General features: G+C 42.9%; 4 protein-coding genes and 1 non-coding gene across 8 annotated transcripts; 2 read left to right on the forward strand and 3 right to left on the reverse strand.

Annotated features, from left to right (window-relative positions):
* Positions 1 to 1,951: 1,951 nt before the first annotated feature.
* NET1 (neuroepithelial cell transforming 1) lies at positions 1,952 to 36,683 on the reverse strand. 3 transcript variants are annotated; one of them, XM_025000421.2, is made up of 12 exons: positions 36,418 to 36,683; positions 25,047 to 25,113; positions 22,423 to 22,482; positions 8,565 to 8,672; positions 7,986 to 8,153; positions 7,548 to 7,610; positions 7,132 to 7,228; positions 6,713 to 6,789; positions 5,879 to 6,136; positions 5,296 to 5,466; positions 4,134 to 4,320; positions 1,952 to 3,789 (listed from the first exon to the last, which is right to left on the reverse strand). In XM_025000421.2, exons 1-12 carry the CDS (start codon positions 36,543 to 36,545, stop codon positions 3,401 to 3,403), a joined length of 1,773 nt encoding a protein of 590 aa, XP_024856189.1. In that variant the 5' UTR covers positions 36,546 to 36,683; the 3' UTR covers positions 1,952 to 3,400.
* A 7,478-nt stretch (positions 36,684 to 44,161) lies between these two features.
* Positions 44,162 to 54,392, forward strand: TUBAL3 (tubulin alpha like 3). 2 transcript variants are annotated; one of them, NM_001435140.1, is made up of 4 exons: positions 44,162 to 44,201; positions 50,176 to 50,419; positions 51,126 to 51,274; positions 53,177 to 54,392. In NM_001435140.1, the coding sequence occupies exons 1-4, from the start codon at positions 44,199 to 44,201 to the stop codon at positions 54,119 to 54,121; spliced, it is 1,341 nt and encodes a 446-aa protein (NP_001422069.1). In that variant the 5' UTR covers positions 44,162 to 44,198; the 3' UTR covers positions 54,122 to 54,392. The 2 variants fall into 2 exon arrangements, 1 of the variants encoding a protein (NP_001422069.1); NR_198901.1 differs by having other exon boundaries at positions 50,176 to 51,274.
* A 5,883-nt stretch (positions 54,393 to 60,275) lies between these two features.
* UCN3 (urocortin 3) lies at positions 60,276 to 64,958 on the reverse strand. Its single transcript, NM_001076527.1, is given in 2 exon segments — positions 60,276 to 61,234; positions 64,676 to 64,958. A coding segment is annotated over 1 exon segment (501 nt). The 5' UTR covers positions 61,229 to 61,234; positions 64,676 to 64,958; the 3' UTR covers positions 60,276 to 60,727.
* A 15,427-nt stretch (positions 64,959 to 80,385) lies between these two features.
* TRNAC-ACA (transfer RNA cysteine (anticodon ACA)) lies at positions 80,386 to 80,457 on the reverse strand. The gene has a single exon. It is a non-coding gene; the product is annotated as a tRNA-Cys (tRNA).
* Positions 80,458 to 127,252: 46,795 nt separating this feature from the next.
* LOC132342088 (prostaglandin F synthase 1-like) lies at positions 127,253 to 136,332 on the forward strand. Its single transcript, XM_025000871.2, has 8 exons — positions 127,253 to 127,428; positions 128,497 to 128,625; positions 131,066 to 131,233; positions 131,536 to 131,652; positions 133,399 to 133,476; positions 133,892 to 134,014; positions 134,855 to 134,964; positions 136,007 to 136,332. The coding sequence occupies exons 2-8, from the start codon at positions 128,542 to 128,544 to the stop codon at positions 136,260 to 136,262; spliced, it is 936 nt and encodes a 311-aa protein (XP_024856639.1). The 5' UTR covers positions 127,253 to 127,428; positions 128,497 to 128,541; the 3' UTR covers positions 136,263 to 136,332.
* Positions 136,333 to 144,179: the final 7,847 nt, after the last annotated feature.

The raw sequence follows: 144,179 nt of genomic DNA on the forward strand, positions 1-144,179 counted from the left end.
CTGATTAGCTGGGCCACTGCTCTAAAGAAAACATTCCCTTCGTCAGCTAGTTACCCTGAGATATGGTTTGTGGAGGAAAGGGCAGAATAAATGATTATCAGTTTTCAAAGGAGTTGGGTTTTCTGAGATACTCCAAAGGGCGTTTAAAAAGTGGTGTTTTCTTCTTACGGAATCACTTTGCAGCTCTGGGTTTAAACACTCATTATCTTAGTGAACGTGTCCATTGTCTCAAAGCCTTATGATACATAGGACTATGGACACTGGATCTGAGGAAACAACTGTACCTGGTAAGTCCGAAGACTTGCAGTTTGTTCTGGAATTCCTCACTTATGCAGGCAAAACTCCAAGCCCTTCTGATCTGGGAAGGTCTCTGATCTAGGATTGAGGGAGATTTTCTTTTCTAGGATACTCCTCTCATGGGAACTGGCTTCACTGGACAAAGGGATGCGATTCTTTCTAGAGTGTTCTTTAACGCTGATTAAGAAAAGCCCAAGTTTGCAGGATATTATCAGCTACTTTTACCTCTAGGTCGTGTAACCCTAATAGACAATACCACCCATCCACCAGTGAGTGTCTCCTCGAGGGACTGGCAGTTCTGATGAGGAAGAGAACCAGAGATGCCCACGCGGGTCTGCATCAGTCACCAAGACTGAATCATGGCGGCCCAGGCCAGGCATCTGCTGATGGTTGTAAAATGAACTCAGTCACAGTAGCGTTAGGCGTATGTACAGAAAACCAAGCACTGGGCTAGGTGTGCACGTTCGCTCAAGCACTAAGCGTACAGGAGAGCTAAGTCAGCACAAGACTGACCTGGATCAGCCAAGGAGATGCCTGTCTTAATCGATTCAAAGGCGACTTGGTGACAATGGTGCCCCACTGGCTGACAATTCACCCAGGCGCCCGTACCTCCCCTCCCACCTGTGTGCACACAACCAGATCGAGCCCTGGGTTCAGAAAGACCACTCTTTGCTCAAAACAGACAAACACAGTGTTTTGAGTATTCTGCTTGTATATATTTAACTCAGACTCTGTGAAGAGTTTAAAGGCAAACTGAGAAGCAGGTTAAGTAGATATATGTCACTACTACCTACGTACCTGCTGGATCAGTGATGACTAAGAGCTGACTTGTGGAATTCTCTGTATCAGAATTACCAGGGGGAGTGTTGACAAGTATAAATTAGGACCCCTGTACCCCACCCCCCTCCCACTGATTCAGTGAAACAGGTGTGGAAATTGGGGGAGGGGAGCTGGGGGTGAGGCCCGGTTATCTTCATTTTTTTTCAAAGTACCCCTCATGACTCATGCCCAAACAGGCTTGAGAACTACTGGAATAATCAGAGATTTTCAAATACAGATGCAATTTCTGAAGGGTGTTCATTCTATACAATTACTCAGTTTCTGGGTCTTATTTCTGCCCTAGAGTGATCCCAGGAGAGCTATATAGTTTCCAATAAAACATCTTTTGATTAAGAACATCTGAACCATCATTGTTTCTACAACTTAGGAAGCTTATCAAGGTAACTCTGGAAGAAACTGTATCTTACAACATCTCTAGGAACGATTAGAAATCTTGCCGATTTCCGATCACAACCACTGGTGTAATCTACACTATTAGGTTTGAGTTTGCAGAGGTAGAAACCTGAGTTACCTAAATTAAAATCTGAAATTAGATTAATGAAGGTCCTTTGTTAATAGCTCGACTACTGTATCCAGAAAGTGGCCAGGTGTTCAGCTGTCTTCAATTCAACTGCTGTTTCTGATTAGAGTGTGTTCTAATTGGTTTAATAAGATTCAAAAAACTTGACCTAATCTTTCTCTTTTTGATGCATTTCAAAGGCGTATTTGTGACCTTCTAAAACCTCTGTGAGGCTTGTCATCACCTCCTTGGCTGTAGCAGCATGTTCTGGCAGAGGTCCAGCAAACATCCACCAGTCAGGAAACCTTTAGGTGATTATGGGTGTGACTTTTTTTTTTTAATTGTATAATTCATTTATACAGAGAAATCATTTGGAATTAATTATTTACAGTCTTTTTCAGTTTTCATTTCCACTGGCCAGATACAGCTCACATAACAGTCCACGTTTACTGGAACAGTCACCATGACAAATCTTCCACGACATGGGTTTTCAGTCCTCCCCCGTCCAAGACAATGATTACATTTGAACAGAAACTTTTCAGAGTAAAACACTCACCAGTCTCTTTTCCCCTCTTACGAATAAATCTGCCAGAATGGATCTAATATGGTCAAATTTTCAACACATTTCCTTTTCTTTTCAAACCCCTTATTTGCAAGTACTGTAAATCAAGGCAAACACCATTCACATCCCCCAAGCCTTCTACGACTTACTACATACTCTCGACTTCAGCTTTTACTATCTCTTCTCAGAAATGTCTGACACAATCAGACATTTTTACTTTAAGACAAAACTACACTCTTTTTCCCTCTGTTTTTTTTTTAAAAATACTTATTACCAGTCAATTGCCTTCCCTCTTGCTTTTCAGAGAATATTAACTTTCCATGAAATCCTTAAGATGGTTTTCTTTCAGTAGTTCAGAACACACTGAGTCATTTCATGTGTGTCCACCACCCTGAAACACTACACTTTAAAAATCGCAATTTTCTTAATTGGCTCAAAAACAGTATGGCTTGATTTCACTTGGTAAAGTTAATATGATTTAAAAACATACATACATACACACATTTTTAATCAAGGGAGAAAAATACTTTAAAGACATGCCAATTTGAAAAGGGATCAAAGTAAAAAAAGGAAAGACTAAAAACTACTTTACAATAAAAAAAAATTAAATAATCGGCAGGTTAAATCAATGAAAAATGAGGAATGTAGAGTGAAAAACAAACTAATAAAAAGCATTCCAGTTGGCAAAATGGAAAACCGATTAAGTTTGGTTTGTTTTCCAAGAACTTATGTTTCAATGTAAATTTTGAAATATTACAAATATTCCAAGTAGATCTTAGATGCCAATGTTACAATTTCAAATTTTGCATGCAAAGTTCATCAAAGAAACACTGGTAAAATCCTGGTATTTGTAAAATTTTAAGTTTTGGCAAATACTGTAAATATCACAATTGGTATTAAAAAGTCATGATGAGTGCAGAATGAAAATACCTGTTAAGTATTTCATTTGATTAAAAATACCAGGTTTGCATGTTCTAAATGATCTGAGAAGAAAAAAAAAAAACAAACTGCAGTTTAACAGTAATCTGTATATGTATCTTTAGCTGCCATTAAAAAAAATAAAAGAACAACAACCAAAACCAACCAAACACACAGAAGACATGAGACGGGTACTGAGTAATGCTGCCGTGCTCACAGGACAGAAAGAAAAACTGTACAACGTCATAAATAAAGTCTCTCGCAGCTGCTGCCCAGAGCTTCCTTTATACCAGGGTCTCCTTCCGCTTGCCACCGACCTGGGCTCTGTCCCTGGCTTTGCGGAGGCTGGTCTGGGCTCGGGGTGCTTTCATGCCCGTCGTGTGGTCTGCTGTGTGCACCGGGGCGCCACACTCAGCAGCGTCTCCATCAGCTTTGCCCTGAGTCATGCTAGAGACCATGGATGCCTGTCTCTGGGCCCTGGCGTTGCTGGTGGTGGTGGGGTTCTCCCTGCACTCCTGGTGGAGCTCCGAGGGGCCAGTGGCCTGCTGGAAAGGGGCGATGGCATTGCGGATGCAGCTGAACCACTGCTGCTTGTGGAACACGTCGTTGGCTTGGAGTGTGTGGGACTGGCCCAGACAGGGGTCTTGGAAGCGAACTCGGAAAATGTTTTTAGCTAGAAAAATAAACATTGACAAAAGGAAATAGACTTAGAAAGCTATTCCTAGATGTGGTCCGACTACATGAGTATGGGTGCTGGTCTCCCCACAGCAGGCACATCTAGGAGGCAGTGCCCTATGTATCATGTATGTATGAGGCAGTGCCCATGTGTATCAGGTACACATGCGGGAGTCAGAGCACCACAGCACCTGACGACTCAGCGAGTGGACCAGCTCGGGATGACAGAACCCATTTCATGTTTAGTGTGTTGTCTGGGGACAGATTCTTAATTATTAAAGCTGAAATCATTTAGGTTCTGAGTTTATGATCATTGAAACCATTTTAAAGTGTGACTGGTACCTTTATCTGAGTTGCCAAAAGCCCCTCGGAAGGACCCTCCCATCCTCACGTCTCCATCCTGCAGGTCTTCCAAGACCAGCTCCTGGACGGGGATGGGCTGCCGGTAAACCTGGTAGGAGTGACGCTCGTTTCGAGTAACAGGTCGAGTCAACACCAAGATGTCTTGAAACAGGAAAATGTGCAGTTTCTGGAGAAGCGAGAAACAAATACTTCTTAAATGTAGAACTTTGTGACTTTAAGTGAGTGAAATCCATTGTTAAAAAAAATGTGACTGGATCTTAATTTTATCAAATTGATTTACTAAGATCTCCTTACAAATGACTTCATATAGATGGCGCTTTAAAAGCAATGCACATTCTCCTTGGAGAGCTTTTCTCACTGTAGACTATATACAACTTTTCTGTCCATGTGTAACATTAGATCAGCAGCAGCTGAGCAAACGCCACGCACCACCAAGACCTGTCGGTGGCGACGTGACTGGAAATGCCAGGACTGTACACTACAGTCTTCTAACAGGGCAAGAACTTAAAAATGTAAGCTGGTAAAAATGTTAATGGTTCTGTTTTGTCTAAACAGAGACAAACCTAAGCTTTTATAGAACAATGAAGCCTTATAAGAGTAATCAGAGATGGAAGATTAACTCTTTCCAAACAGAACCTCAACTTATGAATTGGGCTTCTGAAAAGCACATGATGAAATAAAAAAACCATTCCACGTGTATACTTAGTTTCAGCAGGTACCTTTGTAACTAAGATTGAAAAAAGAAGTGTGCTCTCATTCTATGTGCTGTCAAAGTTTGTTTCATAGTGCTAAAAACTTCTACTATAAACTCTTCAAAAAATTATTCTGAAGGATATGCTTTTTTATTAAACATCATAAAACTAGTAATTTATTTAGAAAGGAACCCCTAGCCAAACAAGTTGACTTATGCTTCAAAACTAAAAAATAAATTATTACTGATTCTCCATCAAGACATTTAAGTCACTCTGTAATGACAGAAACCAACTATTTGCTTTATCAAAGCTGATAACATAAAATCCAGTTACTTTCAGTATGTGATGAGTTTATTTTATAAACCTGCTTCATAATTCATGTGGAAAAAACTAAACAATGGGAAGAGGGCAGGAACTGCTCACTTCACATTAGTGTTAAATGCACTTACGTGTCCATTTTTATTTTTCAGTTCCCCATGGCAGAGCAACACTTTGCTTGATTCAATTCTAGGGTCCTTCTGCTTTTCCTCCAGATACTCCAGCTTGTCAATGTAATATTGGCATTCTGATTCACCTTTCTTCACGTTGATATCAGAGAGAACTCCTTGTATTATTAGTATCTAAAAAATTATATATATACAAAAAAATCAATGGTGCATTTTCAGCATATTAATTTATCCCTGTTTTCCTACAGGATTAAAATGATAAAATTTTACAACTTGAAGGGACCCCAGCAATCAGATAATTCAGTCAGTCCCTTCATTTTACAGTGTCAGCCACACTGGTGATTTGCCTTAAGTCACATAGCTAGCTAATGAAAGAGGTCAGATTAGAACCCAGTCTTCCGACTAAAACATAGATAAAACATCTATTACACCTCTTTACTAGTGCATAGTGCGCTAACATACAAGAACTGAAAGTTCATGTACTCATTCAGCATGCAGAAGCTGTGAGGGGATCACTGTATATCTTTCTCAGGCAAGCTAACATGCAAACTGGCAAAGCACAGGAACCACTTCTTGGGTTACTTACAGCCTTCTCCAGGAGCTGAACATCCGGGTGGTCTTTGGGAGTATGTCTAAGAATCTCTTTCAACAGTAAAGGGTATTTGACAAGGCGGCTTCGAGGAATATCGAGGAAGCTCCAGAGATCCAGTTTTCGGCTGAAGGGAGACTCCAGACACCGCTGGAGGAAGTCCTGGACTCTTGGGTCCTGTTTCTTCTGATCCAGAAGAGCCTTGGCTGCCAGCTGGTTACTGCAGTAGCCTTTGTAGGCATTCAAGCCCGGCAACTAAAGAGCAGTAAGAGAAATCAAAGAATAGTCCATTAGTGAGACTGCAACATGTCTGTTTCTAAGACATGAAAGTGAAAGTGAAGTCGCTTAGTCATGTCCAACTCTTTGCGACCCCGTGGACTGTAGCATACCAGGCTCCTCCGTCCATGAAACTTAGAGCTATTCGTGAAAGTTTTTAACAAGCTGTGAAGAATCTCCTGCAGGTGATAATGGGTGACTGTTCTCTCACTTGACTGTACATGCAAAGGCTGTCTTTCATCACAGAACCCCAGCCATTCCTCCTAGAACAGGGCCTGGCATCGGCAGGCACTCAGATGTTAACTGAGAGAGTAAGACAGGTAATTAACAGATGTAATGTGGGAATTCTGTCCAAGGAGGAACATATTCTTAAAACAAATGAAACAGTGTCATTCATGATATGTTTTTCTTAAACAGTGACTGTAACTTCTATGTACATTTGTTCAGTTTAAGTGCCCCATTTATCTGATTTCAGAATCCACTAACTGGATCAAATCAGTGTGATTCTGATCACAAGTGACAAGCCTGCCCTGTCTGCATAAACCTGCTACATACCCAGTTCACGAGAATCTGGCCAACATGCTCCACTGTCCCGCCAGGCTTGGTGGCTTCTCCTATTCTCTCCAACAAATCTGAAGTGTAAGAAAGCAGAAATTCCAAGAACAAGTTTATTTAAAAATAATTCAGGGAGGAGCAAGACAGTGGTAGGGGGTTAAGAGGTACAAACTACTATGTATGATACAAATAAGCTACAAAGACATACTGCACAGCACAGGGAATGTAGCCGTAGCTTTAAACGGAGTATAATATTTACAAATAGTAATCACTATGCTGTACACCTGAAACTAATGTTGTAAATCAACTCTATGTCAATAAAAATTTCAAAAATATCCTGAACTAAATTAGAAGTTTAGATTTAAAATTACTTGTTGTTGCTGTTCAGAATCTTACGAAAATTAGGGAGCACAACTTACCTTCATGCAGAGGTATGTAAGCATCCAAATCACCAAATATATGTGTGAGCTCCTCTTCTGACATAATAGACAGCTTTAACATGGGGTCGTGGTAGGCCTGTTGGAGGAGAGAAGTACATCACACACAGATCAAGCAAATAAAACACAAAGAGAGGTCCGCATGTGAATCAAGCCTGACTATGTAAAAACCAGCATGACTACTATTTTATACATAACAGAAATTAAAGTACATGTTCATCTTGAAAAACTCTTCCTGATATTCATATTTGAAGAAATGAGTCTAATAAACCTCATCTAAAATTAATATACACCAGTAGATATTCTCTACTTTTCAACTTCTAAAGGTAACATCCTTTAGAATTTGTGGAATATAATTCTTAAAACCTATGGCACAGGAGAGAAAGTTCTTTACTGACCTTTCTTGCAAGTTTTAGGTCCTCAATTAAGTCCTGTTCCCCTCGGGACATTTCATAGATTGCCTAAAAAAATCCAGCAAACATCACAGGTCACTCCTTCCTTTCAGAAAGGAAAATTACATGCAATGGATAGTTACCATTATTTAACTTATGTTTGAACAGCGCTTTTCAAAGTGACTCAGTCTGAACACTATAATTCAGAATGGAACCTCTAATAAGAGGATGCCATACGTTTCATATTCTACCCCATCAGGGTGTTAAACCAAATGACCACCACCTTCTGCAAGTGCTGAAAACGGCTACTCAAATGCAAAAATGCAAGTTTATCTTGCCGGAGGTGTTAGTTTGCTATTCTTCCGACAAAACACATGTTTAAGAATCAGAGTCTATGTTTCATTTTATGCTAGTGCACATAAAGTCTTGCTGTGGGGTGCACACCTCTTGACGTCTGATCTCCCTGGAGGTTAGAGACTGCTTCATGCTACCGTCTAACGTCTCTGACCACAGGGCGCTGCTTCTCCTCTTGGCAGGCACTGGGACTGTCGACCTGCTGGAAAACTTTTGGGCTGAAGCTGGGGATCTGCTGTCACCACGAAGGGTAAATGACTTAAAAGAAAAGAAAGAAAAGTGAATAAGAAAAAGCTTTGGAGGATACAGAAACTATTTATTTTTTCCTCAAAAAAAAAAAAAAAGGGACAAATTAAAAGGTTCTGGCAGTTTCTTTATGCATAAAAGTCATTTATGCCAGCTTCAATCTGACAGTATTATAAAATATTTGTCAGTCAAAATTACTTTCTGGGAATAAAAACTATCCAAGTTCTTGCTTTGCTCTAAGATGTAAACTAATATAATGAGGTTATATAAATATTGTTTTGACAATAATATTCCTTAACAGCATATTCCAAAAGAGGAAAATTATATTTAAGTATAACAGTACAAACTTGTCTGTACAGCTCAAAGAAAATGCAAATTTTAGGCTTCTATAAAACATTGCCTCACTGCATTACTTGCTCCTACCTGTATTGTTTGACCAAAGCGCCTGACGGCTCCATTTCTTACAGGAGAGATTAGATTTGCCAAGGATGTGACCCGAGCTAGAGGTCGTACTCTTTTATTGCTTGGCTCCTGTGAAAACAAGAACAAGTTATACTAAACATGTGTTTAGGTATAACTATTTCACCAAGTTTGTACAAAATGTTAATATCTCTCAAAAGTCAGATATTTGTACAGTATATACAAGAAACATGGAACGCTGAAAGTAAATGTTGTTTCTCATTGTTAAAACATGAAGGACACTAATGAGTAATGGAAAATTAAAAAATAAATGGTACAAGAAAGGTCAAATATCTGAACATCACTGAGAACATAACATACTATCATTAAACAAACAAAAAAAATCCAAAATTAAAACAAAAGAATTAGATACTAAAATCCTACAGAAACTTTTAGTTTAATATAGAGAGTAACTTTTGAAAAACACCTTCATGTTATGAAAAATTAAGCATACACAAAAGGGGAGAATTGCATAATGGATCTTGGTCTAACAACAGGTTTCATCTGTGCCCATACTGAAATATTTTACAGCAAATGCCAGACCTTCTATCATTTCACTCTTAAATACTTCACTTAACGAACAGCCTTTAAATGAAGGCATCTGACATTGGGATGAGTCAGCTCCAAGGCAGCCAGGTCCCTGTGGTGGGAGGTGTTCAAGCGTAGGTAGAACAGTGGTTAAGAGGAGGCTGAGCCTCTGGACTCAGACCGACTGGGCCCAAATCCTGGTTCTGACACTTGACAGGAAACATCCTGGGTCCCAATGTTCTGTAAAATGGAGTTAACATGAGAACGTCTCTTATAAAGGTGATATGAAGATTAAATAAGATGTTTAAAGGGTTTAGAATAGTTCTCGGAACATACTGAGTTTTATCTATTACTGACATCCTTTCTCAGGAATATTTCCACTTACTATGTAAATACTGATATTTATAAATAATTAGATCCTCTCATACATTTAATTATCAAGGAAAAATATATACAGATTGAGAAGATGTAATTATTTTACATATATTGTTTTTAAAACAATAATAGTATAGTAAACACATCATTTACCAAAGATTCCAAAACCTTACAAACTGCATTTCTTTAACTTTACAGCTAGGAGAGTGGAGGCACTCCACCAGGTGACTCACACAGCTGCCTAGGTAATGAAGGTTAGATCAAAAAACAGTCCTACCCTTTATAATGTCCATGGCGCATAATTATTTGTTTGTAATTTTTGGTGCCTTTGGCAATTTGTGGCATGCTTGACAAAATTTTAATGAGGCTACAGAAGGGTACATGATGAAAAATTATACAAAACTCACTACTTAAAAATGACAGATGAAATTTTTTTCTAAAAAAATCTTTGATATGACCCAAGTCATGAAAAAGAGGAAAGTGAATAAAAATAATCCCCTGAGAATAATTTGAGAGTAAAGTGGCAGAAAGGGTTAAAATCCTTCGGAAAGAACTTAAAAGATGGAATATCCAAACAAGCAATGAGACTTTTCTAGGCTCTGAAGGTGTGGACACAGCCGTGGCCAGGAGGCTCTGCAGACAGACCACACAGTCCAGGCCCCTGGGTCAGTCCTGAAGAGGTACTGCGGCAGGCCAGCCCCCACCCCCACCCCAAGTAACTGACTCCGAAGTAAAACCGTGACTATAAAGCCACAAGTGTGTGAATGTTAAATGAACTGAAAAAGAAACCTCCCGAGATATCTACTAAAACGACGCACTGTGTGGCTGAGGACATGTGTGAATGCCTTTACCAGACCCATCTGTGCAAGACTGAAGGGACACATGCGCGGGCAGAAGGCAGGCAGAAGGCATTCCTTTCTATTTAGTAAAGGCAGGACAAAGACGCTTCTGTGTGAACGGAGATAGAATTACCTCACAAAGTAAGATATGCCAGTGCCAAGGAGAAACCGAACAGTTGTCAGAAAGATCTGCCCACCGATTGGAAGGAGAGGTTAATTCCTCATCCTTGTTTAGAGCATAACCAATTTACTTCCTGGTAAATCATAAAATATTTAATTTCAATTGAAAAGTCTTTGGAAAGGTGCTCTTCCCAGTGAATTTGAAAGGAAAAGTTAAGTTTAACTGGAAGGAAAGGAATTTCTGATATCTATTTTAATACATAAAATAAAAAATTCTTATCTTTGGATCAGTCAGTACAACTACTAATTTCCTGGTAATGTAAAACTGTGATATTTAAAATGAAATCTACTGAATTTAATTTAGATAATTAAATGTAAAGATATCTAAAGCATCTTTCTGAAACTAAAACCGAAATGTGGATTCTCTCTCTGAGGGTGGTGGGGTATTATGCCAGGCAGTATATGTGTGGTATTAATATGTTCCCAGCCCTTGAGAAGCCCACCCATAATCTCACTGCTTCACAAAGGAGATGCCAGTCTCAGGAGTGTATCTAATCTAAAACGTCTGGGAGGAGCGTCCGGCTAGCTCTGTCACAGAGCAAGATACTCTTGAGTCTGTACCAAAGTAGTGCTGAATCAGTACACAGAGGAGGGCCTGGGGTGAGAGGACATTTTCATACTTTCCACACTGGCTTTTGGGATCTGAAAGTAATTTTCATGCCTCACTAAACGTTCACATGTGAAGAATGCTTGTAAGATACAACACAAACTTTTAGCATATATATTTATTATAAAATTACAGAGAATTTTAATGAATAACTAATTCAAAAAATATGATTGAAAGGCAAAGATTTAATACAGAATATGGCTCACTAATCTCAGGATAAACACATTTGAAAAAAATGAGAGACAACTGTTGGGGAAAAGTGTTATAGACCAGGTCACCTATAAGGTAGGGACAACAAATTGTCTGTTATGGGTTAGAATTTGGTCTGTGTGAGCTACAACCAAGAGCAGTGTTTCTTTAGAGGTTGAGATGTGCCATCTAACCTACTCTGGTTTCTTGTGGGGAGTGCTGTGGAATCCACCCATGTCTGTCCCTCTGCAGGTGAAGGAACAGAGGGTAGGAGTCTACCTGTCTTACCAGTACCCAAATAAGGCTTTCTTCCTGGTTTTACTGTCATGTTATTTTTGTTTTGAAGTGTTGTTAGCAACATTATGGTAAATATAAGAAGCTTAAAGAATGCATACAGATAGTGAGATTGTACACCCTCCTTCAAAGAGGATCTGAAAACCCAGGGGAACAATAAAGAACACAAGCAAGTTGCACATGTTCAAGGAACTTTCTACTGTCGGCAACCTTTCACTAGGGCTAAAGTTCACTTAGAGGGAAAAAACCCAACACCCTCTAATATAAACTTATGTTGTTTATTTAGGTTAGCTTTTAACCAGACTATCTAGGTTCTCCAGGCAATCACATGTATTGTTATAGGGAATCTGACTTGAGACCTAGTATTTAATCAATTTATTTCACTAACCCAGGTGTACTCAGATTTTATGCCTTAAAATATTTTCTGGATAGCTACAAACAAAATTCTTAAAAACAATTTAAAGTCTTTTACTGGGATGTACCTTGTGCATAAAAGCAACAACATGGAAAAGTTCTAAGGTGAACCCTGTTTTTTGTAAAAAGGTTTTTTTTCTCCTCAGGATGTCACATAGAGGATATTTTTTTGGGGGGGTCGTCTTTTCTAGAGTCAACCAAATCAAGACACAAAAAACCAAGTATGTGTCTGGGTTTACTCATTCGGGTTACTGGATAAATAATTTTCTCTTCTATCTGGCAAAAGCTTTAACAAGAATGAAAAGAAAAAGTTATTTATAAAAAGATAAAAATGAGTTATGATCACACAGGATTTCTTCCCTTTCCTCTTAGTACTAAATAGTCAAATACAGTTATTTATTTAAGGCTGTGCTGTTAAAAGCCTGATGACATCCTTGGTGTTTTTAATCTCTGGAATAAAGGTATGCTGTAAACACGGTCAGTGTCTGATACCAAACAAGACTAGTTCCGCTTTAGTATTTACATGATGACCACTTTCGCAAAAACTGAAACACATAAGCCAAAACCAAACAGAAAAACGAAAACCAAAGGCAAATCATGTCTTTTAAAGATGGCAGCTATTTTAACTACCAAAGGTGTGTGTGAGAGACACAGCTTTGCTGAGACACACAATACATTGCGCATATTTAAAATGTATAATTACATAAGTTCTGATACACGTACATGGCCACAAAACCATCACCTCAAAGCAGCGGCATACAGTTAACTGAATACAGGAATGATATTTCTATTCTCTCAGCAATGATGAAGTATATACCATAAAGTATATCTAATTGCCGTGTGCTATATATATAGAATGAGCACAGAACATTAACTATTAAAATTAAATAAGAGGCATAAAAGTCACTTATTTTGATAAATGTTCACAAAGACCTTAAAAAAGTACGATAACTTGAGGTAATTAAGGCAAGGACGGCAGAAGTACCTAAATAATGGTTCACTGGCTTAAATAATTTAACATATTTTTCTTTCTGAAGGACAAAGCCACACACAACGAACTTATCAGATGTGGAAAGAAAATTAAAAATGAACGCTGGCATTTTGTTCACTAGCATTAACTTCTAAGTAAGGGATTCCTACTTTCTGCTTACTCCACAACCCAATTCCCAAGACTGACTAGATAACAGAAATAAATGCAAGACAAAAAAACCCCCCAAAACAAAACCTAACCAAACAAAAAACTGTATTAAACATCAGAAATGTGACCAATTCAACCAAACTTAAGTATATACATTTAAAATCTTTTTCTTTTGTATGAAAGTTTGTGTACACTTAAGTAACGCTATGCATAAACACATTTCAAACTTGCATGTGAATCAAGGCCAATTTATTTTTTTTTCAAGGCCACTTTAATGCTCCGTAAGAGCAAAAGTTCAGTTTAACGTCATTCTGTTAATACGCTGTTCAAGAGGGTAAGTTTCGTGGCGTTAGAAACCTTCCCTGGGCTGTTCTCGTCCACTCTTACCTCCTGCTCTCGGAAGGACTGGTTGTTCACGTCGAGGACTCGTATGGTCCTTTTAATGGGCAAGAGACCTCCGACCTCATCGTGTGCCACCATGCTTCCCAAATGACCCCGCGTCCCCCGCCCGAATTCCCGGGCTCCTCCCGGCTGGGTGCTCAGCCGGCCAGCGCAGCCATCAGCTAGTCTCGGTGCGGCCGCAGCTTCTGCGGGCGCCCGCCTGGCTCGCAGCCTCCAGGCTCTGGGGGCGGGGCCCCGGGGACACGTGACCGCCTTAACTGACAGCCGGGCGCACCTAGGCCTCTCCGCTTTCCCTGCCAGAGAAAACTATCAGGGGTTTTGGAAATTTCTACAGTGAGGCCAGAGGGCAAAAGGAAACTGGGTTAACGTAAGGCTCTTCCTGATTTAAAAAGCATTCCCAGAGACAAAGGAACTGCTTATCCAGGTTACCTTTTTCGTACTTAGCTGCAGACACGGATACTTTTTCTATAAAACCCTGTTGCCTAAAAAATAAATTATGGACTACTTGACAACGTTCAGTTCACTTCAGTTCAGTCCCTCAGACTCTTTGCGACCCCATAAACTGCAGGATGCCAGGTCTCCCTGTCCATCACCAACTCCCGGACAACTTTAAGAAAATCGTAATTCAGAGTTAAATAATGTAGATACTGAAGACAAGAGTAATTGTCCAGGGACCTTGCTTTTATTTTACATAAGTTCAATTTCTAGTCCAAACCTTACCTCTGTGAAGCAACCCTACTTCTGTTGGTTTGGCAGGCCTACAACCGAGCAGGTTTTCTTCTTAGACAATAAGTACTGTATTCCATTTTGAAAAGTAGAATTTTCTCTTAATTATATGGTAATTAAGCCTGCCAGGAGAAGGCAATGGCACCCTACTCCAGTACTCTTGCCTGGAAAATCCCATGGACCGAGGAGCCTGGTGGGCTGCAGTCCATGGGGTCGCTAAGAGTTGGACACGACTAAGCGACTTCACTTTCACGCACTGGAGAAGGAAATGGCAACCCACTCCAGTGTTCTTGCCTGGAGAATCCCAGGGATGGGGGAGCCTGGTGGGCTGCCGTCTATGGGGTCGCACAGAGTCGGACATGACTGAGCGACTTAGCAGCAGCAGCAGCATGAGCCTGCCAATGCAGGAGACTCAAAAGACATGGGTTTGATCCCTGGGTCGGGAAGATCCCCTGAAGAAGGGCACTGCAACCCACGCCAGTATTCTTGCCTGGAGAATCCCATGGACAGAAGAGCCTAGAGGGCTATGGTCCATGGGGTCACAGGAGTTGGACATGACTGAGCAACTAAGCACACATGCACTGTGAATGACAGGATGCTGGTAATTTATGAAAACAATTCTTAGGACTTATTTAGTTCAGTTCAGTAGCTCAATCATGTCCAACTCTTTGTGATGCCAGGGACTGCAGCACACCAGGCTTCCCTGTCCATGACCAACTCCTCCTGGAGCTTGCTCAAACTCATGTCCATTGAGTTGGTGATGCCATCCAACCATCTAATCCTCTGTCATCCCCTGCTCCTCCTGCCTTCAGTTGATTAGGATCAGAGAAATCTGAGGCACCTCTGTAAAGGCACTATTCTAGATGATGCAAGTGATAGAAAACAATAGGTTCCACATCCACTTCTGAAGTGCTAACAGATCATTGTGTAAAGCAAGGCCACACAAAGAGATAAGTGATGCAAGACAGCTTCTTACAAGTCCCCAAATAAGTTGTACGGCTAGTGAGGCATTCAGGAGAAGAGACCACTTCCAGAGTCTTCCCAGCTGAGAGGAGGATGGGAAAGACATTGGGGGCGGGGCTGTAAGACATTGTTTCAGGGCCTGGAAGGTCATGTTGTGTTTTTCATAGGTCTGAGCAAGGGAACAGTACAAGGCCTTCCCAAAGGAGCACAGGGAACAAACTCACAGCATGAGGTCATAGGCACAGATGAGCACATGGTTTTATTGAGCAGGTGAGAGAGATAAGAGGTGTGTTATAAGGTGGGGTTTATGATGGTTTAAAACATGGCTGGAAACCTAACACAAAAATCATAGCCAGGTATCAAGAACTTTGCCTAAGGTAGGCCAGTGGGAAAAGCAAAGGACAGATGCGAGACAACATGTGCAAGAAGTTAGAGATTCCGACGACTGTAAAGTTAGGAGGTTAACTATTAATGCAAATAAAGAAGAATCAGCTTTGAAAGGACATTCTGAGTTTCATTTTAGATATACTGAGTCTGAGGTGGTGGAAAAACATGCAAATAAAACTACTGAGTTAGTAGTTGGAAATGTTGGACAAAGACTCATGAAGAGGTCAGAGAGTGGATTTAGACTGGGCAGTCAGAGACACAGGGATCAGAGTTGAAGCTCTGGGAGTGAATGAGATGCCGGGGGGAGAAAAGCTGGACAAAAAGAAAAGAGGCCCAAGGATATAACTTTGGAGAAATGCCAAGGGAAAAAGAATTTTGCAAAAGGAACGGTCAAAAGGAAGGAAACAGGATGCCAAGGGAAGAAAAGGTGTTAATTATGGCAAAAAGGTTATGAAGAGTAAGAAAAGATTCATGGATTTGCTGATTATAGGTCTAATGAAGACCTCAAGTGTGCTAGCTCAGCAGAATAAAGACAGAAGAGAAACCACAAAAGTTGAAGACTGAATCAAGCAGAACAACAGTGGGCATAGACTATAATGACAAATAATCTATAAAAAACAATTTACTAAGATTTGCAGAACAGTGTTACTTCTTGCAGGGAGGAAGAATGCTGTCCTTCCATAAACACCAATGTGTTTTGCATTTAGGATGGTGTTAATAATCTGTCGGCTTTGAGACGTGGAAAGAGTAATGGCAACTGGCTATATTTCATCAACTAATCTTTATTACCAAGTCACACCTGGGCAACATGTGTGACGCACGGGGCCTTGAGAGAGGCTGCTTGTAGTAGACAGTTCTCTGCTACACAGCATAAAAGTGGAAGCACCTTAGAGATCCTGGAATCTTGTCCCCTTATTTTACAGGTGAGAACACTGATCTGCTTAAGCCCTCGGAGCTCATAGGGTCCAGTAATCTGGTTCAATTAGTTTCATCCATTAAAAAATAGTTGCAAGGAAGGCTAATACCTTGTGGCTACTTAGTTTCATAGGGAATAAAGGACTTATGCAGAGAGGGATTGAGGAAAAAAGCTGCTAGCGTATTTTCACGGCCTCTTACCTGACGTCTTTCTCAAGGCTCTGTTTTTCTGTTTAGTTCTGATAGAGGTAAGGCCAAGGTAATTGGGGGGAAACGACTATCTCTCATTTCTCTCCTTCAGTAAGGATGTAACGGATAAAGGCAGAAATAGCCACAAAAGCCAAGGAGGTATAGTGATAGTCCCAGTGGAAAAAAATCTCAGCTCATCAAACCTAAAATCTTAGATTCAGTTTGGATGTTCAGGTTTGTAGTCTATATCTAATTTAGACAACTGTAGAGATTATCTATAAAAGCAACAGTGACCCTGGGATTCAGTTCAGTGAGCACTCTGAGTGATGAGTCTGAGGGACTCTTGACTCTAACAATGCTCTATTAAAATCCAATGGCTGAAAAAGGTCCCTTTTGACTGCTAACTCACCCTCCTAAGAAAACTTAAGAGGAAAATGGACAGTGGGGAAAAGAAAAGGGAAATGTGAGTCCTTATTCTGTGCTGGGAGCTTTATGTATATTATCTTGTTCACCAGACTTTATGAAGTATGTATTATTACCTTCATCTTACAGATGGAGGAAATCAGGCTTCAGAAGGTTTGAGAAACCTGTCCCAAGTTTCAGGGGTCATCAGTGGTAGACAGGTTCGAATCTGGTCTGCTCAACTGCTGCTGCAGTGTCCCTTCCCCATGAGACAGTCTGTGTAGCACCTTCAGCTCAGTGCTCAGGCATGGCTGGTTGTCATTCTGTGAGTTAGGAGCAGAGCTGAGTTGAAAACCCAATCTCTTAGTCCCAGGCTAGTTTTGCTAAATAACTGCCAACAGTTTACAGGGAAGCAAACCATAGTAGAAAGATTATTTGTATTATAGGCAGGTAAATAAAAAGATAATAATGAAATTATTATTAAGCAGTTCCAGCTGCTTAAGTTTTAGGAAAAAATCCTATTTCAATCAAGTTTACTTTAATGATGTTATTAACAGCAATTTGACTTTCAACAACTGGCATAATTGGAACACAAATTGGTTAAGTGTCTTGTCTGTGTATAAAATCTAGAATTTATAAACATAAAAACAAAATTGCATTATCTAAAAATAGTAATGCAGCTTTATTAAAAAAAAAAAAAAAAGTTTTTGGTAAAATTACTGTTTTCCAAAAACCAAGTGTAATGATAGCCTATGTTCATCTGTTCGCATGGTGCCTTCAATGCTTACTTTCCTAAAATTTGAATACTGTGAAGAGAAAGATGTTTTCCTTCTCTATAGACAAAGGACTATTAGCCAATTTACCTTTTTTCTCCTTTTAATGTGAAGTAAGAATTCTGGAATTTAGAAATAAATTAGAGCTGAAGAATAATCATTACTTTTTTTTGGGTCTAGATACTATTTGTTCTTACTTTTGTCTAGAACAATAACAAGCAATTGGAAATTAGGCTAGGAAACCCTTCTTAAAGGTAAAGAAGAAAACAAAATCTAAGCTCTCTGCTGCCCTCTACAAGGGATAATGTGAAATGCAACCGCCAACCTGCTTTTCTTCAACTTTGTAAGGATCTTATACTGAGGACAATAAAATTTTTATCTTTAGCCCTTGTATAGCGCTCATGTTTTATATTGCTAAATTAAACATTTTAAAATTGTACAAGTATATAAAGAGATTGCAAAGTTCACAAGATATATTTTAAGAACTTTTTATAAATATAAAAATCTATGTTCCACTTTAAAACGAGTTCAAGATTACAAAAACTACTGTACTTCACTAAAAATACTTGAGTTAAAAATAGAATTTCAAATCTTACTAAAAAAGGAAACACTGATTGAAATATTAACAAAGTGGTACTTCTGAGGAACGAGTGCTCCACAATATCTAGTAATGAGTTAAAAACAACACCAAAAAAGGCATTCACATTTGGGCGAGATGCGTATGAAAGAAGTCAGCAATGAAACTATATGTGGATCTGAAATTGTAAAACATTTGGAGTAAAATTTGAGTAGTATGTCCAAGTTTTACTAAGAATTTATTTTGGGAAAAGATCAACTCAGATCAGTTAATACTATGAGAAAGACTATAACCAGAATAGCTGACAGGCTAAGAAGCTTGGTATTATCAAAACCACAGTTCTCTTTGCAATGATAACCCAAGCATCAAACAGAATCAGATACTGCTGCTGTTAGTGATGACTTTTTATCTCAAGTGTACAGGATAACATTTCTTGCATCATTTAAGATGGCCTGTGCTTATGTATTAATATCATGATGTTGAGTGGGATTTCCCAAATTTCCCCCCTGAGAATCAGCTAAGGCCCAAACCCAAAGACCAACTGCACTGCTCTGAGCCAGTCCTGTGTTTTCAACCCATATCTCACTCCAGCTGCTGCTGCAGCAATGGCTCGGCCTCAGATAGCCCCTGGCCCCAGCTGCCCTGGCCCCAGCTGCGTCGAGTTCTCACCCTGGGCTTCTCAGAGGCGGAGACAGGCATTTACAAGTGGTTGCCTGGAAGTGTGAGGGATTAACATCCCTTGGGACACCCACTGACTAATGGAGCACAGAAGCTGGTGGGTAAAAGCTCCCCGGTGAGTACCCTGAGAAGACAACTGTGTGGTGTATTTTATGTGGCTCTTCAGAAGGTCCCATAATTAGACACTTGCAGTAGCTGCCTCCATGTTCCTTGGCACCACACCTGGAACCCGACTACCTTGTCCACTACTTCATGCCTCAGGCTTGGATTTCTGGAGGGACCATGGGCTGAGACACCGACACGGAGACTGGCCCTAGAGACCAGACACTCGGGATGGGAGTCTGAAACTGGTCACTCATGGATGAAGTGGTGACAAGGACCACAGGTATGGACTGGTACAGATGGAGCGGTGAAGCAATGGTATTGTAGCAGGGGTGACATGGGGGCAACAAACTGTAAGGACTACAGAGTTGGCTGGCTTCTGTTAATTACTTTAAGAGACTGAAAAAGAAGATGGTAACCTTCATGTTCTCAGAAGTCATTACAGAGGGAAGGGCAAAGTGGGAGCCCCTGAAATGTAACCCCCTACCCCTGGGCCAAGGTAAGAGACTGAAGCAATATTGCATACCGAGAGAAAACGCAGAGACAGCTATCAAATTTGGAGTAAGCAAGAGCGGTGATCTCTACTGTACCTCTGTTAAGCCTCCTGCAAGGAGGTGGTGGTTCTTTCTCTGGAGGTTCAGATTTGGGGATCTCATTTTCTTAAAAGTTAATAGTGCATTGAAGGGTTACATTTTGACTACTGGTATACTCAAACTGTATACCAATCTGCAGAGTATAATGATATACTCTACAATTTTAGATTATACCTAATACTAAATTATATATTTTATTCTTTAATGACTATGACAGGCAATTGGTACTTTAATACTATGAAATACTACACAAAAGCATGAGGTAGCCCTATATATTGGAGAAGGCAATGGAACCCCACTCCAGTACTCTTGCCTGGAAAATCCCATGGACCAAGGAGCCTAGTGGGCTGCAGTCCATGGGGTCGCTAAGAGTCGGACACGACTGAGCGACTTCACTTTCGCTTTTCACTTTCATGCATTGGAGAGGGAAATGGCAACCCACTCCAGTGTTCTTGCCTGGAGAATCCCAGGGATGGGGGAGCCTGGTGGGCTGCCGTCTATGGGGTCGCACAGAGTCGGACACGACTGAAGTGACTTAGCAGCAGCAGCAGCAATACCAACTGGTACTTCTGCAGTCTACTGTAATCTATGCAGGTATGATTCTGTCAGAGGTTCTTGTTTCCTGTCTTCTCTCTAAAGTTCAGTATAGTATTTGAAATATTGTGGGTACTCTAAATGTCTGTGGTATTTTTTTTTTAAATAAAAGAATAAAAGAATTTAGATCAGACCTCAGTGAATTTTGGGTATACAAAGATGATGTTCAATAAATAATTATTTCAAATTCATTCTTTCATTACTATAGTTGTACACAAATCCTTGGCTTTGGAACAAATGGAGACTGCATATCGCTGCATTATTCTCTTTGTAGCTGGGCATGTATTTAATGCAACCAAAATTTTATAAGGATTTCCTTCTTGAATATAATTCCTCAGTTTAAAGGAAGTTAACAACAGTATGTACAAATATACAACTACTGCCCTAAAATGTACTATTAATAAATTCTGAAGGGCAACAGAAGCCTGTCTTTGGCTAGTTGGTGAATATTAGTTCATAATATAATATCTACCCTCAAAATTATAGTAATTCAAATAATTCCCATAAATTCAATGTCAATAAAAACTGCTAAAATGACATCAGGTTTAGAAGAAAGCTGAATTTCCCTCTCACCAGACTGGGGACAAAATAACACGAGGCAAAGACCATATGACCCGCAAAGGCTTGGAATACCTTGTCGTCTGGGAAGAAAAGGAGGCCATTTAGTCTCTGGCTGTGAGGTGAGGCTATCAAAAGGAATGGGGAATCAACCTGCTGTATACATTAAATTTACCCAATGTTGTACGTCAATTATATCTTACTAGAGCTGGAGGAAAAGGACATAGGAGCCATCCAGAAGCCAAAGATGGGACAATGTGAGCCCAGTAAGAGTAACAGCTAAAATGGATCAAAACACAACAAACATGTTCACATCCATGAGTTCATAGTACTATTAAAAACAAAAATCACTAGTTACTTTTAGAGGATTTTAATGACTAAAACTCATTATTTTTGAAAACTGATAAAGGAAAGGAATCAAGCACTTGTCCAGCCTTTATTATAAAAGAGTACTCTGAGTAGCCGAGGTTGATGAGAGGAATTTTCTCTTTACAGAAGTGTTCCAGTTAATAAAGAGCTGATAAAGGCACAATAGAACTATTCTGCAATGTCAATGAAAAATGAATCTAGGCAATGACAATTAATCTTTGATAATCAAGCAAATTAACCAGGTTTGCTAAAATGTTGAGGGGCAGATCTATAAAAATCTGATTTTTAGAAAATATCTGTCTTTAAAAAGTAGCAGCTCCCATCATTAAACATGATGGCAAACATATTTTAAAAAACCTCACTTAAAAATGTATAATTTTTCATAACAATCTTTTAAAACAAAGTTCGTTAAAACCAAGGTGGTTCTGTAAAACTTCCAAGTGACAAGAGTGAAATAAGTAATTCCAAAACAATAGTTTTGGACTTCAAAGTACAATTTTACAGAATAGGAGACATAATTGTTTCTAAGTGTGCACTGAGCTCTGGTTGATCATACATCACACACTGGAAACCCCTGGGCCACATCTGGCTTGCAGATAAGTTATTTGGCTTGCACAGTTGTTAGAAAAAATCTGATCCAACACTTAAAATTTGGATTTCATACAAAATTTGGATTTCATACAAAACCCCAGATCTGGGGATAAGGCACAGGAGAAGCTGCCTCTCAGAGGAGGGACACGCGCTCTTCCATCCATCAGCTACCTGCATTCCTCTGCACAGATGACAGGCCCGGTCTCCTCAGGTACAGAAGCTTGTGGTCACTACTGTTTTGAGTGACATTTTCTGCTCATTCTTCACAGAGAAGTAGAACAGAAAAAGGAGGGTATCTGTAAGAGCCAATACCACTCAGTTCTGCACTCAGAAAATGCAAAATGGAAAAAAACTCAGCATTTGCTATTTTTATAGCACAGAAATAAAGTGCTATCTGCATATTCTTAAAAGCTTTTCTTTGCTAGAGCATAAGGCTTACCTTCAGATCAAGGCTGCTAAGGCTTACAACATCATCATCTTTCTCTCTTCGTTTTCTTTTCTATAAAAAAAGGAAAAGATTTCATTCTTATATAGAAGGAAAATCACTTTTAAAAAGTGAAGCCTTAGGCTATATTCATCAGAAAGTTATTTTTATGAGGGATACTCATAATTTATCACTGCTGCTGCTGCTAAGTCGCTTCAGTCGTGTCTGACTCTGTGTGACCACATAGACGGCAGCCCACCAGGCTGCCCCATCCCTGGGATTCCCCAGGCAAGCACACTGGAGTGGGTTGCCATTTCCTTCTCCAATGCGTGAAAGTGAAGTTGCTCAGTCGTATCTGACTCTTCGCGACCCCATGGACTGCAGCCTACCAGGTTCTTCCGCCCATGGGATTTTCCAGACAAGAGTACTGGAGTGGGTTGCTATTGCCTTCTCTGATAATTTATCACTAGCACATACTATATACTTTCTAAAAAGTTCCCTCAGATTGAATTATCTGGTGTGAAGTGATTCCACTCTACTAAAAAACTAATCTAAAGTTTTCCAGAATAGAACTCTTATGCAAGTCAAGCCTATACTTGTTAGAGAAAAAGTAAAATATATTTTATATATACAGGCAGAAGTATTTTTAAAAAGGAACACATTTTATTTATTCTATGAGGGGGTGATTTCACTAGGAAAGAAATATCCTTTTTTCCTGGTCCAAGTAATTAAGGTGTGTTGCCCAAAGCAGGACTTTTCAGCTGGAGGAACATGCACGTACCTAGAGAACCTTCCAGTAATCATTACCACCTTCCTTCAGCCCTACAAGTGCCAGCAGTGACCCAACTGTGTATATAGCTTTAACTTCTAGTTCTTAGTCAATATTGCTGGGAAAGATTGAAAGCAAAAGAAGAGGGAGGCAGAGGATGAGAGGGTTGGATGGTATCACCGACTCAATGGACATGAACTTGGGCTAACTTTGGGAAATTATAAGGAATAGGGAGTCCATAGGGTTACAGAGTCAGACATGACTTAGCGACTGAACAGCAACAAAGTCAATACTGAAAAAGAATCCTTAAGTAACATTTCTTCTGTATCTCAAAATAATTTTCTGATTAAATATGACACAGCCCAGCTCCTGTGAACTCTCAACACTGAGCAGCCAGGACCTGGCCACCCCACAGAAGAGGAACTGGGAGAATAGAATCTACACTGCGCAGGATGGGGACAACTGAGAAAAGGAAAGATAAAGTCCAGGTAGAAGTCAGGGAAATACATGGAAGGGAACATGGCTAGCACTTTATCATCATGTATGTTGCTTGTGGTAGGTCTCAGGCTAAGTACGATGTTATAGTCTATATTCTCACCTTGGTTTGCCAAGACTTTTACTATGATTGGGTGTTGACTTTACTTTTCCACTCTTACTTCTCCTCCTCTTTTCTTCAGTTCACTTTATTGTTCTTCTCACCCCTTGAGTTAGATGCTTAATTTTTGATCTTTTCCTTTCAACTATGTATTTAAAAAGTAATAAATCTCCCTCTTAAGTTTTCTTAATCATATGCCAAAAGTGTTAATACATGAACCATGAGATATTTCTTTTGTCATGGAGACCTCTATAGAAGTGTTTTCACAAGTGAGATGCACCTATCTCAGAGAAAATGCAAGATATCTTTCCTGGAGTACAGGAGTAAAATATTAGAACTTCATTTCTATGTATTTCTTACTCCTTAAAGTGAGCTACTAAAATTTAATATACAGATGACAAGCTCATCATCACTCACATTTTCCAATGTGAGTTAAAGACAATGATAATCTAATCAGATCCAATTTAGAAGTCAGTCCCCAACTGTGAAATTATTCTGGCTATCTGAAATACACATTTATGTCCACTCTCATTAACCTCACCCTGAGTATTGTGTTTTGATACACTAAAATATCAAATTAAATACAAGAGAATAGAATACAAATGAAGCATGTATTATTGGACCATCATAATACATGCACACAGGTAAAGTTTGGCATACTAGAAGCAGAACCATTTTTGCTATTTCCCCCAAATAAGAAAAGCATAAGAATCATGCTCTCTTTGTACATATTTTATTTATATGGGTATTATGAAGCAATGAGGTTTTAATTATTTAAATTAGTTTTTAATTATTAAAAAACTCCAATTTTCTGGTGTTAGTTTCCATAAGGTTGGATGCCTTTGGAAGTCTCCTAAAAATAATGAAGCAGTCCCTCTATACTAAGATTGTTTATAACAGAAATAATTCATTTGTTATATGTATTACCTACAATCATTTTTATATTTTTCAACAAAGGAGAAACCTGTCAGAGTATGTACATAAAAATATTAATATATTCATGTTTCATAATATATTAATTTTAACACTGGTAGAAATAAGAGAATGAATTGAATAAAGATGAATAGATCCAATACTTTTCAAAATATATTTTACATTTAACTGAAATAAAAATGTCAGTCTGTTAGCAGAGAAGAGTTAAATTATGCTGGCAAAGACAGTGATAGAAACTCTGTGCCTTAAGACTTTCAGAGATGCACAGACAACTAGATTGAAGGACAGTCAGGAATTATTTCTATCTAATGTCTTGAAATAAAAACCCAGGTGTCTACTCACCAAAGTGAAATCCCAATGGGGGCCAGGTGTTAAAAATGTGAAGGAGCTACCTCTCCGAAGGGAGTATCTGTTAACAGAAAATTCAAATACATTGAGAGTAACTTCAGTAAAATTAAGCACTAACAGGTAAAAAGCCATCTTTTTCATAGTTTCAAAACTCTTCAAAGTAGCCTAATTAATCATTCAATTGTAGCAAGAAGAGGGAGGGTATTTAAAAACAAAACAAAACAACCCACAAAAACCAAAATCCAAAAAATCAGGGTATAGGTTCTAGTCACTTCTGGAAATTTTCAGAGACATTACAAAAGTGAAAAAGCCTTTATAAAACTAGTAGACAGATTAAACTAATTCACCAAAACAAGCAGAGTTTATTTTAGAAGCGTATACATGGCTCAATGATATGAAATATATTTTATATATTTCACTAATAGGTTAAGAAAACAGTAAATGATGCAACAAATTCTTGATAAAATTCAGCATTCATGTTTAATATTTTAAAAATAATAGTAAAAAACTCAACATAATAAACAAAAGTTAAATGAATTTATTTTGTATTTTATGTGTAAATCTCTTCCATGTACTGATTGTTTTTTTTTTAGTGTTTTAACTTAAATAAACCAAATAAAAAGCTTTGAATAACTATATCTGAGACAAAGTTCTCAAGTAAGGTTAAAATGTGACGAGGATTTTGTTCTTTACTACTAAGTGACACGGGCTTCCCTGGACAGAGGAGCCTGGTAGGCTCAGTCCATGAGTTGGGCACAACTTAGTGACTGACCAATCCTGCCTTCAATCTTTCCCAGCATCAGGGTCTTTTCTTATTTATGAGTCACCTCTTCACATCAGGTGGCCAAAGTATTGGAGCTTCAGCTTCAGTCCTTCCATGAATATTCAGGATTGATTTCCTTTAGGATTACTGGTTTGTTCTCCTTGCAGTCCAAGGGACTCTCAAGAGTCTTCTCCAACACCACAGTTTAAAAGCATCAATTCTTTGGCATTCAGCCTTCTTTATGGTCCAACTCTCACATCTATACATGACTATAGGAAAAACTATAGCTTTGACTATACGGACCTTTGTCGGCAAAGTAATGTCTCTGCTTTTTAATGTGCTGTCTAGGTTTGTCAAACATGTAGAAAATCACAAAACATAGGTAGTGCAGAAATGTTTATAAACTATGTACACATGTTCAGTCACTCAAGTTGTGTCTGACCGACTCTTTATGACCCTGTGGACTGTAGCCTGCCAGGCTCTTCTATCCATGGGATTTTTCAGGTAAGAATACTGGAGTGGGTTGCTGCTATTTCCTCCTCCAGGGGATCTTCCTGACACAGGGATTGAACCTGAATCTCCTGCTCTTTACCACTGAGCCACCTGGGAAGCCCTTATAAACTATACTTATGAGAAAAGCAAAGGTTATTATTTCAGAGCTTGCTACAGCAAGGGAGCTGGCCACCATCACTGGTGTTTAGGGAGACTGAAAGGCAGGCTGGGGAATGAGGAACAAGGGAAGGCTTCAGGTGTGTTCTGACTGGAGGCTGTCAGCAGGGGGAAGGTGCAGGCAAGCTAAGTGGGACTGGGGCTCCTGTGTGATTTACTGGGTGCAGATAGGATTTGCTTGAGTTGGTTTTAAGTTGGAAGTGAAGTGTTAGTCGCTCAGTCATGTCTGACTCTTTGCGGCCCCATGGACTATAGCCCGCCAGGATCCTCTGTCCATGGGATTTCCCAGGCAAGAATAACTGGAGTGGCTTACCATTCCCTTTTCCAGGGGATATTCCTGACTCAGGGATCGAACCCAGGTGTCCTGCGTTGGAGGGAGATTCTTAATTTGGAACCAAAGACAAAAACTGGGGAAGCTGACTGTTGCTGATCAAGTCTTGGCCATTTGGGGCCAATTATTACAGAAGTTATTGCTTAGCTCTTGCACTGTCAGGCCACTGTCCACTTGTGTACTCTGTCTCTCACCTTCATTCTCAGTCACTGTAAGTTACAGAAACACCACAGACGGTGGTTATTTCTACAAACATTTACAAGCTTAAATCAAACACAGGCTTTTTGTAGTTTTCTAAACTAAATATAAAGCAGAAGTTTGTTTATTTTTGACAAGGAGCACAAGTGAAAATGGCTGCAAGGAGAAAGAGGACAGCAAAATGGCTTTGCAGAAGAATTAATACTGCTGCTGCTAAGTCGCTTCAGTCGTGTCTGACTCTGTGACCCCACAGACAGCAGCCCACCAGGCTCCCCCGTCCCTGGGATCCTCCAGGCAAGAGTACTGGAGTGGGTTGCCATTGCCTTCTCTGAACCGTAAAACTGGAGCAAAGAGAAATCTCAATCAGCAAAGCATATGAGAGCCAGGCAGGCTCTGTGGGGAAACGGAAAGGCACAAGTGAAGCGGGGGGTGAAATGAATTATATACAGGAAACTGCAAGTAGCTCTTTATGTTTGAGCATCAAAAGAAATAAAACAGGGCTTGATCATGATAAAAGGCCTCATGTACAGCCCTTAAAAATATGAACTTGATCTTGAATACGTATGGCAGCTGTCGGCAATTGAGTTCTAAGGAACAAGAAGGCTGAGTTGGAAGAAGGCAGCACTGGTCAGGAGGCTGGTTAAGAGGCAGTTCTGATACTGCTGACAACAGATGGCGAGGGGCGGAGGGACAGCAGCAACGGCAGAGTGGGGAGGTGACTAGAAAGGGCTCAAGGTCCAGTTGGAGAATTCTCCCTTCCTCTCAAGGCCTGTTCAGTTCCTGGGAAGGGTCCTGACACAGTGAAATAGGATGCCATTAATAATAATTAGAAACAGATACGAAAGATCTGAAGATATTTAAAGCAAATGCTCCCTAAATAACTATTTGTAGCTCAAAAATTGTTTTGAGGGCCTCTCTAGTGGAGCAAAATAAACTAAGGAACTGGTCATTCCTTGCCACTATAGAAAAGTCAAGTAACAATGAAGATTGCATGATTTCTGGTAAAACAGTAAGATATCAGCAATAAATTATAATTCATATGACTAAAGAATACATAGATAAGAGTATACAGAGATATAGTGCTATAATCAAATGCCAAAGGATTACAGGGCAAATGGAACCTTCATGTTATGATTACTTTTTAAAAACACTGTTCTAGGTATCATATACTACACAAAGAGCCACCAGTGGAGACTGGGTTGAGAAGCAAAAATTATAATTTCTCAGAAGATTATTTTTAAAGTTATACAAATATTCATTACAAAATAGTAATCATAGTGGCACTTAAAATAGTCACTGAGCACTTCCTTTCAGATATAAGACAAGGAGAACACAAAACCAAAGATATTCATTTCTTTATTCCCTAGAATTGTCCATTCTGACCTCAGAATGAATTTGATGTTTAAAAGCTGGAAAGAATTAGCTGTTAGGAATTTTAAACACACTGAAAACTGGAAAAATATTTCCAACTGGATGGCAAGATTGTTTCCAGCACCAGCTGTAATCAGCTTTATAGTAATGCTATTTTTTCCTATTTCAAAAGCAAGTACCTATTTATTTTGAGAACTAATGGAAAATAGGAACCCAAAAAACAAACTGTGCCCTGAAAGTATGTGAGTCAGTGCCAGCTTTCAAAAAACTTGGAAAGATATATAGTCATTTTTTCATAGAGGTCACACTCAAAATGTAGCAGCTATTTTAAATCCTTGTGGGAAAATTTTTTATTTCATAAAACATTAAAAGTGGCCTTTAAAAGATATGCAGTACAGTCCGTTTAAAAAGCAGCTCAAAGGCTGAAATAAGAAGTGACAGTTCATCTTTTTAAGAATTTTTGTCCAATCTTTTTTCATATATCCAATTAATTACTAACTTTTAAGGCATAAAATAAATGAATACCCGAAGGAACTAGCTTGATATATTAAACTGTGTTTCCTATTAGCCCCACTGATCACTCCTTGGTCTTTACATACTTCTTTTTGTGTCATTTGATGTATTCTCAAACTATGTAAATTATTTTTACACTCAACTAGATTTAGTCTAAACAAAACATAAATAAAATGGTACAGTTGATGTTCCACAAAAAATCACCTGTTATTTCATTCTCAAGCCAAATTATATGAAAAATATGAAAAATTATATGAGATTATGACTTATGTCATTGCCCTCCTCTATCATGGCAGGTAATTAATATAGACGAACTACAAACACGCAAATGTGAAAGATTATATTGTGTGGTTCTATTTAGATGGATATCCAGAAACAGAAATTTACAGACATGGAAAACAGACTAGTGGCTGCCTAGGCCTGGGGGTAGGAGGAGGACTGACTGCAAACAAACTTGAGGGAGTATTTGGGATGATGAAAATTCTAATGGTGGACTGTGTCTATACTGCTGCTGCTGCTGCTAAGTCGCATCAGTCGTGTCCAACTCTGTGCGACCCCATAGACGGCAGCCCACCAGGTTCCGCCATCCCTGGGATTCTCCAGGCAAGAACACTGGAGTGGGTTGCCATTTCCTTCTCCAATGCATGAAAGTGAAAAGTGAAAGTAAAGTCGCTCAGTCATGTCCGACTCTTAGAGACCCCATGGACTGCAGCCTACCAGGCTCCTCCGTCCATGGGATTCTCCAAGTGAGAGTACTGGAGTGGGGTGCCATCGCCTTCCACTTACTAATAATTCCTGAATTGCACACTTACAACAGGCGAATGTTATGATATGCAAATTATGTCTCAATAAAACTGTTAAACAGTACAGTCATTTTGATGTGGGAGGAAACAGCCTTAGGAGCTAGTGGGGGCATCCTTTTATTTTCAGCAACTATTAATATAAATAGTAATAATGATGACAATCCCGGGTTATCGAGGACTGGCTCAATTTCTGTTTAATTTGGTTTTTTAAATGTTTTGAAAAACAGTCCATCCAGGAAGTTAAATTCCCTTAAAGGCAACAGGAACCCTTAGCTCAAAATTAACAGAACTTGCTTTAAGAATATACATTTAACTCTGGATGTCCCCTCTACAAATCCATCAATTTCACTAGAAAAACAAAAGTCAAAGATCTACCATCTAGTCAGAGATCCACCTCTACAAAACTGATAACAGAGATAATTGCTAAATACTCCTTGATAGAGGGTAAGTTATAGCTCTTAGTGTTTCCTGCAGAAAATGAAAACAATGATACCTAAGATTTATGGAGCATTTGTTAATATCTAGGTATTATTCTCATGTTTTATATGAATTACCTCTTATAATTTCCACAACCTTATGGGACAGATACTATAAAGTGAGATTTAAAAAAGATTAATCACAGCCTGATGAGACAGATACTACTAATGAGCTAGAAAGTATGAAGTGAGGTTTAAAGAGATTAAATCCTCAAGAGCCAGAATTTGAACCCAAGGAGTCTGACTGTAAAGCCTAAACTCTTTAAACACTAATGTTTTATTCAGCTTTGGATCTCAGTCTAAAAGAATGTCCATTCCCAGAGAGAGTAATTAACTGAATCAAAGCCGGGGCTAGAATAGACTCAGTGTCAGGAAAACTAGGCCAGAGAAGCACGCTGCTTTCTGAGTTCTGAGCCGTGTAGCGGGGCCCAGGGCTGCCTGTGGACAAGAAACTGGCCTATTACCACCAAGAACAGAGAGGGACAAGACAAGGAGGAGGAGAAAGCAGCCGAGAGCCACTGCCACAGAGCAAGCTTAGACCCCCAATGGATTCCAGCTGTCTTTACTCACTTTTTCTCCCTAATTATCTTGCCCCAGCTATGTCCTACGGTGTCAGCATTCACATTATGTTCAAGATTTTTTTTTACCTCTGTGTGAAGCAATGCCCGGGATCAGTCTTTAGCAGAGGCAGATGAGAGTCATGATCCGTTATTTAACTTGGTACAGTAGGCCCTCTCTCTCAGGTTCTGCATGTATTAGCCATTCCAACTCCTGAGCTCATTCTCAAGTCTACCCGTTTCTCATCTGGATGGCTAGGATTAACAATTAGCAAAGATGTGGCTGAAAATGAGCTCCAACCACGTGGACAGGCTGATTAAATGGCAGGCCTGTAAACAGCAGTGTGCATGCAAATATGTGTACAAACACACACGTGCTGGATCACTCTGCTGTACACCAGAAACTAACACAATTTGTAAATCAACTGGACTTCAGTTAACAAAAAAGACAACCCACAGAATAGGGGAACATATCTGCAAACCATGCAGGGACTTGTTATCAAGAGTAGATTTTTTATATCTTAGTAATAAAAAATATAAATAACCCAATTTTTAAAATGGGCAAAGGATGCCTCACTAAAAAATGGCCACATACGATTTCATTCATGTGAAATGTCCAAAACAGGGAAATTCATAGAGATAGGAAGCAGGTTAGAGTTTGGGGTAAAAGAAGAGAGAGGCGTTAGGGAGAGAGGTATGGGCTTTCATTTTGAGGTGAAGAAAATGTTCAAAAATTGCCTGGTGATGGTTGCACATATCTAGAGGACATTCACATGTCCTGAATCCAGAGGAAAACAGTGAATTGTACACTTCAAGTGGGTAAAACTGTATAGTATGTGAACACTGTTTTGTAAAAAGGTGATACTTTCATTTTCTTTTTTTTTTGTCCTTCAAAAAAAGAACAGAGTAATGAAGTAGGACAACTTCATCATTCTCCTAACGCTGCCTATGGTGGTGGTTTTGTAGCCTGCCAGGCTCCTCTGTCTATGGGATTTCCCAGGCAAGAATACTGGAGTGGGTTGCCATTTCCTTCTCCAGGGGATCTTGCTGACCCAGGGATCAAACCCATGTCTCCTGTGTCTCCTGAATTACAGACAGATTCTTTACCACAGAGCCACCAGGGAAGCCTATGTCACCACCCTTTTCTCAGCTGACGTAATTTACAACCTCACCTAAAAAACAGAACCCTGGTGGGAAAGCCCCCAAATTCCTGCTCATAACATCCCACATTCCCCAAACTTACCCCAAAGGCTACTGTCCACAGCTCTCAGACAGGCTAGATGCTCTATCTTTACACTTAGGAGTCCATCCTTCTCTGTCTTTCTGGTTGCTTGTTTTATCACCTTTTTTCTTTCCTGTCTCTTCAACCTCTCTCTGTACTTGCTTATTCCCTCATCCGCCCCATATCAAGTTCACCCCTTCTTCAGAATCTACCCCACAAGCTGGTGTTGCCTCCATTATTCTTTCGGGTGTTGCCACCATTATTCTTTCTTGCCCTCGGGTTGCAGTGAGACTTCCTAAAAGTGTAACCCAGTGTTTCAAGTTCTCCAATCTCACTGCCAGCCACCAGATTCAAACACTCATCCAGGTAACTGCAAATTGACTTCCCGCCGATGATGAATTCACTTGCGACTTTTAATTTGGTTCCATAGTTGGGCTGCAAGAGTCCACAAATTTGGAATTTTGTGTATATGAGCACTTGTTTGGGGGCTAGTTTTCATCAGGTTTACTATCATGGCATACAAGGCTTCCCTCAGTGATGTGGCTCTTACTTCTTCAGTATCATCACTAATCACTACCTCCTCTCTATCCCCATCTCAGTCTTCTCCCTATACAGTCAGTGTCATGATACCTAAAACTCTTCACTCTCATTTGTGTAAAGGGCCTTTTAACATTTAAATGCTTCCCCCTACATGATATCACCCATGCACATCCACTGTCTAAACTGGCCCTCCGAGACTCAAGGGTTACAACAGGGAATCATTCCTGTCCTTTCCAACCAGAATTTCTCCTTTTATTTGCATCTATGGCATCATATACCTAACACGATAGTAACTGTCATCATACACGATTATGATTATTAAGTGTCTTCCCTATACCACTGTAAGTTATTCTGTAAGAGCAGAAATTGGTTAAGGCTGCTTCCAACATGCTAGGCCTTATTCTTTTAAGTCCACTAAGCCATTTTCTCAGAAAAGCTTCTCTTGCTTACTTAATTACATTTTGAAAATGATTACCTTCTAATCAGAGCTGTGTACAATGCATATGGTGTTCGCTTCTCTGAGGAAGCACTTCCTAACACTCCCTTCTTTTGTCAGCATTCTTTATTCTAGAAAGTCAGTGCGATAGCCTCAAGGACTTCTGTATTCCTCCCGACAGCCTGACACTGACTTAGACTATGCAGAGATTTTCCAAAAGGAAAGAAGAATGCAAGCTTGCTACTGCCCTATTCCTTATCTACAGCACTCCCTTCCCCTCCTGAACTTTAAAATCCCTTCATATTTTTCCCAAAGGAGGACAGTCTTGAGGGCGCTAGCCTACTGTGGCCTCCTTTGCCTGGCAAAACAATAAAAGCTACTCTTTTCAACTTCACCCAAAACTCTTGTCTCTGTGTTTCTATCCAGCACCAGAGAACAGAGGCTGGGATCTCGGCAACACTCCCAGAGTAAGGACAGTATTTTGCATCTCCATATTTATAGTGTCTGACACTCACACATTTCTGGAAAAAACCACACCTCATTCTCTTCTCAACCCTTTACAAACATTCTTAATAGTTTAACTATATTATGGAAACTACTAGAGGTCAATATGCTCTTCTCATGACCAGATTCAACGATCACTCATTCCTTATCTCACTAAACTGTTCATTCCTTCCTTATCAGTAACACTTGACATACTTTCCCATCTCTTTTCTCAAAACCCTTTCGCCACTTGGCCTCCTGGACACTGATCTCACCTGGTTCCTCACCAGCTGTGGCTCCTCTGAGCTTGTTCATCTCCCGGACCTTTACATGTGGGGAGTGTCTCGGGGTTTGGGCCTCAAACTCTCCTTTAGTCAGACTATATAGATGACTTCCCAGTGCTGAGATTTCAAGTCTATTTGCTGATAAGCCCTCAATTTATATTTGGTTACACAGATGTGTTTACTTTGTGAAATTTCACTGGGCAAAACACTTATGGTTCATGCACTCTTTCATTTGACTGTTAAACTTCAATAAAAGTTTTTTTTTTTTTTTTAAGAGAAAAAAGCAAAAAAAGAGAAGAGGGGGAAAAATTGTTGTGATGCACTCCTTAATAGGAGCCTCATAACGCATCCCAAACCCAACTTTTCTCCAGGAACATGGAAACCTGGTCTTCTGGTGCTCAGATTAAAAACCTCGGAATCATTCTTCATTCCTCCGTCTCTCTTAACTCCACACTGAATCCATATGCAAATCCTGTCGGTGCTACTTTAAAAATACATCCCAAATAGGAGTATTTTCCACCATGTTTACCACTCAGATGTCTCAAACTGCAATAACCTCTTCATTAGTCTACCTGATTTTCTCCCAGCCACATAGCAGACCAATCCTTTTAAAATACACATCACAGAATTTTCTACTGTCTCCCAACCACAGATTCAAATTTGAAGTCTTTCTGGTGGTTGGCTATGTACTACCCAATCTGACCCCAGGCATCTCTGTGACCTCGCTGTCCACCTTTCTCCAGCTGTTTTGCTCCACTCCAGTTACCGTGGCTTCTCTACAGTCCTTGAACACACCAAACAGGATTCTACTATGAAGCCCTGCACTTACTGCCTTTCTCTCCAAATCTTCACATGGTGGAGTTCCTTAATTCCTTCAGATCTCTGCTTAAATGGCATCATTACCATGGAGGAGGCTTTTTTGATCTTTAAAAAATAGCAACACAGCCCCTCTCCTTATCTCTGCCTGCCCTTACCATGCCTTAATCCTCCTCACAGGATGACCACCTGGTATTTCATTATCCTCTTTCATCCCTAATCAGAATGTAAGCTTTATGAGAGCAGACACTTCATCTGTTCACCCAAATCTCCAATATCTACAACACCATGAAGATCTAGGGAAGTGAAAGTGTTAGTTGCTCAGTCGTGTCCGACTCCCTGTGACCTCCACAGACTGTAGCCCTCCAGGCTCCTCTGTCCATGCGATTCTCCAGGCAGGAATACTGGAGTGGGTTGCCATGCCCTTCTCTGGGGATCTTTCCAGGCAAATGCTCAAAAGCTTTATTGAATGAACGCAGAATGAATTTATCACTGTTTTTCTTCCCTTCACTACATGGTCCTGATTCTCCTATTTCTCAGTCTCTGGGATGATGACGTCTTTCTGCTCTTTCACTACCTCTTTCATATAAATTGTAATCAGTAAAAGGTTTCAGGCAAGGATTATCCTAATCTTCAAAATAAAAAATCAGTATCTAAGGAAAAAGTCTAGTTCTCTGCACAATGACTTATTAACAGTGAATTTACAAATGCTCTGTCCATGAAAGTAAGGTGTTTTCCTTTCTCTGAAAAAACGACTGGCACATCCAAGCATGACTGGAATGTAACTTCAGTAAGGAACTGTAGTTTAAGAATAAGTAGTGGACCACAGGGACTTCTGAAAAGAGAAGCGGATGTGGAATTACTGATAAAAATCAGCAAATAACAGTTTGTTTCTAACTCCCTGCATGTAGGCTCACACAATGACCTCACTGAATTGCACAACTTGGAGGAAGTGGATACTATTTCAACCCCATATGACGGATGAGGACCCAACCTCAGAGATGAAAGGTCCAATGGCCGGTCACAGGAACCCAGGGCCTGCAGCATCCTGACGGGAAAGCAATGCCCCCAGCCCTTGTTCACCGCTTGCCTCGCAGACACCACCTCTGACACCCTCGGCCGGTGTCCTCCCTTCGCAGACGCACCGGACAGAATGAAATGTGTCAACAGCTAAAAAGTCGAAGACGGGCCTCTGCGTCCTCTTTACCCGGGAGGCTGGGGCCCTGAGCTGCGCCCTGATCGCCGACTTGGTCAGAGGCTCGAAAGGAGGGACTCTGGCGTCGGCGAAACTTTTTATTTTAATGCTTGCTTTTAGGCTAAAAGTCTGGTGTCTGGTAGAAGTCCTCGGGGGCTTCCCTGGTGGCACAATGGTCAAGAATCCGCCTGTCAATGCAGGATATGCTGGCTTGATGCCTGGGCTGGGAAGATCCCCTGGAGAAGGGAATGGATGATTCTTGTCTGGGGAATCCATGGACAAGAGGAGCTTGGCGGGCTGCGGTCCATGGGGTCGTAAGGAGTCGGACACGACCGAGCGACTGAACAAAAGAAACTCTCCGGCTCCAGGAACGATTCCAGTCCCCTGAGCTAGCAGCTCTCCGTAGGCATTTAGGAACCGCCCCCGCCACCCCCAAATCCAGCCGGAAACCTGCTGGGTGTGCAGAGAGGACCTCCACCCCCTGAGCGGGGAGGGGAGGAGACGAGAGGGAGGAAGGAGAGGAACCGGAGGTAAAAATAAAGGAGGGTCAGGCGATCGGAAGACGGGGACGAGGGGAGAGAGGAGGAAGGAGAGGAGAGCAGGCAGCCCGGCTCTTCTCTGCCCCCGGCCCCTTCCCTGCCCGCCACCCCCTCCCCAGCCTCGGGCCCGACACCCCGAGTCCCCAGGCGCCGTTCACCCCGCGCTCACCTGCCGTCCGGGCCGGGCCTGGGGGTGTCGGCCGCTGGCTCCGCGGCGCCGCCGGCGTTGAGCCCCGAGACCCGGCGGCTTCGCCTCCGCGGCCGGCTCTGCTCCTGGGCCTCCAGCTCGGGCTCCATGGCGCGGAGGGGGCGGCGCGGTGGCTGGGTGCCCGGGAGGCCCGCTGGGAGCCGCACGGCGCCCGGCCGCTACGGCCCGAAGACAGGTTTCTGTCAGGACAGCGCCGCCACCTCCGCCGCCGCCATCTTCCGGGGTTTGAAAATGGCGGCCGCGCGGCAACCAGCCAATCAGGGGACGCGGCGCGGTTGCTAGGATCGTGGAGTCCCGCCCCTCCCCTCTCTTCAGGCGCTAAACTGCGGAAGCTGTGAGGGGGAGCGTGGTCCTCAGGGTCGCCCAGCTGATGAGCCGGTGGCCTGGGGTCTAGTTCTTAAATCGCCAAGGCCCGATTACTACTGTACAGTTCATTAGGACTTTCACCACAAGTCAAGGGAAACTGGGAAGCATTTTCAGCTCAGTTCAGTCGCTCAGACCTGTCCTACTCTTTGCGACCCCATGGACTGCAGCACGCCAGGCTTCCCTGTCCTTCACTATCTCCCAGAGATTACTCCAACTCATGTCCATTGAGTCGGTGATGCCATCCAACCATCTCATCCTCTGTCGTCCCTTTCTCCTCCTGCCTTCAATCTTTCCCAGCATCAGGGTCTTTTCCAATGAGTCAGTTCTTTGTATCGAGCGGCCAAAGCATTGGAGTTTCAACTTCACCATCAGCTCTTTCAATGAAAATTCAGGACCTATTTCCTTTAGGATGGACTGGTTGGATCTCCTTACCGTCCAAAGGACTCTCAAGAGTCTTCTCTGAAATCACAGTTTAAAAGCACAATTCTTAAGTGCTCAGCCTTCTTAACAGTCCAAGTCTCACATCCATACATGATTACTGGAAAAACCATAGCCTTGACAAGACGGACCTTTGTTGGCAAAGTAATGTCTCTGCTTTTTAACACGCTGTCTAGGTTGGTCATAGCTTTTCTTCCATGGAGCAAGTATCTTTTAATTTCATGGCTGCACTCACCATCTGCTATGATTTTGGAGTCCAAGAAAATAAAGTCTCTCACTGTTTCCACTGTTTCCTCACCTATTTGCCATGAAGTGATGGGACTGGATGCCATGATCTTATTTTCTGAATGTTGAGTTTTAAGCCAACTTTTTCACTCCTCTTTCACTTTCATCAAGAGGCTCTTTAGTTCTTCTTTGCTTTCTGCCATAAGGGTGGTGTCATCTGCGTATCTGAGGTTATTGATATTTGTCCTGGTAATCTTGATTCTAGCTTGTGATTCATACAGCCTGGCATTTCATATGATGTACGTTGCATGTAAGTTAAATAAGCAGGGTGACAGTATGCAGCCTTGACGTACTCCTTTCCCGATTTGGAACCAGTCTGTTGTTCCATTGCCAGTTCTAACTGTTGATTCTTGACCTGCATACAGATTTCTCAGGAGGCAGGTCAGGTGCTCTGGTATGCCCATCTCTTGAAGAATTTTCCACAGTTTCTTGTGATCCATACAATCGAAGGCTTTGGCATAGTCAAAGCAGATTTGGATAAAGTTTAGCAAATTTATCAGTGGTTGTGCACAGATTTTTATCCCAGGGGACTCAGGCAGGCCTGTCACACCTCCTTTGATCCCAGAAAAGTGAAAAACTGAAAAGAGGCTGTGCTGCTTTAAGTGTGCAGCCCTCAGGTGGGGTCATTTCCTGCCCTGTGATAAAGCTTACTTAGGCTGGCACCTCCTGTCATTACCATGGGCAGGGGGGCACCTTCAGATCAGCATGGTAAGTGCTGCTGTCAATAGTTATAGCAAACTTTACTCATCCTGTGTCTTTCTTTTCCCCACCAAACAATTCTTCATAGATTCTTCCTACAAGAGACAAAATATTTAAAGAGACATTTGTTTCTTTCAATATCTGTGTTTGGATCAGATTTAAATCTACTCTGACTTTCACCTGTTCATCTATAATTCTGCTACTTTGGGGGAAAGCTTCATTGATTTGCCTTCAGTGGAAGCACTAAGGCCCACTTGACTTTGCATTCCAGGATGTCTGGCTCTAGGTGAGTGATCACACCATTGTGATTATCTGGGTCATGAAGAACTTTCTTGTATAGTTCTTCTGTGTATTCTTGCCACCTCTTAATATCTTCTGCTTCTCTTAGGTCCATACCATTTCTGTCCTTTATTGTGCCCATCTTTGCATGAAATGTTCCCTCGGTATCTCTGATTTTCTTGAAGAGATCTCTAGTCTTTCCCATTCTATTGTTTTCCTCTATTTCTTTGCATTGATCACTGAGGAAGGCTTTCTTATCTTTCCCTGCTATTCTTTGGAATTCTGCATTAAAATGGGTATATCTTTCCTATTCTCCTTTGCTTTTCACTTCTCTTCTTGTCAAAGCTGTTTGTAAGACCTCCTTAGACAACCATTTTGCTTTTTTGCATTTCTTTTCCTTGGGGATGGTCTTGATCACTGCCTCCTGTACAATGTCATGAAGCTGCATCTATAGTTCTTCAGGCACTCTATCAGATCTAATCCCTTGAATCTATTTGTCACTTCCACTGTATAGTTGTAAGGGATTTGATTTAGGTCAGACCTGAATGGTCTAGTGGTTTTTCCTATTTTCTTTAAGACAGAATTTGGCAATAAGGAGTTCGTGATCTGAGCCAAGTCAGCTCCCAGTCTTATTTTTGCTGACTGTATAGAGCTTTTCCATCTTTGGCTGCAAAGAACATAGTCAATCTGATTTCAGTGTTGACCATCTGGTGATGTCCATGTGTAGAGTCTTCTCTTGTGTTGTTGGAAGAGGGTGTTTGCTATGACCAGTGCATTCTCTTGGCAAAACTCTGTTAGCCTTTGCCCTGCTTCATTCTGTACTTCAAGGCCAAATTTTCCAGTTACTCCAGGTATTTCTTGCTACCTACTTTTGCATTCCAGTCCCCTTTAATGGAAAGGACATCTATTTTTGGTGTTAGTTCTAGAAGGTCTTGTAGGTCTTCATGGAACCATTCAACTTTTAGATCTTTCTTAACCTTTGGGGAGAAGAGAGGTTGAAAGTCATGAGCTAAAATGAATTATTCATGTTCGATAATCCCCAGTTGCCAAAGGTACTGGAGATGAGTTCTCAGGTTGTCTCTAGGAAACAGTAAATCTGATTCTGAGACCTCCTGCCTCCCAGTGCAGTGGGGACAGCATCTCCTTAGCAAAAGAGGGTGAAAGTGCTTCATCCTCTAATTGTAAGAAAGGACCACATCACCTAAAGGACCTTCTTAAATAAAAAAGGCAATTTAACAATTGTTATATAGTACATTCTTTGGTTTAAAATACTGCTTTGTAGGTGTTCAAAGCTTTTAAAAATAGCCTCTCCTTTCACACCGGAAAGGGAATCTATCCCAAGAAATGAAGTTATATACACATTGAAGGGCAGCAGAATGTGCTGCCCCAAATATGCCGCTTTGGAAGCAGGATTCTTTTGAGCTGAAGAACAACAAAGCCAGAAGCGCCTTCTGACCTCTCCTTTCTTCGTAAAGGTGGGAGATAAACCTCTCTTGTGAGAGGGGCCCTCCCGGCATCAGGGGGAAAGATACATACTTATCACCAGAGGTAAGCAGAGCCAAGAGACAGGGAACTGTGTGGAAACAGACTTTGTTTAAGTAGCTCCTATCTTCCTTTGGTGGCCCTGTGTGTTTTAGCTACTTTTCCACAATTCCCTCTCATTGTCCCACCTCATGCCTAAGCACTGAGGATTTGCTGCCTTTTTTCATCTTTGTTTTCTTATGGAGGCTCCTCTGTACATGTCAAAGTCTGTTTGCTTTTCTCCTGTTAATCCATCTTCTGTCATTTATATTCTCATGTCTACTGGATACCCTAAGAGAGTGAAAGGCAAAGGAGAAAGGGAAAGATGTATCCATTTTAATGCAGAATTCCAAAGAATAGCAGGGAAAGATAAGAAAGCCTTCCTCAGTGATCAATGCAAAGAAATAGAGGAAAACAATAGAATCGGAAAGACTAGAGATCTCTTCAAGAAAATTAGAGACACCGAGGGAACATTTCATGCAAAGATGGGCACAATAAAGGACAGAAATGGTATGGACCTAAGAGAAGCAGAAGATATTAAGAAGAGGTGGGAAGAATACACAGAAGAACTATACAAGAAAGATCTTCATGACCCAGATAATCACAATGGTGTGATCACTCACCTAGAGCCAGACATCCTGGAATTCAAAGTCAAGTGGGCCTTAGGAAGCATCACTATGAACAAAGCTAGTGGAGGTGATGGAATCCCAGTTGAGCTATTTCAAATCCTAAAAGATGATGCTGTGAAAGTGCTGCACTCAATATGCCAGCAAACTGAGAAAACTCAGCAGTGGCCACAGGACTGGAAAAGGTCAGTTTTCATTCCAATCCCAAAGAAAGGCAATGCCAAAGAATGCTCAAGCTACTGCACAATTGTACTCGTCTCACATGCTAGCAAAGTAATGCTCAAAATTCTCCAAGCCCAGCTTCAGCAGTACGTGAACCATGAACTCCCAGATGTTCAAGCTGGATTTAGAAAAGGTAGAGGAACCAGAGATCAAATATCCAACATCCATTGGATGATTGAAAAAGCAGAAGAGTTCCAGAAAAACATCTGCTTTATTGACTATGCCAAAGCCTTCGATTGTGTGGATCACAAGAAACTGTGGAAAATTTTTCAAGCAATGGGAATACCAGAGCACCTGACCTGCCTCCTGAGAAATCTGTATGCAGGTCAAGAATCAACAGTTAGAACTGGCAATGGAACAACAGACTGGTTCCAAATCGGGAAAGGAGTACGTCAAGGCTGCATACTGTCACCCTGCTTAATTAACTTATATGCAGCATACATCATGCGAAATGCCAGGCTGTATGAAGCACAAGCTGGAATCAAGATTGCTGGGAGAAATATCAATAACCTCAGATATGCGGATGACACCGCAGACACATACAGATTTCTTATCGCAGAAAGTGAAGAACTAAACAGCCTCTTGATGAAAGTGAAAGAGGAAAGTACAATGTTGGCTTAAAACTCAACATTCAGAAAACTAAGATCATGGCATCCACTTCCATCACATCATGGCAAATAGATGGGGAAACAGTGGAAACAGTGAGAAACTTTATTTTCTTGGGCTCTAAAATCATAGCAGATGGTGACTACAGCCATGAAATTAAAAGATGATTGCTCCTTGGAGAGGGATTCCTGGATAGCTCAGTTTGTAAAGAATCTGCCTGCAATGCAAGAGACCCTGGTTTGATTCCTGGGTCGGGAAGATCTGCTGGAGAAGGGATAGACTACCCACTCCAGTATTCTTGAGCTTTCCTTGTGTCTTAGCTGGTAAAGAATCCATCTGCAATGGGGGAGACCTGGGATCGATCCCTTGGTTGGGAAGATCCCCTGGAGAAGGGAAAGGCTACCCACTGCAGTATTCTGGCCTGGAGAATTCCATGGACTGTATAGTCCATGGGGTTGCAAAGAGTCAGACAGGACAGAGACTTTCACTTTCACTTGCTCCTTGGAAGAAAAGCTATGACCAACCTAGACAGTATATTAAAAAGCAGAAACATTATTTTGCCAACAAAGATCCATCTAGTCAAAGCTATGGTTTTTCCCATAGTCATGTATGGATGTGAGAGTTGCACTATAAAGAAAGCTGAGCACTGAAGAATTGGTGCTTTTGAACTGTGATGTTGAAGACTCTTGAGAGTCCCTTGGACTGCAAGGAGATCAAACCAGTCAAACCTAAAGGAAATCAGTCCTGAATATTCATTGGAAGAACTGATGATAAAGCTGAAGCTCTAGTACTTTGGCCACCTGATGTGAAGAACTGTCTCATTTCAAAAGACCCTGATGCTGGGAAGGATTGAAGGCAGGAGGAGGAGTCAGAGGATGAGATGGTTGGATGGCATCACCAACTCAATGGACATGAGTTTGAGCAGACTCCAGGAGTTGGTGATGGCCAGGGAACCCTGGCATGCTGCAGTCAATGGAGTTGCAAAGAGTCAGACATGACTGAGCGACTGAACTTGCACTAGAATCATGACACAGGGAAAAAAGTTTTTTTTTTTTTTAATTAAACTTTAGTTGATTTTCAATATTGTGTTAATGGACAGGAGTGATTCAGGTAAAGGGATATATACCGTATATATTTTATATATTTCTTTTTAGATTCTTTTCCCTTATAGGTTAGTACAAAATGTTGAAATAGTTTTTAGTTGTAGAAAGAATGAGAAGTTAGAGAGTAAGAAGCCGATAGCTGAGAATCATCTCTATACTGCTTTGGAGCAGTTTGAGTAAAGCAGTACAGAAATGTCATCTGGGAAGCTGGTCCCCACCCAGACAGGGCTTCAGAACATGCAGGGATGTCAATGGTACCTAAGAAATTGCTGACATTTGATCTTTTTACTCAGAGAAACAACAATTTCACCCTTTCAACCTAGCACTTAGTTGAGATTTTCTGAAGTTAGAATCTGTCCTTAGCTCTTTGATGGTGTAAAAGGAAACAGTCCTTTGGGATTTGTGATCATCAGTTCCCACAGTGAGAGGTAATCCAGGATGTCAACTGGGATTCTCAGTGGGGAGGGGTTTCTTATCAGTAATCAGAATACTGTCATTTTAGGCAGAGCCTCCCTTTCCTATTTTTAGACACTTGGTAACCTACTATTTTGTTCAGTTACTCACAAGTGTTTATTGAATTCCTGCTATAAGATGCCCTGGCTACACACTAGGGAAGTGATGAATAGGAGACAAATTTTACTAGGTACTGCAGAAACAGAGCAGAGGATAGTGGATTAGTATGAGGGCTGGGTACTCAAAGATGTGAAAAGTCTGGTGAACCATCTTGATCCTACAAGAGATCAACTTTCTTTTGCTAAATCCCGTTCCCAAATGGAATGTCTTACTCTGCCTAGGACAGTGCTGAATACATGACAAACATTCCCTGAATCCTCTTTCTCTCATTATTTTTCTTGTAATAATCAGACTAGATTTCCCTCCCAGAGAAGATCTTCCTGTTACCTTAATTGGACCTAAATGTCACCTAAAGTCCTTTAATCATGGATTTACAACAATAAATTTACAAATACTATTTAGGGGGATTTCCTTCTAGATTATTTCCAGAATCTTCAGCTGTATGCAATTACATCGATCACTGTGTAGGTTGATATTACATATATTCAGCAACTAGTATACTAATATAAATTAATGTATAAATTAATCATTCTAAAACCAACACATTGTAAAGCAATTACCTTCAATTAAAAATTCAAAAACAGGATTCAAAGAGGCAGTAACAGATACAAATGTGATGAATTAGAAAGTAAAGTTAAGGAGTAAAGAGGAAAAAAAAATCAACAGTGTTTTTGTAAAACTACTTACCAAGTGAAACATTCATCGGTTGTCATACATTCTTAATATGAGAGGAGGATTTTTTTTTTTAAAAGACATTTGTTATTTTCAACCTAGGTATATGTTAGAAGCAGATTTGGATAAAGTTTAGCAAATTCATCAGTGGTTGTGCACAGATTTTATCCCAGCAGACTCAGGCAGGCCTGTCACACCTCCTTTGATCCCAGAAAAGTGAAAAACTGAAAAGAGGCTGTGCTGCTTTAAGTGTGCAGCCCTCAGGTGGGGTCATTTCCTGCCCTGTGATAAAGCTTACCTGGGCTGGTGCCTCCTGTCATTACCACGGGCAGTGGGGCACCTTCAGATCAGCATGGTAAGTGCTGCTGTCAATAGTTATAGCAAACTTTACTCATCCTGTGTCTTTATATCCTATCATACTATATCATACTATATCCTCGCAGCTTTTCCCCACCAAACAATTCTTCATAGATTCTTCCTACAAGAGACAAAATATTTAAAGAGACATTTGTTTCTTTCAATATCTGTGTTTGGATCAGATTTAAATCTACTCTGACTTTCACCTGTTCATCTATAATTCTGCTATTTTTGGGAAAAGCTTCATTGATTTGCCTTCAATGGAAGCACTGAGCCAAGATCTTCTTTCTTTAGTTTTTACATTTGCTTTAGAGTGAGTGTGCTGATCTTTCAGTAGGAATCAGTAGCTTCGTTTTTAGTTACGCTTTCAAAGTTTCTGGGGACTTTAGACCTAGGTTGCTCTTGCTAAGCTCACAAATGCGTGGCCAGGTGAAGTACAGGGACCTCTGTCTTATTCTCTCTTGAGTGTAGTTCTTTGTGGACAATAATTAATACACACTTAACAATAATTCTGTTTGGAGACCACCTTTTAAGATCCACTTTCCTTTCATTCTCTCTTTCTTTAGTTGACATATAGTTGCTTACACTATTATATAAATTACAGGTATATAGTATAGTGATTCATAATTTTCAAAGGTCATACTCCATGTATAATTGCTGTGGCATATTGGCTGTATTCCCTGTGTTGTGTACTATATCCTCGCAGCTTATTCTTTGTACATAATAGCTTGTACTTCTTAATCTCCACCCCTGTCTTGAACCTCCATCCATCCCTCTCCCCACTGGTAATCAGTAGTTTGTTCTCTTTGTGAGTCTGTTTCTGTTATTATATTCATTTGCTTATTTTTTTTTAGATTCCATATATAAGTGATAACATGTAATCTTTGTCTGACTTTATAATACACTTCAGGTCCATCTAGTTTACTGCAAATTGCAAACATTTGTTCTTTTTAATAGCTGAGTAATATTCCACTGTATCATACCGCTTCTTCTTTGCCCAGTCATCTTCAACGGATATTTAGTTTGCTTTCATTTTTTGGCTATTGTTAATAGCGGTGCTATGAACACTGAGGTGCGTGTGTCTTTTCAGTGTTTTTGTTTTTTTGGAATACAAGGAGTCAAATTGCGGATTAAGTGGTAGTTCTATTTTTAGTTTTACACAGTGGCTGGACCAATTTACGTTCCCACCAACAGTGTAATCTCTTATGTTCCAGTCACAGTAAATTTTAGTATCTTAGAATTTTTTAATTCTTCAATGGAAGCAAGCATTCAAACTGCTTTTTGCTTTTTTTTTTCATCTTTTATCATCTCTCCCTGTTGGACACTCTCTCCAAATTTAAGGATGTTTGTTTTATATTGTTTTGATCTGAAAAATTTTGCCTTTCTACATGAGGAGTGCTTGCTGCATTGGAAACCCACTGTGTTTTTACTGTATCAATTTTGATATTCTGGGTGTGACCCTGCAAGATATTTCCACTGTGGAAAAATGGGTGAGCGATCCATGAATCTACAATTCATATTTATCTCAAAATAAAAAGTAATTAGAAAATTGTGCTGTCCCAATAATTCCAGTAAGCTTTAAAGCTGCATTTATTAGTGCTTGGACATCACTACTGATATTCTGTGGGCATTTTTTTTTTGTTTGTTTGTTTAAATAGTGTGATCATTTTAACAGATAGTTTGGAAAGGAGGAAGAGGCTAAGAGAAGAATAAGGTCGAGATAGCCTTCTGTCCCTAGGGACATAGTTATGAGATAAACTCGGCTGCTTCTGCAACCAGTATGGGTAAGATTTGTCCTTCTTGGGCCAAGTATTCTTGCTAAGTTCAAAAGGCTCAGTCTCACTCCGATGTCTGCATCACACAGGGGAATAGTCCCCATGAAGAGCAGTGATTTTTTCCCATGTTGGTGTTTACTTTTACTGTGAATAATTAAGACAAGTGCCCTGTGGACTGGTGGACTGGGTAAAAAACAGCCAGGGGAGGAGGTTGTGAGAGAAGTCCACATGTAAGTGGTTTTAATGATGTAGAAACAACAAACCTCCACCCCACCCCCACTGCTTTCAAGTTTGTACCTGAATCTTGAGATGTAGGTAAGTTTTGATCTGATTACAGTAGCTGATGTACTGAGATCATCTTGAGTTCTTCCTGAGGGGAGAGGAGAAAGCTGTGCTTTGCAGATGGGGTGTGAGGAGGCTGTTGATGGAATGTGCTGTTTAGGCTTTCCTGTGCCAGAAAGAGATTGGAAAAATTGGTTGATACTAAGTGAAGTTCACTGCTTTTGTTGTGAGAGACATGGTGGCACAGAAAAACGACAAGAGGGAAGTTCTACTCGATTTGTGCACTTGAATTCCTGATAAAGCACTGTTAGGCCACATGACTAAGAGAGGCAAAGTACAGGGTTTGTGCAGCTAAGCAGGAACAGAGTCCAGGTCAGATGATGGGGGTGTGACCAGCCAGACAAACTACCCCCAACCTCCAGCTAGTGTCTTTTTGTGGTCCAGTCTCAGTCACTTTGGATAGTGACAGCAGCCATGAAATTAAAAGATTCTTGCTCCTTGGAAGCAGAGCTATGACAAACCCAGACAGCATATTAAAAAGCAAAGACATCACTTTGCTGGCAAAGGTTTGTAGAGTCAAAACTATGGTTGTTCCAGTAGTCATGTACGGATGTGAGAGTTGGACCATACAGAAGGCTGAGCACCGAAGAATTGGTGCTTTTGAACTGTGGTGCTGGAGAAGACTCTTGAGAGTCCCCTGAACTGCAAAGAGATCAAACCAGTCAATCGTAAAGGAAATCAGTCCTGAATATTCATTGGATGGACTGATGCTGATGCTCCAATACTTTGGACACCTGATGCGATGAGTCGACTCATTAGAAAAGATGCCCATGCTGGCAAAAATTGAAGGCAGGAGGAGAAGGGGATGGCAGAGGATGAGATGGTTGGATAGCATCACTGACTTAATGGACATGAATCTGAGCAAATTCTGGGAGATAGTGGCATCTGGGAAGCCTGGCATGCTGCAGCCGATGGAGTCACAAAGAGTTGGACTGAACAATAACTCAGACCTTGGCAAAGTGCAGCCATGGACAGACAGACGAGGGCAGAGTTGCCTATTAGTGGATCGGACAGACAGCCTGAAGGGTCCTGATATTGCAGCAAATAGACCTCTTACCCTTCTGCACAGACTTGTTCCATGACAATTGGCAATCGGAACACAATGATACTAAAGCCAGCAATTGCTGTTCTTTTAGATTTTTAGGATTTAACTTTTTCTCCTCTTAGGTGAGTAGATACTTAAATTACCACAAAAAGTTGTTTGCCTTAAAAAAAAAAAAAAAAAAAAGAAGTGAATGGTGATTTAAAAGTGGGAGAGGAAGGGGAGGCCAATGGAAATGAAAATAGGTATGTTTAAAGAGGATAAAAAATTCTCCCTAGATATAACTAGAGTTAATGTTTTTATGCATTTTTAAGACTTTTTTCTATGCTTATTTTTATTTTACTTCATTTATTTATTTTTATTGAAGTATATGTATGTATATACTCTTTCATATTCTTTTCTATTATGGTTTATTACAGGCTCAGATAGTAAAGAATCTGCCTGCAGTGCAGGAAACCTGGGTTCAATCACTGGGTTGGGAAGATCTCCTGGAGGAGGGCATGGCAACCCACTCTAGTATTCTTGCCAGGAGAATCCCCATGGGCAGAGGAGCCTGGTAGGCTATAGTCCATGGGATTGCAAAGAGTTGGACATGACTGAGTGACTAAGCACAGAACATTGAATATAGTTCCTTGTGCCATACAATAGGACCTTGTTGTTTACCTATTTTATATATGAGTAAGTGAAGTCGCTCAGTCGTGTCCGACGGTAGCCTACCACGCTCCTCTGTCCATGGGACTTTCCAGGCAATAGTACTGGAGTGGATTGCCATTTCCTTCTCCAGTGGATCTTCCCGACCCAGGGATTGAACCTGGGTCTCCTGCATTGTAGACAGACGCTTTACCGTCTAAGCCACCAGGGAAGTCTTATTTTATATATAGTAGTGTGTGTATTTTAATCCCAAACTGCTAATTTATCCCTCCCCACTTTCCCTTTGGTAACCGTAGGTTTGTTTTGTATGTCTGTGATCTGTTTCCATTTTGTAAATAAGTTCATTTTTATCATATTTTAGATTTCACATATAAGTGATATCATATGATATTTGTCTTTCTCTGTCTGACTTACTTCAGTTCATATGATCATCTCCAGGTCCATCCATGTTGTTCCACATGGCATAATTTCATTCTTTTTTTATGCTGAGTAAGAAGGCAATCGGAGAAGACAATGGCACCCCACTCCAGTACTCTTGCCTGGAAAATCCCATGGACAGAGGAGCCTGGTGGGCTGCAGTCCATGGGGTCGCTAAGAGTTGGACATGACTGAGCGACTTCACTTTCACTCTCCACTTTCATGCATTGGAGGAGGAATGGCAACCCACTCCAGTATTCTTGCCTGGAGAATCCCAGGGACGGGGGAGCCTGGTGGGCTGCCGTCTACAGGGTCGCACAGAGTTGGACATGACTGAAGCGACTTAGCAGCAGCAGCAGCAGCAAGAAGACAATGGCACCCCACTCCAGTACTCTTGCCTGGAAAATCCCATGGACGGAGGAGCCTGGTGGGCTGCAGTTCATGGGGGTTTCGAAGAGTCGGACATGGCTGAGCGACTTCACGTTCACTTTTCACTATCATGCATTGGAGAAGGAAATGGCAACCCACTCCAGTGTTCTTGCCTGGAGAATCCCAGGGATGGCGGAGCCTGGTGGGCTGCCGTCTATGGGGTCGCTCAGAGTCGGACACGACTGAAGCGACTTAGCAGCAGCAGCAGCAAGCTCATTTTTAAATGTATCTGACATCATACTTTATATAAATTACATAACATATGCTTTTCAGTCAACATTTTAACATAAGCATTTCCTATGTCATACAGGTTTTTTTGGGGGGGTAAATATAAAAGTTTGCATAACATACCATTGTACTATTTTCCTTTAAATGCCACCAAAAAGTGAATGGTTAACTATGTTGGTTCTTGGTTTTTACCCTTGCAAATAATGGTGCCGTGAATGCCACTCTGCCTAAATCTTTCCATTTTGGATTCTTTCTTTTGTAATTCATTCGCTTATGTCATTTGCCCATTTTTCTAATAGATATCTCAAGTATTTTAAAAATGATGTATATAAAATTGCCTTATACATAGCTCTTATATATGAAGGGTTATACATAAATCCTTTTTATATACATCAACATTTTTGCCTATTATGATATGGAGTTTTTGTATTTTGGGGTTGTTAAATCTCTAGCCTGTTTCCTTGGTGAAATTTGCTCTACTTTTAAGCTTAGCACATCCTTTTTTATTTAGAGCACATAAGAAAAGTGAAATCTCAAGATATGAAATGATAACATCTTTAATTTACTGCAGTGGGTTTTAATATGTATCAGGCTGTACATCAATTTTGGTTTTATTCCTTTCTAATAACAAATTTTTTTCTGGGTGAGTAAGCTTGATTTTATTCATATATAGTATGTCTTAACTCCTTCTTAGCTCATCATACAATAGGTGCTTAATTTATGTTCCTTGAACTAGAGTCCTTGATTCCCTTGTTCCTTTTCTTTTTTTTTTTTTGGCTGCATCACACAGCCTATAGGATCTTAGTTCTCTAACCAGGGATAGAACCCATGACCCCTGCAATGGAAGTGTGGAGTCTTAACCTCTGGATAGCAAGGGAAGTCCAGTTCAATCATTCCTGAAGCTTACCCGTACCCTGGTTTTTGGTTTCCATGACACAGCTTTCATTAGCCTTATCATCAAGTTCTCTTGCTGGCATAGGCTAGCCTGGTTTCTGTCAGTCATGAGCAGACATGCTGAGTGATGTAGTTCATGTTGTCACGTTAGGAAGATGCACACAGTTGTAACTTCTTACTATGGCTCATTTCAGAGGGAGTGCCTGTCTATCCACATTGGCCAAGCCGGTGTCCAGATTGGGGGTGCTTGCTGGGAGCTCTATTGCCTGGAACACGGAATCCAGCCAGATGGTGTTGTTCTCGATGGTGGTCAGGATCTGCTGGCACCTGCTAAAACAGAGCCCACTCGTGCATCTTTTGATTCCTTCTTTTGTGAGACCAGAGCTGGGAAGTATGTGCCCAGAGCACTCTTCATGGACCTGGAGCCTACTGTCGTAGGTAATGTACGTTCCCATGTGCTTAACTGGGTCCACAACCCAAACAAACAAGTACAGAGACTGGCATGACTAGCTGTGGGCCTGGGAACTCCAAGAACTGTCCACAGTCACCAGGAGCTGGAAGAGAGGCAGGGGGCAGTTTCTCCAGCAGAACCTCCAGAAGAAGCCAACCCCACCAATGCCTGGACATTGAACTTCTGGCCTCCTGAACTATGAGACCATAAGACTCCCTTGGTTTTGTTTGTAAATTAATTTATTTTATTTTTGGCTGTGCTGGGTCTTTGTTGCTGTGCTCAGGCTTTCTCTCATTGCGGTGAGTGGGGGCTACTCTCTAGCTGTGGTGCATGGGCTCAGTTGCTCTGTGACATGTGGAATCCTCCTGGACCAGGGATGGAACCTGTATCTCCTGCATTGGCAGGAGGATTCTTATCCACTGCACCACCAGGGAAGCCCAACCTCCCCCATTTTAAGCCACCAAGATTGTTGTAATTTGTTAGGGCAGCCCCGATAAACTAATAAAGGGTGGGATGATGGAAAAAGGTGCTTTCCATTTACGTGGGAATAATTACACCTTTTCCTAGACTGAAAAAGCCAATTGGGCAGTTTAAATTCATTTCTTTCTATGATATTGGTGGAGAGAAAGGGGGCTGTGCACAAATTAGGGGTGGGATGGTGTGGGTTGCACTGACCTCCTTTCCTGTCTGCAGACGGGGTGCGTGCAGGCAGCTACCGCTCACTCTTCCACTCTGAGCAGCTCGTCAGTGGAAAAGAAGACGCTGCGAACAACTACGCCCGAGGGCGCTACTCTGTGGGGCCGGAGATCCTCGACTTGGTGCTGGAGAGGATCCGCAAGCTGGCAAGTGGCTCCCTTCTCCTTCCGGGGCCATTCAGAGTGCCCGGGGTCCCTGGGGGCCCACCTAGCCAGCACCAGCACTTTCTCCCTCCCCTCCATCACCCAGCTTCTACCGTGAAGCCTCCCGGACATGAGCATGCTCAGAGCTGGGTTGGTCCTGATGCTGACACTGCCAACCTTCCTTACTAGAGAGGGCAGAAGCCTCACACTTACCCCACGGGCCTGGTCAACTCCTTTGTTTCTTTTTCCTTTTCCCATGCATGAAGAAATGTTTTATTTTATCCCCCCCTGCTTTATTGAGATATAATTGACATATGGAGTAGAGTGTGTTAGTTGCTCAGTCGTGTCTGACTCTTTGCAACCCCATGGACTGTAGCCCAGCAGGCTCTTCTGTCCATGGAATTCTCCAGGCAAGAACACTGGAGTGAGTTGCCATTCCCTTCTCTGGGGGATCTTCCTAACCCAGGATTGAACCCAGGTCTCCCACACTGCAGGCAGATTCTTTACCATCCGAGCCACCAGGGAAACACTGTGTAAATTTAAGGTGTACAACAAGATGATTTAATTCCTATTATCAAATATACATATATATTATCAAATGATCACCACCATCAGGATACTTAAGACATCCATCCCTCACATAATTACCTTTTTTGTGTGTGGTGACAGCATTTAAGATCTATTCTCGCTTCCCTCGCAGTTTAGTGTAACCACTGGACTTCACCTTCCAATGCAGGGGATGGGGTTTGATCCCTTCTCAGGGAGCTAAGATCTCACATGCCTCTCAGGCAAAAAAGCCCAAAACATAAAATGGAAGTAATATTGTAACAAATTCAATAAAGACTTTAAAATGGTTCACGTTAAAAAAAACCTTAAAAAAAAAAAAGATCTCTTCTCTTAGTAGCGTTCAAGTGTACTATACAGTGCTGTTAACTACAGTCACTATGCTGTACGTTAAACCCCCAGAACTTATTAATCTTATAACTGGAAGTTTATGCCCTCTGACCACCAGCATCTCCCCTTTCTCCTTCATGCCCCCCCACCCCACCCCACCCCAGCAACTACTATTCTACTCTCTGTTTCTATGAGTTTGGCCTTTTTCGATTCCACATGTCAGTGAGATGATTCAATATTTGTCTTTGTCTGTCTGACTTATTTCACTTTGCTTAATCGCCCCTGAGGTCCATCCACGTTGTCGCAAACGGCAGGATTTCCTTCTTTTAAACGACTAGCCACCGTCTACTCTTGCTTCTGCCGACTCATGACTTGTCTGGTTACCAGAGACTTCCCTCTAAAACTTGTCATTTTCCAATAGTGACCATGAGTTGTAAAGTTAACAGGAGGCACGTCCTCCCTGGAGATCAGTTCCTCTATTTACTGACAGTGAATTCTTCTTTAAAATCCTGTCTGGAGAATCCTCTGTCTAGTAAATATTTTGGTGTTTGGCATCATCATTAGGGAATATGATGCTTTTTTCACATCAGCACAGTAGATTGGGTACAAAAATGACAGATATTTCATCTACTGAGGGGTGGTGGTGGGGAACTATATTGCTTCAGTATTTTGCTTGTCATTTTCTTCATTATTGATAAACACCTTACTTAGCTCACATATATACTTATATACTCATATACATATACTTTAGCTCATATACATGTACATTCATAGAGGGTAGCAAAAGACAGTTGAATGTTTATGCCCAGCTTATAGCAAAACTCTAAAGGATTTCCCCCACTCCGGAAGTAACCGCTCAAGTATGTTTCAAAGTAAACATGTTTGTGATGGTGATAACAATGGTAAACCAGAACTTTCTGTTTTTGGGTACTGGCTGTGTCCCACAGTTACCACTGCTTCTAGGTTTATTTGGCTGAATTCTCATTTCTTATTTATGAATACTTTCCCCAGGCGGAACACTGCAGTGGGCTTCAGGGGTTTCTCATCTTCCGAAGCTTTGGAGGAGGCACTGGGTCGGGATTTACGTCTCTCTTGTTGGAGCAGCTCTCCGTAGAATACAGTGGGAAGACTAAATTGGACTTCTCCGTCTACCCAGCCCCTAGGATCTCAACCGCTGTAGTGGAGCCTTACAACTCCATCCTCACCACCCACCCCACCATAGAGCACGTGGACTGTACCTTCCTGGTGGACAACGAGGCCATCTACAACATCTGTCATGGCAAACTTGACCTTGAACGGCCCTCTTATGCCAGCATCAACAGGCTGATCAGCCAGGCAGCATCTTCCATCACTGCCTCCCTCCGGTTTGAAGGCATCCTGAATGTGGACCTGATCGAATTCCAGACCAACCTGGTGCCTTACCCGCGGATACACTTCCCAGTGACCAGCTTCGCCCCCATCCTGTCTGCCGACAGCACCCACCACAAGGAGCCCTCTGTGTCAGACATCACAGCTGCATGCTTTGAGCCCTCCCACCAGCTAGTCAGGTGTGACCCTCGCCTGGGGAAGTACGTGGCCTGTTGCCTGCTCTACAGAGGGGATGTGGTCCCTAAGGAGGTGAACGCGGCGATTGCGGCCACAAAGTTGAGGAACTCTATTCAGTTTGTAGACTGGTGTCCGACTGGATTCAAGGTGGGCATCAATGATCGACCCCCCCGAGAGGTGCCAGGAGGGGACCTGGCCGAGGTCCAGCGGGCAGTCTGTATGCTGAGCAACAGCACGGCGGTTGCAGAGGCCTGGGCCCGTCTGGGCCACAAGTTTGATCTCATGTTCGCTAAGAGGGCGTTTCTGCACTGGTATATCAGGGAGGGCATGGAGGAAGGTGAGTTTGCAGAGGCCAGGGAGGACTTGGCGGTCCTAGAGAAGGATTACGAGGAAATGGGGAGAAGTCTCTGATGCAGATCTGACCGGTGACAATGAACGCTGAGTTGAAGTGTCACGCTTTATGTTTCAAGGCTAGAGTTCCCTCGATGAGAAGAAAAAGGAAACTAAGTCAAGAAAGACCTCAAGTTCCATGTTCAGTCAAATGGGGGTCAACATTAACAGTAAGGCCAGACTTCCCTGGTAGTCCAGTGGTTAAGAATCCGCCAGCCAATGCAGGGGACATGGGCTTGATTCCAGATCTGGGAAGATCCCACATGTCGTGGAAAATAAATAATTAAACAAATAAAATACCAACAATGTACCACTTTGCCTGTTTTCAGCTCACACTGTTGTTGCCACAGAGGAGAATGACTGCAGTTTGGTAGAAATGATGTGTATAAACACATACTTTTCACCCTGTTCTCACCCTCTCCAATCAAGCTAGACAGCTTGCCCCTGCCCACGTTTTTCTCTCTCTTGACTGCTTCTCTCTCTCTGTTTCTCTCTCTCCTCTCTCATTCTTTCTTCTCACTACTTTCTCTTTTCTTTCCTTCTATGACTGTGGGGTATAATTCCAACTTCGGACCCAGTTCAGGTGTCACCTATTGCATATAGCCTCTTTGGAATTCACTTACTTTCATCCAGAATACCGGGAGAGTGAAGGTACACTGTGAAGTTCCTCACTATATTGAAAATACTCACTGATAAAATATATTTTTTCATGTAAATATCTTACGTAGTAATTTGAACTTTTATTAGGCTGGTTCCAAATTGAGAAAGGATTACATCAAGGCTGTGTATTGTCACCCTGCTTATTTAACTTATATGCAGCATCCCTCATGCAAAATGCTGGCCTGCATGAAGCAAAAGCTGGAATCAAGATTTCCTGGAGAAGTATCAATATCCTCAGATACGCAGATGACACCACCCTTATGGCAGAAAGTGAAGAAGAACTAAAGAGCCTTTTGATGAAAGTGAAAGAGGAGAGTGAAAAAGTTGGCTTAAAACTCAACATTCAGAAAACTAAGATCATGGCATCCAGTCCCATCACTTCATGGCAAATAGGTGGGGAAACAGTGAGAGACTTTATTTTCTTGGACTCCAAAATCATAGCAGATGGTGACTGCAGCCATGAAATTAAAAGATGTTTGCTCCATGGAAGAAAAGCTATGACCAACCTAGATAGCATATTAAAAAGCAGAGACATTACTTTGCCAACAAAGGCCCATCTGGTCAAGGCTATGGTTTTTCCAATAGTCATGCATCGATGTGAGAGTTGGACTATAAAGAAAGCTGAGCACCAAAGAATTGGTGCTTTTGAACTGTGGTGTTGGAGAAAACTCTTGAGAGTCCCTTGGACTGCAAGGAGATCATACCAGTCAATCGTAAAGGAAATCAGTCCTGAATATTCATTGGAAAAACTGATGCTGAAGCTGAAGCTCCAGTACTTTGGCCACCTGATGTGGAGAACTAACTCATTTGAAAAGACCCTGATGCTGGGAAAGATTGAAGGCAGGAGGAGAAGGGGATGACAGAGGATAAGATGGTTGGATGGCATCACCGACTCAATGGACGTGAGTCTGAGCAAGCTCCAGGAGTTGGTGATGGACAAGGAGGCCTGGTATGCTGTAGTCCATGGGGTTGCAGAGTCAGACAGGACCGAGAGACTGGACTGAACTGGAGGTTTTTACAAAGTATTTTGTTTACCTGTGCTATTTCTCTATTTAGACACTAGAGGGCGCTAGTGAAATGCTTAAATAATAGCTCAATTTATAGGGAAGCAGGCATACTGCAGTACACGGGGTCGCAAAGGGTCTGACACCACTGAGCGACTGAACTGAACTGAAGGGCATTTGTATCTCTATATGTAAGTGTATGCGTGTGTGAAAAGACATTTAGAAAACTCAGAAAAGACCTTTTAGAAGTTTCCTTTTATTTTTTTAAAATTAGTAATCTAAAATTAAGATTAAAATCCTAATAATTTCTTAAATTTTAAGTTCAGCTTGTAAATCTTATTGCTAAGTTTAGCAAAATTTAAATCATCATTTTAAATATGTATGAATTTTTGGTCCCCTTTGCAATCTTAGATAAATGCTTAAATACTTTACGTTATATTCATTTTAATTCATTTTATTTTAAGAATTTTAATTATGTGACAAACCTTCCCAAGAGCTCTAGTTCTTTTAGAATCAAATAAACTAAACTACAAATGTGGTGACTGGTATTCTTATGTTCTCAAAACTGTCTATAAATTAATAAGATTTTTATTTAAGATCACATGCGTAAATCCTTTACTCAAAATATGTATTTAAAATTGGAATTATAAGGCTGACTATAATTCTATTAGGCCAAATACTCTCAAATATTATACACATTGCACTTTAAATGCTAAATATGCACGGATTCCTATGTCATAAGAACTTTAATGATCCGTATTCAATTCACTCATTCACCAGTTATTTTCTGAACACCTGTCATGTGTTCCTAATTATTCTGACCACTGAGGATAAACAGCGAACCAAAAAAAAATAAAATAAAAATTCTTGCCCTTATGGTTTATATGACAGTGAAGTTGGGGGTCTATTTCCTGAGTATGTAAAGATGCTCACTCCCTAAGAAAACACCATGTCTGGGACTTCCATGGCCGTCCAGTTAAGACTGTATGCTTCCATTTCAAGGGGTGCAGTTTCGATCCCTGGTCAGGGAACTAAGATCCCACGTGTCTCGAGGCATGGCCAAGAAAACAAAAGAGAAACACACTGTGTCATCCCATAGGCTTGGGTTATCTTCCCAAGATACCTTTTTTGTCTTTTGCCTTCTCAGCTTGCTGCAGCTCCTAAGTGATGATGGCCAGGCTGTGACAGGGTCTTTGTGGCTCTAATGGACGTGCTGAACCCTAGCAACTGTCTGTAATAGGGACTTCATTAATTAAAGGATGATGTGGGATCTTTGTGTTGTATGCCTGGAACTAGTGAAATGGTGTATGTCGATTACACCTCAATAAAAATAAATGTTAAAAAGAACGAAGTGTCCCATAGCGCACTTAGATTTGAGTCACATGTTTAGTTTTTCAAGTCTGATTCCATCTGTAATTTTTACAGAGATACACCATTTGATTAGATTTTGTGTTTCTTCAGCTCTATCTATCAATGTGTTTTAGTTTAATACTACATACCTTGGAGCACATGTACCTCCCATTTCTTGGAATTATATTGAATTCTGGGTATCACTTGGCTTTTGCTGATTATTTTGTTATAGCTTCCAAAATTATTCTGCTATCAGGAAGCAGGAACCATTTTTGGTTTTTAGTATTTGTTTTTGGGGTTTCTTGTTGGGTAGACCATTTAGAGATCCTGTCTTCCAGGCACTGGTCTCTTTAGGAAGGTTCACTTGGCATTTGAGCCTTGTTTTAAGTAAAAGTTGCTCAGTCATGTCTGACTCTTTGTGATCCCATGAACTGTAGCCCCCCAGGCTCCTCTGTTCATGGGATTCTCCAAGCAAGAATGGAATTCCAGTACTGGAATGGGTTGCCATGCCCTTCTCCAGGGGATCTTCCCGACCCAGGGATCAAACTTGGGTCTCCTACATTGTAGGCAGATTCTTTTACTGTCTGAGCCACCAGGGAAGCCCCTCGAACCCTTTTTTATTTTAAAAAGAGAGCTTAAAACAGTTTTTTTCAAGGGAACTCAATCCAGCACAGTTCTCCTCTACTCCTCTGCCCCCATCAATGATTTTACAAAGTGAAATCAAGAGAATCTTGGTTTTACGAAGTGAACTCATGGGTGGGAGAAGGCAGTGGTAGTAGTCTGGATGTGGCAGTCTCCTCCACTTGCTTTTTTTTTAGAAGTGGTTTTTTTTTTTTTTTTTGATGTGAACCATCTTTGAAGTCTTTATCGGATCTGTTACAATATTGCTTCTATTTTATATTTCAGGGTTTTTTTGGCTGCAAGGTGTGTGATTCTGGCATTTGCAATGATCTGTGTCTTCTTTTTTAATTTTTAATCACTCTCTTGATTGGAGCTTTTGTGATGCAGGAACCATGATTTAAAATAAAGCAAAATATGAGAACCAATGTTATAGTACAGAGAACTCTACTCAGTGGACTGTGATGACCTAAAAGGGAAGGAAATCCAAGGAAGAGGGGATATATGTACATACATAGCTGATTCACTTTGCTGTGCAGCAGAAAATGACACAACATTGTAAAGCAACTATACTCCGGTACAAAAAAAAGCGAAACAAAACTTTGTAAAGCCACTTATCTAAGTCTACTAGAGGCTGCTGTCTTCAAGGCTTTGTTCACCTAGCCAAAGGCCCTAAGAGGAGATAGCTGTGAACTTGGGTGTGCTTGCAGGTACCAGCCCCAACTTGGAAGTTCTTCTAGTGTTTTTGGTTGTTCAGGGAAATGTCATACCTGCTTGAGTTTTCTTTAACCAAGCTAATTCCCACCCCCCCCCACCCCCCCGCCAATTTCCTGTCCTTTGCATCTTTGGTGTGAGCAGAATGCTGCACGCACTGTTAGAACAAAAATAAATGTTAAATATACTTGTGAGAACTCCGTGACGTCTCGTTCCTAAAGAGGGTTCCTGGCACACCAACGCTGAGGGAAGTTAAAGGATTTGCTCAGAGACACAGAAGAGGAGGAACCCGGACTCACATAGGTATTTCTGCTGTGTCATGAGGGTTTTTTCCCCCCACCCAGGATGGAAAAAACAGCTGCATTTCAGCTTTTTGAGCATTGGTTCTGTTTAGAGATGGGGTATTTTTCATTTCCAAGTTAGCTTAACATTTAAAAAACTGCACAGTTTTGCCTTTTCAAATAATGTTCACCAGAATCAGGGTTGTTGAGTTAAAGGTAAAGTGAATTTGTGGTTTTGATACGGATTTTCCAGATTGCCTCTCAGAATTCATGTTCCCACCAACCATCAGTGAAGGAAGGAGGCTTTGCACCTGTCAGTCACAGTGTGAACCGATTGTCAAACAGATTTTGCCAGTCTGATGTGTGACAAATTCTGTAAGAGTGCAGTTGTGCTTTTTTTAGCAGTGAAGTTTAGCATCTGTTTGTACATTTAAGGGTCACTTGTATTTGTGTGTGTGTGATATATGTATTCCTGCTTATTTTTTTGAGGGCGATTGTTTTTTTTTTTCAGTTATTTTGTGTGCGTGTTTGTGTGTGTTAAGTTGCTCCAGTCATGTCCGACTCTTTGCAACCCTATGGACTGTAGCCCGCCAGGCTCCTCTCTCCATGGGATTCTCCAGGCAAGAACACTGGAGTGGGTTGCCATGCCCTCCTCCAGGGGATCTTCCCAACCCAGGGATCGAATGTCTCCTGCAATGGCAGGCAGGTTCTTTACCAGTAGTGTCACCTGGGAAGTTATTAGCTCTTTACGTATTTGATCAGTAAGATACTTGTCTTTTGCCTGTGTGGCAAACATTTTTCCAAATTTGTTGTCTGTTTGTCTCTTGACTTTGTCTGATGGTGGTGGTGTGTGCATATGAGGTTTATTTCACGTGAAGATGTTCTTTGTATGTATTCATGACTTGTCACCATGCAGAAAGCTCTGCTGCCAGAGGCCATCAGGGTGCTTGCTGATGTCCATTTTTAGTGAACTGCTTCTCATATTAAGCCTTCTCATCTTGCTCTGATTTCCTTGTATTTTTTACACTAATTGCTATGACCTTGCAGTTCATCACTTATATACTCCCTAGTGAAATTGCTTCTTTTCACATTTTGTTTTTGTCTGTTCACTTAAGACTGTTGACTCATGGATAGCAAGGGCCTTGGCGCCTCCCACGTCAGTATCCCTAACTAGGCCCAGCACTGGGCTGGACAATGACCATCGATTCAAGAAGCACCTATGACAGACTTAGTGGCTCAGGCCCTAGCAAGCCAGGGAGGAGCTGGGGGTGTCTTTCGTTCTACCCAGGGGCCCACTCTGTAGCAGACCCAAGGCTATGCCTCTGGTGGGACCTGGCCACATAGCCAGCTTCAGATCCAGTGATAGCCAACAGGGTCCTGCCAGCTTGGCCTTTCCCAAGCTCTTGATGCCTCCCAAGACCTCCAGGGACTGTCCTGGGAGGGTCAGGAACGGACTCACCTGTACCCTGTCTCACTAGCTGCCCCTTTCCAAGCTTGGAGGCCTGAAGGCAGCTGACTGAAGGAAGAGGAATTGAAACCAGTCAGGGGTTCAAGAAGCCATGGGTTTTAATGTGGGTGAGAGGGGTTTTAATGAGGGTCTGGGGGCAGGGTGCTCAGCGCCCTCGCCTTCCTGCCTGGGCTGGGGTTGGTGTGGGGAGGGGAGGGCCTCCCTGTACCCCTCTTCTTGGGGTCAGAGAGCGGAGTGGAGGGCAGGGGTGCCTGACCTTTGCCTCTCCTTGTGGGGAGGGAGAAAGGAGACGCCTAGGGTAGATCTCAGTGTCTCAGTACGGTGGCCTCCATCTGTGGATCTGGGACAACAGGCCGCTGGTGTGTGTAGATATAGAGGGTGGGGGGCCCAGCTGGAGGCGGGAAGGCACAGAGGGGTGGAGAGCCTGGAAACCAGGGCCGATCCCTCCGATAGAAACTGGCAGGACGGGCCAACCCTCCCTGTCCACCCCCCAACCTCCGTCCTCGTCCTAGGGGGTCCCCAGCCTCCTCCTCTACTTCTTCCGCCCAATCTGGGCCATGAGGTGGGCGTTGGCGGCGGCCTTGGCTCGCAGGTTCTTGGCCTTGGCGATGTTGAAGAGGATGTTCATAATGTTAGTGGGGACGTCCAGGGACAGAGTGACCTTGGTGCGCCGGTCACTCTTGGCCTTGTCCTGGGACGGCCGCCCCTGGAACTGTGCCTGGGATGGGTACTTGTACCGGGTGCTGCCGGCCCCGCCGCCACCGCCGCCGCCCACGGAGCCAGGGAAGGTCCTTTTCTCTGTGTCCTCCTCCTCCTGCCCCTCCTGGTCCTCCGGGTCTCCGCGGGGCAGGGCAGGGAAGGTCCGCTTGATCAGCAGCGACGTGTCCTTCCGCTGGCTCTTCTCAGCCTCACGTAGGGCTGTGTGGAGGCAGCTGGGGCTGGACCCGGCTTTGGGGGACCTCTGGGAGAGGCCCACCTGGGGGGCCCCGAGGAGCAGTAGCAAGACCAGCAGGAAGGGGGCCGGCACGAGCATCTCTCCCTGCAGCGGAAAAGACCGATATGTGTGAGAGGGTCTTAGGGTTCAGGGGGAGAAGGGGCAGATCTACCAGGCTTTGTGCAAGTTCAGCTTTGCCGGGTTTTGAAAGCGTGTTCTCTGGACTTGCAGGCCGTGTATCATGGACATTTGTTAGCAATGCAGAGATTCTCGGGTCTTGCTCCAGAGCTGGTCAGTCAAGAGCTCTGGGGCCAGCAATCTGCGTGTTAACAAGCCTGATGATGACAGACTGTTGCCAGATGTAGGAATGGTCCAGATGTAGGAACTAGCTACCTAGCACATGGAAAGAAACACAGGCTCTGGAGTTAGACAGAGGTAGGTTCAAATTCCAACTGGGTCCTTGTTTGCTTGAGGGTGGCAGGCAGATTACTTAACCTCTGAGAACGTCAATTTCCTCATCTGATAATAATAATGATAATAATAATAATGGGGGATAATAGGTACTAACTCATAAAGGTTAAATTAAAGTGGAAAAGCTCCCTGTCTAACCAAATACTTAACGAAGCGTGTTGGTTACTGACTGTTTACATGTAATAATCCCCATGTGCTATTAGGATAAGATTCAGTACACAGGCAACCATCTCAGAAGTGATCTATCTGTATCTGTGTATCTGTAAATGTACTATACATTATATAACTAATGAATATAATTCATACGAATATAAATATAGATGTATAGTATGCCAGGGAACTTCATCCTGCAGACCATTATCTTTGTTGTGTTGCTTTTCTGGCTTTTCTTTTTTCGTCTGTTTGCTCCACTCTTACCCAGGTAGGCTCATCGTGCCTTGAACTCTAAGTCAGCAGTTCTCACGCTTCAGAGTGTTCAGAATCACGTGAATGAACTGTTCAAACACCAGCTGCTGGGCCCCATCTCCAGCATTTCTGAATCAGTAGATTTGGGGCAAGGCCTGAGAATCTGCATCCCTAACACATCCCTAGAGGATGCTGATGCTGTGGGTTCATGGACCACGCTTTGTGAACCACTTTCTCAGCGTTCCTATCCCTCTCCGAGGTCCTTAGAACTGTGTGCCCGATTCCCGGAGAACATTTTACAGGGCTCTTTAGACTGTGGAAGAATGGACTTATCCTTTCTTTTGATATTGTGCTCAATACCCAGACTTCTGGTTTCCTCATTCATTGAGGCTGTCCTTAGTTGTTTTGCATAAACATCCATGAATTGTGGCTTTAGCTGCCTTATGCCTTGAAGGCATTTTAAAGCTTGGGAGCACTCTCAAAGGGCCTGATAAGCCTGAAAAGATTAAAAAAACCAAAAACCAATACACAGAGAAAGGGTTAATAACGGGGTGGGGGTCGGGGTGGGAGGGGATCTGTCTCTTTCTGTCGCTATCTCTCTCTCCCTTGGTCCCCTGCTCTTTTCAGGGGTCAGGCTCGGCCCTACCTCCCACTAACTGGCTCAGTGACTAAATGCCCCTGGTCCCTGTGTTCCCATCTGTGAGATTAGGGGATTGAGCTCCAGGCTCTCCTCTCTCTCTCCTTTTCTCCCTCTCTCTCCAGTTTAGCTTTGTTTAGCATTTGCATAAAACCATGGGAGATTGTGGGGCTTTCCAGGTGGCACTAGTGGTAAAGAATCTGCCTGCCAATACAGGAGACACAGGTTCAATCCCTAAGACGGGGAAGATCTCCTGGAGAAGGACATGGCAACCCACTCCAGTATTCATGCCTGGAGAATCCCATGGACAGAGGAGCCTGGCGGGCTATAGTCCATAGGGTTGCAAAGGATTGGACATGACTGAAGCGACTTAGCACTCACCCCTGCATGGGAGGATGTTTGTAGATTATGTGCAAATAATACATTATTTTATATAAGGGACTTGAGCATCTGGGAATCTGTGACGGTCCTGGAGCCAATCCCAGGAACAGAGGGACTGTCAAAGAAAAGAAACGTCCTTTCCTCCTTACTCAGGTCTGATTCCTAAGCAAGTTTCTCCTCTTACATTCTTTGGATTCCTTTGCCTTTACCATAGTGCAAGAGTACAAAGGTTTAAGATTTCCCTGCTACCTGCTCTGAAAACACGTGGCCCCCATCTAGTTAGGTTTACAGGGAAAAGTTCTTCATCTTCATTTTTCTCATTTGGGTACCTGACACTCAGCCATTCTTTGGGGGTTATTAGGGCAGTGCTTCTCTGGAGACGGACACTTGCTTCTAAGAGCTGTGACAGTCACGTCGTGCCCAGAATGACAGGCAGCGAGGGACTCAGCTGGTCTGAAATTCAGAGCACCTGTGAGAGACAGCTCCCTGAAGGAAAAAAGTGAAGCTAGAGGCAAATGCAGGACACCACGGGCTTTGCCCAGAGGCAGCCCCATTTTCCAGCATCTAGGAAGGCAGAGATAGTTCGCAGTCTGCAATCACGGGTAAGAAGTTGAATTAAAAAAACACTTTATAAAACAGTCACTGCTGAACCCAGGGACCCTTTAAGCATTTTGAAAGATATTATAGTAATGAGCTGCAGACTCATGGAAGCATTTATGTGTAACACACACACTTCTTAGCAATTCACACTTGAGCGAGCAGAGGGGGTTCATTCATGAAAGGCCTTTCCCCCCAAGAGGGAGAAAAGCCAGGAGAAAGTTGACAAGATCTAGATAACACTTGTTACTGGAAGCTTTTGTGTTGCTTTTCTGACTCCATTCATCCTCAGAAGTGGGAATGCTGGCTAGATTGCTGTGTTACAGGAGAACCCTGCAGACAGGATTTCTCAGAACACTTGGACATCAAATGGAGACATCAAACATCCATCTTTATGGCCTCTCCCCTTCAAGGGGGGGCACCTAATTGTTACAGACATCTGTTCCCTTCCTCCAGTGTCCCTGGTGGCCAGGGGGAAAGGACTCCAGGCTGTGAGGGCAGAGGACCTGGGCGGCGAACCTCCCTCACCCTCAAATGCCTTCCATCAGTCACTTAACCTCTCAGTCACCGCATCTTAAAAAGCAGGCGTTACCTGCCTCACAGGTGTATGAAGAGAACGAAAGGAGATGCCTTAGCAACCAGGAAATGCAAGCATTTTCCCGATCGGTCAGGCAGCGGGGACTGGTACCCCGGTTTCCACCCCCATCTTCCCCATCCACCCCATCTGGAAACACGATTTTCATGTTCACAACTGGACTCTGTTCAGAAAAACACGTTTGTGAGAACCCATCCTGCTTCCGGTCTATTACCTTTTGCAAAGCAGGCCTCTCTACTAATGGGGGGAGGATGCTCTTGCCCCCCCTGAGAAACTTCCCCTTGGTCCCTTTGGGTCTGCCTTCTCCCCATTTAAAACACAGACATTGACGGTTCAGCACAGTGCCCCCAGGGGTGCTTGCAACTCTTATCGCTCACCCCATCCAGTCCCCAGCACCTCCTGCATAATTAAGGGCAAATCAAGTGATCCTTCATAGGGAAGTCCCCAACCAGAGCCTTACCTGTGAGCAGACTTCACTCTGGAGTGCAAATGCTCAGTGAGGCGGGCGGGCAGCTTCAGAACCGAGAGGTCTGCCCCAGGAACATCCCCCCCGAACTTCTGTCTTCTCTGGGGTCGCCGGCTCCTTTTCTTGAATTGTTTGTAAGTGGGCCGTGATCTTTCCTCTCTATGGAAACCACTCCACTCCCTCGTGTGTGTGCATATACATAAAAGTGACAGATCACGGGGTGGATCATAAATCCAGACACGGTGTCTACCCTGGGATGTGATCCCGTTTAAAATACAACCCAAGCAGCTGTGCACGTCACGGAGATGACAAGCTGTCAGCATCTCTGACCGCTCCTACCCACCTTCTCTCCCAGACCTCCCATCACCGCCCCCACCCCCCACTGCCCTTCCTGCCCTAGCAACTGGCTTCATTGATAAAAAGGAAAAAACACACTCTGTTAAACTGAGAAGCAGCTTCTTTGAAGAGTTTTATTACTCATCTTCGTTCTTACTAATTTCAGTCTCTCTACCCTTCTTCCTGGAGCCAACACCTGCTTGAAAGTAGAGAAGAAAGTTTGTCTGCTGTCCTGTGATTAGTTTTTTGTTTTTTTTTTTTAATTTCTTTGGCATTACCAACTCAATGGACAAGTGTTTGAGCAAACTCCTGGAGGTTATGAAGGACAGGGAAGCCTGGCGTGCTGCAGTCCATGGGGTCAAAAAAGAGTCAGACACGACTTAGCTACTGAGCAATGGAAACACTTATTTATTATTATTTTGGCTGTTCTGGGTCTTCATTGCAGTGTGCAGGTTTCTCCAGTTGCGGTACATGGGCTCGGTAGCTGCAGTGTGTGGGCTTAGGCACAGTTTGCATTTTCACCAAGACCTTTATTGAACAGCCTAGCTACATTCCAAATGAACTTTTTGGCCAGCTCAATGCAAATAACCCCTTTAATAATTTGACTATAAACCCTTTCAAATCAAATAACACTTTTTGTCTTACAGTCTGCTTTGTCTGATACTGAAACAGCTATTCCAGTTTTCCTTTGGTTGACATTTGCTTGGTGCATTTTTTCCAGTTTTTTTGTGTCAAAGTTCTTTTGTGAAGGGTATATACTGAAATTAAAAAATCTAATCAACCATCTCTGTATTAACAAGGCCTTAATACAGGCCTTTGTATTAGTTTGTACTAATAGTGATCACTGACGTGACACATTTGTATGAATAATGATTACTGATGTTTTCGGATTATTTTCTGCTGTTTCACATGTAAAACATTTCCTATTTGGTCTGCTTTCCCCCTCTGTTTCTGTTTATTTCTCTTTTTCCTTGTCTGTGTTCTTCTAGATTGATTAAATTTTCATTTCATTTTCCCCGCTATTAGTTTGTATCTAAGGCATTTAAAACTACAATTGGGGCTTCCCTGGTGGCTCAGTGGTAAAGAACCATCTTGCCAATGCAGGAGCTGTAAGAGACTCTGGTTTGATTCCTGGGTTGGGAATATCCCCTGGAGGAGGAAATGGCAGCCCTCTCCAGTATTCTTGCCTGGAGAATCCCAAGGACAGAGGAGTCTGGTGGGCTACAGTCCATGGGGTCACACAGTGTCGGACACCACTGAGCAAATGAGCATGCAAAAACTACAGTTCTTGCTCTGAGCACTGATTCACTACACCTCACACATGAACAGAGCCCCCTGTAACCTGGTGAAATTTCTCTGGTCTGTGAAGTAAGGGGAGACCCTTGCCTTGACTCTTGTTTTTCCCAACAGGCAGGACTGATTTAGTTATTAGTAACTGTACTTCTATAATAACAGCACACCCATGATCCTGCATTAACATCCAGTCCTTTCTGATATGGGTTCTCTAGCGCTGTCTCCTATCCACCTATCAGGAATCAATCTCATTGGACTTTGCATCCCCCTTGAAACCAGCAGCGGTGGAAACAGGTGGGGACAGTTCCAGCCTGTCTCTGTGTCCAGGTGCCATGGTGAATTACAGACGTTTTATGATCCTCTCTGATGGACTTTTAGTGGCTGATTGATTCCTGGAGCAAAGCTCCTGGGAGCCACAGGCTAGAGGCAGCTGCCTCCCTCGGGGCCTCGTGAAACAGCATCAGAGCTTTCTGTCTGGGACTTACTTCCTTGATGGTCCAGTGGTTAAGACTCCATGCTGCCCTTGCAGGGGGTGTGGGTTTGATCCCTGGTCAGTGAACTAAGATCCCTCATGTTGCATGGCCAAATAAATAAATAGTAAAGTAATAACCTTAAAAAAAAAAAAAGCTTTCTGTCTCCTTCCAGGGGAAGGGGAGGACGTTGGCTTCTTGGGCAAACTTGCAAACTGCCCCATAGCCACTTTTCCACATGTGGACACAATCACAGTGCCCTGTTTACCTGACCTGTAGACAAGGGGATCAACACCAACAGATACACTTAGGGGACATGTTTTCTCTATTGACAAGGGAATTGGAAACTCTTCCGAACATCTTACAAAGCAGTGGACTGGGCAGCATGCTCCCAGATGGGGCCAGGATGGTGAGCTCACTTGTGGTTCTGCTCATGGGAAAAGTAAGTAGTAATGGTAACCAAGCAGCCCACGTTCTTCCAAGGCTAATACACGCACTCTGCCACCCCCACCCCTGAACATGTTTCAGAATCTCTTATCTATATGTTGTTCAGTTGCTCGGTCATGTCCCACTCTTTGCAGCCCTGTGGACTGTAGCCCACCAGGCTTCTCTGTCCATGGACTTTTCCAGGCAGGAATACTGGAGTGAGTTGCCATGGCCTCCTCCAGGAGCTTTTCCTGACCCAGGGATTGAACCCACATCTCTTACATCTCCTGCATTGCTGGCAGATACTTTACTGCTGAGCCATCGAGGGGAAGCCCAACACATAGCACACTATGTTATTATTCAGTTCAGTTCAGTCATGTCTGACTCTTTGCGACCCCATGGACTGCAGCACACCAGGCTTCCCTGTCCATCACCAGCTCCTGAAGCTTGCTCAAACTCATGTCCATCGAGTTGGTCATGCTCTGTCATCCCCTTCTCCTCCTGCCTTCAATCTTTCTTGCATTGGGGTCTTTTCTAATGAGTCAACTCTTCGCATCATGTGGCCAAAGTATGCCTGCCAGCTAATCAGGGACTATGCTTAATCAGTTCACCAATCAATCAATCAATCAGAAATAAACCACCATGTTCCTATCTACTGTGAATTTTAATCTGTTTCCCTTGGCAAGTCTAGGCTTTGAGACTGGCTGTGGTCTTCTCCTGACTGTGTCCGTTTGTCTGTAAGCAGCTTGAGACTGAAGTCTATGCCAGGAAAAGCACCATGAACACAGCATCTGCTGTTTAGCAGAGACTCAACAAGTGAGGTTGATCCTCCTTATTCAGTAGCTCCGTATATGTGCATATACAATTGCAACCCGTCACATATATCCAAACAGATAATATATATTAAAAAAAATTTATTTAGCTGCATTGAGTCTTAGCTGTGGCATGTGGGATCTAGTTCCCTGACCAGGGATAGAACCTGGGCCCCCTGCATTGGGAGCGTGGAGTCTTAGCCACTGGACCAGCAGGGAAGTCCCAACAGACATTCTTTAGTATTTTAAATGCTTTTGTTTGCATGAACTCTTACAGAATCACAGAATGTTTGGCCTAAAAGAGAGTTCATGCTCTAGTTCAGTCTCTTAGCTGGGGTCACACACAGGTGAACCTCAGAACTCAGGCCCCCGACATGAACATTCTCAAGGATGATCTCTTTTGCAAAGCTGGATAAGCCTGCATTTCCAACTACAAGGAGAGAACAGAACTTGGCCTTGAGAGTGAGGGATTGTTGTAGACACGGAGCCCATAATTGAAGATAATAGTATTGAAATGAAATTAAAAAGAGATTATTAGAGGTTTATTCAAAAAGACAAGTTACGGGGACTCAAATTGCATTGAGATTCCATTTCATCTCTAATAATCAAGGGAGGGTGAAGGATATGTGTGCAGGTCTCCACAGAATGAGGCTGGGTTAGAAGACAGTGATGTCATCACTATAGTTGGCTTTTTAGAGTATAAAATCCTACAGTTTCCATTGTAGAGGCAGAAGGAACAATTCAAATTTCAGGGAGTACACTTGTTTGTATACAGGTGTACAAGACAGAAATAGTAGGGGGAGAGTAAAAAACAGACAGTTCTGAATTTTGGCCAGTAATTGTCATGAGGTTAGGGAGGAGAGCTGCTACAAACAGGAAAAGCAGGTTCATCCCATGGTGCTGGATCACTGGCCACATGGGCAGAGACCTCCACCACTGACTCCACCTCCAGCCTTTCTTGTTTTGCTCTATAAGCCAGAAAAGAAACACCACTTTGCCAAGTCTGCCTCCACCCAATTATGCCCTGGCTTCCTTAACTCCAAGAAAAGAGAGGGAACATGAGTAGGATGAAAGACTGATGTGTTGGTAAAGCTTTCCCTCTTTATTCTACTACTGTAGAAACATTTAATAAATTCAATCATAGCTCCATGGGATGAATTAGGAGATTGGGATTGACATATATTCACTATTGATACTGTGTATAAAACAGATAACCAATGAGAACCTGCTGTATAGCACAGGGAACTTTCCTCAATGCCCTGTGGTGACCTAAATGGGAAGGAAATCCAAAAAAGAGGGGTATATGTATACATATAGCTGATTCACTTTGCTGTACAGCAGAAACTAAAAGCTCTAATACTTTGGCCCCCTGGTGTGAAGAGTCAACTCATTGGAAAAGATCTTGATTCTGGGAAAGATTGAAGGCAAAAGGAGTAGGGGGTGGAAGAGGATGAGATGGTTGGGATAGCATCATCGACATGAATTTGAGCAAACTCCGGGAGGTAGTGGAGGACAGAGGAGCCTGGTGAGCAGCAGTCCATAGGTCACCAAGAGTTGAACACGACTTAGTGACTGAACAACAACAACAGCAGCATCAGAATCTAAGACAGCATTGTAAATCAACTATACTTCAATCAAAAAGCCATCCCTCCAAGTCAGGTTTATTGTAGACCTACTAAGGACAAGAAACACAAGTGGTTAATATTTAATACTAAGGACTATAGTAAGTACTAAGAACTATAGAAGCCAGCTGCTCAAACTGTGGTCCATGGACCTTCAACCTCAGCATCCCTGGGAGCTTTTAGAGATGCAGAATCTCACCTCAGCCCTAATGAATCAAACTTCCTTTTAATAAGAGCCTCAGGTGAGAAGAACAGCCTTTGGAAGCGCTAACCAAAGGCTGTATCACAGGAGTATTTTTGTAGACAAGTTTGAAGAATCAGGTAGTTAAATGGGAAGAGAGCCTCACAAGAAGATTGGAAATGATAAGCTTTTAATTTGTTTTTAAAATAATTCTATTTATTTTTGGCTGTGTTGGGACTTTGTTGCCGCTTAGGCTCTTCCTCTAGTTGCGGCGAGTGGGGGCTCCTCTGTAGTTGTGGGGTGTGGGCTTCGCGTTGTGGTGCGTCTCAGGGCACGAGCTCCAGGTGCAGGAGCTCAGCTGTTGTGGTTGTGGGGTCAGTAGTTGCGGCTCCTGGGCTCTAGGGCACACAGCAGTTGTGGTGCATGGGCATAGTGGCTCCTAGGGGGCTATGTGGGATCTTCCTGGACCAGAAATCAAACCTGGGTTTCCTGCACTGGCAGGCAGATTCTTTACCACTGAGCCACTGGGGAAGCCCAGACATGATCAGCTTTTTAATCCTCTGTGGAACACAGCTTGACTTTGCTGCTGTTGCTGCTAAGTTGCTTCAGTCATGTCCGACTCTGTGCGACCCCATAGACGGCACCCCACCAGGCTTCCCCATCCCTGGGATTCTCCAGGCAAGAATACTGGAGTGGGGTGCCATTGCCTTCTCCCAGCTTGACTTTACTCCCCAGTGAAAGCCCAGTGTCACTTTGGTCCCATGGCCTGTAACTTTGGGAAGTTACAGGTCCCAGGGCTTATAACTTTGGAAAGTTACAGGTCCCAGGGCCTGTAACTTTGGGAAGGACACCTTTTTACCATGGTGAGGGGCCAAAAGTGGATGAAATTAAAAGTATTGTTCAGTAAGACAGGCCCAGAAATCGCTTGTTGGGCCTTGGAGGCGGTGTGGACTGCAGGTCCCACGTCATCAGACCAAGGCATGAGAAACTGAACTGGTAATCTGAGAAAACATGGGTGCATGAATTTGTAGCCATAGCGTAGGTGTTATTTTATATTCTACCCTTTCTTCCTCTCTCCCTGCCTTTGTGAACATTTAAAAATCTGCATTTCTCTCTGTTCATCCCAGACTTGCTTTCCACCTACTCTCTGTCCTGGGGCTGATGACATCTGTTCCTTCATGTCACACTCTGGACGGTGGACAGCTCTCAGGATTGCTCATGTTCCCATGTGGGAAGGGATGTCTCCACAGTCATCTTGGTGAGCAGCGGGTGCCTGCTGAGGTCCTGGGGTCTGCAGGAAATAGCACTGATGTTACGCGGTGTAGAAGGTAGAGAAGCCTGGGCTGAACCTGAGCTGCTAATGAAAACATCACCACACCCTGGAGTCTCCCTGCAGCAGCTCAGAGGTGAAAATGAGATCCTCCCTCATGACAGTCCATTGTTCATTCCCACCAGCTGGTCCTTCTCTCCTAGGCTTGTTTTCAACAATCCAAACCTTGTTATTGAAGATGGCAGCTTCTTAGTGCCTTACCATGATTGCAAGCTCACTGTCTCTCTTGTAAAACAAGCATTTGTGCTCAGTCGTATCTGACTCTTTGCGATACTATGGACTGTAGCCTGCCAGTCTTCTCTGTTCTTGAAATTTTGTAGGCAAGAATACCGGAGTGGGTTGCCATTTCCTACTCCATAGGATCTTCTGGACCCAGGGATGAACCTATGTCTCCTGCATTAGCCTGGGAAGCCCTGTAAAACAAGGCAGTTGCCCCAATAACTTTCTGTGCACTCTTTTAAAACTCCAATTGTTTTTCAGAAAGTTTCCAGGAAAGTAGAAATGAGTGTGATGAACAAAGGTATACTCCTTATCTAAATTAACCAAATATCAACATTGTGATTGTGTATGTGTGTGTGTGTGTGTGTGTGGGGTGTTGTATGAGGAAATGATCAGCTTTTTAAATCTTCGAGGAACACAGCTTGACTTGCATACCCCTTGAAATTTGAATTGCTCCTTCAATATATTAAGAATTGTGGCATGTATTCAAAGCAGCATACAGAGGAAATTTATAGTTTTAAATGCTTATATGGGAAGAGAAGAGAGGTCTCAAACCAGTGATCTAAGCTTTCATGTAGAAAAAGAAAAACGAGTTAAGTCCAAAGCAAGGAATTTAAGTAGTAAAGATAAGAGTCAGTTCCGTTCAGTCACTCCATCATGTCCAACTCTTTGTGACCCCAGGGACTGCAGCACGCCAGGCTTCCCTGTCCATCACCAACTCCCGGACCTTGCTCAAACTCATGTTCATCAAGTTGGTGATGCCATCCAACCCTCTCATTCTCTGTCACCCCCTTCTCCTGCCTTCAATCTTTTCCAACATCAGGGTCTTTTCCAATGAGTCAGTTCTTCACATCAGGTGGCCAAAGTATTGGAGTTTCAGCTTCAGAGTATATATATATATCTTAGAGTAGAGATATATATATATATATACACACATGCAGTGTGATATACATCATTGTGTATATATACATATATATATGAAATAGAGACTAGAAAATGAGAGGAACAATGAAAACAAAAGCTGGTATTTTTTGAAGAGCAACAGAATTTATAAACCTCTAGCTAGACCATGAATAAAAGAGAGAAGACCCAAATTACTGATATCAGGAATCCAAGAGGAACTTCATTATTGACCCTTCAGGACAGTAATGACTGTGACAAACACCTCTCTGCCCTTAAGTACATTGACTTAGATAAAATGGAAAGATATCTTCCGTGTTCTTTGTAATGCGGTCACAATGCAGAGTTCTTTGCTGCGTACTAGAACAGGCACCCAGTTCCACCATCTCTTACTTCATTCTGACTAATTGCCAATTAAAGCTCTGCATTCACTCGAGTCTCTGGTTGTCACCTTTCTCCGATGCCCTAACCTTTGCTGGCCCTCCTCCACTGAGTAATATGCAGAGAATTAGATGTAAATGAGGATATATCTATCTGGAAATGAATTTTCTTCAGAAATATTTGCAAAGGGGGAGTAGGTGGGAGCAACACTTAAATGTCAGTAATAAATGTTTCAGTTTTCAACTCAGGAAGAGCTTCAGAGACACCCTGTTTTGCCCTTTCAAAACAATAGGACTAGTTAACTGTCCCGTTTGGAAGAGGAGCAAACTGAGTTTATAAAAATAGGTTTTACATGATGAAGGCAATTTGAATTTTTGGTAAGGTCAATTGTTCACTTAAATATTTATTGAATGCCTATGGGTGTTAGGGACAGTCTTGACTTCTGAAAATTGAAGATGGAGCAGGATAGTCATGATTCTTGCCTTCAAAGCAGCATCTTTCAGAACAAATGATGAACTCATTTCCTGTTGAGAGAGGATCATTCCTGTTCATCCTTCACTTGGAAGATTAAGTGTTTGGTTAAATGTGTAAGAACTGCCAGATCAAAGACTGTTCTTTTATAATTTTTAAAGCCACCAGGGAAGCCCAAAAGATATGATAAGATTAGACAAATATTGCCAATTGTCCTCTATAACAATAAGTAGCAGTTTTCAGTCTTAATAGCAATATATCAGAATGCAAATTAAGGTCTCTTGAATCTGAAGCACCTGCCAGGTGGGCTGGAGTAAGCTGAAGATGGATAAAGAGGGAAGTGGCTGGACAGTGGGATGACCCATTACTATAAGAGGGAAAGACCAGGGTACATTAAGGACATCCAAGTCCAATCTTGGGGGCCACCAAAAGACTCAGACATCAAAATTTACACTTAGTATAAGAGGTGAGGATGAACAGGACGCATCTATCTCCACTGGGAAATAAGTTCACCATTTCTCTGGGGAATGTTGCTGGCTTGTTCAGTCTCTAACGTTTCTCTCTCTAAATCTCAGATGAAGATAAGATTTCCTGTCTCTCTGCATACATGAAGGGATGGTTGTTTTTCTTCCCTTTTCTTGATCATGCACTTAAAAAGAAAGTATGTTTATAAAGACTTTTCATTTCATGCTGCTGCTGCTGCTAAGTCACTTCAGTCGTGTCCGACTCTGTGCGACCTCATAGACGGCAGCCCACCAGGCTCCCCTGTCCCTGGGATTCTCCAGGCAAGAACACTGGAGTGGGTTGCCATTTCCTTCTCCAATGCATGAAAGTGAGAAGTGAAAGTGAAGTCGTTCAGTCGTGTTGGACTCTTAGCGACTCCATGGACTGCAGCCTATTAGGCTCCTCTTTCCGTGGGATTTTCCAGGCAAGAGTACTGGAGTGGGGTGCCATTTCATTTCATACTGGAGTATAATTGATTAACCATGTTGTGATAGTTTCAGGTGTAGAGCAAAGTGATTCATTTATATATTTATGCATTCATTTATTCATTATACATACACATGTGCCTCTGTGTGCTCTGTGCTCAGGTGCTCAATTGTGTCTGACTCTGCAACCCCATGGACTGTAGCCTGCCAGGCTCCTCTGTCCATGGGATTCTCCAGGCAAGAACACTGGAGTGGGTTGCCATGCCCTTCTTCAGGGGGTCTTCCAGGGGATCTTCCTGACCCAGGGATAGCACCTGCATCTCTTCTGTCTCCTACATTGGCAGGCGGATACTTTATCACCTGGGAAGCCCCAACATATGTACCTATTCTTCTTCCAATTAAACAACAAAACACTTTTAACAAATACATTCTTTATGATTGTTTCCCTCAAGCAAAGACCTTTGATGGATGGTTTAATATCCTTCCCTCTGATCAGCTTCTGATAGAATGAAAAGGAGGGCAGAAAAGCTTTGAGAACACCAACATAACAAGATGATTTCTTAGTACACTCCATCAAGACTTAACTCCAAATGGTATCGCAGCCCTGATAGCCTTAGCACATCTGAGAACCTTTGGCCTTGTCTGGCCTGTGCAGGAGGAAACATGAGCGAGCTGTCCCAAGGACAATGAAGTATGGACAAAGCTGAGGTGAGAGAGACCTGCCAGGCTCGGCTGGGCCCCCGCTTCCCCAGACTGATCTTTGGCTTCCTTAGCAGCTTCACTAAGAAATGTGCATGAATATCCATCAGCTTGTTCAACTTGAAGAAATATGAGTGAGAGTCTGGCTCAACAATATCTAGGGAACATTTTCTGGAACACAGTTCTGTACTGAGTTCTGTTTTTGGGTCCTCACTACTAAAACAGAGGGGAGAGAGTCACTCCACCCTCCTCTGTGACCCCTACACAAATCGAGGAAATAGAAATCACACAATTCAGTCTGGGAGACAAGCCCTTACATTTTTGAGATGCTATAGAAATCAAGTAGTAACGATATGAGTTGGATATATGTCGGTGTCCTTATTAGGTAAGACAATACCTAGTCTGTCGAGAACAAATGACTCAAGGAGGTAAAAGAGATATATTGATGAAGCCTGCATGTAGTGACAAAGGGTGTGAGTTATTCCTCTTCTTAGAGCTTTTTCTCTGGATGTTAAGAATTACTGTTTTAGTTGGAGGCTGGCATTTCCAATTTGATCAACGTTTTTTGAGGAGAAACCACATGAGAGGTCCTGCAAGGGACACAAAGATGAACAGCACTGGCACTTGTCCTCAGGGCTCACAGTGTGTGTGTGTGTGTGTATGTGTGTGATTAGAGACAAAAAAAAATAGCTACCAGAAAAGCTACCATAGATTGAGTACTTCATATGCCCGGCACTACTCACAGTTATTTTTATTTATTTATATTTTCTATTTATTTTATTTTTTAGGCTGGTTGTATGGCATGTGGAATCTTAGTTCCCAGACCAGACACTGAATCCATGCCCTCTGCATTGGGAGCTCAGAGTCTTAACTACTGAATCACCAGGTAAGTCCCTCCAAGTTATTTTTAATATCATTTAATCCTTTCAACAACCATGTAAGGTAGGTATGATTCTCTATGCTTAAGTGATTTTCCCAGTTCAGTTCAGTTGCTCAGTCGTGTTCAACTCTTTGCGACCCCATGGACTGCAGCATACTAGGCCTCCCAGTCCATCATCAACTCCCAGAGTTTACTCAAACACATGTCCTTTGAGTTGGTGATGCCATCCAACTATCTCATCCTCTGTTGTCCCCTTCTCCTCCCACCTTTAATCTTTCCCAGCATCAGGGTCTTTTCCAATGAGTCAATTCTTCACATCAGGTGGCCAAAGTATTGGAGTTTCAGCTTCAGCATCAGTCCTTTTAATGAATATTCAGGACTGATTTCCTTTAGGATGGACTGGTTGGATCTCCTTGCTGACCAAGGGACTGTCAAGAGTCTTCTTCAACACCACAGTTAAAAAGCATCAATTCTTCAGTGCTCAGCTTTCTTTATAGTCCAACTCTCACAACTATACATGACTACAGAAAAAACCATAGCTTTGACTAGACTTAGTTGGCAAAGTAATGTCTCTGCTTTTTAATATGCTATCTAGTTTGGTCATAACTTTCCTTCCAAAGAGCAAACATCTTTTAATTTCATGACTGCAGTCACCATCTGTAGTGATTTTGGAGCCCCCCAAAATAAGGTCTGTCACAGTTTCCATGGTTTCCCCATATATTTGCCATGAAGTGATGGGACCAGATGCCATGATCTTAGTTTTCTGAATGTTGAGTTTTAAGCCAATTTTTTCACTTTCCTTTTTCACTTTCATCAAGAGGCTCTTTAGTTCTTCTTCACTTTCTGCCATAAAGGTGGTGTCATCTGCATATCTGAGGTTATTGATATTTCTCCTGGTAATCTTGATTCCAGCTTGTGCTTCATCCTGTCCAGCATTTATCATGGTGTACTCTGCATATAAGTTAAATAAACAGGGTGACAATATACAGCCTTGACGTAGTCCTTTTCCTGTTTGGAACCAGTCTGTTGTTCCATGTCCAGTTCTAACTATTGCTTCTTGATCTGCATACAGATTTCTCAGGAGATAGGTCAGGTGGTCTGGTATTCCCATCTCTTTACGAATTTTCCACAGTTTCTGGCATAGTCAATAAAGCAGAAGTAGATGTTTTTCTGGAACTCTTGCTTTTTTGATGATCCAATCAAGTTGGCAATTTGATCTCTGGTTCCTCTGCCTTTTCTAAAACCAGCTTGAACATCTGGAAGTTCACAGTTCATGTACTATTGAAACCTGGCTTGGAGAATTTTGAGCATTACTTTGCTAGCTTGTGAGATGAGTGCGATTGTGCAGTAGTTTGAGCATTCTTTGGCATTGCCTTTCTTTGGGATTGGAATGAAAACTGACATTTTCCAGTTCCGTGGCCACTGCTGAGTTTTCCAAATCTGCTGGCATATTAAGTGCAGCACTTTCACAGCATCATCGTTTAGGATTTGAAATAGCTCAACTGGAATTTCATCACCTCCACTAGCTTTGTTCATAGTGATGCTTCCTAAGGCCCACTTGACTTCACATTCCAGGATGTCTGGCTCTAGGTCAGTGATCACACCATTGGGATTATCTGGGTCATGAAGATCTTTCTTGTAAAGTTATTCTATGTATTCTTGATATATTCTGCTTCTGTTAGGTCCATACCATTTCTGTCCTTTATCGAGCCCATCTTTGCATGTAATGTTCCCTTGGTATCTCTAATTTTCTTGAAGAGATCCCTAGTCTTTCTCATTCTATTGTTTTCCTCTATTTCTTTGCACTAATTACTGAGGAAGGCTTTCTTATCTCTCCTTGCTATTCTTTGGAGCTCTGAATTCAAATGGGTATGTCTTTCCTTTTCTCCTTTGCCTTTTGCTTCTCTTCTTTTCTCAGCTATTTGTAAGACCTCATCAGACAACCATTTTGCCTTTTTGCATTTCTTTTTCTTGGGGATGGTCTTGATCAATGCCCCCTGTTCAATGTCATGAACCTCCATCCATAGTTCTTCAGGCACTCTGTCTATCAAATCTAATATGACAAAACATGGTCCACTGGAGAATGGAATGGCAAACCACTTCAGTATTCTTGCCTTGAGAACCCCATGAACAATATGAAAAGGCAAAAAGATAGGACACTGTAAGATAAACTCCCCAGGTCAGTAGGTGTCCAATATGCTACTGGAGATCAGTGGAAAATTACTCCAGAAAGAATGAAGAGATGGAGCCAAAGCAAAAACAACACCCAGTTGTGGATGTGACTGGTGATGGAAGTAAAGTCTGATGCTGTAAAGAGCAATATTGCATAGGAACCTGGAATGTTAGATCCATGAATCAAGGCAAATGGGAAGTGGTCAAAGAGGAGATGGCAAGAGTGAACATCGACATTTTAGGAATCAATGAACTAAAATGGACTGGAATGGTTGAATTTAACTTAGATGACCATTATATCTACTACTGTGGCCAAGAATCCCTTAGAAGAAATGGAGTAGCCATCACAGTCAACAAAAGAGTCTGAAATGCAGTACTTGGATGCAGTCTCAAAAATGACAGAATGATCTCTGTTTATTTCCAAGGCAAACCATTCATTATGACAGTAATCCAAGTCTATGCCTCAACCAGTAATGCTGAAGAAGCTAAAATTGAATGGTTCCATGAAAACCTACAAGATCTTCTAGAACTAACACCCAAAAAAGATGTCCTTTTCATTATAGGGGACTGGAATGCAAAAGTAGGAACTCAAGAAATATCTGGAGTAACAGATAAATTTGGCCTTGGAGTATAGAATGAAGCAAGGTAAAGGCTAATAGAGTTTTGCCAAGAGAATGCACTGGTCATAGCAAACACTCTTTTCCAGCAACACAAGAGAACACTCTACACATGAACATCACCAGATGGTGAATACCAAAATCAGATTGATTATATTCTTTGCAGCCAAAGATGGAAAAGCTGTATACCATCAACAAAAACTAGACCGGGAGATGACTGTGGCTCAGATCATGAACTCCTTATTGCCAAATTCAGACTTAAATTGAAGAAAGTAGGGAAAACCACTAGAACATTCAGGTATGACCTAAATCAAACCCCTTACCATTTTCCCAGGGTCATGTGCTAATAAGTGAAGGGTCACAAGAGAATTCCTAGCTAAGTGAGATGGGGGCTCAGAGGAGGAAATCATCACATTTGAATAATAAAATGTCAAGGCTTCATCAGGGAGGATGTCTTTGCAAGGCTTGGATATTAGGGAAAAACTTTGAAAGGCAAAGACTGGTTGTGGTGTGTGGGATGTATTCTTGGTGGAGGGAATATTTGAGCAAAAGCTGAGGGTGTTCATGGAACAGCGAGACTGATGGACTGGGCTGTGGTGGGGTGCGGTGAGAGACAAGACTGGAGAGATAGAACATTTTGGGGATGACAGCTGCAATGTAGGGGACATTAACGACTGTGGTTTTAGCTGTACTCTGAGGAGGACTGTCAGGATTAATATTGGAATCCAGGAGTGAGGGAAACAGTTAGGAGTGTGCCCTAAGAATTTCATTAAAGGTAATGAGAGTCTTAACTAGGGCAGTGGCTTTGGGAGTGGATGGCATTATGATTTTTAAGATGAGCATCCTGTGGGTTATTTGGTTTTAGGATTCTTAAGGAAGAAATTGTGCCAGTTTCTACCAGGTGAACCCTGACTATAAATACTCTGATGTATAATATGGTTCTACTAATTCTTCTAGAAATTATACTAATATATGTCAATACTTTCCAAGCAATGTTGTTTCCAAGTAGCTCCAGGAGCTATCTGCTGATGCTAAAGGCAAGCACAGGTGGTAGCATCAGCCCCCAGCCTGCAGTCACCTTGGCGAGGCCAGCAGCTCAGCCCCTCACTCACAGGCTGCAGTGGGCAGACTGGGGTGGATGCTGTACCTCCTGGTGCCCACATCACTAAGGGATTAATCTCAGGAGCCTGAGCCAGGTCATACAGGGGTCCTTCGCAGGTGTTAACTATTTAGTTCAATTCAGTCACTCAGTCATGTCTGACTCTGCGATGTCAACTGTATGTGGTGTAAAACTAACTTCCTCTATGAAAGTTTTCTGCAGGCTGGTCTTTTCCTTCTTGATGCTGCTGTATCACCTTGTATGTCCTCTCATGAGACCACTTATCTCATGTCACTATAACTATCTCTTTCCCCAGCTTCTGCCTCTATTATCTTGTGAGTTTCCCAAGGTCAAGGACTGTGCCCTGTTTAATCGAGGACTTTTATCCCAAAGACTAGAACTAAGGAGATGAAGCTGACTGAAGGAGGATGAGCTGTTAGAAGGAGCACACCATTTTGGGGGACCAACTTTGACCAACAGGGACCAGGATCAGAGTGACATAAGCCTTGTGGAGGAGGGCAGACCGTGGTGGGAAATGTCAAGATTCCCTGCATGTTGAGTGCGCCTTCTCCTTCCCATCCTAGAGCTTCTCCTATCCATCACTTTTTTTGTTCAAACCTTGGAGGGTTTTTTGTTTTCTTTTAAACTTTTATTAATTTGTTTTTTAATTGAAGGATAATTGCTTTACAGAATTTTGTTGTTTTCTATTAAACCTCAACATGAATCAGCCATATATGTATGTGAAGTTGCTCGGTCATGTCTGACTCTTTGCGACTCCATGGGCTGTAGCCCACCAGGCTCCTCCGTCCATGGGATTTTCCAGGCAAGAATACTGGAGTGGGTTGCCATTTCCTTCTCCAGGAGATCTTCCCAACCCAGGGATTGAACCTGGGTCTCCTGCATTGTAGACAGATGCTTTACCATCTGAGCCACCAGGGAGTGTGCATATGTCCCCTCCCTTTTGAAACTCTCTCCCATCTCCCTTCCCATCCCACTCCTCTAGGTTGATACAGAGTCCCTGTTTGAGTTCCCTGAGACATACAACAAGTAAACCTTGGAGGGCTTTCAGCTTGGTAATTACCACAGAGGTTATTCCCTTTCAAAACTAGAGGAGCTTGGCAGATTGTCCATGAAAACTATGCTTTTCACCACAATGCAGCCAAACTCCTCCAGCCATAGTGGAAGGAAATTTTCGACCTTCTTGGTGTGAAAATGAGGAAGGAGGTGATTGTTGGGAGTGAGGACAGCAAAAAGCAAAATCTGTGGGGGACCCACCGTTCCATCTTTGAGGAGACATTGCGCAGAATTCATCTGATCAAATTTTGTTCTTGGGAACAGGTGAGGTTTTGTTATCCTTATTTTACTGAAGATGTACCTGGGCCCAAGGTTAAGAGGTTAAATCATTTGCCCAATGGCTAGTAAGAACCCAAACCTTATGACTTTGAAGGCAAGATTCATTTTCTCAAACTCTCAGAAGCTACTTGAGCAATAAAGAGATCACTTGAGGTTCCTTCGAGGAGTGAGTCATCGTCTCCACTGTTTCACACTGACGTAAATGCCTTTCTTTTCTGGGCTCTGGGATAATCAGAAATCATCTTAGACGTAGACACATCACATTGTTAGGGCTAAAGGCAGGGGGATGTGGACTGTCACCCCCACCTCCAGGGGTAAAGCCATTTCCTGCCATCCCAATACCCTTCCACAGGAAGGCATTCTATAGAACAGTGCTCTAGAGAAATGACATCCTTTTCTGAAAGTTCAGTATCTTTTAACTTTGCTGAATACTCACTAATTCTATTTCTTTTTGTTACAAACTCAACAGCAAACTCATTAGTAGCTTATTAGCCAGGGCTGTTGAAGCTGAGCTGATGCGGTTAAGGAAAATTAGTTTCTGAAGTTCGGTCAGTGCCGGAAGTGATCCTTGTTGGGGCTAATGAGAGCTTGATGAATGCCACAGCACATTGACAAATGCCGCCAATCAGAGACAATAAGACCATTAATGAATTTCAATAATTCCAACAAAAAGGTCACACATTAGTCAGGGATAGGATGAACAGAAGGAGGATGTGGGAGTCAGAGAGTAATCCCAACAAAGTTCAATAAATTTGCCAAGTTTTGGAAAGGAAACGAAGTGATGCTGAAGCCAACACTTCTGGGCGATGGTAAATACAGTAAAGAAATCCTGATGCTAAATGTTAGAGAGGTACGTTAATTCTTGATAACTTTATGACTTTGATAGAAATGATTGGTAAGCTTGGATTCACAGGGAAAGGGAAGAAAGGGGAAAATTTCCACTTGTAAATCTCTTAACTCTATCCTTAGCCATTGACACTCTAATGCAATTCTTGTTATAATTCTATGAGACAATTAAGGCATTTCAGTCTAGGGTGGCTTTGTGTGTTATTTAGTTCAGTTCAGTCGCTCAGTTGTGTCCGACTCTTTGCAATCCCATGAACTGCAGCACGCTAGGCCTCCCTGTTCATCACCAACTCCCGGAGTTCACCCAAACCCATGTCCATTGAGTTGGTGATGCCATCCAACCATCTCATCCTCTGTCATCCCCTTCTCCTCCTGCCCTCAATCTTTACCAGCATCAGGTTCTTTTCAAATGAGTCAGCTTTTCACATCAGATGGCCAAAGGATTGGAGTTTCAGCTTCAACATCAGTCCTACCAATGAACACCCAGGACTGATCTCCTTTAGGATGAACTGGTTGGATCTCCTTACAGTCTAAGGGACTCTCAAGTGTCTTCTCCAACACCATAGTTCAAAAGCATCAATTCTTCGGCACTCAGCTTTCTTTATAGTCCAACTCTCACATCCATACATGACCACTGGAAAAACCATAGCCTTGATGAGACAGACCTTTGTTGACAGAGTAATGTCTCTGCTTTTTAATATGCTGTCTAGGTTGGTCACAGCTTTCCTTCCAAGGAGTAAATGTCTTTTAATTTTATGGCTGCAATCACCATCTGCAGTGATTTTTGGAGCCCCCCAAAATAAAGTCTGTCACTGTTTCCCCTGTTTCCCCATCTATTTCCCATGAAGTGATGGGACCGGATGCCATGATCTTAGTGTTACTTAGAGGCAGCACAATGATGGATGACTAGGTGACTGTGCCATCTCCGAAGGCTGCCCTCAGCCTCCAGTTTGAATGTTGTAAAATTAGATCCATGAACCTATACAACAAGGGACTTTGGTTCAGTTAGACCCCAAATAATAAGAAGCCTCCCTGTCACAGGCACCCCACTTTATAAATACCTGCACTTCCATCTTACTTAAGTCCTTTGGACTGAAAGGAGATCAAACCAGTCAATCCTAAAGGAAGTCAACCCTGAATTTCATTGGAAGGACTCATGCTGAAGCTGAAGCTCCAATACTTTGACCACCTGACATAAAGATCCAATTCATTGGAAAAGACCCTGTTGCTGGGAAAGATTGAGGGTAGGGGAGAAGGGGATGACAGAAGATGAGGCAGATGAATGGCATCTTTGACTCAATGGACATGAGTTTGAGCAAGCTCTGGGAGATAGCGAAGGACAGAGGACCCTGGTGTGTTGCAGTCCATGGGGTTGCAAAGAGACGGACATGACACAACTTAGCGACTGAACAACAACCACCATCTTGCCTGAGGAGGTCATTTCTTCTCTTTAGGCTGATGAATTCCTTTGGAAAACTTCAAAGGCAGAATCTGTGAGGCGGAAGCATTAAAAATACTTATTTTTTATTTAAATTTACATAGAGTAGAATTGACACATTTGTGTGGGTGTGATGTTTCAGCTTTGCTTGCCAAGTAGCAAAACTTCCATTGTATTTCACAAAACAAAAGACCCTTGCAGGCAACCTATCAGACAAAACAACTACTGCTAGGAAAAACTTGCATGCCTGGTGAGGAGTATCACTCAAGTCCAGAGCAAAAGCCTCTGCCGGATAGCAGACATGATAGACAATCTGTCTGTACATGCACTTTGTCCTAAATGAGAGACAGAACAAGCATTCTGCATGTAACGTTGAGATCTATTTACTCTTGTAGATGTGTGCTCTTAAGAATGTTTTATTCGGCTGTTTCCTCCAATGCTTATGATTCCTACATTTATATAGTCATATCTTTGGCAGTACCTGTCTTCTAATTCAATTGTCCACAGTCCTTTTCAGTGTCTTTTCTGCATCTCACATTTCACTTGTACAGAACTGAGCTCTGATTTGGGCTGAAAGTTTCAACCCTCTAATCAGTGACTGGTTCCCCTGGCAACCAGCCCACCTGAGGGCTTTTTCCAAAAGTCACCTTATTAGCATAAACTGAGGTATGGTTGAAAGGAGTAGGGGCCCTGGTTCAATCCCTGGTCGGGGAACTAGGTCCCACCAGGTGGCTCAGTGGTGAAGAATCTGCCTGCCAATTCAGGAGATGCAAGAAAAGTGGGTTTGATCCCTGGGAGTAGGGAAGATCCCCTGGAACAGAAAATGCAACCCACTCCAGTGTTCTTTTCTGGAAAATTCTATGGACAGTGGCACCTGGAGGGCTACAGTCCAAGAGGTTGCAGGGTCAGACACGACTGAAGAGACTGAGCACTCCTGGAGTCCTGGGGCTATGTGCTTATGGTCCTCAAGTAGTTAATATCTTCCATTGTTGTAGATGGGGAGGTTTTTTACATGTGCAAAACAACTCAGGAAATGTGCATTAAATACTATTATCTAGGTACTCTTTAGGAGAAGGCAATGGCACCCCACTCCAGTACTTTTGCCTGGAAAATCCCATGGATGGAGGAGCCTGGTAAGGCTGCAGTCCATGGGATCACTAAGAGTCGGACACGACTGAGCGACTTCACTTTCACTTTTCACTTTCATGCATTGGAGAAGGAAATGGCAACCCACTCCAGTGTTCTTGCCTGGAAAATCCCAGGGATGGGGGAACCTGGTGGGCTGCCGTCTATGGGGTTGCACAGAGTCGGACATGACTGAAGTGACTTAGCAGCAGGTACTTTACAGAAGAGCTAAAGCAAAGGATGGAGGTGGGGGGAGGCCTGTCCTGGGAAGGCCATATGAAGTCCTGCTTGGTTACACCTGGGCTTTAAGGTACAGGAATCCTAGCCTTGTTGAGAGAAAAATAAAATGTTAGGATCTAGCTCATGGTGCCTGTTATTTAATATGTATTTGTTGAGTGAATTTGTTATTGTTAACCATTTCATGTGTAGGTTTATATTGTGGGCACAAAATTGTAGACTTATACAAGTGCATTTAATGGCAAGGAGGATCCTACAGGTCTAAATCCTAAAGCTCTAAATCAAATCCTATAAATTCACAGGAAGATAAAAAGAAGCAGTAGAAGGTTGGGACCAGGGCCTCTGAACTCATCAGCAGGAATTGAGCTCAGGCGTATGGTTCTGGGGTGCTTTTTGTGCTCAGGATATTTTATGGATGTGTAAGACAGCATATTCAAAATCAGAGACATTGCTTTGCCAACAAAGGTCCGTATAGTCAAGGCTATGGTTTTTCCAGTAGTCATGTATGGATGTGAGAGTTGGACTGTGAAGAAGGCTGAGCGATGAAGAATTGATGCTTTTGAACTGTGGTGTTGGAGAAGACTCTTGAGAGTCCCTTGGACTGCAAGGAGATCCAACCAGTCCATTCTAAAGGAGATCAGTTCTGGGTGTTCTTTGGAAGGAATGATGCTAAAGCTGAAACTCCAGCACTTTGGCCACCTCATGTGAAGAGTTGACTCATTGGAAAAGACTCTGATGCTGGGAGGGATTGGGGGCAGGAGGAGAAGGGGACGACAGAGGATGAGAAGGCTGGATGGCATCGCCGACTCAATGGACATGAGTTTGGGTAGGCTCCAGGAGTTGGTAATGGACACGGAGGCCTGACATGCTGTGGTTCATGGGGTCTCAAAGAGTCAGACACAACTGAGCGACTTAACTGAACTGAACTGAAGGGAGCAGTTGTAGGTGACAGAAGTAATTAAAAGGAAAGGCACAGATGTGGGAAGCATGAAGCACAATCCAGTATGGTTATGGAGTACTCGAAAATATGAACATGGAGCTGTCCAGATCAATTTCACTAAAATTTTCCACCTTCATTATCTCATCTCTTCTGCATAACTCATTATTTTAAATTCAAAAAATGGCTATTATTACATCACCTTTAAACCATGATGACATTTTAGAAGATTAAATATTTGCCTCAAACTCATGTAGAGCTACTTTCAATTAGGTATCCTTTTAATATCTTCTGACATAAATGAATACTTTTGCTATAATTTTAGGGCACATTTCACTTTGTTTAATTCTGTATGATGGGACTTCCAAGGTGGCACTAATGGTAAAGAACTTACCTGCCAATGCAGGAGACGCAAGACATGTAGGTTTGATCCCTGGGTCGAGAAGATCCCCTGGAGGAGGAAATGGCAACCCACTCCAGTATTCATGCCTGGAGAATCCCATAGACAAAGGAGCCTGGTAGGCTACAGTCCATGGGGTTGTGAAGAGTTGGACATGATTGAGTGACTGAGCACACATACAATATTACGTGATAAACATCTTGCTCTGTATTTGTCTTCATATGTCTTAAAAAAATGGCTGCAGAATATTTCCTGAAGTTGCTATGTTTTGTCTCTCCTCAGTTTGTGGGTATTTTGTATTTAAAGATTTTTCCTGTCTCTTGTGACTGCCATGGTACACAATACCTTTAGTTAGATAGCTTCCCCCCAACCTTTTTTCTGAAGTATTGGTTTGGGGATAAATCCCCAAGATTCAGTTCAGTGGCTCAAAGCATAACATTAAAAATTCCTATTGAAGTATATAGTTCATTTGCAATTCTGTGTTAATTTCTTCTGTACAGCAGAGTGACTCAGTTATATATATAAACTGGTAGGGGGCTGAAACCTCGGCCAGAGGGGTCAGGAGATGTGCTAGAGCTGAGAAGGGTTGGGAGCAGGGGGCCCTGAACGTAGGAAACTTTGAGAAGCTCTGCCAACCGAAAATCCATCCATCTCAGCATCGTTATCTGTGGAAGGCGGGCACCATCCCCAGGTGGGGCTGTGGTGTCTAATGAAGGCAGGAATAAGGCAGGTCCTGATAGGTCTCTGAACTCATCAGCAGGAATTGAGCTCAGGGGTATGGTTCTGGGGTGCTCTTTGTGTTCAGCATATTTTAGGGATGTGTAAGGGAGTAATTGGAAGAAGCACAAGTTGGAATCAAGATTGCTGGAGAAATATCAATAACCTCAGATATGCAGATGACACTACCCTTATAGCAGAAAGCAAAGAGGAACTAAAGAGTCTCTTGATGAAAGTGAAAGAGGAGAGTGCAGGCCTGGTGTACTGCAATTCATGGGATTGAGGGGAGTTGGACATGACTGAGCCACTGAACTGAACTGAACTAACTGATAGGTCTCACTCTCCAACTGGGGTGACTGGACAGACTTATACTTCAGGTTTTCTCTGCTCCCTCCCTTCTCTCCTGTCAGGATGTGGACGCGAGAGCTGGGCTTCAATTGTATTAAGCCCAATATTGTGACTGATCTGTGTTCTCTGCATCTGGAAATCCAATCAGGATCAAATCTGATCACTGAGGAACAGAGAAACTCATTTAAGTCATGGGCTGTGCTGGGCAGTTCCATCACTTTCCGTGGGGAAAGGAGGTGGTACTGTTCCTGCACACCCGGAGAAGGGACAGGGCTTCTGTCGGGAGGATGGATAAGAGAGGTTAAAACAGAGCAGGGATGCAGTCCTGGGGCAGCATCTTTCCACACATCTCTCCACCCATGCGAGGTTCATGAGCAGCACTGTGCTCCCTCCTGGCGAGGACCTGTGTGTCTGTTCTCTGTCCTCATCCTTGGAGCCCTGAGAGCAGGCAGGGTGTCACTTTAGGAGCCGAGCTCAAAATTATTTCCCCACTGTCTGATCATTGTGTCCGTAATCAAACCATTAGATATCTCCTGCCCTAAGACTTGTCAGTCTTAGATGCAGATGCCATGGAAAGAGTAATTCCTCCAACCATCACTGGAAGGGGGAGCCTTGAAAAGCTAAAAAGGAGGTGATGGGACAAGCCATTTAGGGGAGAAAGAAGAGGAGCTAAGTGTCAACTCAAGACAAACCAGACCAGCTTCACAACCTTGTCCTGTGGTGACTCTAATTCCGAAACACTGCTGGGGTAATTTCCTTCTAAAGTTGGTGTTTTAGGGAAGTGAGAAGAATAAGCTGGGCTGTTGGAGCCTCTGGTCTATGGAAGCTCACATTCTAAGACTTAGAAGAAATTCCCTTCTTTTCTTTGCTAATGTTGAAACTTACTTCATGATTTTCTTTTAATGCTATTAAAATAATATAAACTTGGGACTTCCCCGGCAGTCCAGTGGTTAAGACTTCATCTTCCAATGCAGGGGATGTGAGTTCAATTCCTGTTTGGGCAGCTAAGGTCCCACATGACTTGTGGCCAAAAAACCAAGGCATGAAACGGAAATGATATGGTAACAAATTCAATGAAGGAGTTTAAAAGTGGTCCACATCAAAAAATCTTAAAATACACACACATATAAAGTCCATGCAGGAGGAATCACACTATCTTGTTGGTACTGTAGCCCTGGCACAGATAATAAATTGGTGAGCAAGATGTGTGAACCACCGTGTTTTTCAACCTGTAACACCTCCAAGGGAAGCAAGTTCCAAAGATTGGCTGCCCACCGTGTAAAGCAACGCTTCTTTTGCTTTGTTCTTTAAAAAAGAAATCAATATTTCAGGTTCAGAAGAAAAGGTGGTTCCTTTGTAAGTGGTTTTCAATTTCTCTCTTTCCTTTTTTTAAAAATTGTTTTTGTTTAAAGCAGTGCAGTGATTTGAACAAGTACAAATTTACTTAGAACTTTAATACAGAAAACGTATATGAAACAGGCTGCTTCATTCACAGTGGGGCAAACTTCCCCTTCATTAATTCCACAAGGCAGCTCAGATGGTAGCAGAACCCTGGCCCCCCTGGGAATCCAAACAACCCCTGGACCTTCCAACCCCATCACCTCCATGAGTGTCTCTTTCACAAACACCCCATAAATGTTTAAAGAAGCAGAGTTCACATTCTCCTTTCATCCATTTTAGATGGATTTTATACTCACCAATGTTAGGAAATGATATTTTTTTAAAAATCTAAGCTTATTTTTTTTTAAGGCTCCATCTCTGTTTAGGAGAGTGTTCAGTTCAGTCACTCAGTCGTGTCCGACTCTGCGACCCCATGAATTGCAGCACGCCAGGCCTCCTTGTCCATCACCAACTCTCGGAGTTCACTCAAACTCATGTCCATCGAGTCAGTGATGCCATCCAGCCATCTCATCCTCTGTCGTCCCCTTCATCCCCTTCGCTTCCTGTCCCCAATCCCTCCCAGCAGGAGAGCATTAGATGACTCTAAAGTGACTTGAAATTCAGTAACCTCTTTTCAAAAAGCTCCAAATGAAAAAGTGAAGAGATATAAAATTCTTGGTTGTTTTATCTGATCATTTATCTAACTTTATATGACTAGGTCTTTGGAATGAGTAGAGATTAAATTTTTTAAAAAATTCATTATTTTCCTTCTGAAAACAAAAAGACACAATTTTTAGGAGCAGCTTTAAGTTCACAGCAAAATTGAGGGGAAGGGACAGAGATTTTCCATTCCCCCTCTACTCCCCAATGTGCACAGCCTCCCCCACTATCAATATCCCCCACCAGATGGTACATTGTTACAATCAATGAACCTAGGTTGACACATCATCACCTAAAATCCAGAGTTTACATTAGGCCTTGCTCTTATCCTGTGAGCAGTATTCTGTGGGTTTGGACAAAAGACTGGCTCCAAATAGGAAAAGGAGCACGTCAAGGCTGTATATTGTCACCCTGCTTATTTAACTTATATGCAGAGTACATCATGAGAAACGCTGGGCTGGAAGAAGCACAAGCTGGAATCAAGATTGCTGGGAGAAATATTAATAACCTCAGATATGCAGATGACACCACCCTTACGGCAGAAAGTGAAGAGGAACTAAAAAGCCTATGATGAAAGTGAAAGTGGAGAGTGAAAAAGTTGGCTTAAAGCTCAACATTCAGAAAACGAAGATCTGGTCCCATCACTTCATGGGAAATAGATGGGGAAACAGTGTCAGACTTTGTTTTTTTGGGCTCCAAAATCACTGCAGATGGTGACTGCAGCCATGAAATTAAAGGACACTTATTCCTTGGAAGGAAAGTTATGACCAACCTAGATAGCATATTGAAAAGCAGAGACATTACTTTGCCAACAAAGGTCCATCTAGTCAGGGCTATGGTTTTTCCAGTGGTCATGTATGGATGTGAGAGTTGAACTGTGAGGAAAGCTGAGCGCTTTCAAAATTGATGCTTTTGAACTATGGTGTTGGAGAAGACTCTTGAGAGTCCCTTGGACTGCAAGGAGATCCAACCAGTCCATTCTGAAGATCAGCCCTGGGATTTCTTTGGAGGGAATGATGCTGAAGCTGAAACTCCAGTACTTTGGCCACCTCATGTGAAGAGTTGACTCATTGGAAAAGACTGATGCTGGGAGGGATTGTGGGGAGGAGGAGAAGGGAACGACAGAGGATGAGATGGCTGGATGGCATCATGGACTCGATGGATGTGAGTCTGAGTGAATTCCGGGAGTTGGTGATAGACAGGGAGGCCTGGCATGCTGCGATTCATGGGGTTGCAGAGTCGGACACGACTGAGCAACTGAACTGAACTGGATACTAATATCTTGGAGAAGGAAATGGCAACCCACTCCAGTACTCTTGCCTGGAAAATCCGATGGGCAGAGGAGCCTGGTAGGCTGCTGTCCATGGGGTCGCTAAGAGTCGGACACGACTGAAGTGACTTAGCAGCAGCAGCATACTGACATCTATCCATCATTACAATAGCAAATGTAATTGGGTCGCTGCTCTAATCTTCTTTTCCACCTGTTCATCCCTCCCTTTCTCAAACCACCCCCTGCCCCTGGCATCGACTGATCATTTTACAGTCTCTGTAGTTTTACCTTTTCTAGGATGTTATATACTTGGAATCACAGGCTGTAGCCTTTTCAGATCGACCTCTTTCACTTAGGAATGCATATTTAAGCTTCCTCAATGTCTTTCACGGCTTGATAGCTAATTTATTTTTAGTTGTGAATCATATTTCCTTTGTCTGAATGGACCACGGTCTATTTGTCCATTCACCCTCTGAAGGACATCATGGTTGCTTCCGGTTCTGGCATTTGCAAATAGAGCCACTGTAAGTATCTGTGTAGGTTTTTGCATGGACCAACATTTTCAGTTCATATGAGCCAATACCTAAGAGTGTGATTGCATCAGGGTATGTTTAGTTTGGTGAGAAACTGCCAGACAGTCTTCCAAAGTGAAGCTATTGGCCACTTGCTATCTGTTGTTGCCTCTGAGTCTCATTTCCTCACCCTATAAGCAAAGATTTTGAAAGTAAACAGACCTGAGCTCCGTCAACTACAAACTGGCACTTGCCTTGTGCTTCTGCAAGGATTATATCGTGTGCTGCTCCAGCAGCTGACTTCCAACACCCACTGAAAGGCGCTCAGGGGGGAGAGCAGAAATGAGGCGCTCTGTGCTTGGGGAAAACTGGCAGGACAGGTCTTCAGATAGATATTTTCAGGAGCCAATTTTATGAACCTGTCTTGTATCTCCCCATATCTAGAAAAGCACTAAAATCCTTCCTGGTGACGACTGCTCCTCGTGACTAGCAATACTTAATAAAACCAGTAGAAACCGTCTTGAAAAAACATGTGCTTGATTGTACTCCCCCTTCACCAAAATCACTTGTATACTGACCTTCCCCCCCGCATCTTTCGAGCAGTTTCTCAGAGCTGCAGTCTTCATTTTGCCCCCAGTAGAACTTAACTACCAACTCTCACGTTGTGCATCTTTTTCAGTCGACAGCTCAAATCCTAGTTCTCTCATTTACCAGCTTGCCTTTAGTGAGTTAACCTTCTCAAAGCTTCTGTTTCTTCATGTGTATAATGGAGAACACCGTATTTATTTGGCAGGATTTTGGTGAGGATTTAACGAGGTTGTGTATATGCAAGTGACTTCTGCCTGGTAGGAACCCAGTAACTGGGAACCATCCTTCCCTCCCCTGCTTTGAACAGCCAAGAGGCATGGCACTGCCTCCAGGATTTCCTCTAAGCTTGCTGGGGAAGTGGGGGGTGTTACCCACTCCAGAGCAGATGGCTCTGATTCACTGATTCAGTGTTCACAGCAACTCTTTCAAACATCATTGCTACAAATAATGAGAATCTACAGTATCCAAAAATTTCTTTTTCTCTATCCATTTCTGGGACCTAATACCATTTGATTGTACTGTGTTATCCTCCTTACATATTGTTGTGTTTGCTTACTTTGTTGAGGATTTTTATATGTATGTTCACAAGGGATATAACCCTGCACTTTCATGTTTTGGTGAGATCTTTGTGTGGTTTGGTGTCAGGGTAATAAGATTTTAAATTATGAATTAAATTTCACTTATAAATATATGGCTAGGATATATAGGGGGGCTTCCCTGGTGACTCAGATGGTAAAGAATCTGCCTGCAATGCAGAAGACCTGAGTTTGATCCCTGGGTCAGGAAGATCCCCTGGAGAAGGGAATGGCTACCCACTCCAGTATTCTTGCCTGGAGAATCCCATGGACAGAGGAGCCTGGTGGGCTACAGTCCATGGGGTCACAAAGGGTGTATAGAGGACACAAGATCTACCCTCTTGGTAAAATTTAAGTACACAATACAGTTTTTACTTTGTCACTATGCCTTATGTTGGGTCTCCAGAACGTACTCATCTTGTACCTTGAACTTTGTACCCCTTAACTACCCCGAGGCACCCACCCTTCTGCTCTTTGCTTCTACGAGTTCATCTATTCTAGATTCCACAAACACTCGAGATCATGCAGTATTTGTCTTTGTCTTATCTCACTAAGCATTATATCCTCCAGGTTCACCCGTGTTGTCTCAAATGGCGAGAGCTCCCTCTTTTTACGACCAAAGATCAAGCTTTCATCAGGGATCAGAGGCGGAAGTCCAGGGGGAACATCTATGCTGTCACAGCAATTGTTTACCATCTGTTGAACTCTCACTCAGCGCTGGGCACTGAGATAAACACTTCCTACATATTTATTCATTTATTTATTTTTACTGAAGCATAACTGATTTACAGTACTGTATTAGTTTCAGGAGTACAGCAAAGTGATTCAGTTACATATATATTTATATATGTAAATATATGTACTCAGATTCTTTTCCATTATAGGTTATTACAAGATACTGAATATAGCTCTCTGTTTTTTCATTCAAGTTTCTTCCAAAGCCATATTGTGTGGTTATTAACATACAGCACCTGCCCTGTGACGAAGGTACAGGAACTCTTCCCACCTAGGGATGAAGGAGCCGTATCTTCCCTGTCATCCCACAGGTTGGAAGTGGAGACCCAGGATCTGAGTTCAGGTCTGTCTGCCTTTGAAGCTTTGACTCGTTTCGGCCTCCATCCACTTTGAATAAGACAGGACTTACTTCCCTCCTCTGCTCCCCCTCCACAGCTGCTGGGGGGCAGCTTCCCCATTTAGAAACATCCTTTATATTCTCCCAGTGCTCGGGGTCAAGGGCACGCCTCCTCATCCCTCCTCCATTCTTCCCAGCACAATAGCCCAGCTATTATTATCATCAGTATTAATTAGTTTCCTATTTAATGCGGGAAGAGACTGGCAATTGGGAGGTGTCCTCAGGTGATGGATCCCTGCCTGGGCTCCCTGCCCTTTAGAGAAGCTGATTCACAGACTGTCTCCTTATTACCAGGAGGGCTGGGGGCGGAACTATCCTGTTTCTGGTTGCCACCAGCATTTTTTATTTTGAAGACTTTTTGAGTAATGGGTTTACTCAAACTCTCATTCTCAAGAGTTCTCTTAGGGATTTGTTGGTACCTACGGAAGGAGTTTCTGAGCACTGTCTAAAAGAGAGAGAACAGATGTAGATTATCTGAACCAACACTTAACCCCCAAGGATGTTTAGAAAAACTTTGGAATGCTGCCTTTGGGAGAAGATTTGAGGAGGAAGCCAGATAGGCCAGGTACCCTGATGGAGGCTCCAGCGGGGATCTAATAGCAGGAGAAGGAGTTCGATTTCTTCCTGGTGTGGTGTGTGCCAGCATGCTGAGTCGCTTCAGTCATGTCTGACTCTTTGCGATCCTATGGACTGTAGCCCACCAGGCTCCTCTGTCCATGGGATTTTCCAGGCAAGAATACTGGAGTGGGTTGCTGTGCCCTTCTCCAGGGGTTCTTCCTGACCCAGAAATCAAAGCCTCATCTCCTGCATTGGCAGGCAGGGTCTTTACCACTAGCGCCACCTGGGAAGCTGTGGTGTGATGGGATCAGTCAAATCAAGGTGTGTTCAGAGCCCAGACGGTAGCTCTGAACTAGGAGTCATCCTTACGACCGTCTGGAGAACTTCTAGGCTTCACCCACTACAGACTCTTATTTCAGAAGCTCTTGTGGGGTCCTGGCAGGTATGTTTTGACAAAGGTCCTTGGGAAGATGGTGCACCAGCCACCACTGCCCAGAGGAGGCAGGCCCTGGGGTCTGTGGTCACTAGCATAGTGAGAGAGCCCGAGCTGATTAAATAGCTCACGTAAATTGCTTGCACTGATCGTCTGGACTAAACAATTGTTATTACTCTCTCTGGACCAGAAGCAGGGTGAGTACTCCTGGGATGCAGAGGGGAAGTAGGGTCAGGGATGCTGAGGGGCATTGAGCCAGTGACGGTGAGAGGCAGTCAGGCGTGACTGGGGAGACCCAGGATTTGGGTGTTAAGGTTGGAACAATCTAGAAAGGAGATATGTTCCCAAGGGATGCAGGTGATCCGGGGCCTTGAACACCTGACTCTATGGGGTGCCCCACCTGCCTTCCACTGCTCCCGACTTTGCTCTTAACTTCTGCCTGTTCAGCTGTGTTGGTTCCCGGCCCTGGTTCTGACGTGATCCCCCAGACATGTCAGGGTCCAGACGCTGAAGGAAATCAATTACCCCTCTGTGCCCTAGTACCGTCGTGGTAGATTGTCAATTTCCTGGGTGACTGGTACTTAATGACTTACGTTCCCTTGTGGCCCCAGGCAGTATCTCTGGCCACAAAGAAGATGGAGAAGGAGTCAGCCCAGGGGAGGGAGGTGGACCCGGAACTCTGCCGTGGGTGTGATGAATGACGTGAGTCTCTCTTGCTGGCAGAGTCAAGTTTTTCATTTAGCTCCAAGTGACCCGCCCCTCTCAGAAACGTAATTGTAAATAGATTCACTGCTGAGTTTGGAAAACGAGATAACCTGATGGCAGAGCCGTCTCCTCTGTTTGGGACAGCCAGGGATCCAGGGTGTTGAAGGTCGTGGAGGGATGAAGTGCTGATCCCCAGGTTGGCCCCCCACCCTTCCTCCTTAGGTACTGGCTCTGCCAGCTCCAACTTAGCCCCTCCTGGGGGCTGAGATGCCGAGGTTTGCAGACATCCTCCCCTATCCAGGCTCCCAGCCTGATAATATTTGGTCTCTAATTTATGGTCTGAGTGACTCTCTTTATTCCAAGAGTGGCAAGTAATGTGTTCATTTGCTTAAACGTAGAAGTAAAAATCAGGGGATTTAGTGTCAAGGTTGTTGTTGTTCAGTCGCTCAGTTAGCGTCCAGCTCTTTGAGACCCCATGGATTGTAGCACACCAGGCTTCCCTGTCCTTCACTGTATCCCAGAGCTTGCTCAAACTCATGTCCATCAGGTTGGTGATGCCATCCAACCATCTTGTCCTCTGTCGTCCCCTTCTGCTCCTGCCTTCCATCTTTCCCAGCATCAGGGTCTTTTCTAGTGAGTGGGCTCTTCGCAGCAGGTGGCCAAAGTGTTGGAGCTTCAGCTTCAGCATCAGTCCTTCCAAGGAATATTCAGGATTGATTTCCTTTAGGATTGACTGATTTGATCTCTTCACAGTCCAAGGGACTCTCAAGAGTCTTCTGCAACACCCACAGCTCTTTGACGTTCAGCCTTCTTTAGCATCAATAGATTTAACTAATTTGCCCTTCAATGTAGTTACACAGTTTCCTTCCATCAGCTGGGGGTGAATGTACGAGTTCCACATGCTCCTCTATTTCATCAAACAAACACATGTTCCCCAGGCTGACGAAGGAATAGCTCACTTTGCTTTCCTCTGCTTTTCCCTAGTTATGAGTCGACCACCTTCTTGTACGTTGATTGGACAATTTTGCTGCTGCTTCTTTGAATCATTTGCTTATGTTCTCTGCCCAAGTTTTCTATTTCTATAGTCCTTTTGTCTTGATTTTAGGAATTCTTTCCCTTTTATGGCTTTAAATCCTTTGCTAGATATCTGATATTTCTCTGGGTCTGTCCCTTGATTTTAATTTTCCATGTGGTCTCTTATCAGAAAACAAGTATTTTAAAATCTGATGTCAAATTGATCAGTTTTTTCCCTTTGGCTTTTGCTTTCTTGTGCCTTATTTATGAAGGTTTCTCATCCTCCTGGAGAGAGTCTCCTATATTTTTCTTGTAGTATTTTTAACATGCTGCTTAATTGTCATTTTAACTGAGGTTTTCCATCTCTCTCTTTTTTTGGGGAAATATTGTGAAGTGGCGATTTAACTTAATTCCCTCTGAAACAAATAGCATATGATGCTATTGCCCATCAGGACTGCTTCTTCATCCTCCCCGATCCTGTGACCCTCCTATGAAATGGTGTGTTCAGCGTGTTACCAAATTCCATGTCTACTTTGCTTTGTGTCTGGGCTGCATATTCTGCTCCTTTGATGTATTTGTTGACTCCTGTCTGGTAACACTGAATCACAGTACGTCCAGAATATTTGCAATCTTAGGACTGGTTGCTCTTTTCCAACACTTTCTTGGCTCTTCCTATGCACAGCAATGTTAGCATCAGCATTGATTTTGATGTTCTTTGCTTGTTTCCATTCCTTTCCCAGCTGGATTTTTCACGCTTTTCTCTTTTTACCCTTTGCTTTATTGCTTTGTTTACTTTGTCACCCACGTTTCTCATTTTCCTCCATTTTCTTTGAGGAGGTGACCAGAAGCCTGCAGGGGAAGTCAAGGAATCTGAGTTTTAATGTGAGTTCTGTCTCGAGTGAGGCGTGTGGCTTCAGGCAAGTGATGCCTCCTCTTTGGGTTTTAGTGTCCTTTTCTATAAAATGAGGGAGTGGATGAGACGAGTTCTGGTCTTCTTTTTCCATAGAACAGCTCATTTCTTCCACGCGACTCAGCTCTGCTCATCAATGTAGGACATAGCAAAGCCCCCATTTCTCTCTCTGCAGCCTCCCATCCCCACCTCTGTCCCCTGCCTGCACCTGCCTTCCCTCCAGGGATGGGAAGGTGGGTAATGACAAGGTGATTGGAGTCCATATTTCCAGGCTGCTTCTCAGTAGAACAAAGAAAGGGGGCAAAGGCTTCTGGGGGTTACCATGGGGAGGCTGAACTCTCCCAATGGGCTGCTCCAGCTCCCTTTCTCTGAGTTCTGCTTGAAGACACAGAGGGCCTCCCTGCCCAGCTCACCCAGGGAGGATTAGCTGACAGCTCGCTGCCCACGTGATCACTGCCTGTTGGCAGCAAGGCTTCCATCCTCAACCTTGCAAACTGGCAGGGCTGTGTTTGTCTTGGCCGGCTGCTGTGTTTGCATCTCTAAATGCAGTGGTCACAGTTAGACAGTTAATGAGGCAATAGATGCTCTTCTGGGTAATTCAATGCTCAGTGAAGGTGAAGCATCAGCTCAGGCTGTCTATAACCTCGTTTGTCTGGAGGGAATGCTAGTGGGCCACTCTGCTCCCGTGAGTGTTCTACAATCGTGGGGGAAGGTGTGGTCCCTTCACCCGGGCAGTGATGTAAATTCTCCAGACATTTGAGGGGGGTGTGTGTGGCTGCTGTGGCATTATAATTTCACTGTAGGAAATTTTAAAATGTTTAACATTTTATATACAGTTTTAAAAGATTATATTCCACATTCAGTTACTACAAAATACTGGCTGCACTCCCTGTGCTGTATGACACATCCCTGTGGCCCATCTTACGTGCAATAGCGGTGTCTCCCACTCTCCCACCCCTCTGTTGCCTCTCCCTCATTCTCCCCACTGGTAACCACTAGTTTGTTCTCTATATCTATGAACCTTCTTTTTCATTATGTTCACTGGTTTGTTGTATTTTTTTTTTAAGATTCCACATATAAGGGGTATCATACAGTATCTCTTTGTCTTATTTCACTGAGCATAATGCCCTCCAAGTTCATCCATGTTGCTACCTGCTCTGTCGCTCAGTCATGTCTGAGTCTTTGCAACCCTGTGGACTGTAGCCTGCCAGGCTCCTCTGTCCATGGAATTTTCTAGAAAAGCACAGTGGAGTGGGTTGCCATTTCCTATTCCATCATGTTGCTACAAATGGCATTATTTCATCCTTTTTACGCTGAACAATATTCCATTATATATACATACATAGTAGTAGTAGTATTTTAGTCTCTAAGTCATGTCCGACTCTTGCAACCCCATGGTCAGTAGCCTACCAGGCTCCTCTGTCCATGGGATTCTCCAGGCAAGAATACTGGAGGGGGTTGCCATTTCCTTCTCCATATATATATATATATATATATATATATATATACACACACACACCACATCTTGTTCATCTACTCTGTTGGTGGACTTGGAGATTGACCCCAGAAGCAAGAAACAGTTTCAACCCAAGGTTGGATGTCCTATTGGGATAATTCCCTGCCACTGATCACTGGTGCCCATATGTACACAAGGGCACGGCTGCTGCCAAAATTCAACAACTTGCCAAGAGCATCCCCAGCCTGGTGGAGCCTCAGCTGCCACTGCTTGCAGGTGAGCTTCTCCCTTGGCCCAGTCTCACCAGCCTTATCTCCTCACAGGTGTATCTCCAAGAGCATTTGCCCAAACCTTCTGCATGCAGCTCTGTCTCAGAGTCTGCTTGGGGACCCTAACTTCAGACACGCCGAGGAAACACACGCTGCATCATCAGCTTGGGTACCAGCACCCTCCTTGGGGTTAGTTGCTCCCATGTCTTGGCTTCCTTCATGTGGTGTCTGACTTAGAGTGCTCATGCAGTGCTCATGGAATGAGTGATTGAAAGCAAAGCTTGGTAGATGGAGATGTTTGGAATTATGTTCGGGCACATGAAAAAAGAAACAAGAAAAATGGATAAAAAAATCCCTTTAAAGGTAATTCCTGAGAAAACATGGCAAAGGACTCTGGGGGAGGGAGTGTGTCAAAAGAGTACAACTTTTACTATATTGCCTGTTGGGCATGGTTATTATCTTTTCAGCAAAACGACTTCAGATTTGGCAGGTGGGCAGTGGGGACCCAGTGCTGTGATCCTGTGACCTGAAGTGGGCGGATGCTCCCAGCTGCTTGCTGACTCTCCCTGGGACCCACAGCCGGGTCAGGGCTGTTCTTGACTGAGTTGTGTCTTCATGCCATCCCCCAGCACCTGCCTCAGCCCTGCGCTCTGCTGACACTGGCCTTGAGCTTCTGGCTCAGGTCTGATCACTCCTTGGCATCCCTCCCACTGGGCAGGTCTGCTGGCTGTGGGACATCATCCAGGGACTTTGCACTCAGCTTTTCTCCTCCTGAGATATCTGTATGCAGGTCAGGAAGCAACAGTTAGAACTGGACATTAAACAACAGACTGGTTCCAAACAGGAAAAGGAGTACATCAAGGCTGTATATTGTCACCCTGCTTATTTAAATTATATGCAGAGTACATCATGAGAAACGCTGGGCTGGATGAAATACAAGCTGGAATCCAGACTGCTGAGAGAAATATCAATAACCTCAGATACGCAGATGACATCACCCTTATGGCAGAAAGTGAAGAACTAAAGAGCCTGAAGGCCAGGGGTCTCCAAATAGAGGAAATAGCCTGCAAGTGTCAGACATTTTTATCTCTCTTAAGTGGCAGGAGGAAACAAACTAGCAATATTTTTTCCGTCTCTATACAAATTTAAAGGGAGGTTTCTCTTAAAATATTGTGTTGCCATAATGACACCCGGCTTTGCCTGAAGTTAGCTATTCTCGAGTCTAGAGATAACCTATGCCTTTTTCTTATGGAAATGTTTGTCTTAAGCTATGCTAATGTACTATGCCTTTACCCCAAACTCTGTCTCCAAGTAGGTTCCACCTCTTGGCCCAGAACCTACTTGACAAACCAGTATGGATATTGTTCCCCTAATCTATGTAAATGAAACTATTTGTATGGTGGTCTGCCCTTCTTCAAGATTCAAGTTAATCATTTTATGGCCCATCTGAATTTTAAGACATTCCTTTCTTTCATTAACAGACTGCTAGTGACTATATAACATCCAGCTAAAGACTAGCAGGGGGGTACTCTTTCTGCCCCCTTCTGATGCATATGTCAGAAGCTTTCTCTATCTCCTTTATACTTCAATAAAACTTTATTACACAAAAGCTCTGAGCGTTCAAGCCTCGTCTCTGGCCCCGGATTGAATTCTTCTCCTCCGGGGGCCAAGAATCCTGGTGTATTCGCGTGATTCAGCAACAACCTTTCATCTTGGGGGCTCGTCCGGGATCCTTCAGGACAAGGTAAGGATGCTTGGAGCTTTAGTTCTTTGTTCTCTTAGCGAACACGTTTTCTGCTGTGCTTTACTAACTCTACCGTGTGCTTGTGTGAGTAAATGGCATGCCCTGCGTGAAACAAGTAAGGAGCCCTGCTCTGCGGTTCCACGGTGATCTCATACGGCTTATGACAGAAACCTGTCGGGGCGTTATACCGACCTGCCAATGCCAAGAGGCACCCAATGTCTCCTTCGGGAACCTACCAGAAATGAGCAAAGCGTGTGGACCGAACTCTCCTTTCTCGGTCAAACTTTTCGGTCTCTTTGACCATTTCATAACTCCTTGGGAATTAGAAGTACTAACCTAATCTATCGGATCATAGACTTTCAAGGGACTTGTGATCTATACTGTTATTGTGTACTGTGGCTTAGGTCCCAAACTTGGATTCGTAGTCAAGAAAGTGTCTAGCCTCGCTAGGAATCGAAAGTTCGGAAGCTAGATGGAGCTCTAGCTCCCAGAACATCTCTGAGGTTAAAGGTTACTCAGATTGGGACTGCGATGGGTTGTTTTTTCTTTGGTAATGCCGGCTCTTAGTGGATCAGAGGAGGCTGTTATACTGGTGTGGTGATGCTTGGAAAGAACATCTCAGTTTTATGTTCGCATCGGTCTTATTGTGGTCAAGAAATACTCAGGGTCGTGCACAGGCACTCAGGTGACGAATGTTTCCTACAGCGGTCTTAGCTTGGGAGGCATTCCGGAAGGTTACTCTGATTCACCCCGGGTGACATCAGAGGCAAGCAAGGTTAAGGGTGAAGAGCTGGACGTCAAGTAGGGATGCTATCAAGTCTACCCCTGGTACATCCCCACCCCATCTCGGTGGTAGAACCGGGAGGGACGAGTACGGCGCCTGCGTCGGTAAGGGACAGACTAAGTCCGACCAGGAAGGAAAAGCTTTTGGTGTAACGTCTGTCTACACCTCCATCTAGAGCAGGGAGGGACGCCTCCGGTAGAAAAAATGGCGCTGGTCGCTTTTTTTCTCTCTTACAGATGGGAGCTAACAATTCCAGCCTCACTCCTTTAAACTGTATCCTGAAAAACTGGGATAGATTTGATCCCCAGGGCTTAAAGAAGACACACCTGGTCTTCCTATGTGATACTGCATGGCCACGGTATCCATTGGAGGATGGCGAACTGTGGCCAGTTGGAGGGTCTCTTAAGTATAATACTGTTCTACAATTAGACCGGTTCTGTAAGGAACAAGGGAAATGGGTAGAAGTAGCATATGTGTTGCCCTTTTTCTCTCTGCGAAATATGCCAGACTTATGTCCTAAGGGTATAGATTTGGGTGTGAAACCTTCAGCTCCCCCCTATCCTCTTCCTTTGCCCCCGTACCTGGGACTCCAAACTGGGATTCAAACTGCCCACATGGAGGTCCAAACAACTCCTGTCTCAGTACGACCTCAGACTACTCTGGTTTCAGTAGAAACTCAGACCATCGAAGTAAGAGATGAGATGGAGGACAGGAGACAAAGAGAAGAGGAAAAACAGGTTTCTCCAATCTATCCCTGGGATCATATGCGCACAGCAGCCAGAGAGACTGAGGAACAGCCACACAAGCTGTTGCCTCTTTATGAAACACCCACCGGGAGAAATAATCAGTCCATGAGAGTTAATAAGCCTTTTTCTTATCAAGAAATACAAAGAATCAAGGAGGATCTGGGAGACTATTTAGAGGACCCAGAAAAATATATCAGAGCTTTTAAAGGTGTTACTCTGCTTTATGACCTCACTTGGAAGGATGTGATGTATATCTTGGGACAAACGCTGACTCCTGAGTCAAGGACTCGAGTTTTGGGAAAAGCGGTTGCTTATGGAGATGAGTGGCTTGGTAATGAATCAGTAGGGAAGAGGGAGAACGAGATAGCGGCCCTCCCCACTGGGAATCAGGCGGTCCCAACTATAGAACCAGACTGGGACTACAACACAGCTAAAGGAAGATGGGATCAGAGTCATTTTGTTAGATGTGTTCTTGAAGGACTTAGGCAGGGCGTTCTAAGCCTTTAAACTATGGCAAATTGGCAGACATAGAACAGGAGGAAAAAGCAGCTCCTGGTAAATTCCTAGATAGACTGAGAGAAGGCCTTCGCAGATTCACTGAGATTGATCCCGAAAGTGAAGAGGAAAAAGTGATCTTAAAGGATAGATTTCTCACTCAGTCGGCTCCAGATATCCGCCGTAAGCTATTAAAACAGGCGTATGGACCAAATCAGTCTTTAGATACTCTGTTACAACTGGCTCAGACAGTCTATTATGGTAGGGAATATGAGGAAAAGAAAGAAAGGCAAAAAAAGACAAAGGAAAAGGCGGAAGCCAAGGCTATGAAAAACGTTCTTAAACAGCCTGAGAAAAATGCCCAGAGGGGCCCAGGTGAAAAGGGATGGGCTTGCTACTGCTGTGGAAAGGAGGGGCACCTCAAGCGGGATTGCCCTCAGGCATCTAAGCCGCCCCCGGCTCCATGTCCGGTCTGCAAAGGACCACACTGGAAGAGAGACTGTCCCCAGAGGCGTAGGTCTCCCGGGTCGGACTCTCAAGACAATCAGGACTGAAGGTGCCCGGGGGTCCCCACACAAGCTCCCGTCCTAATTACACCTAGGAACCCCAGGTATTAATAGTTGTGGGGGGCCAATCCGTCGATTTCCTTTTAGATACTGGGGCAACTTATTCTGTGCTTACTGAAGCCCCTGGCCCACTTTCTTCCCGATCCACTTCCGTAATGGGACTGTCTGGAGAAGCCAAAAGGTATTATTTCAGTTATTCTTTATCTTGCAACTGGGATTCTGTGCTGTTTTCACACGAGTTTCTGATTGTGCCAGAATCTCCCTCACCCCTTTTGAGAAGGGATATACTGAGCAAGGTCCATGCCTCTGTTTTCATGAATATGGAGCCCTCCCTTTCTCTCCCTTTAGTTGAACAAAATGTAAATCCTAGAGTATGGGCTGATGGAAAATCTGTGGGTCGAGCACAAAATGCTATTCCGGTAGTTGTTAAGCTCAAAGACCCACACGTATTTCCACATAAGAAGCAGTATCCACTGAAACCTGAAGTTAAGGAAGGGTTAAAACCCATCATCGAAAATTTAAAGGAGCAGGGACTATTAATTCCCTGTAACAGTCCTTGCAGCACTCCTATTTTGGGTATAAAGAAATCGAATGGTAAATGGAGACTAGTTCAAGATTTACGAATAATAAATGAGGCTGTAGTTCCTTTACACCCCGTGGTGCCTAATCCTTATACTCTATTGTCTGAAATTCCTGAACGGGCCAAATATTTCTCAGTTAATTGATTTAAAGGATGCCTTCTATTCAGTGCCTTTGGCAGAAGAAAGTCAATTCCTATTTGCCTTTGAAGACCCTACGCAGCCAGCTTCTCAGTTAACCTGGACAGTTTTGCCCCAGGGATTTCGTGACAGTCCTCACTTATTCGGACCAAGTTTGTCACGGGATTTACAAAACTTTAACAGCTCTGAAGCAGTGGTGTTACAATATGTAGATGATATTTTGCTCTGTGCTGAGACAGAGGAAGCTTGTTCGCGAGCCTCAAAAGATTTCTTAAACTTTCTGGCAGGCTGTGGTTACAAGGCATCAAGAGAAAAGGCTCAGCTTTGTCAACAATCGGTTAGATATCTGGGCCTAATCATATCAGAAGGGACTAGGGCCATAGGCCCTGAGAGAATTAAACCTATACTAAATCACCCCCTACCTATGACTTTAAGACAATTGAGAGGATTTTTGGGAATCACAGGTTACTGTCGCATTTGGATTCCGGGTTATGGGGAACTTGCTTGGCCTTTATATAAACTTATAGCTGAAACTCAGCAGGCCCAAACTGACAAACTGGTTTGGTCTCCAGAAACTCAAAAGGCTTTTAAGGTTCTTCAGACTGCTCTCCTGCAAGCTCCAGCTCTGAGCTTGCCCACAGGGTCAGAATTTAATTTGTTTGTCACTGAAAGAAAAGGTGTGGCATTGGGAGTTTTGACACAACCCCGAGGGCCTCACCAACAACCTATTGCTTATCTAAGCAGAGAATTAGATGTAGTTGCACGTGGGTGGCCCCACTGCCTAAGAGTAATTGGGGCAGCGGCTTTATTAGCACCTGAAGCTTTAAAAATAATTAATGGACAAAACCTTACTGTACTGACTTCTCATGATGTGAGTGGAATCTTAAATTCTAAGGTTAATATTTGGATGACAGACAGTAGGCTTCTTAAGTATCAGTCATTGTTGTTAGAAGGACCAGTAACTAAGCTTAAAGTTTGTGGAAATTTAAATCCTGCCACTTTCCTTCCTGAGAAGGAAAATGAAACACCTGATCACGATTGTTCTCAATTCCTAACTTTAAACTATGCAGCTTGGGAGGATCTAAAGGATACCCCATTAGACAATCCTGACATGGAAATATTTACAGATGGCAGTTCTTTTGTTCAGGATGGAAAGCATAAAGCAGGTTACGCCGTGGTGACTGCTGAACAGGTTTTGGAAGCAAAATCTCTCCCCCAGGGAACCAGTGCTCAGTTAGCGGAGCTTGTGGCCCTGACCCGAGCTCTAGAGTTAAGCAAAGGGCAGCGGATGGGCCTGATAATCTATGTGAGTCTACTTCTGCTGACTCCAAATATCCTGAGTCTGCCGTTGGATCCTCAAGACAATGTCTTCCTGTCCTGGGCTCACTCCTATGCTGCATTCCACAATCGGTCTAACTGCTGGGTCTGCGGAGCGCTCCCCTCTTCGTCAGTGGAAGGCTTCCCGTGGTGGACATCCCCACTTCAAGGAAAAGACTTTCTCCAAGTCTGTGAATACCTTCGACAACAATCACATGCGATGCCTCTTTGTCATCTGATGACATCTACCAACCCTAAAATGGACTGGTGCAACTTTGTACTTTAACTATGGACATAATGTGACTTTTAATTTTGATTCCTCGATTGCCTCACTTTGGAAAATGTTAACTAGTTCCCCATGGTGGACAACTATCTTAATTACAATAATTCTGGTTGTTTTGTTCTTGCTGTTTGCTCCCTGCATCTGTAATTGTATAACTGGATTTGTTTCTAGCCACATGAAAGCTTTTAAGTTACAAATGGTTGCTCAAACTCCTGCTACTACTGTAGCTTCCTCCAGCTACTATTTGGGGCCCCTGGATCAGATATCCTCAATACGAGGATTAGGAGAATATGTTGCCTCACCAATTTAGGGACAACGCCCCTTGTCAGCTCGGAAGTAGTTATGGAATGAGAACGACGCCCCTTTTCCCTAGGCAACATAATTCTCCTAAAAGAAAAGGGGGGAATGAGAGGGTAACAGGCAGGAAGGCCAGGGGTCTCCAAATAGAGGAAATAGCCTGCAAGTGTCAGACATTTTTATCTCTCTTAAGCGGCAGGAGGAAACAAACTAGCAATATTTTTTCCTTCTCTATACAAATTTAAAGGGAGGTTTCTCTTAAAATATTGTGTTGCCATAATGACACCCGGCTTTGCCTGAAGTTAGCTATTCTCGAGTCTAGAGATAACCAATGCCTTTTTCTTATGGAAATGTTTGTCTTAAGCTATGCTAATGTACTATGCCTTTACCCCAAACTCTGTCTCCAAGTCGGTTCCACCTCTTGGCCCAGAACCTACTTGACAAACCAGTATGGATATTGTTCCCCTAATCTAATGTAATTGTCCTAATGTAATTGTTCCCCTAATCCCCTAATGTAAATGAAACTATTTGTATGGTGGTCTGCCCTTCTTCAAGATTCAAGTTAATCATTTTATGGCCCATCTGAATTTTAAGACATTCCTTTCTTTCATTAACAGACTGCTAGTGACTATATAACATCCAGCTAAAGACTAGCAGGGGGGTACTCTTTCTGCCTCCTTCTGATGCCTATGTCAGAAGCTTTCTCTATCTCCTTTATACTTCAATAAAACTTTATTACACAAAAGCTCTGAGCGTTCAAGCCTCGTCTCTGGCCCCGGATTGAATTCTTCTCCTCCGGGGGCCAAGAATCCTGGTGTATTCGCGTGATTCAGCAATAACCTTTCAAGGTCTGATCACTCCTTGGCATCCCTCCCACTGGGCAGGTCTGCTGGCTGTGGGACATCATCCAGGGACTTTGCACTCAGCTTTTCTCCTCCTGAGATATCTGTATGCAGGTCAGGAAGCAACAGTTAGAACTGGACATTAAACAACAGACTGGTTCCAAACAGGAAAAGGAGTACATCAAGGCTGTATATTGTCACCCTGCTTATTTAAATTATATGCAGAGTACATCATGAGAAACGCTGGGCTGGATGAAATACAAGCTGGAATCCAGACTGCTGAGAGAAATATCAATAACCTCAGATACGCAGATGACATCACCCTTATGGCAGAAAGTGAAGAACTAAAGAGCCTCTTGATGAAAGTGAAAGAGGAGAGTGAAAAAGTTGGCTTAAAACTGAACATTCAGAAAACTAAGATCATGGCATCTTGTCCCATCACTTAATAGCGAATAGATGGGGAACAGTGGAAACAGTGGCTGACTTTATTTTTTTGGGCTCCAAAATCACTGCAGATGGTGATTGCAGCCATGAAATTAAAAGATGCTTACTCCTTGGAAGAAAGCACTCCTTGGAGAATGCTTACTCCTTGGACCAACCTAGACAGCATATTAAAAATCTGAGACATTACTTTGCCAGCAAAGGTCTGTCTCATCAAGGCTATGGTTTTTCCATTAGCCATGTATGGATGTGAGAGTTGGACTATAAGGAAGGCTTAGTGTTGAAGAATTGACACCTTTGAACCTTTGATGTTGGAGAAGACTCTTAAGAGTCCCTTGGACTGCAAGGAGATCCAACCAGTCCATCCTATAGGAGATCAGTCCTGAGTGTTCATTGGAAGGATTGATGCTGAAGCTGAAACTCCAATACTTTGGCCACCTGATGCGAAGAGCTGACTCATTTGAAAAGACCCTGATGATGGGAAAGATTGAAGGCAGGAGGAGAAGGGGATGACAAAGATGAGATGGATGGATGGCATCACTGACTCAATGGAGATGAGTTTGAGTAAACTCTGGGAGTTGGTGATGGACAGGGAGGCCTGGCGTGCTGCAGTCCATGGGGTCGCGAAGAGTCAGACATGACTGAGTGACTGAACTGAATGGAACTTTCTTCTCTCAACCCTGAGGCCACCCTCAGGGGCTGCTTGAAGAACCCAGTTTGTGGTGAGCTCATGATATCTCCAAGGTCAGGAACCTGGCCTAGAAGCGAAGAGTAATCATTCCTGGGATTTTGCAACTTCTGTTGACCTTCTCCATGGTCACAAGGCATTCCACTTTTTGCTAGACTTTTTGTTCCTTCCCTCACTTGGGCTCTTTTCTGGTACAATTGTTGTCCAGTGCTTGGATTGGAATGTCCCAGGGAGACGGTAAGTAATAAATTAACATTTCCTGAGTGCTGTTGATGTGGTAAGCTAAGGTTTAGGTTATATACATCCCAACACTTCTAGGGTGTGCTGCCCAGGGAGGATACCTAACTTGTCCCATGTACCACAGGTGGAGGAAAATTTCAGGAGGTTGCCCGAGGTGACCTCGAGTCAGGGCTGGGCATTGAGCCCAGCAGTTGGGCTCCGCAGTCCACTTTCTGGGGGACCCTTGATGGCGCCATCATTCTAGGTGTGCCAAGTCACTTTAGTTGTGTCCAACTCAGTGGGGCCCCACGGACTGTAGACTGCCAGGCTCCTCTGTCCATGGGATTCTCCAGGTGAGAATACTGGAGTGGGTTGCCATGCCTTCCTGCAGGGGATCCTCCTGACCTAGGGGTTGAACCTGCATTTCTTATGTCTCCTGCATTGCCAGGTGGGTTCTTACCACTAGCCTGTCCTTCTGGATAGTGTAATATTTTTCAAAGCGCACCAGGTCACCTGGCTTATAATCTCAGTTCTGCTCTGTACTTTCTGGGTGAGCTCCAGAGAATCAACCAGCTCCCCTGGGCCTTAGTGAAACAAGGGAGCTTGTCTTGGAGATTCCCACTGGCTGGGGGATTCTAAAATCCCTCTTCTTCCCTCCACCAGTTCAAATGTCCTCTCCCATCCTATCTTCTCATTCTTGACATAGAAAAGTGAAAATGAAAGCGTTAGTTGCTCAGTCGTGTCCAGTTCTTTGAGACCCCATGGACTGTAGCCTGCCAGACTCTTCTGTCCATGGAATTCTCCAGGCAAGAATACTAGAGTGGGTAACCATTCCCTTCTCCAGGGAATCTTTCTGACCCAGGGACTGAACCCTGGTCTCCTGCATTGCAGGCAGATTTACCGTTTGAGACACTTGGAAAGCCCATAGAACACTGGTGGTATTTGGGGAGAAAGGATAGTTTCCTGGTGCAAAGAAAACTTCAGTGCCTACTTCCTTTCAGGGATGAGGTGATCAGTTGTTTTGCCACTGGTGCCAACTCTTAAATATGCTTATTACTGGTATGAGCACCTTGATCAGTAAAGAAGTCCTGTGGGTCCAGCAAACATAAGAAGGCAGGTTGCTAAGTGTTATTCTCTCATGAGCTGTGGGAACTAATGGGGAACTTGATACCATTTAACCGCCTCTCCAAGGTTAAGACAGTTAATTGCTGCTGTTTTGATTTCTTCCTGGTGTTGGGGAATATTAACTGATTAGCATCTGCTACTCTAAGTCTTTGTACTGCACTTAGAATTTCCTTTAAGGGGCAAACAAACAAAGATCTCTAGGTGCTGGCCGTGGAATGCGGTTTAGCCACCAGCTTGGCCAGTGACGGCAGTGCGGCATCCTTCTCAGGGGCCTGTGGCTTAGCTTTGGCCTGAGACCTTGTGTTCCCTCAAGAAGTACATATCTTACCAGTAACATTCCAAGGTGGTATGCATGAGTTTTTCCCACAGGTGTGGGGTTATACAACTCTTAATAGAGAAACTGTTATTTAAGAGCAGGTTTGCTTAGAGCCAGCAAGAGAGTTTCTCATTTTCTCATTTCTCTTTTTGGCAGAAGTGCTAGAAAATATCCAATATTGGGACTACTCTGGTGGTCCGGTGGTTAAGACTTTGCATTCCCACTGCAGGGGGCATGAGTTCAATTCCTGGTTGGAGAACTAAGATCCCATGTGTTGAGTGGTATGGCCAGAAACAACAACAGGAAATATCCAGTATCCAATATCTTTACTCCCTTTCCATCTTCTTTTAAATCCACTCCCATGGAGCTTTCTCCTCTTTGACCCCATGAAATCCTTCTTCTCAAGGACACCAGCGACCTCCATGCTGTCAGATCACGTGGTCTGTTCTCTCTCCTGTTTGGCCTGACCCGTCAGCTCCTTTGACCTTCTGGGGGCCTGGAGGGATTCCCCATACACAGGGGGTGTGCACTGAACCTGGAGGATTCACCACCTTGGCAGCAAGAGGAATCAGCCTGCTGTTTGTGGAGAGACGTCACTCCACCCTGAAGACGGCTTGCTGTGTTTACAGCCAGAGAAACAGCCTTGGGGAAGAGCAGTGAGACCACCAGTACATCTGGCGAGAGTGTGCAGGACACCCTGGCCAGGGCCTACTGCCTCTCCCAACAAGTCCGAGTCTCCAGTCTGGCCCTAACCACTGATCCCTGGCAAGTACACCAACAACACACACCTCAGGATACATGGCAAGCTGAGTGAGGCCCATGGGCCCTCATTATGTGTGTAATCAGTTGCTCAGTCATGTGTGACTCTTCCCGACCCCATGGACTGTAGCCCACAAGACTCTTCTGTCCATGGGATTCTTCAGGCAAGAATACTGGAGTGGGTAGCCATGCCCTCTCCAGGGGATCTTCCCAATCCAGGGATTGAACACTTGCATCTTCTGCATGGGGAGGTGGGTTCTTTATCACTGTGCCACCTGGGAAGTCCCCTTATCTTGGTAATGTTTTCAATCCAGAAAATAAAGTAAAAATACACAGGATTGCAGAAGACAAACACTATTGAAACTCAGTTCTATTGGTTTCTTGTTGCTGCTGTAACCAATTAACATGAACTCGATGGCTTAGAACAACACAGATTCATCTTACCGTTGGGGAGGGCAGATACCCAGAACGGGTCAGCAGGGCTGCAATTTTTCTGGAGCTCCTAGGGGAGAACATTCCCTAGATGTTTCTAGTTGTTGGAAGTTGCCTGCCCTCCGGGTCTCCTGGCTCCTTCCTCTGTCTTGAAAGCCGGCAGTTCCCCTGCTTCCGTCTTTGCTTCCGTCTTTGTTGCCACATGGCCCCTCTGGCTCTGCTCTCTGCCGTCCTCTGATGAGGAGGCTGGTGATTATATGGGGATCACCTGAATAATCCAGGACAACCTTCCCATCGCAAGATCCTTAGTTTACACCTCCAAAGTCTTTTGTTAAAATTTTTATTTATTTATTTGGCTGTACCAGGTTTTAGTTGTGGCATGCAGGATCTGGTTCTCTGATCAGGGATTGAACCCAGATCACCTGCACTGGGAGCATGGAGTCTTAACCACTGGACCACCAGGGAACCCCCCCGCCCCCCACTTTAAAAAAATTATTTAAAAAATTGTTTAACTGTAGGCCATATTTGAAGTCTTTATTGAATTTGTTACAATATTGCTTCTGTTTTACATTTTGGTTTTTTGGCCCTGAGGCATGTGGGATCTTAGCTCCGTGACCAGGGATCAAACCTACACCCCCTGTATTGAAAGATGAAGTCTTAACCACTGGACCCCCCCAGGGAATTTTTTTTTTTTTACTATATAAGGAAACATCTTGTAGGTTTCTGGGATGAGAAAGTGGACATTTTGGAGAGGCCACTGGATAAGAAAATTATTCAAGCCATTATAAGGCCATTTTCTTATCCAACAGTTGGATTCTTTACCAAGTGAGCTATCATGGAAGCCCTGTGTCTCCTTAGTAGTTAACAAAGCATCTTTATTATCTCATAATCCACAGGCGTCTTTGTTGTTGTTTAGTCACTAAGACATGTCTGACTCTTTGCAGCCCCATAGAGTGTAGTCCATCAGTCTCCTCTGTCCAAGGCAAGAGTAGCGGAGTGGGTTGCCATTTCCTTCTCCAGGGAGAAGGAATTTCCAATCCAGGGACTGAACCTGCATCTCCTGAATTGGCAGGCAGGTTCTTTACCGACTGAGCCACCCTGAGATTTGTCATCATATTCTCTGTTTTCAGTGACAAATTCCTAGGGGGTGGAGAAGAATACTGTGCTTGATGGTTTGTGGAATTTCCCAAAGCCTGATTGGGAGCCGGGCAGTCTGAGTGGATCACTGTTACCTGGCCCGCCCTCCCCGGCTGTTATCTGACCAAAGGCAGCAAAGATGGGAGATGGGCATCCTGAAGTCCCATCACCTCTGCCAGCCTTGTCTGTGGGACCCACAGGGAAATCCAGGTCTCGTCAGTTTCCTTGTCTGTGGAATAAGCTGGTTGACAGGAGTTTGAAAGTGTCTCTAGGTTTTCCTCAAATGCTTGTCTGCTATTTATGGTCACAGTCCTGGGCTCATGCAGTATCTCAGCCACACACCAGGGGGAAGCATTGGCTAAAATGTTGAGAAGTCCACATCAGCTAGACTCTAGCTTGCAAGTTTATTTTGGTTTGTTTGAGCAAATATTGGTGATGAGGATCGCAGCAGAGTGAAGGCTGTTTATCTCTTTGGAGCATGAGAGTTGCTTAATGTCATAGTTTGTTTGGACTGGAGGTTCCCTTAACCTTCCCAGAGCGGCATGAGAGTTGGAGGGCCGGGGCGGGGGTGGGAGGAGAGGGGGCGTCCACCAACCTTTTAACCCTAGAAGGGACAATGCAGAACTTTTCTTTGCAAAGTGGGCCAGGATCACTTTCCTTGTGTCTGATTGAACTCCTTCTGCCTGAAATAAGCTCTTCTGATCTTCTCTTAAGTGGGGATGAGTAACAAATGACCGTATAAGAAAACCTCCAACATTTAAAGTGATTTGCTGTCAATGTGTCATCTTTGTTTATTACAGGATGAGCATCTTCAATTTACTCAAACTCTTCTTTCCTCCCAGGATGCTCTGAGTTCTGCCTGTGGCTATGGAGCGACAGTTTGTGAATAGGGATTCTGACCATGAATCTAAGGTAGAGCATGATAGATGAGGGAGTCTCATTAAGGAATACTTAGAATCATGCACATCCACTGGAAGAGCTCAAAGGTTTGGAAATATCTGTTGTCTTCACTTGTAGGGCACGAAAGACACACTCATCCTACAGGCTCTGGGGGGAGAATCCCTCCTGCCTCTTGCAGCTTCTGCTGGTTCCAGGGGTTCTTGGGCCTGGACCCCTGATCCCCAGGGACTGCCTCTTGCTGCATCACTCTGGTCTCTGCCCACATCTTCTTGCAGCCTCCTCTTCTCTCTCTGTCTTCTTTTCTGTCTCTTATAAGGACACCTAGGGCTTCCCTTGTGGCTCAGATGGTAAGGAATCTGCCTGCAACACAGGACACCTGGGTTTGATCCCTGGGTTGCGAAAAGCCCCTGGAGAAGGAAATGGCTACCCACTCCAGTATTCTTGCCTGGGAAATCCATGGACAGGGAAGCCTGGTGGGCTACAGTCCATGGAATCGAAAAAAAGTTGGACAGGGTTGAGTGATTAAAACATATCCTTAGATTTGTGGATCACCTGGATAATGAAGGACGATCTCATCTCAAGATCCTTAACTTAATTACACCTGCAGAGACCTTTTCCCGAAATATGTCATTTGTAGGGTGGGCGTATCTTTTGGGGGCCACTCATTCAATCTACTCTAAGACCTCTTCACTTTTCAGCATGGAGCTCTGTGTTATGTCCTCTCTGAAGACTTTTTTTTCCCAAGTGTGTGTTTTTTTTTTTTTAAATTTCATCCATTTTTTTAAACTCTTCATTGAATTTGTTACAGTATTGTTTCTATTTTGTATGTTTTGGGTTTTTGGCTGCAAAGCATGTGGGATCTTAGCTCTCCCACCAGTGATCAAACCCACATCCCCTGCACTGGAAGGTGAACTCTTAGTCTTCACCTTCTTCACAGACCTCGTGGACTGTAGCCCACCAGGCTTCCCTGTCCATGGATTTCCCAGGCAAGAATACTGCAGTGGGTTGCCATTTCCTTCTCCAGGGGATCTCCTGACCCAGGACACCAGGGAAGTCCTCTCTGAAGAATTCATATGCATTTTTATGTATGAAGACAGATTTATAGTCACGACTGATGATATTAAATAGCTCGACGATGAATGCCCTGCAAAGCTGGATGTAGCAGAGGTTACTGATGCTCTGCCTCGTGCACTGTCATTCCTCAAATCTAAGATATAGACAGTTGTATGATGCACTAAGACGTTCTACCTAAGAAGGAAAAAAACTCTGTTCATTAGGCAATGGCATACTATCAATTTTAAGATACACTTTGGTTTTATTTTATGTGAAGGAATGTGCAACTAATTAAATGCAGCATAGCCTAGAAAAAGTCAGTGTGAATCATGAAAGTATTAAAAGTTTAGTATAAAGAATTTCTAAAGTGACAGTGGTTGTTTTGCAAGAAGAAGAGACTCTTCAGAGTAGGTATATTCAATATTGGGCTTCTAAGATAGCACTCGTGGTAAAGAACCCACTTGCCAGTGCAGGAGATGGAAGAGACAAGGGTTGTTGGGTCCCTGGATTGGGAAGATCCCCTGGAGAGGGAGGGCATGGCAACCCACTCCAGTATTCTTTCCTGGAGAATCCCATTGACAGAGGAGCCTGGTGGGCTACAGTCCATGGGGTTGCAAAGAGTTGGGCATCACTAAGTGACTAAGCACAGCACACAGCACAGGGGCTTCAAAATCCAGCAACAATTATTCCTATGTTTTTTTTTGCCTTTTATTTTTATTTTATTTTATTTTTTAACTTTACAATATTGTATTGGTTTTGCCATATATCAACATGAATCTGCCACAGGTAAAAAAGTTTTTAGATCCAGGGCAAGATTCAAGGATATAATCCTGTAAATTGCAAAACTCTCAGGCTTGTTTATGTTCATGACCTAAAATAAAATATTATGAGGTGTTTTGGACATAGGAGAGACTCAGTAAATATTTGCCTAACTGAATTCCAGTTTCAACATCTTCTGCAGCCCCATCTGTGCCAATCCCAAGGTTCAGTGCTAAAAGCGTTTTTGCATTTCCTCGGGAGCAGGCTTTAACTACCTAATGATGCATTCAGTTCACCTTCTTACATAATCCAGTGTTCTGTTCTATTTGCATGGCATACAAAAGAAGACCAACGGGTAATGTTTAAATAAAACATTAAAGTTGCTTAAAGAGGCTCCCATGAAAACACGTCCTGCAGAGGTTTTTCCACACCAGTCCTCATTAAAGCGTTCATGGTTACCAAGCGTGATCATCCAAAAGCGTTTCTGTACCATTAGCTCTCTAATCTCCTTCTTTTAAAAATACTGCTGACTCACAGTGAACAAAGCTCTTGGACAGCACAATAGGACTGTTGAGGGCACTACCTTGGCCCCCAGAACCGCTGGGCAGTTGAGGAACCCCACCTTCTTATTGAGAGCCAGAGTCCATGGACGGTTTTGATTGGAACCTGGCATTGCTTTCTGAGAAAACAGAAGAGTGAAACTTGGATCTGCTTGTATTTTTTAGTGTCTTGAGATTTCTGCCTCCTTGCTGTCAAAAAACTGCCTTATGATCCAGCAATCCCACTGCTGGGCATACACACTGAGGAAACCAGAAGGGAAAGAGACACGTGTACCCCAGTGTTCATCGCAGCACTGTTTATAATAGCCAGGACATGGAAGCAACCTAGATGTCCATCAGCAGATGAATGGATAAGAAAGCTGTGGTACATATACACAATGGAGTATTACTCAGCCATTAAAAAGAATACATTTGAATCAGTTCTAATGAGGTGGAAGAAACTGGAGCCTATTATACAGAGTGAAGTAAGCCAGAAGGAAAAACATAAATACAGTATACTAACGCATATATATGGAATTTAGAAAGATGGTAACAATAACCCAGTGTACGAGACAGCAAAAGAGACACTGATGTATAGAACAGTCTTATGGACTCTGTGGGAGAGGGAGAGGGTGGGAAGATTTGGGAGAATGGCATTGAAACATGTAAAATATCATGTAAGAAATGAGTTGCCAGTCCAGGTTCGATGCACGATACTGGATGCTTGGGGCTAGTGCACTGGGACGGCCCAGAGGGATGGTATGGGGAGGGAGGAGGGAGGAGGGTTCAGGATGGGGAACACATGTGTACCTGTGGCGGATTCATTTTGATATTTGGCAAAACTAATACAATTATGTAAAGTTTAAAAATAAAATAAAATTAGAAAAAAAAAAGCACCCTATCCTCTTTCAAAAATACTGCTGACTCACGGTGAACAAAGATTTTTAGAGCAGTATAGAGGGATGGAAGCATAGCCCTGGATGGCTGCATAGACTCTGAGACAATAGGCTCCCTCTTTTGGTCCCACTGGATATAAAGGAGCTCCAAAATGAAGGCTACTACTTAAAAGATTATTCTATTTCTTGCATCTCTCTTCCACTGTTTCCATGACCAGTGTGTGTTTTCCTAGGAGGCAGGGGTGGGGCCACTGACCCAGGGTCTCTTGGTGCAGTTAGGTTTTTCAGATTTATCATCAGGTGTGTCTGTACTTGGTGTAGAAACCAGATGAGATAAAGGCAATTAACAAATTGCAGTCCTAGGAGTAGCAAATATAACCCCGAAAATGGCAGGAGGGAGGGGTGTGCTGCCTGTAAAAAATATATTTAGATAATTGAGGGTCAGAAAGCATAGATCTTTTATCTTCCCTCCCTCCCTCAGCTGCCCACAGAGGCAGAGACCTATGGCCATAGTAAGGGTTGGTTAGGGAGAGCAGATTAGAAATTGTGTATACCTGTGTGTGTGTGTGTATGTGTATGTGTGTGTGAGTGAGTTAAGAGTTGTGTTCAGCAGAATCTTTCCTTGTGCAAATATATTTCTGTGTATAAACGTTGTTTTTTTTTTCAAATAAATGTAAGACCTCTGAGAGGCTACAGTTGGAAGTATGTGGTGGTCCCCTCTAGGAATGTTCAGTCAGGGTCCACCTTGTTGTCCTCCTGAGGGCTGAGCTCACTGTCCCACTGATACCAGCGGTGAGGCCTCCTGCAGGAAACCGCCCAGTTCCTGTGCTCAGGGGCCATTGGTCTACCTGGCTCAAATGCTTGCACTGAACTGAAACTTTTCACCAAAACAAGCACCAGGTTATGAGAGACTCTGAGAAACAGAGTAAAGAAGAAATAGATTTTGTGGTAAAACAAAGCTTTGGTTTACTTAGGTAAAGGCTGGTTCTCTCAACCTTGTCACTACCCAGCCCCTTCCATGACTTCCACAAGGCCATCCATCCACCTAGAATTCCTCGTGTTGTGGGGGAAAACCTGCTCGGCCTCTTTTCCAGATCTGATTCATGAGCGCACCCTCCTCCCCTGTCCCCTTACTTATGCGTCTCCCCCGAGGCTGTTCCACACGCTGGCCTCTGGCATGGAGGTTTTTCTCCTGGAGTTGGCATGCAAGTCTGTACAGGTCACTCTGTACCATTCAATCCTGCACTGGGGGTTCCTGCCAATGGAGAGGACAAGCTTGTGCTCCCAGTTTCTTCTTCCTGTAGGTTTTTCCTTCCAACGTTCCCAAGTTGCAAAAGAGTGGAGGTTACAGAGTTGCCCTCCCACAGCACTTCAAAATCTAGGTTCTGGATGGTGGGGGGGTGGGGAGGGGGGAGTCTGAAGAGGGAGGGGACATATGTATACACATCCTGATTCATGGTATAGTAGAAACCAACACAACATTGTAAAGCAATTATCCTCCAGTTGAAACAAACAGGGGCATCACCATTGTTTGGCACCAATGGATGATATCACTGACTCAGTGGACATGAGTTTGAGGAAACTCCAGGAGACAGTGAAGGACAGGGAAGCCTGGGGTGCTGCCATCCATGGGGTCGCCAAGATTTGGACACGACTTAGTGACTGAACAAAAACAAAAAAACAAACAAAATCTATGTCCTTCTTTCAGAGAAGATGGTTGTCAAGTGCCAGGGCAAGATCTGAGAATATAGCCCTGCAAAAGCAAATTTCAGAACTCTTAGGCTTGTTCTTGTGTGCACAACCTGGAAAAAAAAAAAAATAGCAAGGGTGTTTGCTGTTAAGACAGTTTCATTGTTTACCTAACTGAATCCTAGTGAGGACACTTCAGCCACAGAAATGTTGCTAATCCCAGCATTTGGCAAAGGTGACCTGAATACTGTGAATGCTGAAGTCTTGCATTTCCCCAGGAGCAACTTTTAACACATCCTAGTTCTCCTACTCTGGTCACTGTCTTCAGTTCAGTCGCTCAGTTGTGTCTAACTCTTTGTGACCTCGTGGGCTGCCACATGCCAGGCCTCCCTGTCCATCACCAACTCCCAGAGCTTGCTCAAACTCATGTCCATCGAGTTCGTGATGCTATCCAACCATCTCATTCTCTGTCGTCCCCTGTTCCTCTCGCCTTTAATCTTCCCCAGCATCAGGATCTTTTTCAATGAGTCAGTTCTTTGCATCAGATGGCCAAAGTATTGGTCACTGTCAAGTTCATATAACCCTGTGTCCTGGCTTTACTGAGTGGAGCACAGAGGATGGCTATACTTCATCAATACCAAATTTTGGCCCTGAACCAGGACCAGCTCAGCTTATCGATGTTACTCTGCTGGCCCTCTTTTTATTGGTTAGTAAAGATAAAGTTTTATCAGTTTTGCAAATTTTTCTTAAAGGACTGGGAGCCTTATCTTTGAAATATAAACATCAGAGAAAAGAGGTTCCTATTTCTCTGGGTACCTTGATCCAAACCATAATTGCCTGTTGCCACAGAGGCTTCATTTTTCCTTGGGATAAAGGCAATTAACTAGCACAGATGGCTGCCCCAATGACCAGGTCAGTTTAGGATTAAACTATGAAATAAGGCATCCCAAATGTTGCACTATCTCATCTGAGAACAAAGTTATCATGTATCTGGAGACCATATCTGCTGAATATATAAAATATATATCAGAATATTTCAGAATATATATCTGAATATATACAGGGAAGAGGTTCCATCCTGTCTTTATAATCTCATTAGCAAATTATTTTAGTGGTCACTGCAGCTTGGTTTAATGCATACTCAATAACAAAACCATTTCTTTTCTACATGTGTGGAGAGGAATTTCCTGGGTTAGTCTGAGATTTTCTTTATAACTTTCCCTCAAACATGACTGTGGAGAAGTTTGACTATCAGTGTTCCATGAGAGGTAAGAGAAGATTGTCATTGGATGTCATTATGGGCTCAGAATTTCCACCTTTGGTGAAATAATAAAGGACACAGAACCATCTCCTTCCCGAGTCCTCCCCAGGGTGGGTGCTGTCCAGTTATGCCGGCTGACATGGGCGCGGGGACTCTTCTCTCCTTCCCACGTTCATCTCAATAAGGGGGCAGTGCCAGCCTTGGACCCCAGAAGCACTGGGCAGTTGAGGAACCCCACCTTCTTACCGAGAGGCAATGTTCATGGACATTTTCAGTTAGTACCTGGCATTGCATTCTGAGCAAACAGAAGAGTCAAACTTGGACTTGCCTGTGTTTTTTTAGTACCTTGAAATTTCTGCCTCCTTGCTGTCAAAAATATCACCCCACCCTCTTTCAAAAATATGGCTTAGGTTTTTAAGGTTTATCATAAAGTGTGTCTGCATTTGGCATGAAAACCAGATGAAATAAAGGAAGTTAACAAATTTCAGTCCTTGAAGTAGCACGTATTACCCCGAAAATGACATGAAGGAGGGGTGCACTGCCTGTATATATGTATTTAGATAGTTGAGGGTCAGAAAGGGTAGGTCCTTCATCTTCTTTCCCTCCCCCAGCTGTGCACAGAGGCAAAGACCTATGGCCATAGTAAGGGCTGGTTAGGGAGAACAGATTGGAAATTGTGTGTGTATGTGTGTGTGTGTGTGTGAGAGAGAGAGAGAGAGAGAGAGAGAGAGAGAGAGAGAGAGAAAGAGTTAAGTGTTGTCCTTGTGCAAATATATTTCTATGTATAAGCATTGTTTTTTTTTTTTATAGATAAGTGTAACACTTCTGAGACCCTGCAGTTGGAAACGTGTGATGGTCCCTTAAAAGGACATTCAGTCAGGGTCCACCTTGTCCTCCTGAGGCCTGGGTTAATTGTCCCACAGATGTCAACGTTGAGACCTCCTGCAGGAAAGTGACCAGCTGCTGTGCTCAGGGGCCATCGGTCCACCCAGCTGAAACTCCTGCACTGAACTGAGACTTTCCACCTTGAAAAATGAAAGTCTTGGTTGCTCAGTCGTGTCTCTTTGCAACCCCATGGACTGTAACCTGCCAGGCTCTCCTGTCCATGGGATTCTCCAGGCAAGAATACTGAAGTGGATAGCCATTCATTTCTCCAGGGGATCTTCCCGACCCAGGGATCAAACCTGCATCTCCTGTATTGGCAGGTGGGTGGGTTCTTTACCATCTGAACCACTGGGGAAGCCCCTTTCCACCATAACAAGCACCAGAATATGAGAGTCTTTGAGAAACACTCAGAGTGAAGATGAGATAAAGAAAGCTTTTCCTTTAAAGAAAGTTTTATTTGTGGTAAAATAAAACTTTTGTTCATTCAGGTAGTTTGATTCTTTCAAACTTGTCACCACCCAGTGCCTTCCTGTGACTTCCACAAGGCCGTCCACCCACCCAGAATTCCTTGTGTTGTTGAAGAAAACCAGCTCTGCGACTTTTGCAAGTTCTTCAACTTGGCCACTTATTTTATTGAAGTTTGCAAACTGGGAGGACACTAGAGTTTGTAGTTGAGGTGGAGGACACAGTCTTGTAAAACCTGATAATGGCAATCATATTCCTTTTCCTTATAACATTCTATTGGTTAGAAGCAAGTCATAAGTACTACCCATCCTCAAGGAAAGGGTATTTCACAAAGTCATGACTATCAGTCAATGAAATTGGGTATCATAGGGGGTGTCTCCCTGTGTGCCCAGTACCCTTCTTGTGGACCAGGAGTTGCTTGAGAGCATCTGTCTCAGTGGCAGCCTTTGAGAAAACTTAGAGGAGAAACATGTCTGAAGAAAAGATACATTTCTTCTCAATTACAAAGGGAAGCTGGCTGCTGAAAACTATTAGCCATAGGTGTGATAGTAATCTCCATACATATTTTAGGATACTGTTTAAATGCAAGTTTTGTGAAACCTTTTAAAATAGGCAGGGAACATGAGAGCCTGGTGTGACTTTATCAGGGAAGAGGCTAATTTATTCTCTTTTACTGACAATGTCCCTCAGCTAGTGAATCAGGAAGGCAGGAAGAAACTGCACCTCTGCTTTCAACAAAGCATTTAGGTCAAAATTCAGATAAACTTTGCAAGGGGTCTTCAACAAATGTGATGTACTCAAGGCTATCAACACTGATGGAGAGAATTTTCTATGACCTGACACAGAACTTATTCCTAATTTTTAACAGTGGAAATGTAAAGGGCATGCTCATCAAATTTAGAGCTGATAGAGGGTTGGAATAAATACTAACTATATGGGATAACAGAATCAAGGCAGAATTCTGACCTTAAACACCCAGAAGGATGGGTTGATAATAATAAGATAAATGAGTGTTATGTTCTGTGATTTGCTCTAAGATGTCAAACTGTACAAATACTGGGTGGGGAAACATGACATGATTGTAACATGAAGCAACAGTCCTTAGAGGTTTTATCTAGCACAAGCTCCTTATAAGTGTAATTTCATTTATGGGGATTTTTGACCTGCATTAATAGGGGCTATAATAATGTGAGGGCACACAAGAGAAAGCGATTAACCTCACCTGGCAAGGTTATAAGCATTGTAAAGAATATGGGCTGGAGCTCAGGCTTTTAGGATAAGTATTCACAGTGCTGATGGAAACCAGGTGGGAATAGAGCAGGTTGTTCTAGGAGGAGGTGATGGCTGAGACAGAGGCATCTCAGAGATCAGTGGAAAGACTTTTCTAGGGAAGGGTGAACACAGCTAGAAGGGGAAGGGTGTTGGGGTGGGAGAAGCAGGGGCTGTGACTGATCAGGGAGAGCTCTTTCCTGAGGTCAGCAGAGCATTGGAGGGGCCTGACAGGGAGGTTGCTCTCCCCACCAACTTGCTTAAGTTCAAGGCTGTGCCAAATTCTAGAGGGACGTGTGGAAGGAAAAACCTGTGTAAAGTTTGATCAAGTGCAGGTAGACTGTCCAGATGGTCCAACTATCTCTTTATCTGGAAAAAAAGAATTTTTCTGTCTAAAGCAATTCCCTTAGGAATGTTTGGGATTGATGCATGGCAAGCCTTTCTTTGCTTATGTGGACAGAGAAAGAGAAGTTGTGGGAAGGAGAGGTGAGAACTCAGCAGAGGGTCCCAGGCTGGTTCAGCTGGAAGCTGAGGACAGACATGGCTTCCCTGTCCTCTCCTCTTGTCTCCATCCAGCTGGAAAGTCCTCCAGTCCCCAGGGGAAGGCCAGCTCCTTGGGGGAGAGGTTAATATGATTCTTCCTTCCTTCCAGGTGTTTGATTTTAAACTGCCTGCAGAAAACATATTCAGAGAAGAGGGAACAAGAATTAGTAATAAAATGATTTAGTTTGCAATTTAAATCTTCATTTTAGTAATGCAGATTACTGAATAACCAGTGTTTTACTAAACTATAAATTAAGAAAATAATAATCCCATTTATGTTGTATGATAATTCAAATGTATGTGGTATCTCTTCAATAGATTAGGAGTTCCTTACTGGAGACACCCTGTATTTTAGGGGTGCTGAATTTTTTTTTTTTTTTTTTGGAATGGATGCATGAAAAAGAGCAGCAAATTCCATAACTGTGATCCTTCTCATCATCTAGGGTCAAAACTTCTACTTGGGGCTGAAACGATCTCCACAGTTAGCCTTAGGTCTTGCACCTCCTTATAAATTGTAACCTGAGTCAAACTACCTGTCACTGTGGAGTGAATATGACATAGAATGTTGGGACTGGACATGTAGGTGCCGTGTGCACATGGAGCAGATACCTGCATGTGTGCTTGTCGGGGGAGATGGCAGGACATGGTTGTAAATTTAGAGTTTTTAGCCCATTCATACTGCATCCAGATAAAGCCTCTCTTCGACAACATAACAGAATTAATAAATGAATCCACCTCTTTCTCTTCCAGTGGTGTCGGTCACCCTGAGTATCCATTCTCTGAAGAATATTGACTCAGCTTTCACTGTGGTTCTTCAAAAATTTCTGGCTTCTAAGGCTGTGAAGAAGGTTTTTGTATATAGAATAGGTGCTTAAATGAAGTGTCTGAACTTTTGGAATCTTGCCTTTCCTATTTTTTTTTTTTTTAATTTGTGAAATAAAAGACTTCAAAGTAAGAATACTCATTTTTTCTGATGATTAAAATAATACAGGTAAATTACAGAAAATTTGGAAAGTAGAAGGGAAAGGATAGAAAATGAAGATAAGCTGTGATTAATCCATGTAATAATACTTTAGTGCAAACTACAGGAGATGGTGAAGGACAGGGAAGCCTGGCATGCTGCAGTCCATGGGGTTGCAAAGAGTCAGATATGACTGAGTGACTGAACAACAACAAAACTTTGGTGCAGTTTCCTTATGCTTTTCTTATATAAATGTGTATGTGTGTGTGTTTATTTACAAATAGGGATAATCTTCAATCCACAAGTTGTATACATATTCTTTTACTTAGCATAAGTATCTTGCTAAGCTAAAAATAGGATTTAAAAAATGCAGTGTTATATTTTTCTTCCTGTAAAGCAGCAGAAAGTGAAGAGGAACTAAAAAGCCTCTTGATGAAAGTGAAAGAGGAGAGTGAAAAAGTTGGCTTAAAGCTCAACATTCAGAAAACAAAGATCATGGCATCTGGTCCCATCACTTCATAGGAAATAGATGGGGAAACAGTGGAAACAGTGAGAGACTTTATTATTTTGGGCTCCAAAATCACTACAGATGGTGACTGCAGCCATGAAATTAAAAGACGCTTACTCCTTGGAAGGAAAGTTATGACCAACCTAGATAGCATATTGAAAAGCAGAGACATTACTTTGCCAACAAAGGTCTGTCTAGTCAAGGCTATGGGTTTTCCAGTGGTCACGTATGGATGTGAGAGTTGGACTGTGAAGAAAGCTGAGCGCCGAAGAATTGATACTTTTGAACTGTGGTGTTGGAGAAAACTCTTGAGAGTCCCTTGGATTGCAGGGAGATCCAACCAGTCCATTCTGAAGGAGATCAGCTCTGGGTTTTCTTTGGAGGGAATGATGCTAAAGCTGAAACTCCAGTACTTTGGCCACCTCATGTGAAGAGTTGACTCATTGGAAAAGACTTTGATGCTGGGAGGGATTGGGGGCAGGAGGAGAAGGGGATGACAGAGGATGAAATGGTTGGATGGCATCACTGACTCGATGGACATGAGTCTGAGTGAACTCCGGGTGATGGTGATGGACAGGGAGGCCTGGCGTGCTGCGGTTCATGGGGTCGCAAAGAGTCGGACACGACTGAGTGACTGGACTGAACTGAACTGAAAGCAGCACATCTTACTCATTTATGTAATTTCTTGTCTGCCCATGTTCAGCATTTTGATGAGTCCTTGAGTATTTTGCTGTTCATTCATCAAAACTTGATTGAACATTCTTTAGTAAGACATTGTTTTATCAATAAATATCAATAAGTAAAATGAGAAATGTCTTGAATCATTAGTCTAGTGGAGAATGAAACTGTGAATGACATCAGGAAAATTTAGCTGTTAGAAATGGGTAAGGGCCTGTTGAGATAATTGTGCACAGTCTCTCCCGTTTCTGTACATTTGTTAGGCAGAGCCATCTGTTACTCTTCATCCCGCAGTTTTCATCTGTACAAACAGCCTTGAAACATAGAGACAGTGGCTCCCTGCATTCTCTGGAATAGAAAATGCTAAGTCCAGGAAGAAAGAGTATTCATGTAACACTGAAGTGACAGCAAGTTGGCTGATGAGGGTAGAGTTTAGTGAGGTGGGGAGACAGGAGTTGAAGATAAGGCCAGAGAACCAGTGGGGCTAAGGGGTCTGTATCATGTAAGCTTTTCAAAGGACTTTACTGTGAGGGAAATGGAGATTGATATTTTGGGTTTTGAGCATAAGTTACATGAGCTGACTGACATGCTTTTGAAAGGATGACTTTGGTTGTTGAGAAGCAAAAGAGGAAAAAGAGCCCTCTTTTAGGACTCTACAGGTATCTAGGTGAGAGATGACGTTGGCTTGGACCACAGAAGGAGCAATAAATGTGGTCAGAGGTATTAGAATAGGGATATATTTTAGGGGCAGCATTAACTAGACTGTTGAACATGTTAGACATACAGTGAGAGGTAAAGGGGAAGCAGGGTTGACTCCAGGTGTTTGTGGCTAAGGGACAGGACATGGAAATGCCATTTTCTCAGAGGGAGACAATGTGGGGGAGCACACTTTTGCGGGAAGATTAGGAGTTCAATTACAGACATGTATCTTTGAGATGCCATTAGGCACCCAAGTGAAGATGCATGCATACAGTTGGACATAGAAGTCTATTAGAGGATAAGTTTAGACAATATTTATATTTGTGACTTATCAAATTTAGTTGCCACCTAATGTCATGAACCCACTTCAGTACTCTTGCCTGGAAAATCCCATGGACTGAGGAGCCTGGTAGGCTGCAGTGCATGAGGTCTCGAAGAGTTGGACATGACTGAGCAACTTTACTTTTCACTTTCATGCACTGGAGAAGGAAATGACAACCCAATTCAGTGTTCTTGCCTGGAGAATCCCAGGGACGGAGGAGCCTGGCAGGCAGCCATCTATGGGGTCGCACAGAGTCGGACATGACTGAAGTGACTTAGCAGCAGCAGCAGCAATGTCATGAAAGTAGACAATCAGAGATATTATATTAAACAGTGAGTGGTGTAGACAGAGAAGTCAAGCTTCATGAAGACCCAGCATTAAGAAGGCATTTTTTTTTTTTTTTTAAGTGGAGGAATCAGCAAATGAGGCAGAGAAGAAGAGGTGAATGAAGTAGGAGGGGTTGTCCTCAGAAGGCACGCGAAGTAGAAGTTTGAAGGAAAAAAGAGTTCAATGCTTCCAAGGGGACAGGTATGAGAAGACTGAAACTGACCACTAGATTGGGCAGTTAACCTTGGCATGGTCAAGTGCAGCTTTGGTAGAGTGGTGAAGGCAAACCCTGAGTAGGGTGGTTTCAAGAAATGGTGCCAAGTTTTCAAAGGCTTTTCTGTAATGAGGACCAAGAATTTGGCAGTCGCTGAAGATGAAAATGGAATCAAGAGATGAGGTTCCCTATTGGGAGAGTTGACCACCTTCCTCTGAGATCAGAGGAACAGTCCCCAGAGAGAGGAAAACCCATGATGAAGCAGATGGAGGTGGGATGACTTGAACCACATCTGTTTTAGTTACTGTTGCTGCTCCAACAAATGACCAAAACCTTTGTGACTTGAAACAACACCAATGTGTTAGTTTACATTTATGGAAGTCAGAAATGCAAAAGCTGGTTCAATGGGCTAAAATCAAAGTGCCAGCAGGCCTGCATTCTTTTCGGGAGGTTTCAGGGGAAAATCCATTTTGTTGCCTCTTCCAGCTCCTAGAGAACATTCTCCATCTTGGAGACATTCATTCTCCATCTTGGAGACACTCCCGCCATCTCAGAGATAGTGCATCAAATCTTTGATTCTCTTATCTAATCCTCCTATCTTCCACCTCCTCTTCAACTACAACCCTCCCAGGTGCGATGCATAAGGACTTTGTGATTACACCAGAGTGATCCAGGTACTCCAGGAACATCTGCCATCTCATAGTTTTAATCACTTTTGTTAAGTAGTTTCCTGACCAGGTTCAGAACCATGCCCCATGCAGTGGAAGCAGAGTCCTCACTATTGGACCACCAGGAAAGGTCCAGGTTCAGCAAGTTTTTAGCCATAGTTTCATCACATCCGTTTCTGTCCCTTTTCCTCTCTCTCTCCTCCTGAAACCCTTATCCTGTGATTGTTACTGTGTTCTATTTGCTAGTTAGGGAAGCATTCTTATTACTGTTCTGAATTCTGATAAATGATTATTTTGGTAAATTATTAATCTCTGTATTGTTAGCAGATTTTTTCATGTGTTTTTCTTATTGTTTCACTTGAAACAAATTCCTCTGTTTTCTCATTGTGCTTAATTTCCTCTGTCTCCATGAAATTAGTTGAAAAAGTTTCCTGCTCTAGTCTTGTAGGGGTGTCCTTGTGCAGATGTGTCTCTATGCAGTCTGGGTGCCCACAGGCTTTGGGACAGAGCTGGAGCTGAGCTGGTCAGAGGTCACCCCTTCCCAGGGCCTGCTGGCAACTTTTAAGTTGGTAGGAGGGGGAAGTGGAGGCTAGGGCCAGAGCCCAGTGTGAGCACTGGTTTCTCCAATGCTCTGTGGCTGCCCCCACCCTACCGGGCTGGGTGGGTCCCAAGGTGGTAGAACAGAAGCCCTGACCGTTGGCCTTAACTTGGTTCCACCCCTTGTAAGTGTGCACCCTGCTCCTCCCCCACTCCCAGCACTGGCTCCTTTGCCCCAGAGGGTGGCAGAGCTGGAGGAAGGTGTGCTGGAGCAGCCCCTGGTCCAGGCGGCTGTGCATGTGGTAAAACCCTGGCACACCATCAGAGCCCCAGACCTTGCTCCTCAGGCCCTTCTGTGATGGCTGCCCTGCCCATCCATATATGTGCGTGTTCCTATATGAGTGTTCCTTTGTGTGTGTGTTCCTGTGTGTGTGTCTCTGTGTGTGTGTTCCTGTATGTGTGTGTGTGTGTTCATAGTTGGGTACTTGAAACAATGGGCAAATATTCACTCTTGGTAAATTTGATTCCTTGTCCTGACTGGCTTTCACTAGTTTGCTTGGCATGCACTTAGTCCTTGTATCAGCCCAACAGGAAAGTTTAGGGCAATTCAGTTCATTTCTGAGTCAGCATCTGGGTGGCTTTTTGAATCCGGTGTACTTATGACTGTTTTTGAATGCCTTACTATCTCCCCAAATCCACACCCCAGTTCTATTCAAGATTTTATTAATACATGATATAGTCTATGTCTCCACCCTTATTCCTTTGTCCCTGGCCCCATATATAGCTCCCCCCTCTGCAGCTGTGATACCCATTCCAGCTACTCTTCAGTTTAAGCTCAGTAAAACAGACACCAGTCTCCAGGTAGCCCCAAAGTAGGTTGCAGATAAGGTTTTCTATCACTCTGGTTTGAGGGAGGCAACTGGGAGCTGATCAGAACTGCACTTCCCCAGGCAGGAGAGTACATGTGAGTAAATACATGATGAAATTTCCTACCGTTCTAGTCCAGATTTTTCCTAGTTGTGTGTTCACTTTGTTGCTGTAGATCTGTGACTGTTTCCCAGAACTCCTATGAGGTTTTTCAGCTGCCTTCTCTTTCTTTTCTTGCCTTTCCAAGGGAGAAATTGATCCTCCTAGCTCACCATTTTGCTGGTATCACTGTACATGTTAAATTTTATTTGTCTTCACAATGTCCCCAAGTATCAGTGCATCACAGTTTCCTTTTCTGTCCCAAATTTGTCAATTTTTTATAGGTTTTTCTTTTATGAATAATGTTGCACAAGATAGTAAATTATGTAAAATATGCATCAGTTACAATATGAGAGTACTCTAGAAGTTACATAGCTAGGTACAAGGTATAAACACTCAAGAGTCTGTTTGTACATTGCACATGGTATCCTAAAGCTACTAATAATTAATCTCCTAAAAGTATTTTGCCATAATGTCTGGTTTCCATATCCTGTTCAGTATTTCACCACTGTCAGATCTGTAAAGCAAATAATTTTGCTGGTGGGAAATGTAAAAAGGCAAATTTAGTTTCATTTGAAGTTTTGATTCTTTATTAAGAGGTAACATTTAAAAAAATGCTTATTAAACACTTTTAGTTTGTGTGATTTATGTATGTGTGTATGTTTGTTCTGAAAGATAGTTGTTTCAATTGATGTTTGATTGAGATTGGGCTTCATAATAGAAAAATGGAAAACAGTTGCTGTGTGGAAGTTTGGCATATGGTCAATAATTGTTCAGCCAATCTCATCATTACATAATACTTAAGGTTATAGGGAGTTGGTGATGGACAGGGAGGCCTGGCGTGCTGTGATTCATGGGGTCGCAAAGAGTCGGACATGACAGAGCGAGTCAACTGAACTGAACTGAAGGTTATATGGATTAAAAAAGGAAACAAGTTGTTTAACTCACTTCAATCCTCTTCTTACTCCATGTGTATGGATTTAATCCTACTCCTTCTATAATATACGTGCTAACATTTGACAGAGCAGCTGGTATGTTACCTTTCTGTTATTTATAACTTGTAAAGGTTGAAGAAAAAAATCACTCTGCTTAGTTAGAGGAGCAACAGGCAATGGATCTCAAAAGCCAGAAGGTGAAGCTTAATGACGGCCACTTCATTCCTGTCCTGGGATTTGGCACCGCTGTACCTCCAGAGGTATAAGTACTGGTGTGGGGTTGAGATATAAATAGTAGTGGATGTAACATGAGAGGAAGGGGACTTGGGTTGTCAAGCACTGAGCTCCTGTGTGACTCTGGGAGGATCATGTGGTTCCACTAACCAGGCTAGAACCATACCCTGTGAAAGGGAAGAGAGCATCCGGTCTTCACTCTGCATCAGGGTCTGAGGCTGTGCTCACCTGCAGATTACTCTGGGTTCCCCTGCAGTTTCTGTCTCTTTCCCAGCTTGGCACAAGAGGTGAGACTCGGGTGTCGAGAACACTGACTGTAAGCTGCTTCTCTCTGAGGGGGATTGCAATGGTCGGGTTTCTCTGTGTATTTTATTAGTTCCAGAACTCCTTCCTCCTTCCAAAAAGACATGACCCAGAGAAATATTTGAGGTAAAAGGTCCTGAAGATGAAATGGCTGAAAACTAATGGGAGAGAATTGCTTTTCTACTGTGGGGTGTCTGCTTGGTCCCAGGCCAGACACATTCCAGCTGTGTTTTACCCTGTACTTCAGTTTCTGCTTGACTACTTCTTCTTATGGGAATTACAGTGTCATTTGAGGGGATACACTACAGTCTTACAGGCCAGGCTTTGTAATATATTCTTGGGTTTTGCAGTGGCTTTTTATTAAAGTATAGTTTTCAGTGCTTGGACATGAGGGGCTAGTGGACAAGTCTCTAGACTGGAAACCAGAAAGTTTGCTGTCCATCTGGTCTTTAGAGTATGTAGCTGTGACAAGGGGCTGCCTGGTCCTTAAACTTTGTGTCTCACTTCTTCATCTATAAAACAGAAGGAAATATTCAGAGACCCTTTCAAGACAGAAGACAGGGCTTGTTTCCTTGTAGTGCAAAGTGGGATGAGGGGAGGGAAGGGACCAGCTATACTGAAGCTCACCGGTTCATTCCTTGGTACAGTCCCAAATACCTGAGTATTTAAGAAAAACCAGGACTAGACCCAACAGAGGGAAGTTACACAAATTATTTAGATCCTTGAAACAGGAAAGATTCTGAATCACATAAAAAGAAATTGAGTATTATGCAGCATTAAAAACAAAGTTAATCCTGCCATTTGCAACCACACAGATCAACCTGGAGAACATTAAGTTAAATGAAAGAAGCCAGAAATAGAAAGACAGATACTTCATGATCTTTTTACGGGTGAAATCTAAAAAAGTGGAATGCACAGAAGAAGAGAGTAGAGGAATGGTGACCAGAAGTTGAGGACAAGGCTGGAAAAAGGGAAAGAGGTTGGTCAAAGGGACAGACCTTCAGTTTGAGATGAAGAAGTCTTGACCCCTGATGTTCAGCACGGTGACCCCAGTTAATAATAATGGATTCTATCTTGAGATTTGCTAAGAGAGCAGATCTTTAGTGTTCTTACAAACCCCCTCAAAAGTCAGCTATGTGAGGTGATGGATCTCCTGGTAGCTTGATTGTGATCATCAGTAACAGTGGGTAATTATAAGCAGTACTTACACTATTTTACCACTAGTGCCACCTGGTGCTGGTTGTAAAGAACCTACCTGCCAATTCGGGAGACATAAGAGGTTAAGGGTTGATCCCTGGGTTGGGAAGATCCCCTGGAGGAGGGCATGGCCATCCACTCCTGGATTTTTGCCTGGAGAATCCCTTGAACAGAGGAGCCTGGTGGGCTGTGGTTGCCATAGGGTGGCAAAGAGTTGGACATGACTGAAGCAACTTAGCTTGCATGCACTTGTATGAAAATATTGCTTTGTATACCTTGAATACAAAGAGGACTTCCCTGGTGGCTCAGAGGGTAAAGCATCTGTCTACAATGTGGGAGACCTGGGTTTGATCCCTGGGTCGGGAAGATCCCCTGGAGAAGGAAATGGCAATCCACTCCAGTACTATTGCCTGGAAAATCCCATGGACAGAGGAGCCAGGTTACAGTCCATGGGGTGGCAAAGAGTCAGACAAGACTGAGCAACTTCTGAGCTACTGAGTGATACCGTGAATAGATACAGTTTTTTTTTGTTTTTTTTTTTTTGGTGTATTCTGTGTAGCTTCAGTGGTAGCCAGAAGCCTTAGAAGCTTCAAGTTTTTTTCTTGATGCTTTTACCATACATCTTATACCTTTGTCAATTTTGCTTCAAATGTCTCACAGTATAAATCCTATCCACGACTACAACTTTATGTTTAGTCCATTGGGTTCTAACAGCAAATCACTGAACCTGGAGGTGGTCTTTGGGTCCTCTGATACCTGTGATCAACCACTAATTGCCTGGGGTTGATGAGTTCCTGGGTATCCATTTAATTACTGACCAGGAACATTCAGCAAACTGTCATGAGTTCATCACCATGCATACAGAACTACCCAAAGAAAAGTTGAATCTTGGGAAGACTAAAGCTTGTACTTTAGCAATCTTTTAACCATGTGAATATGTAAGTACTACCTTTGTTGCTCATGTAGGTTCCTAGGAGCGAAGCTCTGGAGGCAACCAAATTCGCTATAGAGGTTGGGTTCCGCCATATTGACTGTGCTCGTGTGTACCAGACTGAAGAGCAAGTTGGCCAGGCCATTCGAAGCAAGATTGCAGACGGCACTGTGAAGAGAGAAGACATATTCTACACTTCAAAGGTGCTGTATGTGTTGTGCATGTGCACATGTGGGCAACTGATTGTGCCCAGGTGACTATTGTATAATAGGACCATTGTTTGGTGAAGAGTTGTTTGGTGACCCATGTTTATTATTACATTCCTAAAGTATTGGAATTCCCTGGTGGTCCAATGGTTATGACTCGGTGCTTTATTGCCACGAGTCCAGGTTCAATCCTTGGTCAGTGAAGTAATATCCGAAAAGCCATGTGGTAAGCCCCCCTCCCCCCTCCCAAAATTTCCTGAAGTATTATTAACACAGCTTCCATTCTTTAATCTCTGCAGCTTTGGTGCACTTTCCTTCGACCAGATTTGGTCCAACCAGCCTTGGAAAAGTCACTGAAAGATCTTCAACTGGATTATGTTGATCTCTATCTCATTCATTTCCCAGTGTCCATGAAGGTTGCAAATTTGTGTGATTGTTTCTATTTTACTTCTTTTTTTTAGAATGTGTATCAACTTACATGGATGGTTGAATTAATATTTGTCTTAGTAGGTTGTAGAGAGGGTTTCACTAGGGTAGAATCCCCCTAATAATCATTCATGATCATCTTTTTACTGATTTTCTTTGAATCCCTTACACACCTCCCAGAGAAAGGAGTTAAAGAATCTCTCAGTGTCTGCCTTAAAAACTTGAGGAAATAGAAATAGATGAGTTCTGCACACAGTCCTGAATATGACTCCTGAGTCTCTAGGGATTTCATGAAACAAGAGTTTGGTGCAGCCATGATGAGCAATGACACAATCTTACATCGAATGTGATGAGTTCTTCTCCTCTTTCACCCATTCGAGTTGAGCAGATTTGGTGGTGCTCCATCTGGATGGATCTAAAACTAGCAGACATTACAGGGACTTAGAAACCTTGCCTACACTGTTGCTTGTCTTCATGATGAAGTTATAGACTGCACTTAAACTTTAAGAACTGTGTCATTATGCTGTATTATTATGTAGATGGGAATTTCCTGGCAGTCCAGTAGTTACGACTCCATGCTTCCACTGCTGAGGAAAGCTGAGTTGAGGGAAGGAGTGCAATCCATGTTTGGCGAACTAAGATACCATAAACATGAGACAAAACAAAACAAAACAAAACAAAAAAACCCCAAAACAAAAGCAAACCCACAATGAAACTACAACAACAAAAATCTGTGTTATATAGAACTCTTGATTTTAAGTTACAGAAATCTACTCAAGCCATCCTATGCAAAATAGCTTAGAGGACTATGTAGATGGGAAGTCCAAGTCATGGATAGATTTAAGGCTTTGCTGTACTCTTCAGAAATGTCTATTTTTTCTATCTCTTATCATGACATTGGAGGCTTCCCTTTTGGCTCATCAGTACAGAATCTGCCTGCAATGCAGGAGCTTCAGGAGATGTAGGTTTGATCTCTGGGTTGGGAAGATCCCCTGGAGGAGAGTCTGGCAACCCACTCCAGTATTCTTGCCTGGAGAATCCTATGGACAGAGGAGCCTGGTGGGCTACAGTCCATGGGGACACAGAGTCAGAAACGACTGAAACAACTTAGCACACACAGACATCATGGCATTACTCATGATTCACTTTATTTTTAAAATAAAGCAAATGGCATTTATTCATGAACATTAGTGACATTTTCAACTGGTGGCAAATATAGTCTTGGGGCAGCTCAAGGCTCATGGTCATGAACGTTTGAGAGCATGTCTGGATCTTCCACATTCCATATAAACCTAACGAGAGCCTTGCTGGTTCACATGCCTGCCCTAGGGCATCTGAGGCTCAGATGGAAAAGGAAGTCTGATTATCCAATCACATCAAGATTGAAATTTTTATTCTGGAAATTATGTCATGTAACTTACTGCCTTTTCCAACTCAAGAGAAGCATTTCAAAAGAGACAAGTACAAGGAACAGACAAAATCCACAAAAGTCATGGGAATTCCCTTTTAGGACCTAGAAAAACATATTTATTACAACATATACATATATTAAGTGTAAGAGATTAGAATATGCCTCCCTCCTAAAGACATTGCTTACAACTCCATATATGCAAATACTAGTATCCAGAATATTGTAATCCCTACCTCATGGAGGTTTGCTACCTGGTGCCAAGCAGCCAGGCTAAATGTAGAGATATTACTTTGTGACATCTCTAAAATGACTACCTCTATTCCAGCCAGGGGAGGAATTGCTTCCAAAAGATGAAAATGGAAAAATAATATTAGACTCAGTGGATCTCTGTCGCACATGGGAGGTGAGTCTGGGGAGGAGAAAATCAGGGGAGGAGCCAGGAGAGGGGGAACCTCCTTCATTTCTTCCACCTGTGAGAATGGGCTGTGGACCATCAGAGTCAGCAGTTCATGAATCTAAGGGTTGTGATGCCGGGGTTTTGGGGAGGAAACCATTGCTGGAATGCTCACAGAGAGGAACAAAGGAGGAGAATATGGGACAGTGAAGACAGGCATCTCTTTCCTTCTATGTAATATGTCTTCTTAGGGATTTTTCTAAGGAGGAAATGGTAATTGTTGTTTTTGTGTCACAATTTCATTTTTCCTCTTAATAATCAATGCTAATTCTTGATGGGTGACCCTGTTGACAGATAATTTTCAGCATTTAGTTTTGCTCTATTGCCCATTCTAAATGACTGTGCACACCCCCTTCTTCCCTAGGCCCTGGAGAAGTGTAAGGACGCAGGACTGACCAAGTCCATCGGGGTGTCCAACTTCAACCACAAGCAGCTGGAGAAGATCCTGAACAAGCCGGGGCTCAAGTACAAGCCCGTCTGCAACCAGGTGAGCAGCTCGGCTCCTCTCCCTCCTGCTCTTCACAACCTCCTTCTTGCCCTGGAGCCTGATGTCTGTCTGTCCTCCCCTCCTGTTCATCTGACCTTAGTGGACAGAATATTCTAGAGGGCAGAGCCTCTGTATGGATGGAATACTATGAATAGAACCCACAATGGTATCCCTGTTTGATAAAGTCTGGGTGGAAAAGCTGGGGAGGGGGTCCTGCTAAATTGTGGTGGAGACTGAGGAAAGGTAAAGAAGGTGAAGAAGGGTTAGACTAGTCACCCAGAACTTAGAGGAAGGTGGTGTTTACCTGAGCCTAAAGGGTGTCCAGAAATGGATGTTGAAAGTGCCTGGGAGGGAACTGTGGAAGGGAAGGAGGACCACGAAACATGGCATGGAGTGTAAAGAAAGCTAAATCGCATAATATTGGTTTAAAATTTGTGTGGGGTTTGGATGGCTGAATCCTTAGTCTTAGTGTTTCAGCTTTTCTGGGTCTTCAGTACCGAAAATGTGCTGAAGACTATGAAAGTCATCCAGGTGAAAGACTGAAGTCAAAGGCTCATGGTGATATTAATGATCAATAAAATATTTACTCAGAAACATTTACTCATATGTAGAGCTCACCTTGTGAGCTACTCAAGCTTGGAATGGTTCTCTCATCCAAGTCTATCATAAAATTAACTTTTAAGCACACTTCTCTCAATTTTTATCTTGATGTTAATATTTCAAGTTTATATTTAAGTTGTAGTTTTTCCTTTAGCATTTTTTTAAACTTTTAATTTTCTCTGTTTTATTAATATTACTTTCCCAAATAATCTGACACTCTTCTCTGTTGGCATTCTACAGGTGGAATGTCACCCTTATCTCAACCAGAGTAAACTGTTGGATTTCTGCAAGTCCCGTGATATTGTTCTTGTTGCCTATAGTGCTCTGGGATCCCAAAGAATAAAAGGATGGTAATGAACCCTAAGGAAGACAACACGGTGTTTACCTAAAATTCAGTTTTTGAGGAAATGGTTTCAATCATACAGTACTCAGTGGTCTGGAGATAACTCTCATAGGCAGGGGGAATAAAAGGGAAGGATGGACTGATTTCTTCTCTTTTATCTTCTCATCACCCAGACAGTTTCTCTACACTGTATTAGCTTGTGTGAAAGAGTTAGTTGCTTGTTGTGTCTGACTCTTTGCGACCTCATAGTCTGTAGCCCACCAAACTCCTCTATCCATGGGATTTTCCAGGCAAGAATACTGAAGTGGGTAGCCATTCCCTTCCCCAAGGGATCTTTCTGACTCAGGGACCCAACCCAGGTCTCCTTCTTGTAGATTCATCAATTACACTAAAATCTGTACATAATCTCCCAGTTGAGACCAGAAACCCAAGCTTATGTCATGATTTTGCTTATTAACTAATGAATGCATTTCTAAAAATAGATGTTCCAAACCTCACTTACCTTATGTCTAAAATTGGGACAATAATATGTAACTCCTAGGTCTATCATGCTAGAAAAAAATTTCAATTTGAACCAATTATGTAAACATCTCTAGGAGAATAATGATGAAATAAATGACTGTCATTCTGGGACTACTCAGTTTTTGTCAAAGCCTAGAAAAGTGACATTAAAAAATTTCCTGGTATTTTTCTTCTTCTCTACTCATGGTCTTGATTATCAAAGAAAATCAATAACAGAGAAGTAAATAAAAAATTCCACGAGTTTGGCAGTCCTGGTCTCAACTCAATCATGAATCTGAATTACATGCAGAACTTTGTACACACAGAATGGGAGGTGACCCAGTTGAGGTTCTGATTCAGTTTGTCTTCAACTAAGTCATGGAATTTGTATTTCTAACAAGATCCCAGGTGATACTGATGATGTTGGTCCCTGGAGCACACTTTGAGAAGCACTGGTCTAGAGTGGACCTACTTAGCCTGTTTGAGAAGCCTCCTTAGAAACTGAGAATTTAGTCTCAGCTCCTCAGCATTTCTGAATTTCCTTCCAGGGTGAACCAGAATCACCCCGTTCTCTTGGAGGACCCGGTTCTTTGTGCCATTGCCAAAAAGAACAAGCAGACCCCTGCTCTGGTTGCCCTTCGCTACCAGATACAACGTGGGGTTGTGGTTCTGATCAAGAGTTTCAACAAGAAGCGGATCAAAGAGAACATACAGGTGATGATGAGTGGGGCTGTGGACAGAGGGCTCCTAAGGAATATCCTTCATGAGGGTCATTCTTTGTCCATCTCTCAAGACTTTCCTTGAGTCAAGACAAGTCACCTGTTCCCCCCTGTGCATGAATGCCTTGTGTGTATTCCTGGTAGTTTTCTCCTCCTGATGTGGCAACAAGAAAGGTGGCATGGCTGGAGAGGGTTAACGTTGGACAGTGTGTGTGCTCAGTTGCTCAGTCTTGTCTGACTCTTTGCGACCTCATGGACTCTAGCCTGCCAGGCTGGTCTGTCCATGGGGATTCTTTAGGCAAAAATAATGGAGTGGGTTTCCATGCCCTCGTCCAAGGGATCTTCCCAACCCAGGGATTGAACTTAGGTCTCCCACATTGCAGGCAGATTCTTCACTGTCTGAGTCACCAGGGAAGCCCAAGAAAACTGGAGTAATCTATTCTTTCTCCAGGGGATCCTCCCAATCCAGGAATCGAACTGGAGTCTCCTGCATTTCAGGCAGATTCTTTACCATCTGAGCCAAGGTTGCACAGATAACAGAGATTTATTTCCAGTGTTATTTCTGCAATTTATTCTGTCACCTTGTGCAAATGACATCTTATTTTCTTTGTTCTCAATTGATAAAACTGTGAATTTTTTAGGCTGTTTGGACTGCTACAACAAAATACCACAGATTGAGTGGCTGAGAAAAAATTGAAATTTCTTTCTCACATTTATAAGGCTGGAGTCTTGAGGTCAGGGGGCTTGTGTGGTTGGGTGAGGGCCCTCCTCCAGGTCACAAGGCTCTCCTTTTAATTTAACATGGTAGAGGGGAAAACAGAGTATTTCCCTGAATACTAACAAGGTTGCATCTTCATACATTTAATCTCCATGAGTTTCTGCCTTTGAGAAGCTCCTCTTCAAGACTTTGTCCACTTTAGCTAGGTTGTTTCTATTTAGACTTCTGTGTGGGAGACCAATATTGTCCCCTTAGAGTAGCTGCACAGAAAACTCCCCAATTTCAGAATTTAATGTAGAGATCAGTTATGCTTCTCTTGATTCTGGGGTTTGACAATCAGCCTGCACTCAACTAAGCTGTTGTCCTCTTAGTTGGCCTCTCTTATGCATTTGCAGTTCAGTGCAGAGCAGCTCGGCAGTTCTGCTTTAGCAGGTGGATGTGGCTCCTGTTAGAGGAGCATGCATGCTTCTCTGAATAGTTTTTCATATATGTTTGGCTAGACTGTTGTCAACTGACTTGGTCTTCATCTCAGCACAGTGCTGTGATCCTGTCAGTGATTAGGGAAAAAATCCTCTTCCTGTCTGGGCTCAGATCTGACTCAGCACTTCTGGGAAATATCACTGTTTAGTGCCACAGGTTACAGGTCAGGCCAAGTCAAGGGGAAGGGAAATTGTCCCTTGATCAATTGTTTCCGTGTTTCCATTTAAATTTGGTTTGGTAATCTAGCTGGAACTGATTATCTAAGATAATATGAAAATAGATACATACACCTTTACTGCTACTGCTGCTGCTAAGTCACTTCAGTTGTGTCCGACTCTGTACGACCCCATGGACTGCAGCCCACCAGGCTCCTCTGCCCATTGGATTTTCCAGGCAAGAGTACTGGAGTGCGGTGCCATTGCCTTCTCTGACATACACCTTTACGTATATTTAAATTTAAACCTAAATTTTCATATTTCCTCACAGATTTTCATTGTCAACTCTGTCATATATCAAGTGTCCAGAAGTACATTTCTGGTGTCTCTCTTCTATTTAACTATTCTGTTTTCTGTACCGTGCTATTAAAGTGAAAATAAGTATGCTTTTCAGAATAATTTTTTATTTTTTAAGAATGTCCTGATTGCTTTTGTTTAGCTCTCTTTTATTGCAAATTGAGTATCACTTTACCAACTCCCAGGGAAGAATACATGCTCAAGTCTTTGGTTCATGTTGCACTGACATACTAGATCATTTGGAGAAAATGAATTTCTTTACAAAATTGAGCTTTCTATATCATGAATATGATATGAATTTTTAATTATCTAGGTTTCTTTAATGTTAAACATTTTTCATAACTTTCTCCACAAACACATTTACATAAAGTTTTTGTTCGATTCAGTCATAGATAATGAATAGTTTGATATCAGAGTCTTGAATAGGCTTTCACAGGGAGCCTCCTTCCCACAGTGCTTCAGCTGAATGTTGTCACCCTCAGGGCATGTTGGGGAGAGTTAATCAGTTTAATGTTAGCTCAGGTTAAGGTATTGAGTCAGTTCAGTTCAGTTCAGTTCAGTCACTCAGTCCTGTCTGACACTTTGTGATCCCATGAATCGCAGCATGCCAGGCCTCCCTGTCCACCACCAACTCCTGGAGTTCACTCAAACTCATGTCCTCGCATCAGTGATGCCATCCAGCCATCTCATTCTCTGTCTTCCCCTTCTCCTCCTGCCTTCAATCTTTCCCAGCGTCAGGGTCTTTCCAATGAGTCAACTCTTCGCATGAGGTGGCCAAAGTACTGGAGTTTCAGCCTCAGCCTCAGTCCTTCCAGTGAACACCCAGGACTGGTCTCCTTTAGGATGGACTGGTTGGATCTCCTTGCAGTCCAAGGGACTCTCAACAGTCTTCTCCAATACCACAGTTCAAAAGCATCAATTCTTTGGCACTCAGCTTTCTTCACAGTCCAACTCTCACATCTGTACATGGCCACTGGAAAAACCATAGCCTTGACCAGACGGGCCTTTGTTGGCAAAATAATGTCTCTGCTTTTTAATATGGTATCTAGGTTGATCATAACTTTCCTTCCAAGGAGTAAGCGTCTTTTAATTTCATGGCTTCAATCACCATCTGCAGTGATTTTGGAGTCCCCCAAAATAAAGTCTGACACTGTTTCCGCTGTTTCCGCATCTATTTGCCATGAAGTGATGGGACCAGATGCCATGATCTTAGTTATCTGAATGTTGAGCTTTAAGCCAATGTTTTCATTCTCTTCTTTCACTTTCATCAAGAGGCTTTTTAGTTCCTCTTCACTTTCTGCCATAAGGGTCGTGTCATCTGCATATCTGAGGTTATTGATGTTTCTCCTGGCAATCTTTATTCCAGCTTGTGCTTCATCCAGCCTGGCATTTCTCTGGATTGTACTTACTCATATAAGTATCCATTCTTAACAATTACACAAGCAAAGCTAGTTAACCCATCACCTCACATAGCTACTTTTAGAAGTGCTTGTAAGAAGATATAGATCTAGTCTCTACAAAATCTCAAGATATAGCCCATTATTTTTAACTATAGTCAACTGCTGTACATTCAGGTCTCCAGAATTATGCCTCTTATAACAGAAGGTTGTACCCTTGACCAAACATCTTTCCATTATTCCCAGGCTTGTCACCGCTTCTGCTCACCATACCTCTACTCTCTCTTTCTATGAGTACCACTATTTTAGATTCCACCTACAAAGAGATCATTCAGTATTTGTCTTTCTACTTTGGCTTACTTCACTTGTGATTGCAATGGATTAACTTTGTCTTAGTGCTCAATAATATTCCATTTCTTTTTATGTGATTCAGAATCTTTCCCATTTCAAGGAGGTAGATAATTGGTATAAACAGTTCTGCTGAGTCTAGTTCTGATTTTTCTTAAATGCATGGACATTTGGGAATGGGCTTCCCTGGTGGCTCAGATGGTACAGAATCTGCCTGCAATGCAGGGGACCTGGGTTCGATCCCTGGGATAGGAAGATCCCCTGGAGAAGGGAAAGGCTACCCACTCCAGTATTCTGGCCTGGAGAATTCCATGGACTGTACAGTAGATGGGATCGCAAAGAGTCAGACACGACTGAGTGATGTTCACTTTCGGGATGTATCTGGGAATGAGCCCATGAGCTTCAGTAACAGCCCTGTCCCTTTCCTCCCTCAACCCAATGTGCTCTAAAGTAAACAAATTCTGTCTTCTGTCTGCAAATGTCTCTTAATAATTTTTTCATTTTATAAATTAGCATAGTAAGCCTCAAAGTATAAGTCCAGTCCCTTGTCACATCTATTCTAAAGACAAAATAGAAAACTTTCTGGCTTGCAGTCCAGAGACTTGTCCATTAACCCCTCTTTGACCAAGCACTGCAGACTATACTCTAATAAAAACACATTACAAAACCCCAGGATACATTACAAAACCTGGCCTATAAGGTTGTATCTTATCCCCTCAAGTGATACTAAGATTCCATCAGAAGTTTTCAAGCAGAAACAGAAGCACAAGGCAAAAACAGCTGGAGTGTTTCTTGCCTGGCACCAAGCAGGTATCCCACAGTAGAAAAGCAATTCTCTCCCATTAGTTTTCAGTCACTTCATCTTCAGGATCTTCCACCTCAAATACTTCTCTGGGTCATGTATTATTAGAAGCAGGAAAGAGCTCTTGAACTAATAAAACGTACAGAGAAACCTTGCAACTGCAGTCACCCACAAAGGAAAGCAGCTGACAGTGATCTTGACAGCCAAGTCTCACCTCTTGTGTCAAGCTGGAAAAGAGACAGAAACTGGAGGGGAACCCAGACCCAGAGTAATCTACAGGTGAGCACAGTTTCATACCCTGATGCAGAGTGAAGACTGAATGTTTTTCTCTTTCATAGGGCATGGTCTGGCCTGGTTAATGGAACAATGTGATCCTCCCAGAGTTGCACAGGAGCTCAGTGCTTGACAACCCAAGTCCTTTTCACTCATGTTGCATCCACTACTGCTTATATCTCGACCTACAACTGCTACTGTTACCTCTGGAGGTGCATAGGTTCCAAATCCCAGGACAGGAATGAAGTGGCCGTCATTAAGTTTCACTCTCTGGCTTTTGGGATCCATTGCCTATTTCTCCTTGGAGTAAGAAGACTGATGTTTTTCTTCTTCCTTCACAGGTTAGGAATAACAGGAAGGTAACACCCCAGCTGCACCATCCAGTGTTAGCAGATATATTGTAGGAGGAGCATGATTAAACCAGTGCCCATTGAGTAAGAACAGGATTGAAATCAGTTAGCTTGTTTGCTTTTTTTTTTTTTAGCAGTAAAACACTATTATATAATGATGATATGTGCTGAATAATTATTGACCATATTTTAGACTAGAAACTTCCACAAGAGCAATATTTTTTATTTTTCTATTACAAAGCCAATCTCGATCAAACATCAGTTGAAACAAGTCTTACAGTACAAACATATATGCATACTCAAATTACACAATCCAAAAGTGTTTAATAAGCATTTCTGAAAATTTTACCCTTTAATAAAGAATCAAAACTTCAAATGAAAATAAATTTGCCTTTTTTCATTTCCGCCAGCAAGATTATTATGCTTTACAGACCTGACTGGTGAAATCCTGAACATGATATGGAAACCAGACATTTTGCCAAAGTGCTTATTGGAGGTTAATTATTAATAGTTTTAGGATATCATGTGCAGTGTGCAAACTCTGAGTGATCATACCTTGTACTTAATTATGTAACTTTAATAGTACTCTCATAATGTAACTGACACATATTTTACATAATTTACTAACTGTTCCACATTATTCATAAAAGAAAAACTATAAACAAATTAAAATACAACAAATTGGAAAGAGTAATGAAATTGTGATGCACTTATAGACAAGGATATTGTGAACAAATAAAATTTAACATGTGCAGTGATGTCAGATAAATGGTGAGATGGGAGGACAGAAACTCCCATGGAAAACAAGAAAAGAAAGAGAAGGCAGCTGAAAACCTCATAGAGCTCTGGAAAACAGTCAAACAAAGATCTATAGACAAAAAGTGAACAGGAACTAGGAAAAGTCCAGAACAGATGACAGAAAATTTCATCATGTATTACTCACCTGTACCCTCTCCTGCCTGGGGCAGTGCAGTCTTGATCAGTTCCAGTTGCCTCCCTCAAACCAGAATGATCAGAGAAAACCTTATGTGCAATGTTCCAACCTACCTGGGGACTGTCTGGAGACTGGTGTCTGTTCCACTTAACTCTAAACTTAAACTGAAGAGCAGCTAGAGTGGCTATTACAGCTACAGGCGGAATATATATATATGTACACACACAGGGACTCAAGACAAAGGAATAAAGGTGGAGACATAGACTAGACCATGTATTAATAAAACCCTGAATAGAACTGAGGTGTGGCTTTGGGGGACATAGGGCATTCAAAAACAGTCATAAATTTACCTGAATCAGAAAGCAATTCTTGGGCCAGGCACAATGATGACTCAGAAATGACAGACCCCTTAGCTTTCCTGTTGGGCTGATCCCAGGACTAGGAGCATGATGAGCAAACTAATGAAGAAATCATGACAAGAAACAATCTGCCAAGAGCAAATTTTTACCTGCTGTTTCAATACCTCAGTGATGAACAGGAACAACACAGGAATACACAACAACACACACAACACACACACACACGGAACATACACACAACACATCTGATGGGGCAGTGCACCACTATTAAGGGATGGAATGAGTTTTGGACGCAGCCATCAAGAGTTCTGCTCCAGCACCTTGGGACCCCATGACGGTCCAGAAGCCTCTGCCTCACACTTAGCTCTGGTGTAGCCTCTCTCTCCCTCCCAACCCACAGCTGCCAGCATGCCTGGGGAAGTGTGCCCTGACCCTGTCAGCAATCACTCCAGCTCTGCCCCAGATCCTCCAGGTCACAAAGACTGCACAGGGTCCTGTCCACACATGGACACCCTGCAAGACCAGAACAGGTAAGTTTTTCACCTAATTTCATAAGGATTCTTCCTTGGTGGCTCACTGGTAAAGAATCTGCCTGCAGTGTGGGAGACCTGGATCAATCTCTGGGTTGGGAAGATCCCCTGGAGAAGGGAACAGCTACCCACTCCAGTATTCTCGCCTGGAGAATTCCATGGACTGTAAGAGTTGGACACGACGGAGCGACTTTCACTTCAGAGGGAGAGAGGAAGTTAATGAGAGAGGAATTTTTGTCAAATGAAACAATAAGAATAAACACCTGAAAAAAAAATCAGCTATGAGATAGACATTGATAGTTTACCAATAATTTATAGGAATTGAGAAACATAAGAAGAATGTTACCTTAACTAGGGAATGCAGCATACTAACATTCACAGTGTAGGGGTTCCAGAAGCAGAAGAGAGGAGGAAAGGGGCAGAAAATGTATCTGATGAAAGTATGGCTAAAATTCTCTTAACCTAGGACTTCCCTGGTGGTCCAACAGTCAGGACTCTGTGCTTCCACTGCACGGGGCACAGGTTCCGAACCTGGTTGGGGAACCACTTATCAAAGGTGATTAAAATCATGAGATGGGGGATATTCCTGGATTACCTAGATCACTCTGGTATATTCACAGAGTCCTTATATGTGGGGACCTGGGAGGGCTGTAGTCGAAGAGAAGGTGGCAAGATAGGAGCGTTAGATAAGAGAATCAAAGACACTATATGCTGTCTCTGAAGATGTTGGAAGAGTGTCCAAGACAGAAAATGAAGCGTTCTCTTGTTGTACAGTGACATAGTCGAGGACGACTCTTTGCACCCCATGGACTGTAACACACAAGGATTCCCTGTCCTTCACTATCTCCTGGGGTTGCTCAAACTCATGTCCATTGAGTCAATGATGCCATCAAACCAGCTCATCCTCTGTCGCACCCTTCTCCTCCTGCCCTCAGTCTTTCTTGCATCAGGGTCTTTCCAGTGAGTCAGCTCTTTGCATTAGGGTGAAAAATATTGGAGCTTCAGCTTCAACATCAGTCCTTCCAATGAATATTCAAGGTTGTTTTCCTGTAGGGTTGACTGCTTTGTTCTCCTTGCCGTTGAAGGGACTGAATCTTCTCCACACCACCGTTCAAAAGCATCAATTCTTCAGCCTTCTTTATGGTTCAACTCTCACATCCATACATGACTACTGAGAAATCATAATTTTGACCATATGAAACTTGGTGGGCAAAGTGATGTCTCTGCTTAATACGCTGTCTAGGTGTGTTATAGTTTTTTTTCCAAGGACCAAGTGTCTTAATTTCCTGGCTGTAGTCA

The sequence above is a fragment of the Bos taurus genome, chromosome 13, assembly GCF_002263795.3.
Source record: "Bos taurus isolate L1 Dominette 01449 registration number 42190680 breed Hereford chromosome 13, ARS-UCD2.0, whole genome shotgun sequence".
Classification (NCBI taxonomy): domain Eukaryota; kingdom Metazoa; phylum Chordata; class Mammalia; order Artiodactyla; family Bovidae; genus Bos; species Bos taurus.

Bases quoted from the DNA above. Each gene is read 5' to 3' on its own strand.
- NET1 (XM_025000421.2), bottom strand. From the start codon at position 36,545: ATGGAGCCCGAGCTGGAGGCCCAGGAGCAGAGCCGGCCGCGGAGGCGA. The intron at 22,483-25,046 runs GTGAGTAGACAC...CTTTTTTTATAG, and splicing joins CCCATTGGGATTTCACTTTG to AAAAGAAAACGAAGAGAGAA. The intron at 6,137-6,712 runs GTATGTAGCAGG...ACTGCTCTTTAG, and splicing joins GCCAGATTCTCGTGAACTGG to TTGCCGGGCTTGAATGCCTA.
- LOC132342088 (XM_025000871.2), top strand. From the start codon at position 128,542: ATGGATCTCAAAAGCCAGAAGGTGAAGCTTAATGACGGCCACTTCATT. The intron at 134,015-134,854 runs GTGAGCAGCTCG...GGCATTCTACAG, and splicing joins ACAAGCCCGTCTGCAACCAG to GTGGAATGTCACCCTTATCT. The intron at 134,965-136,006 runs GTAATGAACCCT...ATTTCCTTCCAG, and splicing joins TCCCAAAGAATAAAAGGATG to GGTGAACCAGAATCACCCCG.
- TUBAL3 (NM_001435140.1), top strand. The intron at 50,420-51,125 runs GTAATGTACGTT...TCCTGTCTGCAG, and splicing joins CCTGGAGCCTACTGTCGTAG to ACGGGGTGCGTGCAGGCAGC. The intron at 51,275-53,176 runs GCAAGTGGCTCC...TACTTTCCCCAG, and splicing joins TGGAGAGGATCCGCAAGCTG to GCGGAACACTGCAGTGGGCT.